The sequence below is a fragment of the Chanodichthys erythropterus genome, chromosome 20 (assembly GCF_024489055.1).
Source record: "Chanodichthys erythropterus isolate Z2021 chromosome 20, ASM2448905v1, whole genome shotgun sequence".
Classification (NCBI taxonomy): Eukaryota; Metazoa; Chordata; class Actinopteri; order Cypriniformes; family Xenocyprididae; genus Chanodichthys; species Chanodichthys erythropterus.
In genome coordinates this window covers 10,322,083-10,466,261 of record NC_090240.1, presented here as the reverse complement: position 1 = coordinate 10,466,261, position 144,179 = coordinate 10,322,083, and the positions used below count along the sequence as shown (strand labels likewise).

Genomic DNA, 144,179 nt, shown 5'->3' with positions numbered 1-144,179 from the left:
AATTCTTGGGATCTTTGTGAAGAACAATGGAAAAGTTACAAATGTTTTTCCTGATATATTAAAGATTTGGTTGGCTGTATGAACTGCTGTGATAAAATTTGGGATTTTTGTGCACAGTGTTTTGAGAAAATTATGCTTTTGATTTGTGATTTGTATGAAATGAAGGAGAATTTACTATCTGTTTAGGACAATTACAAAGTGTACTGATCACTGTGTTAACTGTTTTGAGAGCTGTTACCTGAGTTTGGAAAAATGTACCAAATTGATTGAGAAAAACTGTAATAATTCAGCAAGGCCAGTCTACTGCTATCAAAATTGCAGAGCCCTATTTAGAAGCTTCCGCCCAAAAGACACGAGTTGACTAAACAGACTTTCATTAAATCTACCAACACAGTCCTTCTCGTAAATTATACGAAAAAAAAACAACAACAGATTCATTAATATCAAACGGCAGTCACCCTCGTCACAGAGCGCTCCCTCATTAATATACCCTTTGCCCGACTGACACAGAATACTCAGAATAAAATTGGTAATTCAATATGAACACCAGTTATTCAATATTCAAAGATTCGACAAAGGTTGGACTCGTGGGTTCTTTCTTTGTCTGCAGCCACCAGCAGACAGCTTCAGCTTCAAAGCTACAGCTTCAAAGCTCAAGCAATTCAGAAAACAGTAGACCAGAAATAAACAGAGGATATTACTTACCTCAATAAAGCAGAGAAATTTTGCTCACCTCTCTTTAAACCTTGCAATGCATCTTCCAAAGAACCCAAACTGGGCTGAACAGATCTGGGTCACGGCACCAAAACTGATGCAAAAACCTGGGAAAATGAGAACCAGGCAGTAGATAATGTTGATGAGAAATTATTTATTCATTACAATTAAATTTAGCCTCACACGCAAACTTTAATCGATAATAAAAAAAAATACTTTATAAAACCAAAAGGTAAAATAACCATCATAAAGGAGTAGTCAATAGTTAATAATAAATTTAGAGAATTATATTTAATAGATGAAAATCAAAAAGAATTAAAACATTTGCAGATAAGAGAGAAGCAGAAGCCCAGGAGAGTAAAGGAGAGAAAAAAGCTGAATATTCAATGACCCGGTCAGCTTTATACCATGAGCATATAGGGAAATTTACATCCCGCACAAATTGATGTTTTTGTTCTAAAAGAAAAGGTTAAATGGTTTTACTCATTAGTCATAGACTGGTCCAGTGTCGAAAATAGATATGAGTTGTTTTGACCCCCTTTGGGAAGTTTGCAAATCTTACCCTTTTAAATGTCATCAGGAATAATAACAGACATATTTTGATCAGATTCAAATGAGCAATAATTCTGGAAAACATCCCTTCTGCAGTACTTGGCAGGCATCCAATGTCTAACCACAATCGTGTTACAATCGTCAACACTTTGAAGAACAATTGAACATAACAAGCATACTCTTAAAGATAAAATAAAAATAACCATAAGGGTACAATAACAAGTAAATACTTGAAAATATGCTAAGAATTAATATATATAAAGTATGAATACATAAATATAGGAAATCAAAAGTAAAACTGATAAATCATAAGCCATAAACAATTAACATAAATATTAATAAAAATGCATGAATATGAATATTTGACCATTTTGGATCCACCACATCTCTTTACAGTCTTTGCTACAGGTTTAGCTGATTTCAGTTTCTGCCTGTAGGTTGGTATGAGATGAACTAAACAGTGATCAGAGAGCCCCAAAGCTGCCCGTGGGACAGAGTGATATACATCCTTTATTGCTGTGTAACAATGGTCGAGTATATTACTGTCTCTGGTGGGACAAGTAACATACTGTCTGTATGTTGGGCAGTTCACGTGAGAGAATCGCTTTATTAAAAATAGAGTTTGCTCAAACTAATCTCAAACTTACCTGTGAGGCAACTGAGATGGCTTCATGCAACAGGCCTCAGTTGTTAAAGGCACAGTAAGCGATTTTTGAGAAACGCTGTTGAAAGTGGATTGGGCCGAGCACCAAAACACACTTGTAGCAAATCAGCTGTAAGAAGCATATCCAACTTAAATCACCTTCTGCGCCTTTAAGTCTGTGTGGGTGCTCACATCGGGTCATAAATACACACAATTTTACTGTTAAATTTAGCATTATAACATAACAATGAGACACAATGATTTTTTGCACAATGATAAATTGCATTTTAAGTAATTAACTAATTAATATTCATCAGGTATATCAGCAAGACAGCGACTTGTGAAACACTCATGGAAAGATTAATTTTTTTTTTTTTGGTAATGTATTTGCACCCCCTTTATCATTCGCTCTTTGAAACAGAGGTGAATAAAGATGTGTTTATATTTGGTTGGTAATGTATTTGCCCTTGCAATTGTTTCAATACTAAAAAAAAAAAAGGCTGATGTTTCTCATTGTGTTATACCATGATATAACCACAAGCTCTATAAATTTAAAAAATAGTCCACCACCTCAACAGTGGGAGCTCTGTGACCAAGGGTAGGCAGTTCAAGTGTGGTCATGTCCAGTGGGAATAACTCAGCTAATGCTAATGTGGCCCTCCTGTCTGTAGGGCACTCCAGTCGGTCGTGACCTATCGAATACTGTTTCCGTTTCCAAGCCTCTACTCCATTTCAACTAATACTATCTCAAAAAGCTGTTTATTTATACTACACATTTAAAGAGTCATGAAACTCCCCTGTTTTACCCTGGTCGTTCACACCTCAAAGCTCTGGAAAAATGGGAGTGTAGAGGGGGAGAAGAGGGGAGAGAACAACCAATGAAGCACAGACATAGAACACACTGATTATACAGAATAATGAATATTAATATATGAGCACGGAGAAAATAACAAACCACCAAGCACAAGGGAGAAATGCGAAAGAATATTTAATAGGGCTAATAATGGGCTACTTTGATTACGTTTATAAGCACTGCAGCCTCAAAATCCAAGCTGGACTCATGGGAGAGACGTACCAGTGGGCACGTTTTGGCGAGACACAAAATTACGTACTGGCGAGTACGTCTCGCCGCAGTTTCTGACAAAAACGAACGCTAGAGGTCGGCAAACTGTCGATGAGCGCTTTTGCTCGTTTTCACGCACTGTTTCGACGACGGCCGGGGTCGGATTATGGATTCGTAGACTCGTTTTGCCGTCCCCTCGCGCAATATCACGTAACGGCTTCAAAACGCATCCGACCGGAGTGCCCAATTTGTAAACGAACGTACTTTGGACTCTCCGGCTCTACACGTTTCGCTTTTTTTGACCGTGACCAAGCTTGCTCGGTAGCTCAGCCGATACGGAGTCGGACTTAGGGCGAGGAGTCGACTCCCCCAGCCTGCATGGGTACGAATCCCGCGAAAGGCGACTGACGGCAACAAAAAAAAAAAAGAAAAAAAGAGAGCTCAAAGAGAGATCTAAACGAGCTGAAAAACGGATGCTTCTTACGTCGCGTTTGCTTTTTGTTAACAATATCGGGTAGGTTTACGTAGCGTCGGTGGGAAGTTATTTTAAAACGCAACGGAGCGCAAACGTCAAATCGAGAACCGTGGCGATTCGTCTAAAAAGCAATGTCATAAAAACATACCGCATTCACCCCATTATCTGCTCCGGCAAAAAAAAACAAAAACAAAAAAAAACACAGTTTTGGCGCCGCTCAGTGGACATTTCAGAGCGAAACTGCAGCGATATGTACTCACTGGTACGTATTTCGCGACTCGCGAAAACGTGCCCACGGGTACGTTTTCGTCATGAGACCAGGTTGTCAAAATCAGTCTTTGTCTATTAGAATAATCGTGTTGACGCGTTCAGATAGGCTACACCACTGTATCAGTGTCCAGTTTGCACATATAATTCATTTGAAGAAGACTTGATGAAATATGTGTGCATAACTACACTGTGCTGGTTAATGTTTGGTGGAGGAGAATGTGTAAAATAAAAACTTTAAACACGGATTCTTTATTCTGTATGAGCTATGTGCCACATAGCTAGTGTTGTTAAACACAACGCGAAGCTCTGCGCTGAAACCGATTATATGCGCGCTTCGCGTGTATAGCATAACAGTCGTATTTTTCATGTGTTCGTATTCAAACTTCAGTTCTGACCACATCGCGAGCAAAATACAAACAACACGTGCTGCTGTGCTAAAGGAAACATAGCCTATGACTCGCGTGTTTGAATGCAGCTAGAGCAGGCAGAGGTGAATGAACAGCACTTTTGTGACATTTGAATTCTCTGCTGTAATGCGATCTCACGCGAACATATTTTCCATTTGTGCTGGTAGATTACAGCAAAACAATCCACACAAACCTCTGCTCTGGTCGCGTCGCAGGAAAACACATTGTGTAGTAGTAGCACTGAGGAAACGAACACCAACGATATGTCTCTGAATGACAAGAGACCGAGGTGAGAAAAGTGATACTTCCTCATGCATAACGCAATTATAATCGTATGCATACTACAGAGCAGTGATTGGATTAAATGAGCTTTATGTCATGAATATATGTCGAGAATCACTCGAAACGGTCTACGTCAGCATATTCGACCATGCCCATACTTGGGCCGAAAGTACACGATTACGTCAGATTTTGTGACGTTGCTCCGACTCAGCTTTTCAAACCGGAAGACAGAAATCGCTCTGAAAAATGCAAAAATAAAAATTTTTCACTTATGAATAACATTAATGTGTACCTTTACTGTTTTCCATGATGTGCAGCCTATACATATCTGTTTACATCTCAAAAAAGTGTTTTGGGGTTTCATGACCCTTTAAGCTAAGATTTAAAAAACACGTGGTGAACAGGGTCCAGGCTCAAGGTGCTCTAGACATCAATATTTAAATGTTTCAGAAATGATGAATAACTGTCTGGCCAATTGAGATTTCAGTATGGAGATCAAGTTATCTATTGAGCATAGTAGTTAGCATTGACTGGCACAAAACTGCACCAAGCCTTTAACTCGTGTGCCTGTTTTTAATGTTATATCATACCAGTATGATATACTGGTGCACTATGCAGCTGCAATTAATTATGTGTTCCTTTTTCTGTTTTTCTTTCTTTCAAATAAATGCCACCATATATATTTTGTATATTCTAAATTAATAGTTTTTGTTGTTGTTTGTTGTTGTTTTTGTGTTGCTTAAAACAATGTTTTGGAATCAGTGTATATTAAGTTGAAGAAACAGCTAAGGTTTGCACAAGCAAGTCGCTGTTTTAACCTCTTCTCTTTCTAAATCTTTCCACAGCATCCCTCCTACACTCTTTAAGATGAAAGAGTTTTATAATTGACCATGAAGTACACTTGCATTATAGAAGCTTTGAAATACTGCTGTCTCTGATAATTGCAACTTGAGTAATGAAATCAGGAACACACTTTATATTAGCGGCATGTGCGGATTTGAGTTGCACATTTCCTCGAAACTTCCTCAAGCTATATACATTCCACTCAATTCTCTCAATCCAATAACATTTTAATCACTTTTTATTTTCATATATTTTGGCAACCCCCCTCCTCCTTTCCTCCTCTCTCTCTTTCTCTTTCTCTCTGTAATTCTTCCAATTCAGGCCCAACTTGTGTCCTAATGCCCCCTGTCTTCTCTGCTTTCACAGCATGGGATATATGGCACAGCTTATTATGTGTAATTTGCATAAGACATTGAAGATTTTCATAACCTTGTGGTCCCTGTACTTAGTTGGGAAAGATGTAAAATAAAGAAGAAAAAAAAAATCACATCCATGTTCCCATGGTGAGAGATAAATACTAAGTTAATATAAAATCCATTGACTTGAAGTTCTCCGTAGTGGTCGCCAAGGTCATCGGGGTAGTTTCAAGTCTTCGGCGTTCCGGCTGCATGGTGGGCTCCTACGCTGATGTCATCGCCTCTGCCGATCGCCTCTGCCGATCGCCCCCATGGTGACGTATGGAAATGCACCACCATGGCTCCTCCCATCAGCGACGCCGCCATGGGGCTGTGTACTGGATGGTTTTGCTACTTCCTCTGTTCAAGGCTCCCCTCTGGACTTCACCACCACCACCTGCACCTCCTTGGACTCCTGCACCTCGCCTCCTCCTGGATAGCCGTCCGCCTCCCGAACCACCTCCTACATTATCTGCTCCATCTCTTCTTCTTCTCCTCTCCACGGCGCGAGGACGAATATCACAGCAGATCATCAAAAGTGCACTTTTTTTTTTTTAAACATTTCAGCATATTTTCAATTTAGTACAATGCGCAAAATTTCTCAAAATAAGTATTTCATCTATACAAATGTTTCATTCACAGTACCTGCCTTTCATAATGCTATTACTATCAAACTTTTGATTTACATCTCTTCTCATTCAGTTTAATACATGTATCTATTATTTAATCCAACTGGACTTAATGGTTAATCAATTAAACATTTGGTACACCTATAGAATTCTATAGATATTGATTCTGTATGCATAGTTGCTATAGAACTTGTTTGCATTTTCCAAAATGGATAACTAAATGTAACATTCTTTTTACTTTTTACATATGAAATTTATATTAGACGATGACCACAATAGGTTGAAATTTGAGAGCAGGATAGAGTGACTGTATAACTGACTGTATAACTTCAGACTTGAGAGGTATTACCATGGTATAGAGAGACTGCCTCATTACTGTAACTCACCCTTCATCTGTAAAGATCAACTACAGTATAGATTCAGTCATATGGTACAGTTAGAACTGTATTGCCAGCACACTCTGTTCACACAAAACATCATGACATGTGTTATACTTCACACCTTTTGATAAGGCACTGAATAGATTACAAACATTATGGATTTTATGTCAATTATGTAATTTAGGTAAAGTGTATTTTCTAATGTGTCATCTGTTTCCTGTGTAACTGTAATTATTTCAGCATCAAGGGTGATTTGAAACATGTATCTTGCATTGTTTGCTGTTGGATGAACTGATTGTTTAAAGTACTAAACTGAAAGAAGATCATACTGTTGTGTTTCGGTGATTAAACCAAATGTTTACAATAATCTTGTGTTTGAGACAATGATTATGTGGACTGAAAACATGTGCAACTGACTGAAAGCATTCCATCAGGTTTTGAAAGAATGACTACCTGCATTACAAGTATGATCAGTTTGGATTTTTGTACTAAGAGTTTTGAAAATGTACACCTTAGATGTGAAAATGGTACCAAAGCGAATAAAAAAAAAAAAAAGTCAGAAATGAAGACCCAACGTTACAATCATTAAATATTGTATAAAACCTATACTTTTGCAACAAGAGCCGTTCAAAAGTATTGAAAAAATATACAAGACAAATACTGAAACAATTGATAAGCATTTTTAATTAGCAGATCACTGAAATATTGATTCCAGTCTCAGTTGGAAATATAGTCAGGGTTTGAATTTCTTTCCATTACATGGACATACACAGTAAAATAGGACTCTTTGAATCGGATTTGTTCAGTGTGGATGAAAAACAACACAGAGGAGCAGAGAGAAAATAATATCTGGGTAAGGGAGATGATTAGATGGAGGAAAGGAGAAGTTGGATCTGGACAAGGGAGAAGAAGAGGTGTGCTGAAGAGAGACAAGAGAGAAGGAAGAATGTGTGCTGGACTGTGCATCTCTGATTTTTCACTTACATGGAACCTAAGAAAGCTTTTTTATGCCATGAATAGAAAATGAAAAAGGTAATTGTCTTTTTATCTCACAATTCTGACTTTTTAAACTCAATTCCTATCCATATCGGATATAACCAATTCTGAGGAAAAAAAGTCAGAATTGTGAGATGTAAACTCACAATTGCAAAATAAAAAAATAAAAAAATAAAAAAATAAAAAATAGAATTGTGAGATAAAAAGTCACAATTACCTTTTTATACTTTTTTTATTCTGTGGCAGAAAAAAAAAAGCTTTAACAGTAACCAAAGGCCATGTATGTTGGATTTGTTGTTGATCAATGGCAGCAATTTCATGTTTTCATTTCAGTACAAGCTTCATGTAAAGCTTTTACTACAACGATTCCACCATCACTGTTCCATATATGCAGAATATGTGGTAATGTGAAATGTAGAGTTTGTGTTTATAACAAAATATGGTTTTGGTTAATTGTGTGATGTATGTGTGTTGCTGTGTTAAGAGTTTAGAAAAAGTACTTTAAGTATTGCTAAATGCTTGTTAGCAATTGAAAAAAAAACTAATTCATTAATCAGAGTTTATTGGTAGTCAATAGTAGTTACTAGAATGTTAATATTGTGTTACTCATTTGTTCCTCTGTAGTTATTCATTAATGACAGAACAGTATTCTAATACCAATATATTTTATTAATAAATTAATTTAATTTTGTCTTGTATATGGCTCCATACAAGGCTGTCACGTTGTAACCTAAGTCACTCATTCACCCTGTCTCTCTCCATCTTTCGGTATATTTCTCATTCTGTCTTTTATGCTTAACAGTGGCTTTGATCCCTGGCAGTTACACCGCGTGTCCGTCTCACGTGAGCACCGCCAATCTATCACCGCCTTCCTCTCACATGTAAGTCATACATCTCAGATGACAAAGACAAATCACAAATGAAAGCTATCACAATTGTTTCTCCTAGACAGCAATGAGCAAATGGATACAGTTACTTTATTAATACTTCCGGCTTAATTACAGTTTTTCTCGATTGCTTAAACATATTTCTTGAAACTGTGCCTCATATTCTCAAAACAGTAAACACAAATCCATAATGTCTCACCCAATTCCCTAAACATCCTATTTTCAGGTCAAAATGAAGCTCTACACTCAAAACCATTCACTCTTGCTGAAAAAAAAAACTTTGCCCTCAGACATCACACACAAGCCCTCAAAAACACACACACACACTACAACATAGTCTAACACAGTGGTTCCCAACCACATTCCTGGAGTACCCCCAACACTGCACATTTTCCATGTCTCCTTTGTCTGACACACCCATTTCTGGTCTTGGAGTCTCTGCTAATGAATTGATGACTTGATTCAGGTGTGCTTGATCAAGGAGACATGCAAAATGTGCAGTGTTGGGGGTACTCCAGGAATGTGGTTGGGAACCACTGGTCTAACACACTGGTGAGAAAAATTCAAAACAGTACTACAAAAACCAAAAACCAAAAACAGTAATAAGTTGTGTTGCTTGTGGTTTTCCCCCTCACTGAACTTTTCACATGTTGAACATGTGTATTCATTTGCACATTTTTTATTCTTTAATGTACTGTACAGTACAATACATCAAACAACAACACAAAATATTCTGCCCCAGCATCACATCTTTGGTCTGGGATAGACCAGAGAATCTCGTCAACATCACAGGCTCTACTGGCCCTATCCAGGCAGCGGGGGTAAAATCCTCTTGCATGCCTGATCCACCCCTGGCATGCATCAACTGAAATGTCTAGTCAGGCTTCTTCCATTCCACTGTCTCTGTGTCTTACAAAAATAAATACTGAGAACTGTAACTGTAACATTCTGTATACAAAATGGAAACAGACAGAAACTCTATCTGTATGTAAGGCAATTTGCATGATGCATGTGTTGTAACAGAGAACAGCACTCAAAAGTTACAGTATACTGAGGTACACCTACCTGTTTTCCTCCCTGAAGGTTCTTATGATCGAGGCGACGGTGAAGCAACTTAAGTTTGGATGAACTTATTGCCCAGCCTCCCTCATAGTCATACCATGGACAAGGACATGGTCAACTAAATTTCATCGGAGACTCCTTGTCTCCTTGCACCTCATCCTCTTCCTCCTTCTCCTCCTCCTTCACCTCTTCCTCCACTCCTTACTGCTCTTGCTCATCCTCTTCCTCTTCCTCCTCCTCTCTGGTGTCCTTGACCTTTTCAATCATGTCTCTGTAGATCCATTGTTCCAAAACTGAATGGACTGACTCTGCCTTTTTTATCTCTCTATTGAAGGTTCTGATTGGTGTGATAAATTTGGACTCTTAGTGTTTCCACGTGGATAACTGTGTGCTAATTGAGCTCAAGCTTTGCTGACTTGAGTGAACAATATTGAATGCTAGTGCTTTCTAATTGACAACATGGTGTAGGCAATGGGAAATGAAGGGATTTGTGTCTAGAGTTTTGCAGTGACAGTTCAACAAATCTGATTCATGTGTCAAAACAGGGGAATAGTGTTTATAGTTAAGGGAAATGGGTGTGCTTTTTAATAAATTACATTATGGTTTTGAAATTTTAGTTCAAAAGCCTGGTTATAGTGTTTGAGCAATCGAGAAAAACTGTAATATTGTGCTCAAGATACTAACATTTACTATCACAATCTCATCATTTTTTTCCAAAATCAAATCAGATCTGAGCTGCTATTCATTGCTATCTATTTCATAGCTCTGTATATTAAAAACTGAGAAGAAATTTTAAAGTTGAAACATTAAAGAAACATAAATGTTTTTTCCAAAACTTTACACACAAATCCAAGAATTGCACACATAAAATGCCTCTCATCTCTTGCAAAATGAAATCTTTTCAAAATATCACATCTCAAAAGCAAATGTTTGTCTTGCTTTGCAAACACATTTGCCATACTATTCTATTTTTTTGAATATATCATACACACGCAGTTATTTAAAACCTAAAGCTCTTCTTTCATAAGTAAAGTAATACCAGTGCATTTTGACCAGTGGTAAGGTTAGTGTAGGGGGATAAAATATACAGTTTGACCATTATAAAAACCATTAACTTATGGAATGTCCCCATTAAACATAGAAACCCAATGTGTGTGTGTGTGTGTGTGTGTGTGTGTGTGTGTGTGTGTGTGTGTGTGTGTGTGTGTGTGTGTGTGTGTGTGTGTGTGTGTGTGTGTGTGTGTGTAGGTGTGTGTGTGTGTGTGTGTGTTGGTGGGTGAGATGGTTGGCTGTATCTAGGCTCCATCTCTCCTCCTGGCTGTGTCCAGCCACAATACTTTATCCACGTCACATACTATGTTCTCTCCTGCTTACCCAACCTTGGATGGAGGCAGCGTCAGTGTCTCCACAGGCCTCCTCCATTGCCTGGAGAAGTGTTATGTTGACAGAGGGATGACGATCATGCACTTTCCAGCACCATGTGGAGAAAAAATCCTCAAAAGTGTTTAGAAATTATAAATATGGAAGCAAGTAGACAACAGAAAAATTGTTCAAAACCTATAACTTGACCTTTGTCCTATTTATAGGCCTATTCTAAATCCATGATTGGTTGGTGTTAAGTAAAGCTATAAGTGTTTGCGCATGTGAGGAGTTAGTGTGAGGCACTGTTGAATTAGTGTGGCATTTTGATTGGTTATGTTTGAAAAAGGAAATCAAGATACTTCCTGTTAGATTTTTGTGTTAAATAGACAATTGTGTGTTGTGTTTTGCAAAAAGTGTTTTATGAAATTGAAAAATGAGTCAAAGGCAGAGAATTAGTGTGTGGTTTTGCAGATTTGGTGTGTGGTTCTGCTGTTTGAGTGTCAGGTTTCAGAAATTGTGTGACAAGGATTTTGTGTGTAAGCAGTTGAAAAAAACTCTCCTGAGATATGAAAGAGCAATAATATTTTTTCAAATAAAAACAAAACAAAAAACAAACAAACAAACAAACATGTAATTAAAATATGTAAAATATGAGCCCTTTACTGCTGTTAAGCATAAATACCTATGGGTCAGCACTGCTAATAAATACTGCACTTACAAGGGAGAATTCACACAAACATACTGCTTTAAAGAAATCTTTTTTTTTTTCTTTTTTCAGATTTGGGTCCACAGCAGTGCATAACGAATCATTCAGTTTCATATTTAGTCTGTGCATAAAACGATAAGGATTAGCGAGTTTGCTCGCTGGAGGCTTTCCCATAGCGATCTCATATCTTGCACTCTTTATGTGCCAAATTCTCCATACACCCAGTAAATAATCTTGCCATCTCACCTCAGTCAAACATTTTGGGAAAATGGATTCATAGTGTTTTGAATGTCTTTCACAAAACCAGGCCATTTTTCAATCACTGTTGTATATACACTCACTCAGCATATGAACACTATAATAACACTGAGTAGGGGCTCCCTTTTCCCCCACAAAACAGTGCACACAAATGCACTACTTAAAAAGCCACTGCTAAGAAAAAACATCAAAGACAGAAGTTTTTTCACTAAATATTTAGCTATTTTTGGCTTGAGCTTTTTATGTGTTTGTGTGCGTGTATGTGCGTTTTTGTGATTTATGAGGACACAAATTTGTATAACGATATGGTTATTACACTGGTATTATGACAAGCATGAAATATGAGGACAATTCATGAGTCCTCATATTTAAATTAGCTTTAAAAACATACTAAACAATGTTATATTAGAAATGTAAAAATGCAGAATGTTTTCTGTGATAGGTAGGTTTAGGGGTAGGGGTAGTGTAGGGGGATATAATGTACAGTTTGTACAGTATAAAAACCATTACAACTATGGAATAGGGTGACCAAAACATACAGGCAAATTCTGGCAGTCCTCCAAAACAATAAAACAGTTCATGAGTGATTTTGATCTCGGCGATGGTTGGAGGCTACAACACCCATTTGCCAGAGAGTATACGTTTTATTCTAATGTCCACCAAACCTACTCACGCATTGACTTCTTTCTAACCAGTAATTCAATCATACCAAATATCATAGAAACCAAAATTCATCCCATCAATATTAGTGACCATTCTCCGGTAACTCTCACATTGAACACACCCGCCATACAGAAGCACCCCGGTAGATGGCGTTTTAATACATCACTCTTGAAGGATCCAGAATTTGTCAACTACTTCAAGAGAGAGTGGACATCCTTCCTTGAAATAAATGACTCTCCAAAGTCACCAGCATCACTGCTCTGGGAAACATGGAAAGTAGTATTACGGGGAAAAATTATATCATATTCAGTTCAAAACAAAAAAGAAGGAAAAAGAAAAAGAAGTCCAACTAGAAGAAAAAATAAAAGAATTGGAAATTTTACACGCAAATAACCCATCAGAAACCATCCATAAAGAATTAAGAAAAAATAAATGCTTGCTTAATAAAATAATAAATAAAAGAAACCAGTTTCTTATTCACAGACTTCGTCACAAGACTTTTCACCATAGTAATAAATCCGGAAAATATATAGCCAGTCAAATCAAAAGAAATAAAGAAAAAACAGCTATAACGTCTATTAGAAACTCAGCAGGGAAGCTAACCAATTCACCAATTGAGATAAACAAAATATTTGAAGAATACTACAAAAAATTATACTCATCTGATCTGGACCCAAACCAAGAAGACATAAACCAATTCCTCGATAACATCCTACTACCAAAACTCAACCCGGAACAAATAAACTCTCTCGAATTACCAGTCACTGAAAAAGCACCACTCCGCGCTGAAACACATGCAAAGCAATAAGGCAACAGGACCGGATGGCTTCCCTGCTGAGTTCTACAAACATTTTTGGTCAACCTTATTCCCACTATTCAGTAGAACAATAACAGAAATAAAACAAATTGCTAAATTCCCATCCCACATGAACACAGCGCTTATATAACTCATCCCTAAACCCAAGAAAGACCACACCCTCACATCTAACTACCATCCTATTTCACTTATAAATGTCGACATAAAAATTATCAGCAAAGCATTATCCCATAGAATTGAAAAAAAAAATACCATATATCATCCATCCTGATCAGACCGGCTTTATAAAAGGTAGACACGCATCCAAGAATACTCGCAGATTATACAATTTAATGCATTACTCATCAATACAACAGAATGATACTCTCATTGCCACATTAGATGCAGAAAAAGCTTTCGATAGGGTCAAGTGGAAATTTTTATTCACCACATTACAAAAATTTGGCTTTGGAGAGTCATTTATTAACTGAATCAAGATTTTATACACATCACCATCTGCCACAGTCACAACCAATGGACTAACATCACAAAGCTCCACACTGCACAGGGGGATGAGTCAGGGATGTCCACTCTCTCCATCTCTATTTACCATTTTTATTGAACCCCTAGCAGCAGCTATCCACCAAAACCCATCAATCAAAGGTATTGAAACACCACAACAAACACATAAAATCTTACTTTATGCAGATGATATTCTACTATTTATACAAAAACCGTTAGTATCCACTCAAGAAATAATTAAAACAATCCAGTCCTTTTCAAAGATCTCAGATTATGCAATAAATTGGAACAAATCATCCATCCTCCCTTTACATAAAACCAAATGGGATGTGGCACCCCATCAATCACCTATACCTATATGTCATAATCACATCACTTACTTAGGCATCAAGATTTCCTCCAGACGGTCAGAGTTGGTAACACTCAACTTCACACCACTGCTAAAAAAAATAGAAGACGACTTGCTTCGATGGCTCAACCTTCCAATCTCCATAATTGGCAGGATAGCGGCAATTAAGAGGACAATTTTACCAAAAATCAATTATCTATTCTCAATGATTCCAACCCACCCCACACTCACCTGGTTTAAATCACTAGACTCCATTACTTCTTCTGGAAAAATAAAACGCCAAGGATAAAACTCGCTACACTACAAAAAAAACAAGGCTCAAAGAGGACTAGAAGCACCAAATTTTCATTACTACTCAATGGCTAACCAACTGCAATACATATACAAATGGATCCACCCCACCCAATCCGATATCATATGGCTAGATATAGAACAGTCACTATGCAAAGAATTAAATATAGCCGACATACCATTCCTTTCTAAATCAATCAAACAACACACATGTTTTAATGCTGTAACAATAACTTCCACTCTGACAGCCTGGTGGAAATTTCACCAAATCACAAATTCTATACTAGCTCCATCTAACCTCACCCCACTGTGGAACAATCCTGACTTCATAAGCAATACAAAAATACTGAACTTCCGCACATGGGCTGAAAAAGGTATTACTCACATTAAACATATTTTCAAATCCAACACATTAACAACATTTCCGCAGTTGGCCCAGGAGTTTGGCATCAGGAGCAATGAATTTTTAAAGTACCTACAAATCAAATCTTCTGTTCTGGCAAAAATAAACATCAGAGCCACAAACTTAGAAGTTCCACCCACAATATCAGACTTGGTTAACATTCCAACCCGAAAGAAACTTATCTCTAAAATATACAAAATCATTTCAAATCAACTTCAGACCATATACTTGCCAACAATAAAATGGGAAAATGATCTCTCAATAGCTCCTGATGCCAACTTCTGGACCCAAATCTGCAAAAACATCTATCTTATGTCCAAAAATGCTAATCTTCAATTAATACAATACAAAACACTTCACAGAACACATTACACGGGCAATAGATTAGCTAAAATGGGTTTTACATCAGAAATTTGCACACATTGCAGTCAGAAATCAACAGATACATACATCCATGCAACCTGGTACTGCACTCCCATCAAACAGTTCTGGGAAGAGATCACACAGTCACTATCCACTTTAGTGGGCTCCCACATTCCATTACCGCCCTCTCTCTGCTTGCTAGGGGACCTCACAATAATTACTGATAAATCTATAAACTTTAAAATTCTCCTAATAGCTCTAACCATCGCCAAGAAAACTATCCTCAAGAACTGGAAAACTCGCAACGACATACACATTAACCCTTAAATGCATGACTGTTTCGCCAATCATTCTTACATATTCGGGTTGTTATCGACCCGGATCAATATCTAACACGGAAGGATCTCTACCTGTGGTGATAATATAAAACTCCTCTGATATTAGAGAAACAATTACAGAAGAATAAAATAAATCGTATTTTGTTACCTTTTGGAACTTGAAAGGGCTCAGTTTGAGCAAATGTTTTATGCCATCATCACTGTCCTCGTCAGAGCTCATTTCCCAGTAAATTCAGCAAATAATGGGCTAGTTTTATGTTTGAGGTTATGAAATGAGCCCATTCGCGATCTCAAACGTATTCTCAAAACTATATAATTTTCAAAATCTTTAAAATCAATATTTCTATCGCTAACAGCTTCACCAGATCCATCCAGTAACAGTTACAGTCATATTTGATTGCGTTCAGTACTTGTTTTGCAGTAAATTGCTGAGCCATTTCATGTTGTTATTATTATTTCGTTTTCTGTCTGAATGAGTTGTCACTTCAGCATTGTGTATCAGACATTGCCACCTTGTGGAATAAAGGTGAATTGCATGTATTCCATCATCTAAGATTAAATTATTGTTGTGCATAAAAATATATATATACACTCATACACACCTCGGGTCGTTTGTGACCCTTTCTTGTTATATTCTTTATAATGAATTGATTGAGGAATACCAAGAAGGTTGATGTCTAACTTTAAAAAATGAACGAGGAGGAGGGTAGTGAATGACGTCCCGGGTCACTAAAGACCCGAGGTATGCATTTAAGGGTTAACCACTGGAAAAATCTCCTTACTGACTTCATTACATTTGAATATACATCTCCCTCCTATAATTATTCATCTGAAACCGACCTCTGTCATCCAACACTTTCTGACCTCTTACAACTCTGAATCCCTTCTCTCTCCTCAACTCCAACTCCTCCCACCTTATAATCAAACCACAGATATTACTGCATTGCTGTTATTGTTGTCATCATTGTCATTATTTTCATACTTTCATTAATGTTAATGTTATGATTGCTATTATTGTTTGTTGTTATCATTGTCATTATTGTTTTATTTATTGTTGCTCTTATCACTCTTATCATTGCCATTGTCATCGTCATTGTCATCATCATCATTATTATTATTATTTTTATTATTATTATTATTATTATTGCTATTTTGGAATAACTAACCTGGTTTTGATTGTCAATACCACTATTATTATTGATATTATCTCTGCCTCCGTGTCTCTGTACCATAACAGAAGACCGGACCATACCAACTTCACAGCATGAGCACCAACGACCCGTTCCAAGAGCTCGTGGACGCATTGCGCCGAGCACTCTCACCACAGCCATCATCATCATCATCATCATCATCATCATCATCATTCACCGCTGCTGCTCCCGCACCCTCCTTCACCGCTCCTTCACCTGCATTCACCGCCAGTCCCATGGCCAAACCGGCACCCTACTCTGGATCGGCGGAGGAATGCAGCGGATTCCTTCTTCAATGCGAACTGGTCCTGGAGATGCAGCCGCACCTCTACACAACCGACACCTCAAAGATAGCGTTCATCATTTCGCAACTGCAAGGTAAGGCCCTGCAATGGGCAGATTCTCTATGGACCCAGAAAGGACCTGTCGTCCAGTCATATTCGGCGTTCGTCTCTCACTTCCGCGAGGTCTTCGGGAAACCTCTGAAGGATTCTTCTACTGGTGAGAAACTCTATAATCTAAAGCAAAGGAATCTCTCTGTAAATGATTATGCCTTGCAGTTCCGAACGCTAGCCGCTACCAGCGGATGGAATGAACAAGCCCTCATCACATCTTTCCGTCAAGGACTAGAACCCAACGTGCGGCTGCATCTCGCTGCATACGAGGACTCAATGGGACTTGAATGCTTCATCCAACTCGCCATCCGGGTTCTCGTATGCAGTCGTGTCTCCTCGAGCACCAGGGCCAGTCATCCAACATCAACCTCCTCCGCCGGTCAGAACCCGTCAGCTCCCCAGAACCAGCCACCGAGCCCATGCAAGTTGACCACTCACGTCTCACCTCAAATGAAAGACAAAGAAGATTAACTCTTAACTTATGTTTATATTGTGGATCTCCGGGGCATGTTCTCTCCACATGCCCAACCTGTCCTCCTCGGCCCGTGGTGAGTGCGATTTTCCCTTCCATTCATAAAATAAAACCACTCACAACTATTGTAATCCTTACTGCTGCAAATACCTCTGTTCCAGTGCTGGCGCTCCTCGACTCAGGGTCTGCAGGAAATTTCATCTCAGGCGCCCTCTGTCGACAACTCAAGCTCAAGATCTCCCCGTCTCCGGTTAACTATCAAATCCACTCCATCACGGGCACATCCGTCATTGTGTGGGACCACTTCAACTCTGCGTGGGTGTTCTACATTCAGAGAAAATTCATCTGCTGGTTCTGGAGGAATCCACCGCTGACGTGGTTCTAGGGCGCCCGTGGCTCGAACAACATAGCCCCAACATCTCTTGGCGCACGGGCGAAGTCCTGAAGTGGGGCGACCACTGCTTTCCAGACTGCTTCCCAACGCTTCCTGTTCCAAAGTCTCCACTCTCCGAATCTCTCTCCATGAACGCTACCTCTATTGAAAGTCCCGTCGAGAAACGCTCCGTGGATGTTCCCCCGGACTACGCCCCCTTCAGTGACGTTTTTTGCCCGCAACGCGCCTCCAAGCTTCCTCCACACCGGCCATGGGACTGTGCCATCGATCTGCTACCGGGTGAACCAGTGCCCAGGTGACGCATCTACCCCCTGTCAATACCGGAGGAGAAGGCCATGGAGGAATACATCAAAGAGGCCCTCAACCAAGGTTACATCCGCCCGTCTACTTCCCCTGCTGCTTCAAGCTTCTATTTTGTGGCTAAGAAGGACGGAGGCCTGAGGCCCTGCATTGATTACCGTGCCCTCAACAAAATAACAGTTAAATTCCGCTACCCGCTTCCCTTCGTCCCAGCGGCCCTGGAACATCTCTGTGGTGCTACTGTGTTCACGAAGTTGGACCTCCGCAGCGCGTACAACCTCATCCAGATACGCGAGGGGGACGAGTGGAAGACCGCCTTTGTCACGCCCACCGGACACTACGAGTATCTCGTCATGCCGTATGGCCTGGTCAACGCCCCCTCCGTATTCCAGGACATTATACACGAGGTGCTCCGGGAGTTCCTACACAAGTTCGTTCTGGTATACATCGATGACATCCTCATCTACTCCCGGAGCTTGGCCGAACATCGCCACCACGTTGCGGAGGTCCTCCAACGACTACGACAATTCCACCTCTTCCTCAAAGCGGAAAAGTGCTCCTTTCACCAGCCCTCTGTCCAGTTCCTGGGGTACGTAATAGATCACAGTGGCATCTGGATGGACGAGGGGAAGGTCTCCGCCATTGAGTCCTGGCCCACTCCATCTTCCATCAAAGAACTCCAACGCTTCCTACGTTTCTCCAACTTCTACCGCCGGTTTATCAAGAACTACAGCACCATAGTCAGTCCACTAACCAACCTTCTCCGTAATCAGCCCAAGTCTCTGTCCTGGTCCCAGCAAGCCACCAACGCCTTCGAGACCCTGAAGAGAGCCTTCACCACCGCTCCCCTCCTCGTCCACCCCAATCCAGAGCTCCCATTCGTTGTGGAAGTGGACGCCTCCACCACCGGAGTGGGAGCGGTCCTCTCACAGCAGCAGGGGACACCAAGTAGGCTCCATCCATGCGCATGCGCCGGGAGAGCGAGAGGGTTTGGGACTCAGCTCATCACCAACTGCAGAGAGCCCTGCGCAGACGCAAAATGACAGCCGACCTTCGGCACTCCGAAGCTCCTGTGTACCAACCGGGGCAGAAGGTCTGGCTGTCCACCAGGGACATCAGGATGCGTCTGCCCTGCAAGAAGCTGAGTCCCCGCTTCATTGGCCCGTTCACCATCATCCGGCAGATCAACCCCGTCACCTACCGTCTCCAACTCCCAGCACAGTATAGTAGAATCCACCCTACATTCCATGTGTCACTGCTTAAGCCTCACCACCCTTCTGTTGTTCCCTCCACAGAACCTGACGTGGCAGCCGCCGAGCCCCCCCTTCCACTCATCCTGGAGGACGGCACAGCTTACGTGGTTCATGAAATCCTGGATTCCCAGCGCCGTGGTGGTCAGCTCGAATACCTCGTCGACTGGGAAGGCTATGGTCCCGAGGAACGCTCATGGGTCCCCAAGAATGATATCCTTGATCCTATCCTGTTACAGAACTTCCATGCCAATCACCCAGACAGACCTGCCCCACGCCCGAGAGGAAGACCACCACGACGTCGGGGTCCGCGGCCCTCAGGAGCGGGCCGTGGGAGGGGGGGTACTGTAACAGACACGTCAGGTTCCACCTCACTCCCTTACCCACGCACACAATCACCAGAGTACTGATCACCGCCACCTGCCACTCATCAGCACTACAATCAACACCAGTATAAAGACTCCTCACTCACACACACTCACCGTCCGGTCTCGTTTGCTATACCTCACATGTATGCTTACCTTAAGTACTCCCAACGCCATACCTACCTGCTTCAGACGTCTCCTCCAGCTCCCCTGTCTCCTACTCCTCGTGTCTACCAACCTGCTTGTGTGTGTGAGTGTCTCCGCCAACTCCTTCCACCATCTGCATCTACAAGACATATTCAGGACAGTATTAGTTTCTCTTCACCTCTCAACTTCCTATTATCTGCTCAACATCACCCCGTGCTCTGCTTATTATCAATAAACTTACCTGGATTGATATTATCTCTGCCTCCGTGTCTCTGTACCATAACATTAGGACCATGTGATATTTCAGTTTTTCTTTTTTAATAAATCTGCAAAAATGTCAACAATTCTGTGTTTTTCTGTCAATATGGGGTACTGTGTGTACATTAATTAGGGAAAAAATGAACTTAAATGATTTTAGCAAATGGCTGCAATATAACAAAGAGTGAAAAATACTTTCCGTATCCACTGTAATGTCTATCTAACTTAATAACAACATTTGTATTCTGCCTTTCAGCTGAAAAAATTACTTTGTTCTTTAGTCGCTTCCAGAAAACACCATTACATCATAATGTAACGTAACATGACTTTATTTTACATGTTATTTAAATTAAACATCACTGACCCTAAAGGCAGCAGGCATCATGCAGATAACTATTTTTTGAATTTGGTGAATAGAAACTGGGGACATTTCCTATTTGAGTGGTCAAAATATCACAAAAATCTCATTTGTTATTATACATTTAAAAAAAAAAACAGGGACAATACATTTTTGAATGTTTTTATTTTTAATTGTTGCTTGTTCCTTATAGGCTATTATCACATTAATAATTATGATTTAGTTTTATTATTAGGATTTTTGTTTTGGTTTTAATACACTTTAAGTGTTTTTAAACGATTAATAGTATGTAAAAACACTGTAAAACACTGTAAAAGCAGTTCAAAACAATATGCCTGTTATAGGAAACAGAATTATGACTTTACAAGAGCACATTACATAAAAATAATAATAATAATAATAATAATAATAATAATAATAAAACAACATAAATAGGCCTATAAGAAAAAATATTTCACAGCATTTAACAAATATTTTTTAACATTATTGAATTTAATATTGTAATTTTCACAAGCTGTTTTTAGCTACTGTATATAAATTACACCTGTTTTAACTTTTAACTATTTTTATCTATTATTTTAAAATAGACTCATTTTAAGCACAAAGTATGTGTATTATTTTATTTTTTATTTATACATAGGCTATCTGAGTGTAGACTACCTTCACGTAGACGTGTGTGGAAATTGCTGTGTTGTGACTGAGGAACTTTTGTGTACGTTTAAATTTGTACAAAACAATCTCGCACCCTGTTGAGGCTCTGTTATAAAACATACAAACAGTATGAATAGTTAGTATAGTTAGCGATAACGCCATTTATTTTGATATTTGACTATAATGGCGCTTATTTGCTCTGGTCCTGGGCTGCGTTTCCCAAAAGCATCGTAAGCTTAAGTTGATCGTAGCTCCATTGAAACCAATGGAGCTACGATCAATTTAGGCTTACGATGCTTTTGGGAAACGCTACCCAGATCAAGTAGCTGCACGGCGCCCTCTGTTGGTGAACAAGATCACTACACAATTTCTCATCAGGCTTTTTGCAATGTCGTTTTGAACGAGCTGTAAAACGGGGACATTTCCATTTCCATCCAGTCGGGGGACAGAACACCAAAAACCGGTCTGCAGACTGCAACTCCGCTCCACATTTGGATTGACAGCCGTCACAACCAACTAATGACCGTGTTTACGCCTTTCTTTTCAACCATTGGATAGGATTTAAAAAAACGGCTGTTGTATTTGTGTAAGGCTGGATGTTACATTGGTCGAAGCGCTGTTAAATATAGGTGAAAAACTACGCAGCAAAAAGAATAAAATGCTTTCTTAAAAAGGCAAAAGAACGCATTCACGCTTTTAAAAATATTATAATTAAAAACCATCAGACTGATGAAAATGCGGGACATTTTCTCAATATGCGACGTGCGGAGTCAAAATGCTGTGCGGTACAACGCAAAGCGGGACGGGTGGTCACCCTATCCCTGGCTTATGATACCTTTACACAAACACACACACCCCTATTGTTTTTATATACAGCTAGTAAAAAATACTGTATTTTTATAAAAAAAATAAAAAAAAAATACAAATGATGACATCCCCAAAAGGAGGCCATGTTTCACACCGACACAATTTATATATAAATTGTAACATGATTATAACCGTCTTTTGTGTAATGTTTTATGACACCCTGGTTTGATTTGTCATGAATTGCTTTGATTTGTATTTGCTATTGGATCTACATACAAACCTATGCATTACATGTTTAATCGTCTATATAATCAGTTAAATGCACCGATGAATGATTAATAAAACAATTTAACATACTAAAACTTTATATATTCAAACTTTAAACCTCAGCCTATACTTATTTTAAAGAATTTACTTCTTTTAGCAGTATTGATATGCTACCATAAGTAAAATTAAATAAACTAGCATTTGCTATAATACTTATAATGTCAATTAGAAAATTATATACTGATAATATACAACAATGCCAAGGTCTCTAAAAAGCAGTTTGGTTAAGTGAAATTTACATTCAACATGGTTGAGTGAGCAGTCTGATGGCAGTGACCAGAGGTGGGTAGAGTAGACAAAAATTGTACACCCAAAAATGAAAATTATTCCATGATTTAAGGCTGATTTATACTTCTGTGTCGAGTGTACGCCGTAGCTACGATGTAGACTGTGTGTAGCATGCGTAGCCTATGAAGTAGCCTTACGTGCACCTCTTCAAAAATGTAACAACGCATCAATTCTACGCGGACCGCAAGTGCTGTGATTGGTCTGCTAGAACCCCTCCCTCAGGTTAAAAAACTGCCACGAACCAATAGGAGAAGAGTGAGCGTTTACAACTTCCATAGGAATTAAAAATGCTCTGTTTGAGGGGACACATACAGTCAAAATGCAACAATAGTCGTTACCTAGTTGCCGCTTTTCTGCCACTTCTATTTGTAAGCGTCTGTGACAACGTACATGACAAGTTGCTTCTTCTTTGGCTTTTGCTTTGATACGCAACATGACCATGGAAACTGCCTACTACTCACACACAAGATGGAGACACACAAAATAACTTGGGAACACTGGAGACAGGTAAGTAACAACAGGAGTCCTTGAGGTAAGCATTCAGGAAAAGTCCTTAGTTGCGAATGAGACCGGACGGTGAGTGACTGTGTGAGTGTCTTTTATGCGTGGAGTGATTGCAGAGGTGAATACGTGCAGGTGTGAGTGATTAGTATTCAGGAGAGGGAGTGCGCTGCGATTGGTTGGTGTTGGAGCCTGGCGTATCTGTGACACCAAGGTTTATTCACAAGTTTCTTTCCTCATTAAATCTTTAAGCTAAAAAGGTTAAGCTTATTTGGCTTGCTGTCCGCTGTGGAGGGGCTCGAAGAAGCAGCTTCAACTTGAGCTTGGATATACCCCCCAGGGACTACTAGTGCATGGAAGAGGAGTAGAAGATGGAGAGAACCCATACTATGCAGTTGCCAGAAACACCCACCCATGGCATGCTGCAAGGGAAGGAGTAAAACACACCCGCAACCCTCTCTCTTTTCCTCTCTCTCCTTCTTTATCTTTCCACCTCCTTCACTGTGAAGTACTACTAGCACATAGCACATCCCTTCAACACAGAAAACGTACTCACACAGCCATGTACACACTCTCTTACTCACACACATGCACACATGGACACTCATTCCTGTTACCCAGTGTTCATTCCTGTTACTAAATTTATTTATTTTTATAAAAACTAAAGTTAAACCACTGTTTTTATTAGTTTTGTTTGATCCATCATTTACACAATTGTTAAATAAATTAAATTATTTAAAAATGTATAAACTTGAGGCTTCTGTCTTCTTTTAAATGAAAAAGAAAAAAAATGTTTTGCAATTTTAATTAAAATACACCTTGCCTTAATATAAAGTGATTTTTTTTTGTCACAAATATCAATTATTTGAACAAATAACCAACTATTTCTTTAAAATAAACACTTTCTTTAGGTGAATACAAAGGAATTAACTGACATGCTTTTAAATGGCACATGAGTTTTGGTAACAGGACTGAAAAAACATGCATCCATCTTCTGCTTTGAAACCTCATAAAAAATTAAATAAAGTTCCCTGAGATTGACCAATAAACATTTTGAATAGTTAAATATGTGTAGTATTAGATTCAGTGTTGAAAAAAGATTAAAAAATAAAGTTTAATTTTGAAGAGTTACAACAAGCAAATGTCACCCATTCAGTGGAATGGCCCTTATGCATTACTGAAGAGACTCTTACCAACACTATAGTGAAAACATTGATCAACCTTAGTGAAATTCATTCAAGTACATTACTGATATGAGAAAAGATTTCAGTAGATGATAAGAGCTAATTTGCAAAAAATCTCAGCAAAAACTACTGAGGCACTAAGGAAGGCCTTTGATGGGCCTATGACCTCAGCAGACATGTGGCATCAGCTCGTAGCGTTTAAAGCACCAGGAAGGATAAATATTAATATTAAGTTAAATTATCACCTGGGGTCCTGGCCAACCAGAAGTGTATTCAATAGGATACTGATAACTCTCTAGTAAGAGGATTATACTAGTATGTACACTAGTATGTTCAAAAAAGGTGGCCCAGAGGGCCTAAAAGCCTTTAAGACATACAGTGTTAGGCTAGTGGCCATTAGGGTTCTAGGAGCAAAAATAGAACCAACCTAGATACTAGGTATCTATTTAGCTCAACTACAGTAGAAACCCAGACTCAAGGAGGCTGATGTAGTTAAAACCAAACCTCAGTAAGGTTTCACCACAAAAACTCACCCCTGAGAGGTCAGCCACTCAGAAGAGTACTCAGAAAAAGCACCTTTTTACTCTCAAAGTGAGAGGAGTACATAACTGAACTCCAACATGCTACAGGGGAGGCCCATAGGGCCTACCTTAGTAAACACGTGGCATCAGCAAGTGGCGATCATAACCATACCAATCATCAGGCCATGCATTCAAAGATTTAGTTTCTGAAAGGAAATGCATATTACACTACATACTCCATGAGAGGCCTGCTTAAGGCCTACTCGACAGAGGTGGGGCGTGGCCGATGGTAGTATTGGATTCACAAGCAACCTACCAGCATGTCAGCTAAGAAGGAGGCCTTATGGGGCCTCCAAGTTCAGCAACAAATGGCGTTCAGCCCGTTTGTCCATATAAACACAAACTGTGCCAACATGTAAATTAAAAGGAGGCCTAATTAGGGCCTACCCTAGTAAAAACATGGCATCAGCCAGTCCAAGCCTACAATCTCAGCAACAAGTGGCGTTCAGCTCGTGGCTTCAGCTCATGAAATAAAGGGAATCAAGCTACAGGTGACCAGCTCTAACCCAACAATAGCTTTGGGAAGCTAACTGCAACCTGAGCTAGGCTACACATTCCAACAGGCAATGTACCCTAAATCATATGTGACAAAAGGGAACCAAACAATGCCAACATGGTCTAAGGGAAGCCTATATGGCCTACTACCTCAATTGGACATGTAGCAAAAGCCTGTAGCAATGTAAACTATGTGAGCAAACTATGATCAACTAATAGCACTTGTTAGAAATACAATTGCTAACTAGAAGGAGGCTAATTAACCATAAAAGCCTACAATCAAAGTTATATGCAATATAGCTGTTAACAAGATCACAAAAGGGAGCTAATAGAAACCAGCTTTTCATGTGAACACCCAACATGCATAATTTCATTACACAGCAAACCTCAAAGCCATATAAATATCAAGTACTAAATCACATAAATACCATGCATAAATAAATAAATACCACACATAAATAGATATCCCAAATATCAATCAAGACGACATACCATCAATACCCAGCCGTCATCAGTATACACTACGGGAGATATGGGAATTGATAACCTGCCCTCATACCCCGTACTCATTCACACACGCTCACTTTACAAACACATAGCGCCGGGGGACCATAATAAACATACACATTACCCCAGGCCTCCCCGGCGAACAAAGCAATTCACTGTCATATATAACAACAAATATATAAATAAATATAAAAATGTACTGCTGGCTTTCTTACCCACTACCGGACGTGGGGAACAGCGTTCGAGGAAATCAGTGGCGGCCGCCAAACTTAGCAGGGAAAAAAACTCCCCAACGCTACAAACTATCCCTCCCAATCTATTTGCACGCGTCGTACGATAACCTCCAGCCCACGTCCCGGCACGGCAGCCTTGGCAAGGAACTCAGCAGCACTCACAAGAAAAAAAACCCCAAACAACAAAAAACATTATACCTTTGATCCCTGATTGCTAATGCAACACAGGTGTTTCTTTTACCTGGCACAGCACGAGGAAAACACTATGGATGCTGCTGACGTCACCACACCACTTATTTGGAATGAGCGGCTTACATCCACCCCCCCTACTCTAAATGTGTCCGCACATTCCCACTCAAATACCTCATGTTCTGTAACGGGGAGGCAACAGGCCCTTTGTGGCACGAGTGGCCTCTCGACCGATGGAACATATGGGCTAGAAGAATACTCTTTCTGCATAGTCTGTAATACCGTTCCATCAATGTCCATATTACCGACAGTCTCTCCTCCTTTCCGTGCAGACGCTGGCAGCCCTGTAAGACAGCCCCCCACCCAAGGATACATACACCAATTACTGTTCATAGGATTGACATTAGAATCAGGAGGCAAGACCTGTACTTCTGTCTCCTCTAAGGGCAAGGCAATCTCAAACTTACATGGGCTTAACATATTGCGATGCAACACTCTCTCGTCGCCATCACCACCTTCCCTCTTGACCACATAAACAGGTATATCGAGATTTGGTTGTGACGTAACTACATATGTATTCCGTTCCCATTTATCATCCAATTTACCCTGTCCCCTAGCCCTCTTATTTAGTACCATCACTCTCTGCCCCACGAACAAAGGTTCCCCCTTAACTCAGTCAAACCCTTTCTTTTGATGAAACTGGGCTTTCTGGACCTGCTTTCTGGCTTGATTATAGGTCGCTAACCTTTTATGGTGGTGATGCACCCAGCTGCCAGTTGTCCCCGAAAATTCATCTCCCCGACCCAGCATCACATCCATGGGCAATTTTGCATGGCGGCCAAACATTAGAAAATAAGGTGTATACCCTGTAGAGGGGTGGGGTGTATTATTGTAGGCCTGTACCAACTCTGCCACATACTGGACCCAGTTCTCCTTTTGATCATCCCTTAATGTACCCAACATACTCAATAATGTCCGATTAAAACGTTCACATTGTCCATTTCCGGCTGGGTGATAGGAAGTCGTATGAGACTTACTAATGTTGTGCAATGAGCATAGTTCTTTAATGACTTTTGATTCAAAATTGGGGCCCTGGTCCGAGTGCAGCTGATCAAACCCCCCAAACGGCTGTATAAAGTGCTCCCACAACACCTTTGCAGTGGTCACTGCTGTTTGGTCCAAAGTTGGCACTGCAACTGCATAACGAGTCAAGTGGTCCATCATTACTAAAATATTACACATTCCAGTGCGTGCAGTCTCCAGTGACAAAAAGTCCACAGAAACAATTTGTAATGGGTATTCTGACTGTATAGATACAAGAGGGGCACTCACTTTATTAGCTGGAGTCTTATGGAGGTTGCATCAAACACACTGAAGACACCATTTCTCAACTCCTTGTGCCAGCCCTGGCCAGAAGAAACGTCGACGGGCCAAGCCCAGGGTCTTCTCCACTCCCAGATGTCCTGCATGGTCATGCACCCATTCCAGGACTTGCCTCTGCAGACACTGAGGGACAACTACTTGTTTCCATTTATCACATGTCTTTGGGTCACATACCTCTCTGCACAGCAGTCCCCGATCCACAGAGAGGCGGGCCCACTGTCGCAACAGTACTTGAGTAGGTCGATCTTCAGCTGCTCGCTCTTTTGGAACTGGCCCTCTCCCTCTATCCATGTAGACCCACAGTCGTGACACCACTGAATCATTCCGCTGTGCCCTCACCCAGTCGGACAACAGGCTGGGGCCAACTCTATCTTCTTGATTCCCTTGTGCCCCTGCCTCAATCTTCTGGCCCTCTTCCAAGACTTTAGCCGCTGGAACAAAGGCATGAACACAGGCACGGACCACCTCCGCTGCTAAATATCCACCCTCAATGCATGGGGCTATCCCATCCTCTGCAGTCCTAACAGAAGTCTCGTGCACAGGCCACCTGGAAAGGGCATCAGCATTTCCATTTGTCCGACCCGGTCTATAACGCACCTCAAACTGGAATCCTGCAAGCTGGGCAGCCCATCGTTGCTCCACTGCACCCAGATTCGCTGTATTCAGATGAGCCAATGGATTGTTATCTGTAAAGACAGTAAAGGCAGACACAGCAAGATATTCCCCAAACTTTTCTACTATGGCCCATTTTAACACCAACAGTTCTAGTTTGAATGAGCTGTAGTTTTTATCATTTCTCTCTGTTGGACGAAGGCTTCTGCTTGCATAGGAGATCAATCTCTCCCTCCCCTCTTGTACCTGTGCCAGCACTGCCCCCAAGCCTGTCTGACTGGCATCAGTGTACAACACACATGGCAATTGAAAATCAGCATAAGCCAGTATGGGTGCTTGTAGGAGACTCTCTTTTAACTTCTTAAATGCCGCTTCTTGTGCCGCTCCCCATACCCAGCCACCTTTTTTACCTGCGACAGGTTGGGTGCGCCGTTTTGATGTACCCCACATCATAGAGTTCAGAGGTGCAGCAATCTGGGCAAAGTTTTTAATGAAGCGTCAGTAATAACCTGCTAGGCCCAAAAAAGCCAGCAGCTGGGTGACATTCTGAGGGGTTGCCCAGGCCTCCACTGCTCGCAACTTCTCTGGGTCTGGTGACACCCCTCCTTCTGCAGTCACGTAGATAATGAACTTCGTTCTGGAAGAGAGAGCACTTAGAAGGTTTAACTTTTAAACCAAAGTTTTCCAGCCGACTGAAGACAAAGTCCAGATGGGCAATGTGGGCCTCAAAAGAAGGAGAGAAAACAATTATATCATCCAAACAGAGCAACAATGTTTCAAAATTTTGTTCACCAAGGCAACTTTCAACCAGTCTTTGAAATGTTCCTGGAGCATTACATAGCCCCATCGGCATCCGATTAAATTCATATAACCCCATAGGGGTAAAAAAGGCAGTCTTTTCCTTGTCAGCTGGATGCACCCCCACCTGCCAGTACCCATGTGCTAGATCTAATGTTGAGAAAACTCTAGATTTCTTCAATGAAGCCAGTGATTCTTCTATTCTGGGAAGAGGGTAAGAGTCTTTATGGGTAACACCATTCAACCGCCTGTAGTCCACTTAGAAACGAAGGGTGCCGTCCTTTTTCCTGACGAGCACAACAGGCGCTGCCCAAGGGCTATAGCTCTCCCTAATGATACCATTTTCAAGCATGTTACTCAAAAGTCCCCTCACTTCTTGATACAATTTTGGTGGGATCCTATTATACCGTTCTCTAAGTGGGGCTGTCTCACCCGTTGGTATCACATGTAACACCCTATCAGTGTACCCATAATCCTCATCATGTTCTGAGAAAACCTTCTGGTGCTTGGATAACAATTTAGCAATAATCTCTTGTTGTTCAGTACTAAATTGCAGTGGATCTAATGGGACAATCCCTAGCCCAAACCCTTGTTCTTGTTACACCTCCTGCACTCTAGTCTGCCTCACCCCTACCTCCACTGTCTTATCATCCAATGATCTTAGCTCTACATCTCCTTGCCCGCTTGTACACAACTCAGCATCAAAGATCTGTCCTATTCGACAGCGTTGAAGAACCGTCACTGGAACTGGGGAAAGATTTAAAAGTCTAACCATGACTCTCCCATTTGAAACTGTACTTAATGATCTGGCTACAAATAATTGGCCTGGCAATACATCTTGACAAGGTTCTACCAAACCCACATAATCCTTTCTATCTGGTCATACCCGTGCACATGCCTCTATCACTACCTCTGACTGTGCTGGTATTGTCTTTCGTCTTCCCTGCGGCCAATAAATCGAACTTATCTGTCCTGACTCATCAGCAAACTTTAACAGATCTTCACACACCGAGAACATCTGATGCCACACCTTAACCTGCACTTCCCCTTCTAATCCAACACAACTATCCCCAGTCTGTGTCATCAGGAAATCTCTACACTCCTTGATCACATTCATGCCAATCAGTCCTGGACATGATGACCCATTTGAATCTTTAACAATCAACACGCCCCTTTTTGGTAGAACTTTCCCACGAATATTCAAATCCACCTCAATGTACCCAATATACGGAATGACCAACCCATTAGCAGCTACCAAGTTAAACTTTTGGATTGGTGGGTACATTGTTGGTCCCCTAGTCTCAAAATGTTTCTTAAAATAGCTTTCAATCAATGTGGTCACTTGCGAACCTGTATCAATTAAACAAGGTGTTTTAACCCCCTGTATTACCACTTCCACAACTGGACATTGTCCTACTAAATTATCATTATTTTCTGATTGGCCACTACCCAATGTACCCACTGTTTGGGCCTGCACAGTGGGTTCTACAAGTTTAAAGGCCCCTGTGCTCCGTCTACAACCCCACAACGTCTTTCAATATACCCCACTTGTTTACAACGTCGACAGATAGGTCTGCCCTGATGGTCAAACTGATCTGAACTTCTTCGACCCCTCCTTAACTCATACCTAGGTCTGACATTATCATTATTTGGCAGTAAATTCTGTACTCCTTCACAAACTTCATTAATCATTCCAGCAACCATTTCCTTTATTTCTTTTTCATTTCCTTATTCTTGTTTAACTTCTACAAAGGAAATATCAGGAGCTGTTCTAACCATACCACAAAGTTCCCTACGCAGTCCTGCATCACAGAGTCCTAAAATAAATTGATCACGCAATACATTACCCATAATGGTGCCATCACCCCTGTTCTCCAACCGATTACTCAGTTCTTGAAGTGCCAAAGCAAACTGCCTAACATTCTCATCTGTCCTTTGTTTACGAGTAAAAAATTGGGCACGAAGGGTTGCCAGGGGAACTATATCTCCGTAGATACTTTTAAAAAATGAAAGTATCTGCTCAGCTGTTGTACGTTGTGCTATTGGCAGAGCTAACACTTCCCTTTTTGCTTCCCCATCCAAATTACTTATCAATGCAGAGACCTTTTGCACCTCAGAAAAAGGGTATATATTAAACATTGATGTCTGCATGTTATACCAATCTTGAAAATTATTTCCCTGTGCCATTTGATCACCATTAAATTTTTGGCACCAGGGTGTTCCCATCATAAAAGGAAACATAACCATATTTGCATTTGTTGCCTGATTCTGAGCCATGTCCGGTAACCCATCTACTCTCTGCTGCTGCTCACTGGATGTAGACGGTAACTGCACTGATTGTTGTTTAGTTGACATTTTCCTGGTTATTATTGCCCAAAGTCCAGACTGCCAAAACTACGCCAAGTTGTAACCTCCTGCAACGTATAGGGATAATCCGCAGGTTCTCTACTGGATCTAAATTATATATGGGCTCAATAACCAATTAAACTCAAGGACCACAATATTAATCAAATACAAATATAACAATTTTATTTTTGTACAATCATAATATTAAAACACAAGGTAACAGCAGGTCAAGGCAATCATAACAGGGACCATTCAACTGGCTATGTATTTGTATGAATGATATTCAGTAAACTTAACTCATGGAAGAATACAGCATCAATGATCAAGGCAACCTATACAGCACAGGGTTTCAATGGTTGTTGTGAAATATATTAAATTCATGTGAACACCCAACATGCATAATTTCATTACACAGCAAACCTCAAAGCCATATAAATATCAAGTACTAAATCACATAAATACCACACATAAATAAATAAATACCACACATAAATACACACATAAATAGATAACCCAAATATCAATCAAGACGACATACCATCAATACCCAGCCGTCGTCAGTATACACTACGGGAGATACGGGAATTGATAACCTGCCCTCATACCCCGTACTCATTCATACTTGGAGAGCAATGTATGCCACTGAGGTAGATTTTGATTGTTCCTGGCTGAATTAAATTGGTATGATGGAGGTAAGAGGTGGAGGATATTGAAAGGAGGGAAAACTCCTGGAAAGTGCTGTGGGAGTTTTTTGAAGGAACTCCAAGGTGTCCAGTAGGTTTGGAGTATTCTGGGAGAAACGGCTTGCAGTATGGTATTTGTGGATGTGGTATGAAGATGTCTTGAGGGAATGAACCAGACGAATGCAAGTTCTGAATCAGGAGGAATTGAAGTTGGATTGGAGTCTGCTTCCAGAGCCAATGTTCTAAATTTGAAAAAGAAGATAAAACATCTGTGATTTAATTTTGGTGACCTGGGATATGTTCATCTATGATGATGAACTGGTAACAGGCGGAAATTCTAAGGGGCAATTAACATTTTGGAGCCCCATAGATTGGCTGTTACTACTATGGGATACAGGTTTATGAGAATGATTGCTGATGATGTTGTGGTGGTGGAGAATTAATCTAATTTGGTTACTCCAATTGGGCTTATGCGGAATAAGGTGGAGAATCAAAAGGGGCTGATCATGAATCTAATTATTTTTGATGAGGCCTTCCACTATATCGGGTCCAGCTGTTGCAGATTATAAGTTATTGCAGATCAAGCTGGAGTCAGGTATACTTTCCAGACTGCGGCTGAAATGTTCTGTCAGGCCTGAAAGAAAGAACTGGTTGGAAATTGTCTGGATGGTGTCCATTTCACTAACTAACTGGGAAATAATGATTGAAGAGAGAGGCTGCTCACTTAGCTGCAAAGCTTGAGGTAGATATAAAAATGACTGCTCCAAAGGAAGAAGATCAAATGTCTGCATGGAATTAGGGAACGGTTATGGGTTGAGAATGTTGGTTGTTCCATGGTGACTGCATTGGGAGGAGCTGGAAGAGGGACTGCTGTTGCGAGAGATGAAGTGAGAGAAAGGGGTTGGTGGGCAAAAAGAGTGTTGAGATCATTTGCGGAGCCAACCTCATGCTAGGATCTGTGCCAAGAAGAAATTGAGGAACAGAAGGGAGGAGAAGAATGAGGTAAGTTGTAAAGGGATAGAGGGTGAGGAACCACTAGCGGAGCCAGCCTCACGCTAGGATCTGCTTTCTGGGTAAGTTAGTTTGGGGGTGAGCGAGAAGTAACCATCTGTGAGGGCATCCTGGCGCATGGGTTTATAATGAAGAAGATTGAAAAAGAACTGAAAAAGCAGAAGGAGTTTCATATGTAACATCATATGTGATGTATTAAGTTACATGATTGTACATTCTGCCATAAAGACAGTATAAAACCATATTATAATTAGAGCATGATTTACTTGCATCAAACAACTCTGTTAGTATTATTATTGTTATATTTAATTTATTGCAACACATTAGTATGGAAATTATATTATCAGAAAACTACACGTTTAACATTGCCAGGCTTTTATTTTCTTAATGGAATGACTTAAGATTAAGATTTTCTTAATTTTTCTGGTGGAAAAATGGCGGACAAGGAAGTGCATGCGGCGGCGGCAGCCTGTGGATTAGCGTGCTGTAAATGTTTATGTTCAGGACATCAGGTCGGAAGAGAAACTTCTGAGTCTTGCTTTTATGATGTTGAAGTGTTTGTTGACATGCTGGAACTGTTGTTAGAACTAAAGAAGATCGTAGAGTTTAGCTTTTGATGATCTGCGGGAGAAATTAATTCCAGAGCTGAAGAGGACTTGACAAAGGCTGTTGGCGGACCATTTGAAATGGGTAGAATCAGTGTATTAGCGGTGGTAGAATGAAGAGATGAAGTCTGTGAAGAAGACTGATGAGGCGCAGTTAAACGGGCGATCTTGAGGTTGGAGGAGAGAGTGGTTATCTGGAGCGTGGTCTGTATGAGCATCCGTGTTTGGATCTGTTAGATCCGATCTTACGCGAGATGTGCTTGTTGGTGTCTCGGGGAAAGTTCGTCGTCTAAAGGGGGATGGTGGAATTTCCATGGTGTTGGACATTGTTCAGTGTGATGCTGAAACAGCTGAGACTGAAGAGAGTTAAGCAGCTGCTTATATACTCTGGCTGTTGATTGGAAGATTAGATGGGCTCGCTCCTCCCTAAATTACGTTTAGGAACTTCACTTTATTCACAATAGACTATAGACAACATATAAAATGTTGAAAGTGAGACATTCTGAAATGTCATGCCAAATATTGGCTCATTTTGGATTTCATGAGAGCTACACATTCCAAAAATGTTGGGACAGGTAGCAATAAGAGGCCGTAAAAGTTAATTGTACATATAAGGAACAGCTGGATGACCAATTTGCAACTTATTAGGTCAATTGGCAACATGATTGGGTATAAAAAGAGCCTCTCAGAGTGGCAGTGTCTCTCAGAAATCAAGATGGGCAGAGGATCAACAATTCCCCCAATGCTGCAGTGAAAAATAGTGGAGCAATATCAGAAAGGAGTTTCTCAGAGAAAAAATTGCAAAGAGTTTGAAGTTATCATCATCTACAGTGTATAATATCATCCAAAGATTCAGAGAATCTGGAACAATCTCTGTGCGTAAGGGTCAAGGCCGGAAAACCATACTGGATGCCCGTGATCTTTGGGCCCTTAGATGGCACTGCATCACATACAGGAATGCTACTGTAATGGAAATCACAACATGGGCTCAGGAATACTTCCAGAAAACATTGTTGGTGAACACAATCCACCATGCCATTCACCGTTGCCGGCTAAAACTCTATAGGTCAAAAAAGAAGCCATATCTAAACATGATCCAGAAGCGCAGGCATTTTCTCTGGGCCAAGGCTCATTTAAAATGGACTGTGGCAAAGTGGAAAACTGTTCTGTGGTCAGACGAATCAAAATTTGAAGTTCTTTTTTGGAAAACTGGGACGCCATGTCATCCGGACTAAAGAGGACAAGGACAACCCAAGTTGTTATCAGTGCTCATTTCAGAAGCCTGCATCTCTGATAGTATGGGGTTGCATGAGTGTGTGTGGCATGGGCAGCTTACACATCTGGAAAGGCACCATCAATGCTGAAAGGTATATCCAAGTTCTAGAACAACATATGCTCCCATCCAGACGTCGTCTCTTTCAGGGAAGACCTTGCATTTTCCAACATGACAATGCCAGAACACATACTGCATCAATTACAACTTCATGGCTGCATAGAAGAAGGATCCGGGTACTGAAATGGCCAGCCTGCAGTACAGATCCTTTACCCATAGAAAACATTTGGTGCATCATAAAGAGGAAGATGCGACAAAGAAGACCTAAGACAGTTGAACAATTAGAAGCCTGTATTAGACAAGAATGGGACAACATTCCTATTCCTAAACTTGAGCAACTTGTCTCCTCAGTCCCCAGACGTTTGCAGACTGTTATAAAAAGAAGAGGGGATGCCACACAGTGGTAAACATGGCCTTGTCCCAACTTTTTTGAGATGTGTTGATGCCATGAAAATTAAAATCAACTTATTTTTCCCTTAAAATTATACATTTTCAATGTATCAATGTATACATTATACATTTGATATGTCATCTATGTTGTATTCTGGAGAAAATATTGAAATTTGAAACATCCACATCATTGCATTCTGTTTTTAGACACAATTTGTACAGTGTCCCAACTTTTTTGGAATCGGGTTTGTATATAATAATAGATTGTATAAAGAAATGTAATACTCTTAAACTTTATACTCATCACCCATTCTTTTAATACCACTAATAGACTGTGACGATCTGAGTACTGAAGATAGTGGCTCTGTAGCCAAAATAAATAGTAAAGGGCTAAGGGGACAACCTTGCCGTGTGCCTCTGGAAAGAGAGAAATATTGTGAGCATATCTTATTTGTGATTATGACTGCCTTTGGTTGATGATAAAGTAGGTGAATCCAGTAAGTGAATTTTGAGCCGAATCCAAATTTGTCTAATACAACAAATAGATAGCTCCATTCAACTCTATCAAATGCTTTCTTTTCGTCAAGAGAAATAATCACTTCAGGACTACTCTCTTACGCAGCAGAATGCACAACATTAAGAAGTTTTCGAATATTGATGAAAGAGTGACGCCCCTTAATGAAGCCCGTAAACACTGACCAAGACTACTAGAAGAGTAGAAGAAGAAAAAAATAAACTCGTAGTCTTGCTGTATGAAGCAACTGGAATCATACATCCTTCTGGTACAGCAACTGTTTGACGTTTTTAAAAGCGGTGCGCTTTCTGGCGAGATCGGCAGATATGTCAGGATAGATCCTCAAAGTAGAGTCCTTGTATTTTGTCTCATGTTGTCTAGCCCATCTAAGCACTTTTTCCTTCTCTTGCAATTTGTAAAAACACAACCAGCGGGCGAGGAAGTCAGCCTTCCTGTGGTTTTGGACCCAAAGATCAGTGTGCTCGTTCCAATTCAGGAGGCTTTTCAAAAACATCCGGACCCATGACTTCCATTATCATCTTGGACATGAACTTGATTGTAGACTGGTCTTTCTCGCTGTTCTCCGGAACATTTAAGATCCTGAGATTTGATCTCCATGACCGGTTTTCCAAGGCATCAACACGATCCAGGAATGTCACGTTTTGTTCTTTCAGAGTTTTGATAGTTATGTCGGTCACAGCCAGTGCAGTGAAGTTATCACCCGCAAGTGTCTCTGTAGCACACAAGAGGGACTGCAAGCTTGCCAAAGTCTCCGTTAAAGCATTCACCGAAGCGGCACCATTGACTCTTGGATCAGAGCTGAGATGTCCTCTTTTATCGAAGCTTGTTGCTTTGTTAGCTCCTTTACAAGCTGGCTCATGGAGATGAGGACTACACTGGTCTTTGATGTTGGCGGGGCATTTGCTGCAGTTTTTTTCTTATTCATCTTGTTGTATCAGTGCAACTGCACCACTTTAAATCTTATGAAAAGGATTGTTAGCGTAAATGGCACTAATAAAGTGTATTTTATTAGTAACTGTCAGGAGCTCTGCCAACACACGTCTGCACCTCACATTGCCAAACCAGAAGTCCTCACATTGCCAAACCGGAATTTCACTAAGGTTGATCAATGTTTTTCATTTCACTAGTGTTTAGAGGCTTTTCAGTTATGCATATAAATGAATTTCACTATGGTTGATTAATGTTTTTTGTTTCACTAGTGTTTGTAGGAGTGTAAGGTAGCACACATGGTTCAAATGAAAACACCATAGACATGTTTGATAAGATCTTTATTTTGTTTGTTTTACTTAGAAGCAGTAACATGGAAGGTGCACATCCCATGGTGACTGCTGGTAACCTGGAACATTAAATATGGTGATGAAATCAAGAAATGTGTAAATATACAGTTGTGGCCAGAATTATTAGACCCCTTCATAAATATGATCAAAGATGACTCTAAAAATAAATCTGCATTGTTTATCCTTTTGATCTTTAATTCATAAAATTAGCAAAAATCTAACCTTTCATTGAAGGAAAAGAATTGAAAGTGGGGGAAAATAACATTAAGAAATAAATGTTTTTCTCCAAAACACGTTGCCCACAATTATTAGCACCTCTAGAATGTTTTATGAGTAAAATATCTCTGAAGTATATTTGCATTCATATTTACATTTTTTTTTTAGCTCACCGGGGTGATCAAGAACATGAAATTGTCCAGCCAGGACTTCCTGTTACACAGGAGTATAAACATGAGGAAACACAAAGGCCAAATTCCCTTAATTATTCATCACAATGAGAAAAAACAAAGAATATAGTTCTGATGTGCAGAAAAAGATTGTTGAGCTTCACAAAATAGAAAGTGGCAGTAAGAAAATACCTAAAACATTGAAAATCCCCATTTCCACTATCAGGGCAATAATTAAGAAGTTCCAATCAACTAAACATATTACAAATCTGCCTGGAAGAGGACGTGTCTAAATCATCCTAATGCACGGTGAGGAGGAAAGTTTGAGTGGCCAAAGACTCTCTAAGGATCACAGCTGGAGAATTGCAGAGATTAGTTGAGTCTTGAATCTCAGAAAGCCTAAAATAAATTATCAAACAGCACCTACATCACCACAAGTTGTTCAGGAGGGTTTCAAGAAAAATCCTCTGCTCTCATCCAGAAACAATCTCCAGCATATTCTGTTGTCAGACATGACTGGAACTTCAAACGGGACCGGCTTCTACGGTCAGATGAAACTAAAATAAGAGCTTTTTGGCAGCAAATCCACCAGATGGGTTTGGTGCACACATGGATAAAAAGTGCCCCATGCCCACGGTTAAATATACTGCTGGATCTTTAATGTTGTGGGCCTATTTTTGTGCTGGAGGTCCTGGACATCTTGTTCAGATACATGGTATCATGGATTCTATCAAATACCAACAGATAAAAAATCAAAACCTGACGCTTCTGCTAGAAATCTTATAATGGGCTGTGGTTAGATCATCCGTTGGGACAATGATCCAAAACAAACATCAAAACCAGCACAAAATGAAGCTTCTGCCATGACCATCCCAGTCCCCTGACCTGAACCCTAAAGAAAATGAGTGAAGTGAACTGAAGAGAAGAAGCACCAACATGGAGCTGGGAATCTGAAGGATCTGGAGAGATTCTGTATGAAGGAATGGTCTCTGATCTCTTCTCAGGTGTTATCTCTTCTCAGGTGTTCTCCAAACTCATCAGGCATCATAGAAGAAGACTCGGAGCTGTTATCTTGGCAAAAGGAGGTTGCAAAAAGTATTGAATAAAAGGGTGCTAATAATTGTGGGCAACGTGTTTTGGAGAAAAAACATTTATTTCATAATGTTATTTCCCCCCCCACTTTCAATTCTTTTCCTTCAATGAAAGGTTACATTTTTGCTAATTTTATAAATTAAAGATCAAAAGGATAAACAATGCAGATTTATTTTTAAAATCATCTTTGATCATATTTATGAAGGGGTCTAATAATTTTGGCCACAACTGTAAATTTGTGTGTTTCGTTTCTGTGTCTTACTGGTTCCTGGAAAGCCCAAAAAGGAGTGGCCCGCAAACAGGAAACCAGTTTTATGGCATCCTGAAGGGGATGAGTTACCCAATTAAGGATGTGTGGATCAAAATGTCTTTTACATGTATACTTTGATGAATTATTATGGAGAGAAGCCTTTGGTTAAAGGAAAACTTCATCTTGGGTGTGACTTGTGAGGTTGAAAGTCTATGTGAAGTGTGAAGTACTTTAACAAATGGAGTGTTATGATTGGTCCGCTTGAATACTAAGGGAGGGGGCCAAGATTATAAAAGAGCAGTGGAAATGTTTGAACAAAAACGACAGGTGTTTGTTGGAACAGTAGCCAACCATTTAAACTTTTTTTTTTTTTTTTTTTTTGTTTGTTATGTGTTGAGTTGTACTTTAAATAGGTTTTTTTTCTTTTTTTTTTTTCCCTGTGTTAAACTTGCCCATTCATTGGATATGTTGCCTTGGCTTCTGCTATGTCTACTTGAAACTTGTGAATCCCGAAAATAAAAATAACTTTCCATGGACTTTTTCTGGTGTTTTGCCACTTCTTTTGCTGTCAGTTAGCCACTGCATTGACCATCTTACCACAAGGAGGCTTTTCAAAAATGATGGCCTATACGGCCTCTCATACTCATGCTGACCAAAGTGCTGATTCAAGTGATGTGAGGCATATAGTTTCTTTTTATTGTGTTATGTGATTATTTTGTATGAAATACTGAAGTTTATAATAAGGGTTTTGGCCCAAGTGGTGCTATGTTCTAAAATCGGGTTTCAATTCTGGCATATATGTATATATATATATATTTTTTTTTGTGTGTGTGTATGTGTTTAATTTATGAATTATAAAATGGTTAGACCATTTTTTTTTATTAAAGCAATATGCTTTAATAAAAAGCATATTATGCTTTAGAAGTTCTAAGTTCACTGTAAACCCTGGCTTCACGGGGCTTTATGTTTTAGTATTTTAAGCAGTTCCAAGCACTTGAATGATGATTCAGGTGTGACGTGATGATTCAAGTGTGAAGTGTGATGATTCAAATGTGACACTCCGAATTCTACTGTAATATTAAAAAGGGCATGCCAATGTGAAACAAGTCTGTTGTGAATGATTATTAAAGTTATCATTTTATCAAGTATTAAAAAGGTACTATTCAAGTATAGTGTACAAAACTATGTACAAATGTGCTTATAGACAAGTTAAGCAGGGCTTCACAAGAAAAGAGCATGTTCCGATGTAAAACTCTAATTTGACCTTGTCTGTTTTTAGGCTGCTTTTATGGCCTGGACACTCAGGCTTCTCTCAGTATGACCAGAGCTTCCCTGACTCGTAACTGCCTTTATAGATTTATGTCAACCAAAGTGAGCTGTTGTTCTACATTGTTGAGTGGTGCTTAATGTGGCATTTTCTTTCTCTGAAAGACACACACATACAACCATATACTCATAAACAAAGGCATTTAAATGAGCTATGATAATATAGACACTTAAAACAATACAATAATACCCCCTTGTGGTCAGATATTATATTGTCACCATTTAATTAAAATAATAATAATCATAATAATAATTATTAAAACAAAATTCATGTCTGTTGTGAATCTAAACTTGGAAGCAAGTGGATGAAGGGACTGGACAGCGTTAAACAACTACACACAAGTTATTATAATCTATAATTTATTCACATTTGTTTTTACACCACTTTCCCACTGCAGCTTTGTGCATAGAGTTTATGTTTATTATGCACAGGTACATTCCTTCATTAGAATTAATTATAAACTCAAGTTAGCTACAAAATACAGTGTCAAGAAACATTATAAAAGACCCTTTTACTCCCATTTATAAAGACAACACAACAAATAAATATTTAATAAAAAAGAAAAATAGGTTACATTTGTTAAGTTATTTCCAATCACAGAAACATTCATTGATGTAATTTCCCTGTATGTGAAACAACACCAAAAAAGGTATCGCAACAATCACATTATATTATGGTGTTTCAAATTATATATTAAAAAATAATAATGTAAAGGTGTCCAATATTGCATTTTTTTTTTTTTTTTTTGCTTTTCCCCTCAAATTTTGTTTAGCCTTCCATATTTATTCTTTCAGTGTTTTCGCGTTTAGTGCCTCTACACAAAACAATCCCAGGCTTTCTTTACCACATACTCCTGTCCTTTTCCTCATTTAGCCATGAATCGCTCCAGTCATGGAGTTCTCTGTGAAACCAAAGGAGTTCTTCACAGTGCAGTACAGTCCAATTGTCACATGGTGTGAGAACGGCTCATTTGAGTTCTGACTCAGCCGCATCTCTGTTTGCCCCTTATGATTGTCTCAGAGCAGTTCTGCCTCATCGTCCTCATCCTCAGAGCCAGATGGACCCTGACGGACCTCCTCGTACCATTTATTAGTGAGCGTCTTCATCTGGATCCGCCCATGCAGAAGATCCTTAGAGAGGAAGGAAATAACAATACATTACAACCAGTTCTTCAAGTCAACTCCTCACATTATTTAAATGAGCCTTATAACTGGAATAATCTGTTAGGAAGGTTATGACCAGTCTAACCTCTTGTGTGAGTCTACGGGTGAAGAAAGGGTTCAAATACTTGGCATCAAGCCACAGGAAACCCTTCAAATCCTGTCTCTGATAAATCTGAGCTTCATACTCTTCCTCTGTCAGCTCAGACAAATGCTCAGATTCGATGGCGTTACCCTGAGAAAGAGAGAGAGAGAAAGATGCATTTTTTTTCTCTGTTCCAAATGTCATTGATAAAAATGTTTGCAAATAGCTTACTCCATTTTCCTTTGTATTATTTCTATAACTCTGAGCACCAATAAGATTGGTCTGCAAGTTTAACATTTTGATTGAACCATTCATATGGCCAATTAGCCTTTGCATTTATGCAGTATTCTGAAACCAATCATGTGAAGGGAGTCCAGAAAATCCCACAAAATGTTCCTGCACACATAATTCACATAGTTGTACATGATATAAATTTCAATTCCAATTTGACTATGAATTGACTAGGAATTAGACTTAAAATAATTAAAAGTATCATTATGGTATTGGAGAGTACCAGTTTATAACTATAAACTACATCAGTACTCAGTGCATTCATTAACCAGATTAATGATTGATTAATCAACGAATTGCACCCACTTGTACTGCCAAAACTTACTAAAACAATTTGAATTTGACTATTAATCAATTTACTTGTCCCTAATAATCAAAATTATGAACGGCAGCAGTGCTAAACTGCTCACTGCATTATATATCATATCACATCATATATGCATTACAAAATAAACTATAAATGTATGAATCAAACTCACTAAGCCTGCTGACAGTTTCTTTTCCACACATCATTTTATTATATCCATGTATTGTCAAATCATATAAAACAGTGAAATCGCTCAGGAACTCTGTCCTTGTCTGCACTCGAGACGGTGACGTGAGCTCTACTGACAGTCTTGACCCCAATTGGTTGTTGCTCGTGAAATGTGCTGCTCATTTGCATAAAGTGATACTTTATAATAAGTAATAAAGTACTTACAAATAATCATATACATATAATAATCATGCACAATAAGTCATTAATATGCACAAATAAACAGCCAATATGCAAGCTAATAAGCAACAAGTTAAAAGTGAGAATCGTTTCCCATACTACAGTGTTACCGTAAGTTTTATTTCTATCCTAGTTTTTATTTGGTTCTGGGTTTATGCCCAATTTACAAATTATTGGAATACATTAACATACTCATGTTTAACTATGAAATCTGAGGTTTTCTAAACGTTTGTGAATCGTTTTGAAAAGGTTCATTTTTCACACAAATTACTCAATGTAGATTTATGAAAATTTCTTGAATAAAGACCATTGTCTTTAAATGGAGAATTGCAATTTGTTTTCAAAAGAAAATGATAAAGATAACATTTCTCTCACCATTTTCTGAGTTTTACTCAGGTTGATATCTTTTTTGTTCTTGCGTCGTGACTGGCTCTCCTCAATGTCCATGATGCGGATGAGGGGCATGGTTCCACCCCCCATCAGCAGGATGGTGAAGAGTACAATGACTATGGTGGTGGTGCCGATCAGCTGACGCTTCTCTATGGGCTCCAGACCCAGATGAAGACTGAGGGCGTATGGGATCGCACCCCGCAGACCTGACCACATGAGCATGGAAGACACGAACTTAGACGGAATGCAGTTTTATTAATTCATTATCATTACTATTATTAACAAACTACATGTTAAAATGTTATTTTAAATGGGAAAGAATGAATAGTTACTAGATATAGGATCTAAAATATCTCTGTTTTATACCTTAAAATAACATTTATTTTAAGATGTTGAATAAAATGATGTTCAATGTAAAAAAACAAACAAAAAAAAGTCAATGTAATTAACAACTACTGTAAAGAAAAAAAAAGTGCATGTTTGAAAATTTTAAATGCTAAGATTGAAAAAGAATGAGGTAAACTCACTTCTAACCTTCAAACCAAATGGAAATTAAAATGTACCATTTACTGAATCTTCTTACCGCTGAACCACATGATGAACATCATTTTGGGGGTGATTTTATGATCTCTGAAGAAGTTAAGCAAGAAGGATAGCGGGAAGATATTCACAGCCCGACCAACAAGAACCAGAACCTGTGACAGAAAAACACTTCAACTGAATTCTGATGACATAAAACTAATAAACATTATAATAATACACATTTTCTTTGTTTATTTGAACTCAGTTCAGATAAGACTCTACAAAACTAGTGACGTATCACGCGTTCAGCAAGCATTCATGCTTTATCAGATTTTGAAGAACAAAAAGAGCAGTAATGATCTGGGGCAAGACAAACAGGGATAACAAGCACTTTGACGACACATACTATACACCAGATGACAAAAGACAGCTCGAACTTATGAGGGAAACTGAAGATAGACAGGCCCAGGAACGCAAACACACATGTTTCTGTGGAATCAAAAAACAGAAGAGAAGAGTAAAGTTCATGTTAACTGAAGAACTCCTCTATGAAGCAGTAGGTTTGTGAAAGTCGCCTCAGGCACTGACCGCACATGAAGGCCACGGTTCGAAGAGTCTGCTGCATGAGAATCTGGGTGACTGGCGACAGGTTATGATGAGTGTAATGAGACATGACAATTCCAGAGAACAGAATGGCCATGATCCCTACAAACAGAAAGACAACAATTCTGATTGATTTTGATACTGAAATCACAACACATTGGCATGTTTAAACTAATCAGGATTTGTTTTTAAGCTCACCGGAGAGCTTGATGCCCTCAGCAAGACCATACGGCAGGTATGCAAATATAATCATCATCCCAAACTCCAGAGACGGAGTCTTTCTCAGGTCGAAGTGTTTCAGAGCCTACAAACTCTCATTCAGAAATATAATCTCACAGGACTTCAGTAGAGTTCTTAAAATAAACAACTATGTATAAACAATATGAAAGTAAAAATGTAGATATTGGCCCAAATACATGTAATATTTTAATAATTATTTTCCTATTTAGGATATTATTCACTATATGTTTAGCACTCCAACCATCTGCGTACAGACTGACTAAATACAAACCTACTAATAGTATAATATTTTTTTATAATATAATATAATATAATATAATATAATATAATATAATATAATATAATATAATATAATATAATATAATATAATATAATATAATATAATATAATATAATATAATATATAAATAAAAGGGTTTTTTCCCCCCTTCTGGTCTATGTTTCCCTTCCTCTGCTGAATTAAAAAATTACTCCGAAAAATTAACATGACTGTCCAATCAGCTGTTATACTGCGCTTGCGGCGCGCACTCAAGAATTGCATGCGCGATTTTATAGCTTAAATAAACCGCAAAAGAAACTACGAGCATGCACCGTCATTGTTCTGTTGTAAATGAAGTCATGAAATTACCAAACATGCGATTAAAGCTGCCTCAAAACTGTGCATGTATGTATTTGTTGGCCTTAAAACATCTTAAATTGCACATAGCATTTGTACACCAGGAAAATCACAATTTTCTTGGGGGAGCATGCCCGCCAACCCCCCTACATTTTCTGATCTCTGTAATTCTGAAACCCTGCTTACAGCCCTGGTTCTATTCTATCTAACGAAATATGAGGTAAACATGTATTTCTCCAAATGTGTGCACTTTTGGACTAAACATTTTTATGTGTATGCACTGTGATCAAAAATAAATGGGCGCAAACGCGATTGAATGTAGAGGTTTGTGTCTCGTTATTCTATTCAAAATATCAATAACTACCGGTTGATTTTACATTATTTTGCATTCCTATCGGAACATAACAATTACTGTTTATTAATACAATTTATTAAAAATAATACATGTTATATAACTAATTAATAAAACCACTACTTGTTAATCCAAAAATAAAGCGCCCCTATTATGCTTTTCGAATATTCCCCTTCATGTAGTATTTATAGTTGTTTGCGAGTGTAAAAGGTCTGCAAAGTTTCAAAGATCAAAGTGCATTAGAAATAAAGTTATTGTCTAAAAGAAAGAATCGATTCTGAACTGCCGGAGTCATCATCAATTCCATCTCACTTTCTGTTACATACCTACGTAACAATGAAACAAATTTGCAAAGAGAGGCCAATCTACTTTGAGTGTAACTACAACGAGCCAATGCACATTGGCATGCAATCATATGCATCAGCTGCTCGCCTCGCAGCAGGTGCGTTGCATCTTCAGCTTTTCGCTTCAGAGCCGAACCTACTAACACAGTGGTGTCTACGAGCGAGTGTTTAAACAAACGACGAGTCAGCTCTTCTGGATCAGATTGCTCTTCATTTGTTGCAGGAGGACAGCACAGCAGTGGAGTCGATCTCTCTTCTTTCTTTTTCTTTTCTTTGTTTTGCCTTCTTTTGAACAACAACAAAAAAGCTGCTCCAAGCTGTAAAAGCACTTAAAGAGTGCTCAAAAGCTGTTCTGACAGCTGGTAAAAGGCAGCGTCTGCAAGAAGAGAGTGCGCACAGTTCCAACCACTCCCTTCAGGGATCAGGTAGTGAGCCTGCAAGCACTGTCTCCAAGCAGAGGATGGCCCACTGCATAGTGGATGCCATCGGCCTGGCTTACCAAGCGTGCCCTGCCCGCTCAGGTTGCATGCTCACTCCACGAGAGGTGTCGCATCCTCCTGGGCGCTGGCTCGTGGCACCTCGCTGACAGACATTTGTAGAGCTGCGGGCTGGGTGATACCTAACACGTTCACTAGATTCTATAGCCTTTGTGTCGAGCCGGTCTCCTCCTGTGTTCTCACCTCAGGTCAGAGGCAAGGAGAGTCGGCTTGCTGCACTACATGCGCTTCTTTTCTCCAGAGAGTCCCTACAAGGCAGACCCTGTTGAGTCCTCCGATCTCCCTTCGGCAGCCGACGTGGCGGAGCGTCTGGCACCAGGCCTATACTCCGTTGCATCCTTGAGAACCGGGTTTAGGCTGGGTTCCATATGTGTGACCCTACGGGGATCCCATATGGCTGGTTTCACAGTTGCTCCTAAACGAAGCCCATGTCTTTCCCTCTCTCTGTGTTAGCCCTGTCCCATCGTCCTTAGGCAAGGGGGTTCAGGTGGCTTACTACAGAGCACTGGAAGGGGGCAGCTCCTGTGGCGCTTTGGTAGGGATTCCTATTCGTCGGTCTGTCCAACGTACGTCGAATGTGACCGACTGAATGGGAACGTCTCGGTTACAAAGGTAACCCTCATTCCCTGAAGGAGGGAACGGAGACGTATGTCCCGTTGCCACAGTCACTGTCCCGCTGATGCTGCCACCTGTTCGGTTCGGCTCCTCAGCGAAAACTTGAAGATGTAACGCATCTACTGTTCATTATATACCCGCACTGCGAGGCGAGCAACTGATGCATATGATTGCATGCCAATGTGCATTGGCTCGTTGTAGTTACACTCGAAGTAGATTGGCCTCTCTAGCGAGATTCCTATTCATTGGTCTGTCTGATGTATGTCTCCGTTCCCTCCTTCAGGGAACAAGGGTTACCTTTGTAACAGAGACGTTATTGTTTATATCACTATGCAAGCTGTGAGGAAGCCTCTGGAGCTGAAATTCAGTTATGGTATTGAACGAACTAACCAATCCTAACGCCGAATCCGCCATTTTGTCAGACAAAGCAGTCAGGGGAGTTAGCAGATTAACGTTGGTGGACTTGAACTTGAAAAATTTTGTGTTCTGACGTCTTTCCGTGATTGAAACAACATTCCTTATTATTTATTAAATGCTATAAATTCACGAGCCGCTTGAACTGAGGTGCTACAGCGATTTGTCACAAGTCATGTGAAAAAGCCACAAAACGGTATATTTCTTTAAAAATGCCAAAATTTGAAATTTGAGACTTTGTTTTATATCAAAAGTAACCTGCTCTTGTTTGTCGACGAGTTGTCAGTGTCCTTTTTGCTACGCAATGTATGATCTGCATAAGAACATGATGTGTGGCGAGAGATCGGCATGGCTTGTCGGATGTAGCAACAGTATCTAAAGGGGGCGGGTCTCTGCGAACGGTCATTTGGAGCAGAGAAGACCAATCACAACAGACTGACAGACCGGGCCATCTGACCAATCAGAGCAGAGTAGACTCTCAGAAAGGAGGGGTTTAGAGCAACTGATGAATCTTCAAACAAACTGTTTTCAAACTCAGAGAAATGAGGGAATGTGCAATGTATATTATTAGAAAATTAAAGTGTTTTTTGAGCTTTGATGCATGTAAACCTGTTGTAGGAGACTCCAAAACAAAATTAGTAAACTTTAAAATAGTAAAATTGGGCCACTTTAAAACACAGGATCATAAGGATACAATAGCTGAGATGAGACCAGTGAGTGTGCCCAAGGCAGCCGATCCAAAGAACATCTTCAGGAAGTAGCCGAGTGCCTGCATGAAGGTTTCCCAGCCCGTCGAGACATCTGAATCAGCAAACCCCTCTGCTGTACTGAAATACCAACAACACCACATACATGAACCACTGCTCACACCTGCTAACACAATAAAGAGTGAAAATCAAACCAGAATATGAGTGCATTGTGTTTAAAGTTTAAAATCAAGGCCTGAATCATGCGCATCCAATACAATATTTAATATTTGCATGGTACCAGAAGAGTAACACTTACAATTAGATTTTGTAAATAATTTAAAAAGATGTTGAGTCAAATTATTAACTAAATTGCTTATCTAATATGATTATTTATGTTTATCATGCCCACTGATCTCCTAGCCTTTAACAAATACTTTCAATTTGGTCAGCAGGGAGCAGTAGAGTCACATTCAGATCCCTTGTTTATTGTACAGTAGTATCCAAAGTGATGGAAAATAGGAAAATTGACATCTTCACCCTTTATTCAAATATTATTACAAATGTGTTAAAGAAATTGTAAGCACATTGCGTAGTTGTGCTTGGAGTCAATTGTTTTATTTGTGATAACACAATAAAACATGCCGACATCATTTTGGGGCAGGCTTTCATACACATACAAAGAAATTATAGACACATGCAAACTCAAGAAAGAACCAATGAAACCAACAAAATATTAATAACTGATTATGTTGTAGTCAAATGTTTTTTGTTGTTGTTTTCTGCTTAGTAAAATAAAACCTGCAATTGTAGTTTGCCCATTTTTTTACCCAATGATTTTGTCAGATAAATATCTTAACCAGGTTTAGTGTTTTTTTTTTTTCTTCCCTCACATTTAAAATATTGAAAAATATATATAAAATATTTTGTTCTTTGATGGTTTAATCAAACTTGTAGGGACAATAAAAACAAATATCCCCAACGGACATCACTTTTGGCCACAACTGTACATACCTGGACATGACTTACATCAAAGATTAACAGCTTCCACCAAGAACAATACATACTACAAAAAAACTGAACACTAAAGTGAATCAGTGACTGAGCCATAGATTAGCTGTTAACACTTAACACAAACTGTTGTATGTAGGCTACCTGAGCATCCAATATCAAATGGACTTAAAAGTGATGTGTTTTAACTGATGAAAATATTTTAACACCGAAATATATGGTGGGTAGCAGGGGTTTATAACGGAATAATTCACTTATCCATATTTTCTTTGGGGTTTGATAACTAACGTGACATTATGATCTAGCCTAATGAAGCAGATCAAGACATTAGCAATGTCCCTCTACTTTAAAGGGTTAGTTCACCCAAAAATGAAAATTCTTTCATCATTTACTCTCCCTCATGCTGTTTCAAACCCATAAGTCTTTCATTCATCTTTGGAACACAAATGAAGATATTTTTAATGAAATCTGAGAGATTTCTGTCCCTCCATTGACAGTCCACACAACTACCATTTTACGCTTCAAAAAGTTTATAAAGAGATTGTATAACTAATCCATATGAATTTACTGGTTTAATCAATATTTTCTGAAGAGACTTGATTGCTTTATATGAACAGATTGAATTTAGGCTTTTACTCACATATAAACATTGATAAGAGAACATAAACTCAACCATACGTGCACTGACATGTGAAAACAAACATGGCATGGGTTTGCATGGGTGGAATCTTGAGGAAGCTCAAACGTACTGCGTAACATAAGAATGAACCTCATTGGTTCTTGCGGAAGCTCAAACGTGCTGCGTAACACGAGAATGAACCTGCTGCACAAACTGCTTAGAAGATTTGTAAGTTGGTCATCTATTTTTTTTTTTTTCTTCAATACTGGTCTTTTTTTCTTTTCTTTTTTTTTTTTGTCAGTTACACAAAAAGTTAGATTGATCTAATTTGCCTTAAAGGTGCCCTAGAACTTCTTTTTAAAAGATGTAATATAAGTCTAAGGTGTCCCCTGAATGTGTCTGTGAAGTTTCAGCTCAAAATACCCCATAGATTTTTTTTTATAATTTTTTTTAACTGCCTATAGGTTGCGGCCCCTTTAATTCTCGTGCTCCCCCGCCCACGGAGCTCGTGCTTGCCTTGAATAGCATAAACAAAGTTCACACAGCTAATATAACCCTCAAATGGATCTTTACAAGATGTTCGTCATGCATGCTGCATGCATACATCGGATCATGTGAGTATTGTATTTATTTGGATGTTTACATTTGATTCTGAATGAGTTTGATAGTATGCTCCATGGCTAAAGCTAACATTACACACTCTTGGAGAGATTTATAAAGAATGAAGATGTGTTTATGAATTATACAGACTGCAAGTGTTTAAAAATGAAAATAGCGACGGCTCTTGTCTCCGTGAATACAGTAATAAACAATGGTAACTTTAACCACATTTAACAGTACATTAGCAACATGCTAACGAAACATTTAGAAAGACAATTCACAAATATCACTAAAAATATCATGATATCATGGATCATGTCAGTTATTATTGCTCCATCTGCCATTTTTCGCTATTGTTCTTGCTTGCTTACCTAGTCTGATGACTCTGCTGTGCACATCCAGACGTTCTGCTAATGGTTTGAACATGAGCTGGCATATGCGTACACCCCGGGGGCGTACACCCCGACTGTTACGTAACAGTCGCTGTTATGTTGAGATTCGTTCTTCTGAGGTCTTTTAAACAAATGAGATTTAAATAAAAAGGAGGAAACAATGGAGTTTGAAACTCAGTGTATGACTTTTCCATGTACTGAACTCTTGTTATTCAACTATGCCAAGGTAAATTCAATATTTAATTCTAGGGCACCTTTAACTAATTGCTAGTTGGACAGACTAGTTCCAACACATAGTCTTAACTTAAAGGAGTATTAATAGACTGTCTGCTTAATATTTTGATGCTTTTGATGCTCCCCAACAGACATTATACTGATTATACGTAACTTTGCAACTACATGTAGTTGCAAAGTTACTCATAGTTAGCAAAATGTCTAAAGTTGACCACTGTAATAAAGATTAACCCACAACTGTTAGTTATTTACTGTATATGCAAACTTGGTTGAATTTAGAAGAATGTAATTATTGTGCTCAGAGAACCATTTTAGCAACAAAGGAACATTAGCTGTACTAGCTGATGATAAAGATCAACAACTATCTTATCGGACAGAACAGCTTGGCCCAGAGGTGTAAAACTACACCCAGAGAGGAATTACCGCTTTCTAAGAAACACACAAACAGCTGATAACAGCAGCTCCACAGACTCGTCAATTATGAATGAGATCATTTTACCACCCAACACTGCAGAGACAGTCGTACACACACAAAATGAGAACCCTTGAGAAGAGATAGAGGCAAGACGAGATGAGTTGAGAAGAGACTAGATGAGGAGAGATGAGAGACATGATGGGACAAGAGAAAGAGACAAGAAGAAATAAGAAGAGACAACAAATGATTTGAGATGAGAACAAATAAGAGATGAGATAAAAGATGAGATGACACAAGATGAGAGAGACAAGAGAAGAGAAGCAACTAGAGAACAGAAGAAACGTCAAGGAGAGACTACAAGAGAAGAGATGAGAAGACAAGAATAGAAGAGATAAGGAGAATAAACAAAAAGATATGAAAATAGAAAAGACAAGAAGAAAAAAGGAAAAGGTGATTTGAAAAAGAGAAAAGAGACACACTGAGACCAGATGAGAAAATAAGAGATGAGACAACAAATGAGAATGAGACTGACGTTTGAGCAATGTCAATGAGCAATTGCAGATACGTGAGCTTAGTAAGTGCTGCAGTACACCACGTCTCACCCTTCCTGTTCAACATGTTTGTAACAAATGTCATCTAGATGTATGAAGTTCTGTCACATTCATACTGTGCGAATCTACAAAAACACGGGTAATATTACGACAAAATGTCCCATCGACTGTAAAACATGTAAAAACATTACAAAGATGTCACATGAACTCCTCATACATTACATCTCACTATAAGGTCAGCGGTTAATGATGAGGTTTTGACTTTTAATCTCTGATATTCTGTTAGAATCAGCAGTTTCTAAATGCACAAGCTGGATACAATTGTGTTGATAAAAGAAAACCAGCATGACTGCATATAATTGCCTAGTGGACTGATATTATAATCATAAATCATGTATGTGTAACTATACGTGCACAAAAATGAAATGGTTATTTCAAACATTGCATAATGTGATACTGTATGAGAGTAAACATACGTATGAGCCGGTTATAAAGATAGAAGCGCTCAAGTTATAAATGGATCTGATCTAGTCATGCTCAGCAAATTCAGGATTGGCCCAAATCCACAGTCATAATCTCCATCATTTAAGAGCTGGAAGGAAAGGTGGTGACATATGTGTCACATGTTCAATTACTGCACATTATTAGGCTCCATATTTCCTGGAACTCACTGAATGTGCTTGGCTTGTCCAAGCATGCAAGCACAAAGACAAAAGTTTTGATCACTAAAGGGTGTTCAGTTACATGTAATAGTCAATTCTATAATTTCTTACAATGTGTCATGTAAGTGGATCTAACGGCTAATTTAGCATCTGGGCTTTTAAATAATTGATGAGACAAGACCTCCACGATAGAGAAGTGTTAAATGACTAAGCAGAAAGGCCAGTTAAAACACTTCTAATGTAGGTTAAGGCTAAGTACTGTAGGTTAAGTACTGTGCAAAAATCTTAGGCACGTCAGTATTTTCAGCCCCCAAAAAAGGTTTTAAGCCAGTTATTTATATCTTTTGCTGTAGTGCGTCAATAGGAAATATCCGTTCACATTTCCAAACATTCATTTTGCCATTAATTGTAATAATCCAGTGAGATTTTTGAATACACAAGGAGTCTGACAACAGCTGGTGATCCACACAGGGATCTGATCTCACCATCATCAAATCCGTCTGTGATTACACGAAGAAACAGATGAACCTGAGACAAACTAAATCCAGGAGAACTGTGGCCGTGTCTCAAAGATGCTTGAAGAAACCTGCCTCCAAAGATACAGTACTGTGAAGAGTTTTAGGCACTTGTGTAAAAATGCTGTAAAGTGAAGATGTTTTTAAAAAAATACTGTTATAAATAGATTTGATTTATCAATTAACTTGTATTAACTAAATCAAAACAATATTTTGTGTGACCACCTTTTGCATTTAAAACAGCTCTTATCCAGGTACACTTGGGCATCATTTTTCAGGTAGCTTTGGAGGCAGGTTTCTTAAAATCTCTTGGAGACACGGCCACAGTTCTTCTGGATTTGGTTTGTCTCAGTTTCATATGTTTCTTCATGTAATCACAGACGGATTTGATGATGGTGAGCTCTGATTTCCATGTGGAGCACCGGCTGTTATCAGTCTTATTGTGTATTCAAAAATCTCATTGGATTATTACAATTAATGGCAAAATGAATGTTTGGAAAAGTGAACGGATATATCCTATTGACACACTACAGCAAAATATATAAATAACTGGCTTAAAACCTTTCTTGGGGGGGGTAAAATACTGACGTGCCTAAGACTTTTGCACAGCACTGTATATATGTGTGTGTGTGTGTGTAATCTCCTTGACTTTAAGAATTTGATTAATTTCCATGATTTTTCCAGGCAGGAATCTAATTTCCCCAACTGTGAGAATGCTGCAGATTAAATCTACATACAGTACAAAACAGCAATATCCTGTTTTTCATGATGTGTCACCTTTAATTAAGAGTATCTCCTGATCTAAGAAGATAGTGAGTTCCTGCTGATGCAGCTGGGAAAGCTGAAGAGGACTAAAGAAACACCCATGAATTTATATCCACTACATGGCCAAGAGAATATCCTTCTAATGAATGGGTTTGGCTGTTCCAGTAATTCTAGTGAAGACTAACTTAATGCTACTCCACACAATGCCATTCTTATCAAGTGTGCTTTTCTTGAACAAACTGAATGTGGCAATCCTGAATAAACCTATAAATATACAGGGCGTCTAAAGTCCATTAGTCCTAGTTGATTATAAAACTCTGTAAATATACAGTCGTGCTCAAAATGATTCATACACTTGGCAAATATGACCAAAGAAGGCTGTGAAAATAAATCTGCATTGCTAAATACTTTTGATCTTTTATTTAAAAAATCTACACACATCAAACCTTTCATTGGAGAATAATAATTTTAAAAGGGGGGGATGGAATCTCATTATGAGAGAAATGTTTTTCTCTAATACACACTGCTCACAATTAATCATACCCTTTTATGCAATACTTTTTGCAACCTCCTTTTCCCAAGATAACAGCTCTGAGTCTTCACCTATAATGCCTGATGAGTTTGGAGAACACCTGACAAGAAGTCAGAGACCATTCCATCATACAGAATCTCTCCAGATCCTTCAAATTCCCAGATCCATGTTGTGTGAACTGAAGAGAAGAAGCACCAACATGGATCTGGGAATCTGAAGGATCTGGAGAGATTCTGTATGATGGAATGGTCTCTGACTTCTTGTCAGGTGTTCTCCAAACTCATCAGGCATTATAGGTGAAGACTCAGAGCTGTTTTCTTGGGAAAAGAAGGTTGCAAAAAGTATTGAATAAAAGGGTATGATTAATTGTGAGCAGTGTGTATTAGAGAAAAACAATTCTCTCATAATGAGATTTTCCTCCCATTTAAAATTAGTATTCTCCAATATAAGGTTGGATTTTTGTAGATTTTTTAAATAAAAGCTCAAAAGTATTAATGATGCAGATTTATTTTCACAGCCTTCTGGTTATATTTACCAATGGTATGCATAATTTTGAGCACGACTGTATACTGTGCAAAAGTCTAAAGTCAATTATCACATATAAAGCACACCTTTATATGGCCATAAATCATGAAACAAGGAAGCAGAGAATGAGCAGAAGGCAGAAAAAGACAGAATGAGGATGTCTGGAAGCCACAAAGCCAACGGCAGCTTGGCCACAGACAAGAAAAAATGCATGACACACTTTCATGGAAGCCTGCTAAGAAACAATGTGTGACCAGTTTATGCATGAGGTTATCTGCCCACAACTACTTATACTTCAGTGGAAACATGCAGAATGGGGGCAAGATTGCGCATAGGTTTCAGGACCAGTTGGTGTAAAATTGTCTAAAATGCCAGAAAGAGAGTTTTGATGTTTCAGCGAGGCGTACTTTGTTAATACGATGGAGACAGCGTCATTTAGGATGCTCTCTCCGAAGACCAGCATATTGAGTACAGGATCCACGTTCAGAGCGTTAAAGATGGCGATAGTAGCGACTGGATCCACAGCGGAGATCAGAGAACCAAACGCAAAACTAGAGAGAAAAAAAAGAAAAAACATGAACATACAAGTCAAAGCCTCTCAACACATTTTGCACAATAGTATCAGATGTTGCCAAGTCATTTTCTCACCTGTCTGTCATTGTCATCTTGTAAATAACATCAGCCTATTCAAGAAACACATCCAAACATAACAGTCATAATGATGAAGAAATAATGTCAAAGGAGCTGTTAAGGTGTGCCAACTAGTCTAACTAGATAAACCACTTACTGAACTCATGATCACTTATAGGTCTGTTTACATGAAAAGTCATGAGAAAAGCTATTGATGCCTATTAAAACAGAAAGAAAATACCTGGCCCAGGAAATAGATCCCCCCTCCCACGATGAAGGCTGAAATCGCTGTTCCAAAGACGGCGAATAATGTGATTGAGCCTATGTTTTGGAAAAAATTACCCTGTGGAATAAAAACTTGTCTGTTTATATCTGTTTATAGATCTATAACAGTCTCTGACTACAGACTCAAAAGTTGACGGCTTGAGGACAACCAGTACTAACATATTCATTGAAAAAGGTTTGCTACTCTATAAAACTTTTAATATACAGTACTGTGCAAAAGTCTTAGGCACATCAGTATTTTCACCCCCCCAAAAAAAGGTTTTAAGACGGTTATTTATATATTTTGCTGTAGTGTGTCAAAAGGAAATATCCGTTCATATTTCCAAACATTCATTTTGCCATTAATTGTAAGAATCCAGTGAGATTTTTGAAAACACAAGGAGTCTGACAACAGCCGGTGCTCCACACAGTGATCTGATCTCACCATCATCGAATCCGTCTGTGATTACATGAAGAAACAGATGAAACTGAGACAAAATAAAACTCTACTCTGAGAACTGTTTCCGTGTCTCTAAGATGCTTGAAGAAACCTGCCTGCAAAGATACAGTACTGTGAAGAGTTTTAGGGACTTGAGTAAAAATGCTGTAAAGTGAGGATGTTTTTAAAAAATACTGTTATAAATAGATTTTATTTATCAATTAACTTATATTAACCGTGACGTATAAAGGGAGCGCCTGAGGAAGCAGTCAACACCTTCTCGTCTTTGAGGGACTGTTCCGCAGGCATCCCGAAGCATGGCAAGAAAGCGCAGAGTCTCGTTCCCTGTTCTCAGGGAACCATGGTTACATACGTAACCTGAGACATTCCCTTTCGAAAGGGAACTCCACTCTGCGCTGACTGCGCTATGGGGAACGATATACCCACGCCGCCATGCTAGAATGTCTGGACAAACGTCCGGCAGTTTAAGGGAAAAACCGGGAGCAACTCTCCAAGGCTGTCAGTGACAGCATTCCTTACGGCCAACTGCCCAAGCTGAGCCTAAAAGAGGCCTTTCGTAAAAGGCCTGCCAAGGCTGCTCAAGGCATCTGGGACCAACAACCCATAGGAAGTGGTCACTAAAAGGGAATGTGGCCAGGAAACCAGAAGGAATCCCAGCCAGTCACTAGAGGGATAAATTCACCCCTGACTCCACCAAGGAGGCCGTACTAATTTAGCGAAAGCCAAACATAGTCTGGGCCAACCTTGTCTGACATACAGAATCTCTAATGTGCGAACTCCAAAAGAGGAGAGCAGGTAAGAGCGACTGCGAAAGGGCAGTGAGCAACTCCAGGCCACATGCAGAGATGGGCATCCTGGAGAGCGGAACTCTATAAACTATAAACCCTCGTACTGAGGGGAGTAACACCACTCATCCTAGGATCTACTCAGCTTCTTATAAAAGCACTGATGAGGCTGTGCGCTAGAAAACCCTGGTACAGGGGAGCACAAACCAGCCTGGGGCCAGTCTGAACGGGAGACTTCAGAGAAGTCTACAACCAATGACCAGCTTAGGGAGCTAAGCACAATTACACAGTCAGCCCAAAGGGAAAGGGAAAGGGTTCCAAAAGGGAACCTAACAGACAGACCATACTGTAGGCACATAACCATGGAGGCCGGCCAGAAGGGGCCTACAACATAGCTAAGAGTTCTTACAATGAACTAGCATCACAACATGAACCCAACACACAAGGTGGTATTCAGGATGGCCCATAAGGCCAAAGAACTGAAAACATAGCATGCTGAGTGCATGACCAACCAAGTAATTAGGTAGCTGTGAGTGCCCACAAAACAGCCCATCCAACACAATCCAATGAGCAGTGTACTCTGTAAAAGCAGCCTTTTTCTCTTTAAGCAAGAGGAGTACAACGTACGGCATCACGTGCTAAAGAAGGCCCCATGGGCCTATAACCTCAGCAGACACGTGGCATCAGCTCGTGGCAGTGTTATCAAGGTTCAGGCTAGACAGACCGACTACAAAGGGAGGTCATTAGCCAGCCCGAGCCCCGGCCAGCCAGCGACATAAGACCCTTTACTGTAAAGTAAAAAAATAAATGAAAGGGAAAAAGCCAGCATGCTACAAAGGAGGCCCTTAAAGCCTACCCGCCGCACGGGGCGTCAGTTAGCGGCCACTAAAGTTCTAGGAGCAAAATAGAACAGTAACAGACAGGGTAGCTATTTAGCTCGACTAGAGCTAAAGGAAACCAAGCTCAAGGCAGCAAATGCATAAAACCAGACCAAAAGTTGGTTTTAGTACAAGAGTTCACCTCGAGAGGCAAGCCTCTTCAGTGATGTACTCAGTAAAAGCACCTTTTACTCTCTAAGTGAGAGGAGTACAAAGCCAAACTCCAGCGTGACACAAAGGAGGCCTGCGAAGGCCTACAACCTGTATATACACGGCGTCAGCTAGTGGTATCATGACCAATCCATGGTGATGAGTCACATAGAAACCCACACAAAGCTGTGCTAACATGCAGACAGAAAGGAGGCCCTGATGGGGGCCTACAACCTCTATGAGCACATGGCATCAACCAGTGGTAGCTTCATGACTAAGGCCAGCCCGCAGGCCAAGTACTTGAGAAACCCTCAGGTATGAGAAGTACACACTACGCTGCAGAAGTCAATGAAAGGCCTGACCTAGGACCTATTCGTACAGAGGTGGGGGTGGCCGAAGGCGGCAAGAGTAAAAAATCATGACTTAACTATAGAATGAGTCTAGACATGACCAGCCCAGCCGGGCCAACACAGAGGGTACAAAAGGAGGCCTGGCCAGGTCTACTACTTTTACCACCATGAGGCGCCAGCCAGCGGACATAACAGGGACCAAGCTCAAAGGGGACCAGCTCTAGAACCTACAAGATAACTGTGGGGAACTAGCTACACAACCTGAGCTTAAGCCTACACATTCCAACAGGCAATGTACCTCAGTACACGTAGAAATGCTACCACGGTCTAAGGAAGGCCTACCAGGCCTATCACCCCAGACAACGTGAGCAAAGCCTGAGGCAGTGCTAAAAATACATGAGCAAACTCATGATTGTAACCAACAGCACCCAAAACAAGCAGTGATAAGAGAGAGGCTACAATAAAGAGCCAACAATCTGCTGTGGACATGATCGACTGGGAGCTAACAGAGAACATACTATTCTAACCAGAATAAGACCCTCTACACTCAACCTGAGTGTGCAATCCAACAGGTGATGCACTCAGTGAAACACACACCCTAACCAGGGAGTACAACAAAACACCACGTTCATAGATAAGAGGCTAATCATAGCCTGCTATCACAGAAACAGGCATTAACCTGTGGCAGCACATGAGTAAGCTCACATATGCATGTAGGGCTAAAGCTTAGAACCCAAAGCAAACATGAATGCTTTGTAATACATGCCATCCAACCAGGATAAATGTTTCACAGAACAGAACTGGAATCTGTAATGAACCTTAGAGAACGAAACCTAAATTATTAGAATCGTATCTCAAACTTGAATATAATTCAAGAGGCTCATTGTAAAAACATTATAAGCATGAAAAGGTTCTAAAGTAGAGCCTAGCAAAACTGCATAACTTATCTCATCAAAGATAAGGGCCTACTACCTGAGAAAAACAGCACCAGGAAGGCTAATAACAGCCTAAACCTAGCTATTAAAATAGCTATAGCACCTACACTGCAGAAATGACACAAAAAAAAAAAAAAAAAAAAAAAAAAAAGGGCATACGGCCAACAACTCCTTCAGGAGGAGGCCAGAACTAGGAACAATACAACCACAAAAAGAGTGGTGATAATAGGGGTGATGTATACAAACACCTAGACCTAGCCCTATCCTAGCCGCTAGCTACAGTCTAAAAAGACCAAGCCACGCTTGGGCTCTGTCTTAAATCCTCGAGCGAGGAAAGACAAGCACCAAAGCAACAGCACCAGGCAGCCGAACGGCCGACCCAACGCACATAACTGAAACAAAGAGTGCCAACCTAGCCAGCCTAGCGTTTCAGTTATCAAGCCCAAATTAACCCCTTCTAGGAAAAACAAGGTCTACATTCACAAGGTCACAAAAAAAGACAAATGGATCTCGCTTACCTCCTGTGGCTCGTAGGACGAAGATTCCTTCCCCTTCTGTCAGAGTAGAGAAGGAAAAATCCAAAGTCCTATAAGCCTAAAAGTACTATCATTATCAAGCCAGACGGTGGGCCGTCAGAAAAATATTCATTGTGGGCCTTAACCGTTGGCCTGACTGCAAAAGCCCGAGCATGCAGAAAGTTCTGGAGGAAGAAAGCGAGCAAGGGCGAGATGTTTCAGCCCCCGCGAGAAGAGATCAATCATCTGCGCTGCTGGCGCCTATGCTCGATCACTTCCCTCAGGTCCTGCTTCTTCCTCCTTGCATCCCGCCGCTTCTGCGCCTTGTTTCGGGGAGGAGGAGGCGCACGAGCGGCGACACTGGCTCTCTGGGCCTGTCTCTGAGCCTCGACCAGAGACGGCCCAGGACCTTCCGGCTGTCTGGGCCCAGATCCGGATCTGAGCGGGATACAGGATCTGAATGCAGCAGAGAGCGCCCTCGCCTCCTTGAACTTCTCAACCACCGCCTCAACGGATGTGCCAAAAAGCTCAGACAGCGAGACTGGGGCATCGAGGAGAAAACGCTTTTCTTTCTCCCCGATGTCCACACAGCTGAGCCACAGATGTCGCTCTGTGGCCACCACAGCCGCCATAGATCGGCCAATCGAGGCAGCAGTCTGCTTGGTGGCCCTCAGAGCAAGATATGTGGTTCGGCACAGCTCGGTAACCGCCTCAGCGTACAGACCCTGACCCTGGTCAAGATCCTTGATCAGATCAGCCTGGTACGCTTGCAACACAGCCATTGTGTGCAACGCAGCACCAGCCTGACCTGCAGCGGTGTAAGCCCTGCCACTCAGATGTGACGGCACCTTCAGCGCCTTGGATGGCAGGGCCGGAGCTTTCAACATCGTTGCACTCCCTGTAGCGAGATAGTTTGCAAACGTCTCATCTATAGGTGGCATCGACGTGTACCCATGCCGGCCCAGTCCCTTAACATCAGCAAAACTAGCTCGCTGATGATGATGAACTCGGGCCGAGTATGGGTTCTTCCATGCCTTCTCGATCTCAAGATGCAGATCGGGAAGGAATGGAAGGCTCCCTGGAGTTATAGGGAAAAGAAAAAGAAAAAAAAAAGGACGTCATCGTCATCTAGGAGCGTGTCCTCGTCTGCCGCCTCGGCATGAGAGAGATTCACACCCATCTCAAATTCCTTGGCGAGCTCCACCTGAGAGCCCCATGATCTCAGCCGCCGCTCTGCCTCAGCATGAGCAGGGCCAGAACCACCGGGCAATGGTGCTGATGCCTCTTCCCTCAAGAAGAGTGCCAAACGAGAACGGAGCGTCTTCATGGGCAAACGCTCACAGTTAACACAGACAGCGCCCTCAAGCACTGTCTGTGCATGCTCTTTGCCCAGACACATAACGCACAAGTTGTGTGTATCCTCTGGTGTGAGAAACCTAGGACAAGGATCAGCACACTTCCTGAAACGTTTTTCAGACATGATCAGAGTATTTTTACCGGAGTAGTGAGACAGGCACGAACAAAACCGTCCCGAAAAGACGAGAAGATGTTGACTGCATCCTCAGGCGCTCCCTTTATACGTCACGGTTTGCGCCATTCGACGTCATAGGCTGTCACCGGCCAATAGGATTGGAGTGTTGTGATTCCTGGCATTTCGAACACCTGTCGAGTGACGGTTCCCCATAGCGCAGTCAGCACAGAGTGGAGTTCCCTTTCGAAAGGGAAACTGATGTGCCTAAGACTTTTGCATATATATACACACACACACGGATCAGGCATAATATTATGACCACATTATATTGTGTTGGTCCGCATTTTGCTGCCAAAACAGCCCTGACCCATCCGAGGCACGGACTCCACTAGACCCCTGAAGGTGTGCTGTGGTATCTGGCACCAAGATGTTAGCAGCAGGCCATCCACGTGATGTAAAAGAAAACGTGATTCATCAGACAAGGTCACCTTCTTCCATTACTCTGTGGTCCAGTTCTGATGCTCACATGCCCACTGTTGGCAATTTCGGTGGTGGACAGGGTTCAGCATGGGCACCCTGACTGGTCTGTGGCTATGCAGCCCCATATGCAACAAACAACGATGCACTGTGTATTCTGAGCCTTTCTATCAGAATCAGCATTAACTTCGAGAAATTTGAGCTACAGTAGCTCGTCTGTTGGATCGGACCACACCATTGCTCTCCATGTGCATCAATGAGCCTTGGCCGCCCATGACCCTGTCGCTGGTTCACCACTGTTCTTTCCTTGGACCACTTTCGATAGAGACTGACCACTGCAGACCGGGAACACCCCACAAAGAGCTGCAGTTTTGGAGATGCTCTGACCCAGTCGTCTAGCCAATCCTTATGTTTGCCTATTTTTCCTGTTTCTAGAACATCAACTTGAGGATAAAATGTTCACTTGCTGCCTAATATATCCCACCCACTAACAGGAGGCGTGATGAAGAGATAATCAGTCTCATTCACTTCACCTGTGAGTGGTCATAATGTTATGCCTGATTGGTGTATATATACATATATGTTATTAAAGCAATAAGCCGTGTACATCACATGGCTTTGTGTTTTATACAAAATTCTGTTTTTGAGTTCTGGGTCTCACCATTACAATATATCAATTGTAGGCCGAGTCTCCCCACGCATGGTTAAAGGCTATTACTGTATATCAGTTTCACAAACCTAAAACTCTAACACTAAACATGCTTTGTTTTAACCAAATTGCAGTTTAGTAAGTGAGATTCAGTAACTGCTCTGAGCAATTCAGTTCACTCAGTGAAGGGTTTGCCAGACTGATTCACACTAGTAACAACTGAGTTTGGAACCTTTTGACCGATCCAATTCAGGTGCCAACTGCAGAGTGCTGACATTTTTAATTTTTTTAATTTTTTGAAAATGAATAATACTACAGTAATATGTTACCTTGTGTAATGAGTATCCAGACTCAAAAATGATTGGCGGTAAAAGTAATAAGAAGAACATATTGGGACGAAACATCTCCTCTTCCTGTGAAGGAAACAAAGAAAGAAAAATGACCATGTGTCAGACACTTTTTGTTTTATTTTGGATACTGCTCATATAGGCTTGAATACAGTCATTATTAATAGTAGGTTATTCTTACAAGCATTTCAGTGAAATATATTATTTTTGCAATATTTTAACCTGTGAGTGTGTGTGTGTGTGTAGGTGTGTTTGTGTTTGTGTGTGTGTTTGTGTGTGTGTGTGTTTGTTGGTGGGGGGTGGTGGGGGTGGGAACCACAGAACTGTCAACCCTGTTTAGTTGTACTATTAATATAGTCATTTTCAGTGATATTAACATTAACAGTATAAATAATTTTCCTGGCAATCACGTTTATTGTAGTTTAGGCCTCTTTTTTAATTTTATATTACTTTTTGATTATAGTTAAATTTTTTAGATGAAACATTTTTTTATTAACATCAATTATTATTGTGAATAAGAATTCACTTTCCAGGTCTCCCAACACCCAACACACACCCACCCACCCACACACACCCACACACACACACACCCACACACACACACACACACCCACACACACCCACCCACACACACACACCCACACACACACCCACACACACACACACCCACACACACACCCACACACACCCACACACACCCACACACACACACACACACACACACACACACAGTGAATGAGTGTGTGCAATGTGTTAGTGAGCATATGAATATATTTGTGTGTGCGTGTACATTTTACTGGAGTACAAAGCAGAACTGTGTTGATTCTGTGACAGTGATAATGATGGCATGTTTGCAGAAATGTACAAAGATACACTTTATGTATGTAACCACCAGCGCATTGCATTTCATCACTTGTTCTCTCATTCTTGAAGTTCCTGTGCAGGGAGGCCTTGCTCCACTACATTCTCTTTCAGTTCCATAATGATCCATCACTTCTGGCAATCATTGAGGGATTCAGTAACTGATCTGAGCAATTCAGTTCACTCAGTGAAGGGTTTGCCAGAATGATTCACACAAGAAACTACTGAGTTTGGTTCTTTTTGACCGATTCAATTCAGGTACCGACTGCAGAGTGCTGACATTTTTTTTTTTTTTTTTGAAAATGAATAATACTACACTAATTTGGAAAATGAATAATACTACACTAATATTTTACCTTATGTATTGAGTATCCAGACATAAGTTCCTGTTGAGGGAGGCCTTGCTCCAATCATTGAGGGACAAAAGCTATATGTTGGTTCATGAACGTTTTAAGAAATGCATGGGAAAATATAATTTTCAAATGTAAATCCAATATGTAAATCCAACAACTGAATTTACTTTAAAAATTTGGTTTATAATGGTAAAATAACTCTTCTTTTGCCAGGGACAAAGCTTCAAACCAGGGACAATGGATCATAGGTTTCCCCAATGGATTCATTTATGAATTTACAATTATAAATAATGATAATATAGCACAATTATAAATTATAATTAGGGGTTCAAGCACGAAGTGCTGAAACCCTATTGTAATTGTTAGGATTTTTATTATTATTATTATTAGGGGCCAAGCACCGAAGGTGCGGAGGCACCTATTGTTATTGTTGGCGTTCCGTACGCTTATTATTATTCTTCTTCTTCTTCCGCTCTTGAAGTCTATGGCAGACCATAGAACCGTTTGCGGGAAAGTTGTGAAATTTGGCACACAGTTAGAGGACAGAATGACCTTTGTCCATAGCAAATTTGGAGTCTCTAACTCAATCCCTCTAGCGCCACCAGCTGTCCAAAGTAGCACTTATGTTTATGCTAATAACTTTTGAACCATAAGGGCTAGAGACAAAATTCTTTTTTCCTCTGATTCATTGGTTCAAGCTGATTCGACTGCACCATATGACGTCATTTTCCGTCATGAAAATTTTTCCGCCATTTTGAATTTTCTGAAAAACCTACTTTTTCGAACTCCTCCTAGGCCGTTACTCCGATTTTCACAAAAATTGAACCAGATCATCTTCAGACCATGCTGACAAAAAGTTATGGAATTCAAGTTGATTACTCAAACAGTTTTCGTAAAACAAGCGAACGAATTGTACGTAGTGCTTGTAAAAATAGACATAAGGCTGTATCTCCGCAACACTTTATCGTATTCAGACCAAACTTGGTACCTGTCATCACAAGCATGACCTGAGGCAACATGCAACGTTTCAGCGCAGCGCCTCCTAGTGGTGCGGAGATATGAAAAATTTATGTTTTTGCTTATAACTTCTGATGGGTTTGGCCAAAAATCATGAATTTGGTCTTGTTCGATTTGGGGCATCATGCCGAATCTAATAATATCCAATTTTCCCATTTCGGACATTTTGGCTGTCGGCCATTTTGAATTTTGTGCTAAAATGCTGTATTTTATGAACGCAGTAGCGTATCATTATGAAACTTGGTATGGGTCATCAGCACAATGTCCTGAAGGAGCCTAAGAAGTTTTGGAACAGCGCCACCTTGTGGTCAAAAGTTATAACAAAATGTACAAAAATGCTAATAACTTTTGACTATTTTAACTCATTGTAATGAAACTGGTCTCAGTTGATTCGTTGGGTCATGCCAAGAACATAGATATCAAATTTGCCATAGTTGGCTGAACTTCCTGTCCGCCATATTGTTTTTCTTTAAAAACCTACTTTTTCGAACTCCTCCTAGACCGTTGCTCCGATTTTGACCAAAATCTAACCGTATCATCTTCAGACCATGCCGACAAAAAGTTATGGATTTCAAGTTGATAAGTCAAACCGTTTTCGTATACCGGAGCAAAGAATTTGAGAGATGATGCAAAAATTACTCTTGAAGCTGTATCTCTACAATGCTTTGACATATTCAGACCAAACTTGGTACGTGTCATCACAAGCATGACCTGAGGCATCATACAGTGTTTCGGCGCAGCGCCACCTACTGGAGTGGAGATATGAAAAATGGCTATTTTTGCTTATAACTTCTGATGGGTTTGACCAAAATTCATTAATTTGGTATGGGTCATCAGGACAATGCCCTGAAGCAGCCTGAGAAGTTTCGGACCAGCGCCATCTCGTGCTCAAAAGTTATAACAAACTTGACAAAATGCTAATAACTTTTTTTTCTAATTGCTCACTGCTGCTGTTGGTCTGATGCTCACGGCTATGTTGGCTGGCTTCTTGTGCCGTTTTTGTGCTTGGCCCCGTAATTGCTGCTTGCAGCTATATTTATTATTATTATTATTATTATTATTATTATTATTATTCTGCCGTAAAACTGATCGTGCAGCCTAAACCGTAAGGCCTAGAGACTTGAAATTTGGCCAGATTGTAGTGCTCAATTTGGGGAGAACCTATCAAAGTCTTGACCCAATCGGCCAAACGGGGGCGCTACAGCGCAAAAAACAAAATTTTCAGACATTTTTGGCCATAGCTCGTAAACCGCTTGACGTAGACTCAAAAACTGTACATCGTTGCAATCCTTGGGTTAGTACGAACAAAATTGTTTTGTGCCTTTTTTAACTCTACGACGCACCGTTTTTCCGTAAAATTGACCCGAAGCCCAAACGTACTTTCGCGAACTAGTCCTAGGATTTTCAACCGATCGGAACCAATCCACTGCAGAAATATTCTCTGGACACTGAATATCAATAATTATCAAAAAAAAGTTGAAATTTCGAATTTTGCACGAAACAGTACGCCAAAAACATCTATGCTAACGTTAGCCAAATGCTATTTTTAGTGATAACTCTTGAACGGAATGGAATATCTTCACTAAACTTGGTACATATATGTATAAGCTCAGACTTTGGTTAAATAAAAAAAATTGCGCACCTCTGCCACTAGGTGGCGCTATAATGCGAAAAAAACATAAAAACAGCTATAACTATGCAACCGTTAGTCCGATTGACTTAAAATTTGGCATGCAGTGTCTTGGTCCAAGGGGGCATGATTGCCTTTAAGGACATTGGTGTATCTCAAAAAACATGGCCGCCATCGGCCAATGAAATTTGAGCACCTATTAGACAAGGTTAACGGAGGCCGATCGGAACGAAACTCGGTGTGCATGATCGAATCGTGGTCATGGACGTCTGTACCAATTTTGAAAGAAATCGGCCACTAGTTGGCGCTAACGAGTTTTACGACTCTGTAATCACATGGTGTTTCATAAATCCACACAATATGCATATCATTTGATAGATCTCCTCATGCTGAACAACTTTGCCTCAAGAACCATTGCTGTCAATCAAATTGTTCATTAATTATTCATGAATATTTTAAAAACCTACTTTTGCGAACTAGTCCTAGGTTTTTCGCACAATCGGAACGAAACCAGTGCAGGACAATTCTATGGACTCTCCAGATCCATAATTATCAAAAAAAAAGTTGAACTTTACCCTTTGGGTCGCTATAACGGGGTCATTTAGAAAGTGGGCGTGGCTAAATATACCCAAAAGCCTATAAAACCTAAACGTAAACTCAGAACTTCACGAAAATTGGGGAACGCATGCAAAGTATAACTATACAGAAGCACACCAATTTTTATGGAGATCGGACCATAGGTGGCGCTATAACTGTTAGAAAACTTTAAAAAACTTGTGTTTTTAATGCTTTTGGATTAAATTGTATATAACTCTGGATGTGATCGACTTATTTTGACAAGAGATATATCTTTAGACTCCTTAATCCTTGCCGAGTTCAACGATATCAGACTTGCCAGGTTTCGGAAAATGGTTTGTGTCACCTTGTGATTTAGCGCTTAAAAAACGTTTGCGAATATTTTCGAAACCGTTTGTCCGATCGTCACGAAACCACCGTAGAAAACACGGAACCTAAGTTGGTTTACTATACGTTAAAGCCCAAATGTCAAAATTTTGATAGGAAGTGGCAAAAAAATCCAATCAAAGTCTTTCATGGGTCAATTTTTATGCGCTCATATATATGTGTCTATAACGTCAAAACGAAATGAGATATTTTCACCAAATTTGGCACACATATGTATGGATACACTCCGAGGACATCCCCCAAAAATGGTGGAGATCGGGCAATAGGTGGCGCTATAACTGTCAAAAAACCTTTAAAACTATATATTTCTATAATGTATTGCCTGACACTGTCATTTTGTGCCACCAGATGGCAGCAGAAGGCCACTAATATAATTCAAGGTTTCAAGAATTCAATGTTTTGTCATTTAAAATCCCTTTAAACCAGGGGTGCCCAATCCTGTTCCTGGATATCTACCTACCTGCACATTTTAGCTCCAACCCTGATAAAACACACCTGAATCAGTTAATTAAGATCTTCAGGAGCACTTCATAATTACAGACAGGTGTGTTGAGCTGGGCTAGAGCTGAATTGTAGGAAGGTAGATCTCCAGGAACAGGATTGGGCACCCCTACTTTAAACTATATAAATCCTTATAATAACATTACAAATCACATTTTTTTCAAGGTTTACCACTTCATTTGTTCATGTGACTTATGTCTTTGCAGTAAGACAACATTACAATTACATTGTGACCTGAAAATTATATTTTTTTGTTTATGTGTGTGTGTGTATGTGTGTAAAGCATGCTTCGTATGTATAAGGTATTACTGTTTAAACCTTTTCTTTCTGTGTTTGTTTTAGCATATATGATTTCAGTGGTACATGCTTGCTAAATAAGACAAATCCTGCCTTAAACTGCCTTAAATGCTTGAACCCCGATAAAATGCTGCATGCAGCTTTAATTATAAATAATATAGCTTAGCTGAAAATAGCTTTCAAATTTTAAAAGTCAAGTTATGTCTTGTAAATCAAGACCTGTTTAGATATCTACAAGTTTGTCAGTATTATTTGAAAGAAATAAAGGACAATGCTGCGATTAATCAGATTGTGCAAGTTATTATACAGGCATATACTGTAAGAAAGACACTGTATCCAAATTATATAAAGGGTTAAGTACTTTGAGGAATCCTTCAATAGAATATATACGATTAAAATGGGAAAAAGAGGACGGCATTTCCTTATTACCTGATCAGTGGAATAAAATATGTATTATCCTACATGCCTCAACAAGCTCAAGAATATGGCGTTAGTTTTGTTGGAAAAATCGGACTCACTTTTTTATCACACAAAGAATTAAGGAATTACAAACGAAAACCTCTCACCCATGCTGGAGGAACTTTAGGGTAGAAAAAGCTCATCATACACATATTTTGGTTATGTCCAAATGTGAATAGTTTTTGGGAGGTTGCATGGTCTACTAATAATAGCATTTTCACTCTACCAAAATCATTTTATGTTTTATATTTGGGAGATATTCCAAATGAGGTTGGAAAAGATGAGAAATATGTATTTAAGATTTTACTGGCAACAAGTAAAAGCCCGGAAATGGTACAAAGAAGACCCACCCACAAGAGAGGACTGGTTCCAAATAGTAACAGAGGTTAGAGAAATGGAAAGAATCACATACAGACATGGACAAAATTGTTGGTACCCTTGATAAATATGATCAAAGATGACTGTAAAAATAAATCTGCATTGTTTATCCTTTTGATCTTTAATTCATAAAGTTAGGTATAAACATGAGGAAGAACAAAGGCCAAATTCCCTTAATCATTCATCACAGTAAGTAAAACCAAAGAATATAGTTCTGATATGCAGCAAAAGATTGTTGAGCTTCACAAAATAGAAAGTGGCTGTAAGAAAATAGATAAAGCATTGAAAATCCCCATTTCCACTGTCAGGGCAATGATTAAGAAGTTCAAATCAACTAAAGATGTTACAAATCTGCCTGAAAGAGGACATGTGTCTAAACTGTCCTAATGTGTGGTGAGGAGGAAAGTTTGAGTGGCCAAAGACTCTCCAAGGATCACAGCTGGAGAATTATAGAGATTAGCTGAGCCGTGAGTCTCAGAAAGCCAAAAAAAAAAAAAAAAAAAAAAAAAAAGATCAAACAGCACCTACATCGCCACAAGTTGCCTGGGAGGGTTTCAAGAAAAATCCTCTGCTCTCATCCAGAAACAATCTCCAGCATATTCAGTCAGACAAGACTGAAACTTAAAACGGGACTGGCTTCTATGGTCAGATGAAACAAAAAAAAAGAGCTTTTTGGCAGCAAACCCACCAGATGGGTTTGGTGCACACAAGTACCCCATGTCCATGGTTAAATATACTGCTGGATCTTTAATGTTATGGGCCTATTTTTCTGCTAGAAGTCCTGGACATCTTGTTCAGATACAAGGTATCATGGATTCTATCAAATACCAACAGATAAAAAAAAAATCAAAACCTGGCCGCTTCTGATAGAAATCCAATAATGGGCCAGGGTTGGATCTTCCATCATGATAATGATCCAAAACCAACACAAACATGTGTCACTGAGCAACAAGCTTCTGCCATGGCCATCCCAGTCCCCAGACCTGATCCCTAAAAAAAAAAAGGAGTGGACTGAAGAGAAGAAGCAACCAACATGGAACTGGGAATTTGAAGGATCTGTAGAGATTCTCCATGAAGGAATGGTCTCTGATCTCTTGTCAGGTGTTCTCCAAACTCATCAGGCATAAAGACTCTGTTATCTTGGCAAAAGAAGGTTGCAAAAAGTATTGAATAAAAAGGCGCCAATAATTGTTGCCAACGTGTTTTGGAGAAAAACATTTCATAATGTGATTTCCCTCTCACTTTCAATTCTTTTCCTTCAGTGAAAAGTTAGATTTTTGCTAATTTCATAAATTAAAGATCAAAAGGATAAACAATGCAGATTTATTTTTATAGCCATCTTTGATCATATTTATCAAGGGTACCAACAATTTTGTCCATGTCTGTATATACTTCAGCTGCAAATGCAAATATTTAAGAACAAATGGAGGAAATGGTTAACAAGTTCCTCTGTGGTTTAGATGATTGCTTTTGTAAGGGTATGTAAATGTTTACTGATATAATGTACTGGTGAAATTACTAAAGGTTTATATGTAATATATGACAACAACAAAGGTTTATTTGTAATATATGGCAACCTTTATTGTACTTTTTTTCCTGTTATGTAAGCTGTTATTCTGTTCTCAACAACAACAACAAAAAGGTATCAGAAAAATTCATGGGAACCGTCTTGACAACGGCAGAGAAATATCAAAGGAATTTGGAATTGTGTAGATGTTAAAACACATCAAACCTTGGCTCTGCATGAGAGTGAAAGTTGTTGGTTGATGTTGGAAAGCCTTGTGAGATGCAACAATCTGTGATAATGCAGAATTTCTTCTGCTGGCATCTCACAATCTTTGTTGTAATTATGGCAACATTTTTAGGCATGATAGGCAAGCTTCTGATGCCAAAGCTGTTACAATCAGAAGCCAGCAAAATTGTGTTGCCTTATAAGATAGCTCAAATCAGAAGCACTAATCTAAACGGATAAACCCAGAAACACTGTCTATGCAAGTATTTAAATGCAAACACTTTCAGCTACACAAGCTTGATCAGATAAAAATGTGTCAGAATGTTTTTCGTAACACTAAGGAAGTACACATTGCATTCTCAGAGTTTTTGCAAGGGCTGCTAAGGATGGGCATTAGTGTAAACCAGGGTTTTTTTAACCGTTCCTTGAGCCCAAGGCAATCCCAGGATGGGTTGCAACAAGCTCTGTGGAAATTATCATTTGAAAATGTTGCTCTGAAATCTAATTGTAGAACAATACTGGCAAAAGACAGTTCCAACCAAATGAAAAAAAAAAAAAAAAAAAATATATATATATTATATATATATATATATATCAACCAACATTTGTGTGTCATGTTTATTTTATTTTTTTGTGCTTAATAGATTTGCAAGTTTTTAGTTTAACATCTGGCTTTTAAACCAACAAAAATATAAACAAAACACCAGGGAAAGGTTATTTACATCAAGACCTAAACTAACAAGCAAAGTAATTGCGTAATTCTATTCACGCCTCGGGTAAAACAAAAACAGCTTTCGATGTCTGTGCATTTACATGCTTTAATGGAAAAAGCAACCTAGCCAATAATACAGATTTCAAGTTTTAAAGGTAGTTAGTTCAACCAAAAATGAAAATTCTGTCTCCCTGAAAATGTATTCTCCCTCATGCCATTCCAAACCCATAAAACTTTCATTCATCTTCAAAACACAAATGAAATTAGAAGTGATAAATTATAAATGATATTATAAGTTATATTTTTAATAAAACCTAAGAGATTTCTGTCCATCCATTGAATCCATTCCACCTAAATGTTGACGCTTCAAAAAGTTCATGAAAAAAATCGTTAGTAACCCATTGCCATAGAAAAGAAAAATCAAAAGTGAGATCTCTTTAACATCTCAAATGTTTCTCCAAGACATAAATGAGGTGGTCTCACATGTCTCCTCTAAAGTTTAAAAGAGATCTCAATAACATCACACACTGTGCTCAGATTTTTCTCCTTACCTAGAGACTCTGGATTGCTCATATTCGTCTCCTCTAAAGATTCAGAAGAGATCTCAACAACATCACACACTATGCTCATATTTTTCTCCTTAGACAGAGACTCTGGATCAGTCATTTGTCTCCTCTAAAGATTCAGAAGAGATATCAACAACATCACACATTATGCTCATATTTATCTCCTTAGATAGAGACTTTGGTGGTCTCACATTTGTCTCCCCTAAAGATTCAGAAGAGATCTCAACAACATCACACACTATGCTCATATTTTTCTCCTTAGATAGAGACTTTGGTGGTCTCACATTTGTCTCCTCTAAAGATTCAGAAGAGATCTCAACAACATCACACACTGTGCTCAGATGTTTCTCTTCAAGACTCTGGATCGCTCACATTTGTTCCCTTAAAAGTTTAGAAGAGATCTCAATAATATGTGCTCAGATTTTTCTCCTTAGCTAGTGACTCTGGTTCTCTCACTCGTCTCCTCTAAAGTTTAAAAGAGATCTCTATAACATCACATACTTTGCTCAGACTTTTCTCCTAAAGATTCAGAAGCTCCCACATTTGTCTCCTCTAAAATTTAGAAGAGATCTCAACAACATCACACATTGTCCTCAGACTTTTCTCCTCAGCAAGAGTGGATCTCTTACACTTTTCTCCTCAGCTAGAGACTGAATCTCTCACACTTGTCTTTTCTAAATTTTCAAAAGAGATCTCAATAACATCACACACTGTGCTCATACTTTTCTCCTTAGCTAAAAACTTTGGCGTTCTCACATTTGCCTCCTCTAAATTTTAAAAGTGATCTCAACAACTTTGCAATGTGTATACCAAGCCAAATGTCTCAAAGTGAACTCAAACATTTTTATCATATACTATGTATTAAAGGTGCCCTAGAATTAAAAATTGAATTTATCTTGGCATAGTTAAATAACAAGAGTTCAATACATGGAAATGACATACAGTGAGCCTCAAACTCCATTGTTTCCTCCTTCTTATATAAATCTCATTTGTTTAAAAGACCTGCGAAGAACAGGCAAATCTCAACATAACACCAACTTAGGGCTGGGCGATATATCGAATGCTTTTGTCACGCGCATTTCGTCAGTAAAGCCGGTTCTCTGATTGCCGCTAAATCGTCATCACCTGCTTTCAAATGGAGCGGCATTTAATAGACAGAGCCGTAGTTCACTGACAAGTCACGCAATATCGCGTTCAATATCGATGGCGATTCATATCGATATTGAACGTGATATTGCGTGGTTTGTCAGTGAACTAAAGCTCTGTCTATTAAATGCCGCTCCATTTGAAAGCACGTGATGGCGATTTAGCGTTAACGTTGTTACGTAAACAGTCGGGATCATTAATATTTGCATATGCCAGCCCATGATCAATGCATTAGACAAGGGCAGCCAGTATTAATGTCTGGATGTGTACAGCTGAATCATCAGACTAGGTAAGCAAGCAAGAAACAATAGCGAAAAATGGCAGATGGAGCAATAATAACTGACATGATCCATGATAACATGATATTTTTAGTGATATTTGTAAACTGTGTTTTTAAATGTTTCGTTAGCATGTTGCTAATGTACTGTTAAATGTGGTTAAAGTTACCATCGTTTCTTACTGTATTCATGGAGACAAGAGCCGTCGTTATTTTCATTATTAAACACTTGCAGTCTGTATAGTTCATAAACACAACTTCATTCTTTATAAATCTCTCCAACAGTGTAGCATTAGCTGTTAGCCATGGAACATAGCCTCAAACTCATTCAGAATCAAATGTAAACATCCAAATAAATACAATACTCACATAATCAGATGTATGCATGCAGCATGCATGACAAACACTTTGTAAAGATCCATTGTGAGGGTTATATTAGCTGTGCGAACTTTGTTTATGCTGTTAAAGTCAAGCGCGAGCTCCGTGGGCGGGGGAGCATGAGATTTAAAGGGGCTGCAGCATGAATCGGCTCATATATAATGATGCCCCAAAATAGTCAGTTAAAAAAATTTATTAAAAAAAATCTATGGGGTATTTTGAGCTGAAACTTCACAGACACATTCAGGGGACACCTTAGACTTATATCACATCTTGTATATTAAAAAAAAAAAAAAAAAAAAAAAAAAAAAACGTTCAATGGCACCTTTAATAATCAAATTAGTCAAGGATTAGGTCATAAGCCATTTAATGTGTTCCTGTAGCAATTTTCCTGATAACGTCATCTGGTACATTACTATTTCGAACAACAAATGATTTTCCCTATGCACATAAACTGTACTACTTTCTTATTGTATCTACAATTAAGAGTAAGGTTAACCTTATTTATGCATATTTTCACTCTTAATATAGGCTGAAATTATGTTTTGTTTTGTTTTTTTACTTTATTGGTGCACATTTTGTAAAGTTGTTGAGATCTCATCTAAACTTTAAGAGGTGACAAATGTGAGACGTCCAGTGTCTTTAGCCAAGGAGAAAAATCTGAGCAGTCGAAGACAAGTGTTAGACCATTGGAGTCTTTAGTTTAACAGAAAAATCTTAGAACACTGTGTGATGTTGCTGAGATCTTTTCTGAAACTTCAGAGAAGACAAATGTGAGTGATCCAAAGTCTCTAGCTGAGGAGAAAAGTCTGAGCACAGTGTGTGATGTTGTTGAGATCTCTTCTAAAACTTTAAAGGAGACCTTTCTGAGAGTGTTGGGATTTTGTCTCAGGAGACAAGTGTGAGATGCAGGAGACTCAAGCAAAAGTCCCCATTTGATTTTAATTTAAACCTCATTTATGTCTAGCAGAAACATTTAAGATGTTAAAGTTTTTTGTTTTGTTTTTTTCTCCCCTTTGGGAGGCTTCTATCTCATTAATGCACACCATTTAAATCAAGCACAATATATGCATTCTCATATTTGAAGTTTTTTTGCACAATTACTTAGAGAAAAACATGGCCTATATTTACATGCTTGCAAAATGGGTTGTACAAGACAAACTTTACAATGTTAAATGAAGAAGAAAAAAAAAGGTTATGCAAAAACCATGAGGCACTGGTACACTATTAAACTTGTTAAAAAGAGTATCCCTTCATATTCATATTCTGAAATGTATAATGCTATTTTTAAATAATAGATTCAATATTTACAATATTGGTAAAAAATATTATTAAAATAAAATTGAATACATCTGGGGCTGGTTGCAAAAACTTAAAGAGTTAGTCTTAAAAGTTAGTCATCTTTTTTCTCTTTTTTTTTCAATCCTGGTAATAACTTTTTAAAGTCAGTTGCATGAAAAGGTATATCTGTTTAATTTGAATCAGGAAAGTAAGACTGACTGCCCTTTGGTTAACTGCTACTTAGTCAAACTAGTTCTTAAGTTAATATGCAACTATGCTAAGTTTATGCTGCTGGCACCAAAAGACAAAGCTGATACCTAAATGAGACATATAAGAGAATAATCAGCTTTTAGTATCCTGAGATTAGAGAAAGCTCTGTCAGAACCATAGCCTTATGGACAGCACATCAACACCGAGACACAGCAGCTCCTCAGACAGTACGAGTTTGAATCCCAACTAAAGGTACTTTCCTGTTCCTGTTCTCTTCTCACCTCTCCAATTGTTTCCTGTTTCTCATCCAACTGTCCTGTCCACTAAAGGTAGGGGGGGGGGGGGGGAAGCAACTTCTGAAAATATTTTTACAATGAAGAGATTTCTTGTTTCTCAATTTGGACTCCTCTCTCTCAGAACTTTGTCATGTCTCAGTTGTGTCTACTTTTATTTCTCTTCAGGCATTTTAGGAGAAAAATATGAGACAGTGTTGATCCTGAAATGAGAGATATGTGACAATCACAATATGTGAGAAGTCTCATGAGCTTAGAAAGAGCAACCTCTGAGCAATAAAATATTCCTATAATGAAGTCTTGAAATAGACTGCAGAAAGACAATAAAGATATGTTCTACGTTTCTTAAACCACTTTCTCAGTTTTGACTCTTTTTCTCTCAGATATTTGTCATGTCTCATTTCAGTCTACTCTTATTTCTCCTAAGGAATTTTAGGAGAAACATCTGAAACTCTATTGATACTAAAATGAAGGATATATGAGAATCACAACTAAGTCTGCTGAGGTTAAGAAAAGCAACCACTGAGCAATAAATTTGTCCTATAGATATGAATTTCATAAGAATCCATAAGAAGTTCAAAATCCATATGAAGTCCAATTTTAAGACTTCTGAAGAGACAGAATCGCTTTATATGATGAACAGAACAGGTTTAATTCATAACTCTGAACAATGCACATATGGCGTTGTATGGATTATTTTTATAATGAACTTTTTGAAACATCAACATTTTGGTGAAATGAACTTTCAATGGATGGACAGAAATCTCTCAAGTTTCATTAAAAATATATTTATTTGTATTTTGAAGATAAACAAAAGCCTTCTGGGTTTTGGAACGACATGAGGGAGAGTAAATTACAGAACTTTTATTTTTGGGTGAACTATGCCTTTAACTCTTTCTCTGCCATTTACAGTGTTTTATGTCATTAATGACAACACTTCCCCACCATTGACGGAATTTTCCGGCAATCCATGTTTTCACTGTTATGCGGAAGGGGGCGATATTACACATATTCTGAAAGAGGATGGAATCTCCGGATCCAAAAACAAGCAAAGCAGCAGCAGAAACAAGCGATAGAAGCATTGCTTAAGCTAATGCGATCATCAAACATCACGCAGCATATAAATCAAAACTGCCTAATGTAACCAAACGAAATGTCAACCCAGGATGAGGTACAGGACTGTGCAACCTTTGGGAGTGTTGATGGATGTGATCTACTCGATCTGTGTTTTGATCATTGCTCTGAATCCAATCCAGATGTAAAACATGACTTAAGTAGGGGAAAAAGATGTACTCAACAATCTTTGTTCCGTCATTGGATACAGTTTCGATTCAGTCTTACTTGAGACAAATATTTATTACATATTTGCAGCAAATATTCACTCTTGGTGAGAATAAGTTTTTGGTGGAATCATAGTAGTGATATTAAAAGAACATAAAAAAAGCACTTCAAATTAGCCACTTAGGTTCCATTTCCATTAGGATGTTGCCTTAGGAAGATTCTGCCTATGTAGACAGCAGACAATGATGCAGCCAACTAGGTCTTGCTGAAGGCTGATTTCAGGCGATCCCTGTGGCACCAAACATGTACCTCACAAGGCAGAAAATGCATACATTTCAGCACTTTTTTAATTAGAAATGGGGCTCAGGAACATTGTGGCAAGACACAAAGTGCATTGGGTGCAAAGCCTTTAGTTATGAACTTGGAGCATATGGGCAGACGGTTAAAGGTGCTTTGTGTCCATCTGTAGCAGTGACAAGAGAACAGCAGGTCATAGCTTCAGGAGGACAAGTTGCTGGCAAGAACCAGCATGCTATTTTGAGGCTAGCTTCAATCAATCAATCGATCCAATTCATTACAAAATTTTCTTTTGGCTCATCTCATCTTTAAACTAATAGTCAGCTCACTGATTCTTGAGAAAGGAGACAATACATGTCACACAACTTTTCCTGTCTTTGTTTTGTAGTATACCAACAGTTCTACTTTGAAACGAGTCAGAGATGATCATTAGTATGTTCTTAACACAAATATACCATTTCATTTGATTTTCTCTTTATTAAAATGTCATTACATTATCACTCACTACCCATAAAACCAGCTGTCCTCAACTGAATACTTCATATTAGTGTTGCCAAATATACTGTGTGAACTTTGTAAATGCGCTGTAATATAGTCGACAGCTCGTGTGGCAGGAAGCAAGCGTCTTAAAGGGGCGGTGCCGAGTGTAAATCAGTGCATTGTTAATGGTGCCCCAAAATAGGCAGTTAAAAAAAAATAATTAAAAAAAAATCTATGGGCTATTTTGAGCTGAAACTTCACAGACACATTCAGTAGACACCTTAGACTTATATTACATCTTGTGAAAGAACGTTCTTGGGCACCTTTAATAAAACACATTGCAAGTGTGCATCAAAATATTATCCATAAACTCTCTCTCTTTCCCTTGTATTATCATCAACATGCACAGCGAAGTACACAGAAACACTCATTACAACTAACAGTAAACAAATATATAAAGACTTTATGCCTATTCGGGTGTTGCTTAATAAACTGGTTCAACTCCAATGAACTGTAATAAAGTGCTCTCACCTTCATTACTGCCATATCCAGTATCGCTCTGGAGACTGTAATTACAGCTTAAGCTGGATCACGAACAGTTTGTACTTATATATCCTTGAGTAGCACATTTTTAGCACAACCTCTGTTTTGTATTGTCCCTTTGTATTGATATTCGTTCACAAAGCAGTCCGGTGTGAAATGATTCACACAGACATAAACGAATTTTGGTAGAATTGAGGGAGCATTTTCTTGAAAAAAAAAAAAAAAAAAATGAATACACCTCGTATTCAACAGCTCAGATTTCAGGAGTAAATGGAGAGAGTGGATTAATCCATCCAGCTACAGAACACCTAAAACACTAGGGAGACATTCTCATCAGTGCAGCAATGGCGGACTGTGTACAACTTGCTGTGAACTCACTCAGGGTGGTTCTATGTTAAAACAGCAATGTCTGTCAACATTTGTGGGTGGGGCCTGTGGCTAATGTGACGTCACACTGCCAGGGATCTGGAAACGGCTTGTTCTGAGGAGTGGTTGGATTTTTATCATTATAGGGTGGTTGTGTACACATATTGCCAACACACATTTATGACCAAACTTTTGAATTTTGCATAATAGGTCCCCTTCAACACAGTTCAAATGTTTTTGCAATGGTACTGTGTAGTGTGTAGTGTGAACTATGAAATTTTGGTATTGGTACAGACTACTGAAATATTGGTATTGTGAAAACACTTCTTCATATATAAATGTAATATTTATATAAATAAACATTAACATTAATATCTTGAAATAATAATAATATGAAATATTACTACGATGCAAAAACTATAACTATAAATTCAATTTCACAGCTGTGAACATTAAAAATAATGTGTCGTGTCTATGTCACTAAAACAAGTCAACACAATTGCACAAACAGCAAAGAAATTGTTTGGGATTTTTAAATAATTTCCCTCATTTTAGATACACTACCGTATACACTAAAAGTTTAGGGTCGCTACAATTTTTAAATGTTTTGGAACTAGTCTCTTCTGCTCACCATGGTTGCATTTATTTTGAAAAAAACAAAAAACAAAGTTGAAACAGTAATATTGTGAAATATTACATTTTAAATTACTATTTTCTATTGCCTGTGATCATGCAAAGCCAACACAGCTCAAGAAGCATTTCTGATTATTATCAATTTTGAAAATGATAAGTTAGTATGATAAAACCCACCCAGAGAAGGGAGTAAAGCACAACTCTATAAAGCACAACTGTGTGAAGGTGCCCTAAGAAAAGTGCCTGACTGTGGTCAGATGAACCAAAAAAAAACTGCCTAAATATACAAAGGTCCTGAAGATTGGTCTTGCAAAATTACATATTTTCTAAATCTACTAGATGGTTACATGAATGACTAGTCAATTTTGGAAATATGTTTTGTACATTATGTGCTTTCTAGATACACAATTATGCCTAATCAGTGGTCTACAGAAGCAGAAAAGAGTTGAAGCATAGTTTAGAATGAATGATGTGGAGACACGCTCCAGTTGAGCTGTTCATCGAGAGGGTCTCTGGTTACCAAAACACAGCGAGAACTGTGGGGCCCTCTTGACCTTTAGACTTCCTGAAACAAAAGGAAGCTCTGTACTCACAGAGCCTGGCATCACCTCACATCCCAGACAAAAATGTTAATTAAAGCCAGAGATGAAAAGGTGGAGAGAGGAAGAGAAAAGAGAGGCAGGCATGAGAAGCAAATGGGAACTAGAGAGAGAGAGACAAAGACTTTGTGAAGCCTGAGAGAATGAAACAGGAGACAGAAAGAGAGTGAAAATATAAGAAGAGGAAGGAAAAGACAGAAGAGCAGGAGAGTGGAGAGACGTATGGTGCATGGAATGATTTCCTCTGCTCTCAAAACCTTTACAATGTGCTGGATACTTTAGCTAGCATTATAAATAAAAATATTAAAATTAGAAATAAAAATAAATATATATTTTATAACATGTCAAGACATTTTTATATTTGAGTTATGCTTTACCAAGATAAAATGCACATCACTGCACTTCAGCTGACATTACAAGGCAAATATTTATTTTCTATTGATGTGTTCCTACACATTTTCAATTTCAAAATCCCATACTTTTCCAGACTCAAATTACCAAACCTCTCTGTAGATTTCTCAGACCCTATTTAACAAACGGTTCATTATACAGGATTATATCTGGTATATAGTACAATCATCTGGAAATATTTCCTCAAGAATTTTCCCATTGGTTTTCTCAAAGTGATAACGTGCTTACATGATGAGAAGAAACCTAAAACGCTTTATAACTTGGGCTAAAACGAATAGTCGACATTATCGACAACATGGACAATAAAAAATTGTGGACAAATATTTTTGTTGTGAAATAGTCGTTTGAACTCATACGACTTATTTTGAGGGCCCGCAATAACGCAGTTTGACCAGTGGGGCACTGTAACGCAACTGTAATGTAATAATAGATCAAACATACCGATTAATCAGTGAAATAATCGTTGCTTAGTCAATGAACCGTTCTAATAATCATTAGATTAATCGCATCAAAATAATCGTTTTTTGCAGCCCTATTTATAACCAGCACATAGACTTGCTTGTTTGATAGATTTATTTTTAGAAATTCTTAATTCTATATTTCAGAAAACTGAAAGGGGAAATATTTTCCTTTTTCCATACTTTTCTAGACCTGGAAAATACTACAATCAAATTCCATACTTTTCCAGACTTTTCCAAACTGCGTAGGAACCCATACTGTATATATTTCAATAAAAATAACATGTTCATATTCAGATTACAGAGACAGTCCACATGCAGCAACCTGAGGTTAGTTGTCTAGATCAAGGCAAGGACACAAAGGTAATAGCTCATTGGCCACTCCTTAGTGTATGTAGACCTGTAATGTCTCTTTTTTCACCACTCCCAACAAACTTAGTTATTTGCTGTTTCATATTTGAGTGCATAAGTTTGCTATTTAAAGGGAAATGTTTGATCCTAGTCTTTTGTACTTTAATGTGTGTGTTTGTATGATTACCTGTGATCAACAATCACAGACATATTCAGTATGGTCACATCGCATTTGTACTGTAAGTTTAAGTGCATCATGACATATCTTGGACATAGTCAATGCACCACCTACTCGTTTAGAACACAATCATTACACCAAAACTATGGTTTCAATAGTTTGTTTCAGCTGCAGCTCTAAAAGACAATTATTTTTTTTTTAAATATATTGTAAAATGTAATTTGTTTCTGTGATCAAAAATTTTCATCATCAGTCTTTAGAGTCACATGATCTTTCAGAAAGCATTCTAATATACTAATTTGCTACTCAAGAAACATTTCTGATTATCAATGATGAAAACAGGTATTGTGATTAAAGGAATAGCCAAAAATTTTCTGATTAATAACTCGCCATCCAATATGTACATGACTTTAGGCTTTGGAGGAAAACATTCCAGGATTTTTCTCCATCTAATGCAGGTGAATATTGACCATTTTCGATGCTCCAAAATGCATATTTAGGCAGCTTCAAAGGGCTCCACACGACCCCAGCCAAAGTCATTTTCAGAAAAAAAGAAAAAGAAAATACATACTTTTTAACCACAAATGCTCGCCTTAGTCTGCTGTGCGAAAAATACACTTTAATATTTTTGATGAATCAAAAATCTAAATAACATTATTTATGATCTTGATAAATGCTCCCATCAAAATCCCTGAAAAAGAAATCCAAATATATGGTGTACATTTAGGAGTTCAACTTCTGTCAAACTTTTTGAAGAAGTAATTTGTTTTTTTCCAGACATTTTTGATGAATCAAAAATCTAAATAGCATTATTTATTTGAAACAGAATTTTCTGTATCAAAGTAAAAGCCTTTACTGTTCATTTTAATCAATTTATTGCATCCTAAAGTATCAATTTATAGCAAAAAATAAAAAAACATGACTGTCCTCAAGTTTTGAATAGTATTAGTGTACATGAGCAACACTTTACAACAACAATTCTGACATCCACATGCAAAAATCTCAGTCAGATAAGTACTGTATAAAATCAAGTAATGAAAGAGTGTCCGCTTAACTAAATTCCCAGTTGGTCAAAGGACCTGGCTGACAACGTGTTATTGAATTACCAAAGACTGTTGTTAATACCAGTTACAAACAAGGCAAAATAAAATCAAATGGTTCATCTGTGGTTTATAGTGATGGTGAGAGCTTCATACCTTCCAGTTGGCCAACTGCTGAGACTCAATGATCTTGATAAATGCTCCCATCAGAATCCCTGAAAAAGAAATCCAAATATATGGTGTACATTTAGGAGTTCAACTTCTGTCAAACTTTTTGAAGAAGTAATTACCTGCAATATGAGTATTTAACAAAAGAATAGGTTGAACCAAATAACAATATTTTGTAGTTTGCAACTAAGGCACAGTTTACCCAAAAATGTATACTCAAAAATTATCTTATTATTATCATTTTTATTTTTTACTATCTTGTCATTCCTAAACAAATTTTTCTTCTGTGGAACATAAAAAAAGATATTTTTTCTTTCCATACAATGGATCTTAGTCAGGGTGTCACATTTAATTTTTGTCAGAAATGAAAACAATGTTGTGACTGACAGAAATTCAATGTGTACAATGGACTATACTGTAGTTTAAAAACATGTCAAATGTTCAGCTGTCAAATCACCGTTCCACAAATTTCAGCAAACGGTTCTATGGCAGTCAAAACTGTTAGGTTACCAAAAAAATCTTCTTTTGGAATAACATGAGGGTAATGAGGAGAGAATTTAGATTTTTGGGTGAACTTTTTGGGTGAACTATCCCTTTAAATGTTTACTCTGCGACTGTCTTTAAAGGGGACCTATTATGCAAAATTCACTTTTGCATGGTGTTTGGACATAAATGTGTGTTGGCAGTGTGTGTACACAACCACCCTATAATGATAAAAATCCAACCACTCCTTTTTCCCCATAAATTATAAGCAGTGTCTCAGAACAAGCCATTTCCAGATCCCTGGCAATGTGATGTCACAAAAGCCACAGGCCCCACCCACGAATGTTGACAGACACTGCCATTTTAACATAGAACCACCCTGAGCGAGTTCACAGCGAGTTGTACACAGTCCGCCATTGCGGCACTGACGAGAATATCTCCCTAGTGTTTTAGGTGTTCTGTAGCTGGATGGATTAATCCACATAGCTCTCTCCATTTACTCCTGAAATCTGAGCCACTGAATACAAGGTGGATTGATTTTGTTTTCCAAGAAAATTCTCACTCAATTCTACCGAAAAAAAAATTATGTCTGTGCGAATCATTTCACACCGAACTGCTCTGTGAACAAATATCAATACAAAGGGACAATACAAAATAGAGGTTGTGCTAAAAATGTGCTACTCAAGGATATATAAGTATGAATTGTTTGTGATCCAGCTTAAGCTGTAATTACAGTCTCCAGAGTGATACTGGATACAGCAGTAATGAAGGTGAGAGTACTTTATTACAGTTCATCTGAGCTGATTTACAGAAATAAAGTGTACCAGTTTATTAAGCACCACCCGAAAAGGCATAAGGTCTTTATATGTTTGTTTACTGTTAGTTGTAAAGAGTGTTTCTGAGTACTTTGCTGTGTATGTTGATGATAATGCAAAGGAAAGAGAGTTTATGGATAATATTTTAATGCACACTTGCACTGTTTTATTAAGCTCTTACAATGATTTTCTAGAGTAAAAAACTGACACTGCTTATTTTGTGTGAAGTACAATAAACATCATAAAACTCATCTGTAAAGTTTTGTCCATCATTCGGACGGGGTCCGGTACAACAGGCTTGTATAAAAACAAGAAGACAATATAAGTTATAACCATAATTAAACTAAGCTATACCTATTCTATCTCCATACAGCATATATTCACAGTTTCTGTCATTATAGTGCGTTCTGACTGAATCCTGACACCGGAGAATCAGCTCCGTGAAGCTCTGCCCTCTTAGGTCGAGCACAGCAGCTCATTTGCATTTAAAGGGTCCACACTGAAATGGTGCGCTTTTGGTCAACCACAAAAAGTGGCCATTTTAACATGCTATAAAAAATTATCTGTTGGGTATTTTGAGCTAAAACTTCATATACACACTCTGGGGACAACAGAGACTTATTTTACATCTTGTAAAATAGGGCATAATAGGTCCCCTTTAATAGCTTTGCACGCTAAGAGGAACTGATCAATCCCTACGTAATCTTAGAGGAACTGTTCATTCAGGCTCACATTGTGGAACAGGACAGCCGTTTCATACCTTTAATGCACACCTACTCTTGACCTGATGACAGCTTACTCTCTCGGTAATAATTAATACCTTTACTGTTGCACGTTTACCTTTGATCAATAGCGTCCCCACCCTTTTTGTCCTCGCTGTATCTTATTCAAGTCTATTCATTATTGATAAGCAAATAGATTGTTCTTAAAACAGAGTGATCTGATTTCTAAGAGAGATTGCTTGGCGACATGCAACAGGAACATGTTCTGTTTTGTGTTTTATCAATTGCTTTAGCCAACATTGAATATAAAGAGCAAACATATAAAGAGGAACTGTGAGGTAAAAGTGCAGAGAATGAGATCATAAAGACACTTACCCAACGAGACCACAGCCACACTCTCAGGCAAAAAGTGCAGCTTGAATTTAATCAGCAGATGCACCAAAATAATACAAATACCTGAGGAGAAAAGAAAAAAAATTAAATAAAACTGAAATAACCATTCCAAACAAAAAAGTTACTACAATTATAGTTACTGCAATTACACAGTGATATATTGTGGTATTGGCACCACAGTCATCAAGTCAAGAAAAAAAAAATGTTTTTAAAACATTAAACTAATTTATCATTGTTTTACTATAACAAGTAATTAAGGCACTAATATAAAAAATCTTACAATTTCAAATCAGCATAATGATTTCTGAAGGATCATGTGACACTGCTTTGATCACAGGAATAAATTATATTTTACAATATATTTGCATAGAAAGCATTGATTACAATTAAATTGCAATAATATTTTAGAATATTGCAGTTTTTTACTGTATTTTGGATCAAATAAATGCAGCCTTGGTAAGAAGAAGAAACTTCTTTCAAAAACATTAAAAAAATGTACTGCCCCCAAACCTTTGAATGGTAGTCTAACTATGTATGTTTAATAAAGGTTAAAGATATAAAGTTTTTTTTTTTTAAGTTATTAATTATTATTTACATTTTTGTATGTACTTATTCCTTCATCATCTTTCTTTTTGTCTGTTCTTTTGTCTTTTTTTTTTTTTGGCAAATAGATGTTTTGTGTTTAATTTTAAATATGCAATAAATGATACACACAACAAGTATGAATATGCAATATCATATCTCTACATTGTCTAAAAGGTAAAATGTCTAGTCAGATATAAAGAGACAGAAGAAGATGAATTTTGAGTGTGCTGTGTCACTTTTTACCATAGTAATGTGTTGTGCAGGTTTATAATTACACTTCAACCTAGATTAAACCTCCAGTGTCACATTATGAAGATATTATGAACAAATTCAAGGTTTGAAGACCAACATGAGACCTCGTCTTACACAGAGCTGAACAGTATGTAAGACTACACTCATGATGAGTTATCCGGTACATAAACACAAATACAGCACACTGAACAGTGAACACAAACATTAACACTTGACATCACAGGGAGACACATCACTGCAGAGGGCCAATCCCAAAACATCAACATGTAACTTGAAACCTGTGAGCTTTTAAATGACACAAAAAAAACATATGAGGAGTTTCACTGTGACATCATTGATTCAGTGGTGTCAGATACACAAAACCAGTTGTAACCCTTAGCAACAGAGGAGGAAATACTGTCTGATGACTCACCAACCATCCCATTTCCTATATAAGGAAAGCTTTAGACCAAGCAAAGGGAAAAAGCTGAATTTTCAGCATCATTACTCCAGTTTTCAGTCACATTTCCTTCAGAAATCATCATAATATGCTGATTTGCTGCTCAATAAACATTTCTGATTATTATCAATGTGGAAAACAGTTGTGCTGCTTCAGATTTTGTGGCTGAGAACTGTGATATATTTTTTCAGGATTTTTTTTTTTTTTTTTTTTTTTTTTCAAAAGAACAGCATTTATTTTATAAACTTTAGAACAGTAGCATTTATATTTGATAAAATTTAAATACACTGTTAAGAAATTAAAGGGGTGATGAACTGAGAAATTAAGTTTTCCTTGAGCTTTTGACATAAGAGGTCATCATACTTTAAGAATATCCTGTAAGTTTTAGAGCTGAAAACTTCCTTCATAGTCCAATAAAATATTTAATTGACATCAGACCCAGCAAACGACAGGATTTACAAAGTGGGGATCTATGACATCAAAGGGCAGCAAGCACCGTCTCTGCAGAAGAAGATCAACGCCTACTTCATCACTGCCTGTTTAGCCCCGCCCACCGAATCGTGCATAAGTAACATATGTGGTGCTAAACCAGTTCAAGCTACCAAGCAATAAACATAGCGTTGAGGATTACAAAATATTGTGCAGTGCCTGGACTCGACAGTAACGCAACATGTAAGTAACTTTGTCAATTCGAATGCCTGATCTGATATGTAATGATTCATGTACAGTCAGATGTTCTTTGTCTGTGTCAGTAAATCAAACCAGTGACTAAACGCTCAATTTAACCTTGTTTATTTTAGTAGGATCAAAATAATCTGTTATTTAATGGTGATTAAATTATATAAAGAAAGAGTATAGAGAGAGTAAAAGAGAGAGTAATACTTGTCTATTTCATATGCAAAGATGTCAGCCAATCACAGCAGTAGGTGTTTACACTGAATTCTCACAGCAGACATGCCCCTTAAAACAGAGCGTTCAACCAGAGGACTAAAATCAGGGTAGAAAAAATGCCTTTTATTTATAAATTATGACAATTTTGGATGTAAAATCATACTAACATTATAAGTGCACCCCAGGAAACATTATAAAACAATAAACCAATGCAGTTCATGACCCCTTTAAGTAAACTGTTAAGATTTTTTTTTTTTTTTGACATATTCCCATCAGAAAAAAATAAAAAATAAAAAATGTTGACTCAACGACAAATGGGTGGCCTGGGGCCAGTTGCATAAACATAGCCATTATATTAAGACAGTTTTCAGATCTAGTATGACCCACTAGCAGTTAGTCAAGGAGCAGTCAATCTTACTTTTTAGTATCAAATTAGGATATGTTTTATGTAACTGAATTAAAAAAGTTATGAACAGTCTCAAAGAAAAAAAAAAAAACGATGACTAACTTGTAAGACTATTTTTAGTTGTTTATGCAACCGGCCCCTGGTCTGATAACTGCACAAGTAAGAAGCACTATACTTAACTCATAAAATCTAAAACCTACTACTTCACCATATAATGACACCCTTATCTCGAGGTTACTGTAGTCAGCCGGATCTGGTCTGTATCCAGAGCAGATGGTGGACCTACACCTAAAGACGACCACAACGCAACCCTGAATGTTAGCGTAGACCATGTGAACTAGACGAGCCCTAGAGATGGATCCCATGCAAAGATCCTTAAGCAAAGACCACAAGAACCAAACAAGCCCTCTGCTCAGACCCTAGGGCCAGCTTAAATTCCTCCTCCCTCCATATGCTGGTGTGATGTACCCTGATCTTCAAGCAGAAGGAACTGGATGAAATACTGATACTGACTGAATAATATCAATCCCCAATCTTACCTGCCATGCAACCAGGAATTAAACCACACCATGTTGGCTCGTTTGGCCAGAGGAGAGTTGGCCTCCCGACTGAGCCTGGATTCTCCCAAGATTTTTTCTCCATGCTGTCACCTGATGGTGTTTGGGTTCCTTGCCACTGTCACCTCTGGTTTGCTTAGTTGGGGACCGCACTGATACTATTGGATGAGAACTGAACTGATGATGCTGAATGAGAACTGAACTGATCATCAGTGCTGCTTTATAGATTAATTAACCATATACTACAGAGCTGCTGAATGCTCGAATCTGATTGGTTGACGACACGTTCTGAGGTGTGGGATTATTTTCAGGGAAATGCACGGCTAAAGTAGTTCTAGGCAGGTCTCGACCACATTGCAGTTCCTTATCACTGCCAAATGATTTCAGTTATTTTAATAGGTCCTACAGCCTACAACTGCAAAAAAAACAAGGACACTGACCAAGCAAATACATATAGTAAATAACAGGATGAAAACGACAAATTATTGTCATGGTTTTTTCCACAAAATATGTTTTATTGTGTCCCTCTCTCCGGCTCTCTCTCTCTCTCTTTCAAACGTACACACGTACTGTATAGTAAGGACACGCACTCGCACAGAAACATTTTTTTTCAGCGCTTTTCTGATGAATGAATCAGTAAAATAGTTTAGCAACTTAAAAGCTACATGATATTTCTCACCAGCAAGGTAATAACTGTCTGGTTCTTGAGGTAGATAAACTTATAGTTTCGCTATTAGTAGAGACACTGCTGCTGTGAGAGACGCACAGACTCAGGTAGGCTAATTCACATATGCTTATTCTCTTGAGTGTCTTGAGGTGTGGTAACCATAGTATAAGCGGAATAACTGACTCTGGGCTGTTGAATTCTTAGAAAACAATGCACACCCAAGGTGTAACGCATTACATTAAGAATTCAAAGGCTCATCATCAAATATTCCTTATTTGATGATCTTTACACAGTTATTGAACAGAACTGAATCAACAATGAACTGATTTCAACTGAACAATGACATTATTGTCTTTTTAAAGCTGCTTTACAGCAGAATTGAATTCCGTTTTTATTACTGAATCATTATTTTCCCGTTATCACTGTAAAGCTGCTTTGAAACAATCTTTATTGTATAAAGCGCTATATAAATAAAGGTGCCTTGACATTGAGCATTGTGTGCTTTCAGTTTTGATGCAACAGTTTGGGTAGTACCCTTTTCTATCCCAGCATGACAATACCCTTGTATAGACACACTTTACTGAGTCTGGTGGACTTGACTGCCCTGCCTGAAGCCCAGACCTCAAACCCACCACACACTTTTGGAATAAACTGGAATGCCAACTGCAAGCCAGACCCCATCGGCCAACATAAATGCCTGAAACACTGATGATCCTGTGTCTGAACGGAAGCAAATCTCCAGCGCTGGGTAGTAACTGAATACATGTACAGAAATGCAGTACATGTAATTAGATTATATTAAGTTTTTAAATTCTTTTTAAATAATCAGATTACAGTTAATTTTTATGGATTACATACATATTCATACAACAGTAGTAAATTATTAATCATTTATTATTTTATATATTTTTTATATTTATTAATTTATAAGATTTTGACTGCATTTCACCCATTCAAGTGCACACACACAGCAGTGAGTATTAAGCGATAAACGAGTTAAATCAAAAGTAATCAAAAAATTGTCAGAAAACATTATCTGAAATTATCAAATCTGCAAATCTCTGCATTCATGTTCCAGCTAGCCAAAAATGTTGTGTTATATGTATCATCTTCCACACTGTGTTTACCACTTAGGAAAACCTCAAAAAGTTGACCATCTCGAATTGGAGGAATGAGTGTCTCTCTTAAGCTTTTAACTGTCTCTCACACACTGTCCATCAATGATGAACAATAAGGAAATGCAGCTACGCCCTGGAGAACTGATATGCTTTGGATACTGTTCTGATACAGTTAAGTTATTAAAAGAAAATAAATATGCATTTATTCTCACATTGAGATCATTTCTGCTTTTAAAACAACTGGTGCTACCCACCAATGACCAGCAGGCTGAAGAAAATGGTCATCCCGCTGGACTGCTCCTCTTCCTGGGCTTTGACCCCCGTCTGCACTGGCAGGATGGGCTCATTTTTAGGTTGCTCAGGGGTTGTGGGCTTGGGCACAGGTGTGGTGCTTTGAACAGTGTCATTGCTGGAGCTTTCTGTGTAATTTAACCTATCAGAGGAATATATTTTTTATTATTTTACATAGTATATTATTAAAAATGTTACTTTATAATCACTTTTCAGATTTAATGTACATATTATTAATAAACTTTAAAATATGAAGATATATCTATCTAATTTACACCATGAAAATATGTTATTCAAAGATAGCTCTATAGATAGATAGATAGATAGATAGATATTTTCTAAATGCTCATACAAAACTATCTAACTAACCACATATAACTAATTAACTAGATCATTAAGTAACAGACAGACAGAAAAATTATCTTATTCGTACACCATGACAGTAGGTAGATGTATACTGTGGCAGTATCGTGATATAGTGATCGTATCAGGTTGTAATACTATGGTACTTTGACATATACACCATAATACTGGTTACTATATTCATGTTCAACAACAGAGTACTATGTCATATTTTGTTCTTACATAGTAATGATTAACATATGTTACTGGATATTTGCCACGATACGCTACATCACAGGTGTCAATCAACCAATCTTTCTGCTGTTAAACAGCGAGCAAACCGATTATATGTGATACAATAATACCTGATCAGCTGTTCTGCGTGTCCATGAGTAGTTTTCTGATCCAGTAAATCACTGTCAGCTTTATTATTCGCAGGTTCTTCACTGTTTGTCTGATCATCTGCCGCAGCAAACTGCCCGAGATCAGCCGTCAATATTATTAATAACACACTGATTACAGCAGCTCGATTACTGACACTCATCGTGCTTATAAACATAAATAATCATTAGAAGTAAGGAAAAATCGCAAAATTAAACTCATGTCGCCACAATCCATGTTTCGCAGAGTAAATATATCGTCATCATTATATACCCGGAAGTTCTGGGAAATGTAGTTTTAATTTGTAGTTTTACCCTCCGTATATTTTCAAGCATTAATAATGGCATAAAACGTATATATCGTGTGTTTTATATTCACATAGTCTATATATTATACTATCCACAAAATGTATAAGTTATCGTTGTATAGAAAAAACAATTGTATTTTTAAAAAAAACTGAGCTACTGGCCTCATTTTTTACAGTCTATGGGCCTCACACACTGCAGCAATGGGTGCTGGGAGTTATAGTTCATAAGGGGGCGTGTCTACAATGCGCATTTCTGCGATGCATCCGCTTGGTATGAAAGGTTTCATGCCATTAGTGTTTATATTTACGATCAACCTGATTGTGATTTACTGTGTGTGTGTGTGTGTGTGTGTGTGTGTGTGTGTGTGTGTGTGTGTGTGTGTGTGTGTGTGTGTGTGTGTGTGTGTGTGTGTGTGTGTGTGTGTGTGTGTGTGTGTGTGTGTGTCCTAACTATAAACTGGATTTCACACTTCAGTTTGCAGTAGTCACTGATATTAATAGGCTACATTGTTCTGTTTTATTCTATTCCATTTAATTGTATGTTCTTTTTAAGCTCTGTTCTATTCTATTTGCGGTGTCGATGTTCATCAGGACAGTTGGATCGCTCTTGTGAATGTTGGTTTTTTTTTTTTTTTTTTTTTTTGGCTAGACTCATACTATAAATAATATCCAAATGCACTAATAGGTCCATTATATCGCACGGCATTAAATTAGCCCTCGGCGATCAATACGCGCATTTATACTGTACCTGCCTGTCGGTTTTACAGCCTTTGATGAAAGTGGACCATGAGTGCAGCGTTTCCGTTACGTAATCATGTAAAGTCATGCATAGTAATTTTCACACACTCCCTCCTTTGCCGACGGTCCCTTTTATTGCCCCGATATGTGCGTAACGCAAGTCCAATGCGCTTCCATTCATTAGCAGCGCGCAGGAGGGTGTGTGTGTGTGTGTGTGAGTGAGTGAGTGTGTATGTGCGCGCGCTGTCCCTGACCAATACATACAGATACACGGGATGGAGATGATGAGACTCTGCTAGGACGAGTGAACCTTCTAGATTGGATAAATTTCGGGATCAGACCTGAATCAGCGTGTTTGCGCTAGGACTCTCCATCTGGGTCTATTAACGGGACATATCTGCCTATATAGCCTACATATAGAAGAATATCTGCGTCTCTCTATATAATGCCGACACATATAAGATTTCGGAGAAGGTCATTTCTCGGGCTTTTATTTCTCTTCTCACTCTCCACTTCTGCACTGTACTTCATCTATTCAGCTCCTGGAATAGGTAAGGTGACATTTAGTTTTATAAGATTGAATAACATCTATTCTGAATACATATGGGGATGTGGGTGACATCTGGTGTATGATTATTTAGGCTGGTCTGTGTTTTTATATAGTCAGATTTATCAACTGATAGGCTAATGATCATACGATAGAAACGATTTTTCAATTAGGGATTGAATAGCATAATTTTTTTCGCTTTTAATTTATTGTGAAGAATTGGCTTTTATGTAGGCTAATATAGGCTATTAGTGATCGGTTATTTGTGTTTGGTTATTTTCACATTCTGTCAAGACTTCCCATCAAATCGTGCCGTTTACTGTGGTAACTGGTAAGCATGAAGATCTCCATTTATAGAAAACATACATAGCAAAAAATAAGACCCGTCTGGTTGAATTGCGCTTTTATCTCTTTTTTTTTTTTTTTTTTTTTTTTGGACCGTTGAACTTTGTTTATAGATTGTGCTCGAGTAAAATTATGAATTGTGCTAATGTTGTATAGCCTATTCGTCCTTTCCGGGTACGTTCGCATGGACTGGCACACCACACAGTTTTTGGTAAGTCCCGCCCCCAAGACGCGCCTTCCCGGTAGCGGAATTACAGTCCTATGACTACATGCTTCGATAATGAATATTTAATTAGGACATGCTTACGTTGCTTTATTAACTTCTACTGGAGGAAGAACTGAATACATACATTTTAATAGCCTACTACAAGCCGTAGCAGAATTTGTGAGTGTCGATTCGCAATTAATTCTAAATAATGCAGTATCAAACATTCACAATAGGCTACAATAACAAACATTATTACGTCATTTAATGCTTAAAATACTATTTAATATAGCTATACATTAGCATAAATGATAAAACTGTATTTTAAATATTTTATGCAAATTAAAACTGTATATAAAGCCATATGACTTAATCTATTCATGTAAAGAGGTGTATATATTAGGTTAAAATGAATTAATTAATTAATGAAAAGGCCTAAAAATGAGTCAGAGTATAAAACAATTCTTAGTACTGAACATTGAGACAAAATTGGAGGCATTGCAAAGCTGTGTTTTGTGTCACAACAGATCATGTGAATATAGAACATCTTCAGACAGCAGCCCGGTGTGCTCAAGTGTGTTATTACTATTTTTGTTTATTTGTTTTGAACCAAGAATTTCCCAACATTGCTTTGTCATTTCTTCTCTCTAGCCCTGTTCTGAATTTTTCAGCTTATTATGTAAATTTGCTTAATTATTAATGAAGTCACTTTAGAAACAAATTTTAGCTTCCTTTCTGCCATGGGAATTTCCTCTCATAGTAGAAGAACAAGGACAAGTAATTCTAGTATTTTAATAATGAATGAAAAGTGCAGAAACTGCATTTGACTTGGACTACACCTCTGAGAGTATGAAACAGGAATGCCCTCTTCTGGAAGGGAAAAACAGGAAATGTCAAGCCCCTAGTGTGTTTCTGGTGATTGTGGGGATTTTTTTTTTTTTTTTTTTTTATAGCTTTGGCACTAGATGATATAAAAAGATAGCTCTTCTTTGGAAACCAGTGATTTTGGGTTATCTTCACCCAGAAAATAATTTTTCAACAAAATTCTTTTAAAAGTATTAGTGCTCAAGTGTTCTTGTAGTTTTTCATTAGTTTTTGTGTTCTTGTAGATCAGATATATTTACTGTGATGGAAAGCTATATTCTTAGAGGCATGCTGTAGTTTTTCAAAACTGAAAATTATTTACTCTCCTTCAAGTCTTTCCAAACCTATAAGACTTCCTTTAGTCTTCATAACACAAATTAATATATTTTTAATATTCTGTCATCATAATCTCATCAACATACATACATAGAGCACTCAAATATGGTCAACGGAAGCAAAACCGTAATTCTGTGATATGCGAAATCAAAGCTCATTGATTCTTGCTGAAACTTAAACATGATTGTGTGATGTTAGAAAACACCTGACTGGTTCTCATGCATCAAAAAAGAATGCTTGAGCTTCCGTTTACCATATTTTATTTGCTGTAAATATGTGTGCGGATCAGTTTTTATATGCGGATAAAAGCCTAAATTAAATCTGTTCATCATATAAAATGATCAGGTTAAACCATTGATTCATATGGATTACTTTTATGAAGCCATTATGAACTTTTTGAAGCTTGGTCGCATGGACTTTCAGTGGATGGACAAAAATTATGAGGGAATATTAAAAATGTCTTTATTTGTGTTCCGAAGATGGATGACAGTCTTATGGGTTTGCTATGACATGAGTGAGTAAATGATGACAGAATTTTCATTTTTGAGTGAACTAAACCTTTAATTGCTTTACTTGGTAATACAAATCTGAGTGCGCTATAGACTTTAGTAAGATTCCTCGTCAACAGAAATACAAATATCTGCTAAGTTGCAGGTGTTTTTTGCATCAACATACTTCTAAGCCTTTTCAAACCTACAAAAAATTAACAAAGAGTTACACTTTATTTCTAATAACTATATGTAACTTTGCAACTGTCTACTAATTACAGTATTAGTAAACTGTTTGGTTAGGGCAAATATTAAGCAGACAGTCTACTAATACTCTAATGAGAGTTAGTTGACATGTATTTGCAAAGTTACATATACTTAGTAGAATGTCTAAAGTGGACTACAAATAATAAAGTATTAACAAACAAACTTTCCAAATTTTGAGATTACCATGTCACTGTCACGGGTATGCAGGGAAGAGGAGAGGTGAGCCTCTTTTAGCAAGCAGTTTTTATTCCATGAACACAGAAACACAAAGATAATCCAAACAAGAAGCCACTGGCAATAATCCAAACATGAAGACATAGACAATAATCCAACCGAGGAAACAAGAAACATAACAGCTTTACACCTGAAGAGTAAAGACAACGACTGACAAACAAGGACTGAGGGGCTGTTTACACTATTTTCTACTAAAAACTGAACACTTTTTATGCGTTTTGGCCAGTCATTTACATGATAGCGGTGTTTTGGGGGCCTGAAAATTATATCTCGTTATAATACACATGCGTAATACGTGTTTAGTGTATAGGCATACACATTTGGCACAAGTGCTATGTAAAAAGACTGTGTATGTGCGCAGACTTAGTGACATTGTCAACTACTGACCTGGCATGCATAATTTTTAATTTTCACAGATCCATATGAACAAGGATCGATTTGACAGTGTTGTCATCTATACAAAGAAAAAAACTTTTCATGTTTTTTTTTGCATCGTTGTCGTGTAAACTTAACCTGAAACAAGGGTATAAATACACTGGCTAAGGAGGCTAACCAGGAACAGGTGAATGTGATTAGTCATCATGAAAACTAACAAGACACTGGCTGCGTCCAAAATAGCATAGCTACTCTCTTGCATAGGTACATATTTTGAACAAATAATACTTCATGACTGCTAAAAAAGTATGTTCTCATTTGAATATGTGCAGTATGAATGTAATCTGGAGGTACTACATTCTCCATGTTGTCAATGTGATTGTTGTCATTGAACTGCCAGTGTCAGTTGCGTTTCTTCACTGCCATTCACAAATCTTTTCCCGTGGCCTCGTGATATAGTAAAGTGTCCATCGTATGCACACTTCACCAGAAGTAGTACTGCATCTGGGTACTTTTTGCCTACTCTTATATGAGTACTGTGAAGTCGGACATACTTTTTTGTCTCATACTGAAGAATGTAATTTCGGATGCAGCTGAAGACAAACAGGAACAAACCACAGGAAGAGAGTACAGGGACAGCAAGACAAAGGAATATTAAAATAAAATTCCTGAAACATAAATAACAGGAGAATCATGTCAGTCACCTTGGCTTATTAACAAAGAGGTTGGTTACCCTCTTAGGTCAGTTCTTAGGTCATTTCTAATTCGCTGACAGTCTCAAAGGATAACTGTTTTCAAATACTATACCTTTATTTCACTGCATGCAGACTGATGTCCTTGGCCATGTAAAATTAAAGACAAATTTTCTTCTGAATTTTGACATATATGCGAGTGTTGCAGGGGAGGGATTTAAGTGGACTAAATGATTGGAGAAGTCCTGCATACAGTATACATCACCAGAGAGAATTCTGTTGTTTTCATCGGAAGATACAATTATGACATTTTGTTAAAACATTATGAGGTAATTATAAGATATTGTTCACAATAAGATCTATAAAATGCATTTAAGAAAAAGATAGGATAGGGTGAATTTTCATTTCATGTTGATATCATTACATTTTGAAAAGGACAATGCCCAGAATTCAGTGCATCAGGAATTAGATGCAATTGACCTCAATTTGCTTAAATGCACACAATAAAGTTCTGTGTATCTCTCTATATTTGTCTCAAAGAGAAATGCAGTGGATCTGTGGAGATACATGTCTTGTGTCCCCATGGAAACAACCCCCTGAGGGGTATTTAATGCTTGTCAAGGGAGTTAAGTTCATAGGTCACCGTAACCTTCAGTACACCACTTACTGCTCATTTCACAGATGTGTCTGATTGCTGCAGTTTATTGAATTAAACCATAGAAAATCCTAGAGCACAGATTCTATTTATAGACGTGGACCCCATGGAAACCCAGGTGCCTCCGTTCGTCCTCTGAGGAAGCCAGTGACTGCCCAACGGAAGAAAAAAGAGGAAGAGAAATCGTCTTTCTGCAGGACTGCCTTTATTCCAATGCTGAATGTCCAGTCAAGCTGCAGAAAGGGTCAGATCTGGGGACTGGAGAAACAATGGAATACATCTGACATAATCCTGATGTTCATGAAATCATTGTTGAAATTGTTGAGCAGTGTCTATAATCCATGACTACAGGATTAGATCCAATGACTCCCATGAGATGATGCTCCTATATGAGATTAAGCTGACATGTTTCTGAATCAACATTATTGTTGGTCCTGGAAAAACATTCCCAATAACCAGATCAGATTTTAGGGTTAGGTTAAGTCTCTGGACTGGGTTGTATTTTATCCATAACTTAATTTTCTTTCTTATTGTACTTACAAAAACTAATTGTGTGGAGAAGTTGTTAATTTAAGTTAATTGAACAAACTTATTGTTTAACTAAACAATTTTAACTACTTGAGTGCAGTTTCATTCATCATTATATGCAATGTATACTGCACAATAAGTAGAGACTGCTGTCAGTACTGGCATTAGTATAGTTATTACTCACTGAGTGAAGCAACTCAACTTACACAATAACTATAGCTGCTCGTACAAATACATATACACACAGCTGCTCACAGCCTAACCACAATAGCCAATCTTCAGCATAACATTCAAAAGCATTACAGAAACTCTTTGAATTGTCCAACATAACTGAACATTAAACACTAACATGTCTTTCCCTTTACTCAAAAACACATACAATAACACCTAATGCAGTTCAAAAGCATGCTGGTAACTACAGATCCACTGCCTGGTTAGTTATGACAACAAAAATGATTCATGTAGTCCCAATGCAAATTGATTATCTTCAGTTTTAAATATATTAGTGGATTGAACAAAATGAAATTAAGTTTTGATAAAATGTTGCTTTAGCTCATTTTAATTAATTAAACTGCAAAGTAAATTACAGTAATAACATTACAGTTACCATCCATAAAATAGCTCGTTACAACATTATTTTTGTTGCCTCAACCCATACTGATTTGAAATCCAACAATTCAATCATTTAATCATTCATTGTTGTAATCCCCATGACTCGCTTTTGAACGTGACTCCACCATTGCAGAAAGCTAGCTTGGAATATAGAAAAAAAAAAAAAAAAGCTTACATTCATTGGCTGGAAATATTGCCAATACTTTGATTTTGTTGTGAGAAAAGATGACAAGAACACAATACTTTACTCTGGCAAATCCTTTTGATCCCAGTACACATTAACCCACCTATTATCAAAAATCATTTTAGTAAACAAAACATTTTCTTACGACCTTACATTAATTCTTTTGACAACATACATCGTTAAATATAATCGTATCTGAGTAACAGGTGAATTATAGCTACAATTAGCATCAAGCTACACATGGCAATTTATGAAACTGATGCTATGCTTTTACTCAAAACTCACTGTAAACCACAGTTGAGTGTTTGTAATAACTTCCATTTGCAATACATTGTGGATTTTGGTCACATGATAAAGCAGAATGTAGCATTTTAGAATAAGGTAATCGCTACACCTGCTTAGCATTTCTTATGTAAAGATCCTTTATTCTTATAAAAATAGATGAATAGCCCACATCAAAATAACATACAAATCATATGTTGCCATAATTGTGTGTTTATTAGCTGCGTAGAATTTTTTCTCTGAGTTTATATGTACGGAACAAAACACTGAAGTTTAGAGGAAGTTTGTCATCGGATGAGAAGGGCGGGTTATGAACACGTGACCTTTTTCACATTCCCGGGTTTCTCAGAAGTGGAAGTCATCATAGTTGAGTAAACTTCTATAGTGGTGAATGAGTGATTACATTAAATATTTGTGTTCTCATTTGCTCAAATAGCAAAAGAAAAACTCCACTATAGTGTTTTCACAACTTTCAAAAAGAGGAAAAAATAGAAAGAGACTGATAACGGCATTCAGAAGAGAGAGATGTCCATTTTCCATGTCCATGTCATCACTCCTAAAGCTGTTGTATTAGAAACTACTTTTTTTTTTGTAGTTTGATGCAAAGGTATTATAATATAAAGTATAGTGTTATAAATGTACTTTACGAATTTACGATACTGATTACCGTTAAAAACGCGTCATCACAGTCTGTTTAAAGGGTCCATATGAGTGACATAAGAGCAGCGAATGATCACTGAGACAGCACTATAAGCCAATAATATGCTTACCAGATCGCATAATTCAGTGTAAAATTAATAGTCTAATTAATATTCTGTCTAAAGAAATACAAACTAAACATGTATACCATAATATTCACAAAGTCGCACATAAAATTTTGAGGAGAAATAGGCAATTACCAATTTTGTAGGGTGTAACAGAAAGTAATATAAAGAGCAGTGTAACAGACTATTGTTGGCAGGGAGTAATAAAGTAATAATATTACTCTTGAAAGGAGTAACGAGTAATAAATTACACTTTTTGACTAACGAGCCCAACACTGATGGTGATCTTCTGTCAGTTTGAAGGTGATTCATCAAACCACATTTGTGTGTTTCACTGCACAGGAACCAGGTTATGCTGCCCTTGCCCAAGTTATGGTCTTTCTGAATGGCAATCTACCATAATTTCTGTGAAGCCTTTTGTTCAGATTGTTGGTATCTTGTGGTTACTTGACATTTTATGCACTATATACCTAGCTAAGAGAACTAAAACCAGCCTGCTGAATGGAAAGCCACCGCAATCAGATAAACAGGTCGCAATTCAAAGGTGGGCTTGAAAATACATCTGTGGCTCCATGATCATTATCATCATGTAGTTCCTGCTTATTTTCTTTCTCAGAAGGTTTTATGAGTGGCTGCTATAGGTGAATGTTAAGGTGTTGCTGGGCTGTATTTGTGGTTGCTTTCTGAGTACTGACACAAGTTAAAAGACCAGATCCCTAAGACTCAATGATATTCTGGTCTATACTCTAAAAGTGGGAACCTGCAATTGTTACCTTGATTTAATAAAAATGAGTTTGTTGGTAAAAAATTGCATCTGAATTTATGCATGCATGTGAGAGCCATTAGTGCTTTTCCAATCATGCAAGTGTGACTTTTGCTATTTTGCTCTTCTAGCTTTGTAACCACACATGCATAGTGCATTTATGTGCAGGATGTTCAACACCGCAATCCCCACCAAAAACCTACTTAGATGAACACTCATGGAGACACATGCAAATGCTGCAAAGCTAGAAATCACTCTTCAGCCTGGAGCTGTGCAGAAATAACATATGTTGAAATATGCATGCATGTCTTCCATGTAGTGAAGACATTTATTAGAGGACCTAATACAGGATCAGCCCATCTGCGGTTCCAACCTCTCACCATCTAGTTTTATATTCGTAAAAAGTAATTTATCTTTTCTGGTCTGACATGGTGTGGAAAGTAGTTGCTTAGAGACAGGGCATTCCAGCTGGTCTCTGGTTAGTGTCATATTTGCATGGCCATTTGTTTACAGAAGATTAGGTCTGATGGAAATGCACCAGTGAGGATAGACAGAGGAAATGTTCACCTACTGTTTGGTACACATGTTAGACAGAGGAAAAATAAATTGGATATGGATATAGCAGTTTATTTAAAAATTAGTAATTTGTATTACACTCTAATTATCTTGAGAAATTTGAACTGCAGATCGTTTTTTCCAAATGTTTTCTGTCATTTGTTCAACAGAAACACGACAGATCAATCTAGTACAGGCTGAACCCTTATAATATCAGTCTGATATAGGGTGTTATTAACCCTTTGTTGTCCTTGCATTGCAAGCCCATCCACTGGAGCTGCTGTTCAAGGTCCAAGGACAGCCATGTGACACCAAATGCTGTATTAAGAATGGAATTTGGTTAAATATCAATGGGGGAGGAAGCCGCCACCTTCCTGTAATCCTCTTTCATTAGCCACGTGAAAAATGAATGAGCTAATCTATTTACTCGTTCAGTGATATGATAATCAGCAGTCTTATCATCTGTGCATGACCAAGAGAAAAGCTGCAGTACATACTCTCAGACTGTCTGTAAGTGACAAGACTGAAGTATTTGGTATGCATTGTAAAAACAAAAATAATAATAATAATTATGTATATATATATCAGTAACACTTTATTTTAGGGTCTTTTAACTAGTTGCTTATTAGCGTGCATATTACTAGAACATTGGCTGTTTATTAGTACTTATATTCTACATTCTTAATCCTAGCCAATACCTAAACTTAACCTTACTAACTATAAATTAAGAGTTTATTGAGGGAAAAGTTGTAGTTAATAGTGAATATGCATTCTCTATACTAGAGTGTTACCAACATATCTTGTGAAAAGTTGTCTTGTACTAAATTGAAGAATATTTATGTACCAGCCTGTTTTGCTGTTGTTGTACCCCAACCAATGTATTTAGCACATATGGTACAATTGATGTTCAGATTATGACTTGAAGTTTAATCAAATATGGCAATTACAGCAACATAATACTAATATGGGGTTGGTTATACAACATAAAGTGTAACATAAACAATAATATGCACATAACTAATTACAAATAAGGAGATGTTGATGAAAGCCTCAGCTTCATTAACTTTGCTTTATGGGAAAAAAAAAAAAGTGCAGTGAAAGTGACTGAGGCTGTCAGTCCAACACACTCATAACTATTTTACATTCTAACAAATTAGTAGCAAATTTGTAAAATTTCATTCATATGTTTTCATACAATCTGCTTTTAAACTGCACTGAGGGTTAGGTTTAGGGGTAGACCTAAATGCTCAGGGTTTTTTTTTTTTTTTTTATATATATAAAAATCGTTTTCTCATGAGATTGGCCTAGTCAGTCATGAAGGATTGGAACAACATGAGGGTGAGTAAATAATGATAATTTTATTTTTGGCGACCCGATCTCACAGGAAAACGTCTCGGTTACGTATGTAACCCTCGTTCCCTGAAGGAGGGAACGGAGACGTACGTCAGTAGTGACCGACGAATTGGGATATCGCTTAGAGAGCCCTATCATCTTCGTGTAAACTAAAACAAGCCAATGGAATTGGCGTGCGATATTTGCATAATGCGCACCGCCCCCGTCATGTGTATATAAATAGGAAGCAGATGCAATCGCACTCTGTTTTTCGCTGAGGAGACAACTGGTGTCCGCGCTACAGCGAGGGTACAGAAACTGTGGCGACGGGACGTACGTCTCCGTTCCCTCCTTCAGGGAACGAGGGTTACATACGTAACCGAGACGTTCCCTTTCAGTCGGTCACGTTCGACGTACGTCAGTAGTGACCGACGAATTGGGATCCCAACTAAAGCGCCACAGTTACGAAACCCCTTCCAGTGCCCAGCGCAAGCTCAGGCTGGCGGTGAAGGGGGCGAGCTTACACCGAGAGAGTCTACTGCTGTCTAACCACTACCCACTAAGTAAACTAGACACACTGGGGAAGCGAACCCGTAAGGGACGCTGCGGAGACCACTACCTACCCAATGGGGGAGGAGTTTACGTGGGAATACACACATGGACTGGCCCGGGGGGCAGTACGCATATGGAGTCCCTGGGATGGCTCCACCTGGTAGGGGGAGACTCATCTGACAGGTGACAGCAGAGCTGGCTCTGCTAAGGGAAAGACACGGACTCGGCCCGTAGGGAGTTTTAAACCGTGGAAAATACACATATGGGACCGCTCACGTAGAGGGGTCACGACATATGGGCCCCAGCCAACAGACAGCGTCAGCGACGGATGTAGGCCTGGCATCAGACACTCCGCAATGTCCGAGCCGAAGGGGGAGGCGGAGGAACTCGACAGGGTTCGCCAAGCGGGGAACACGACTGGAGTGAAAGTATGCACGTATCCACCCAGTGGCGGGAATGGCATTGCAAGCCGACACTTAGAGTGGGTACAACACGTCTACCGACTAGTGGATGCGAGTACACGTGAGGATACCGGCTCTACACGTAGGCTATAAAACCTAGCGAACGTGTTTGGTGTCGCCCAGCCCGCAGCTCTACAGATATCTGTCAGCGAGGCGCCATGAGCCAGCGCCCAGGAAGAGGCCACCCCTCTGGTGGAGTGGGCTCTCAACCCGAGCGGGCAAGGCACGCCCTGGGATTCGTACGCCAAGGCGATGGCATCCACTATCCAGTGGGCCATCCTCTGCTTGGTGACAGCCTTTCCCTTCTGCTGGCCTCCGTAACAGATGAAGAGCTGATCTGAGGTCCTGAAGCTTCGCGTTCTGTCCACGTAAACGCGCAGAGCGCGGACGGGACAGAGCAAAGCTAGGGCTGGGTCTGCCTCCTCCGAGGGCAGCGCTTGCAGGTTCACTACCTGATCTCTGAAGGGAGTGGTAGGAACCTTGGGCACGTATCCAGGCCGGGGTCTCAGGATGACGTGAGAATCACCGGGCCCGAATTCTAGGCACGTTTCGTCGACCGAAAATGCATGCAGATCCCCTACCCTCTTCAGGGAAGCCAATGCAACCAGAAGAACCGTCTTAAGAGACATTAGTTTCAGGTCGACTGATTGCAAAGGTTCAAAGGGATGACCCCGGAGAGCTGTGAGAACCAGGGTCAGATCCCAAGAGGGTACGGAGGAAGGGCGAGGAGGATTCAGTCTCCTGGCCCCCCTCAGGAATCTGACGATCAGATCGTGTTTCCCCAGGGACTTACCCTCAACTGCATGGTGATGTGCGGCAATAGCGGCAACATACACCTTGAGAGTGGAGGGAGACAGCCTTCGCTCCAACCCATCTTGCAGAAAGGAAAGCACGGATCCGACCGAACATGATCGGGGGTCCTCTCGGCGAGAGGCGCACCATTCGACGAACAGGTTCCACTTCAACGCATAGAGATTCCTAGTGGAAGGAGCTCTAGCGGAAGTGATGGTGTCTACGACCGCTTGCGGGAGATCACTCAGAACCTCCGCATCCCGTCCAGGGACCACACGTGGAGGTTCCACAGATCGGGACGCGGGTGCCACAGGGTGCCCCGTCTCTGAGTCAGGGGGTCCTTCCTCAGAGGAATCGGCCAGGGAGGTGCTGTCGCGAGGAGAATGAGGTCTGAGAACCAGGTCCGAGTGGGCCAGTACGGAGCCACTAACAGAACCTGCTCCCCGTCCTCCCTGACCTTGCACAGGAGTTGTGCGAGAAGGCTCACTGGGGGAAACGCATATTTGCGCAGACCCGGGGGCCAGCTGTGTGCCAGGGCATCCGTGCCGAGCGTGCCGCCGGTCAGGGAATAAAACCACTGGCAGAGGGCAGTTTCCGGGGAGGTAAACAGGACTACCTGGGCCTCGCCGAAATACTGCCAAATCAGCTGGACCGCCTGGGGGTGGAGCCGCCACTCGCCCGCAAGTAGATGCTGCCGTGACAGCTCGTCGGCTGCACGGTTGAGCACACCTGAGACACGAGTGGCCCGAAGGGACCTCAGATCCTTCTGACTCCACAACAAGAGATGGCGGGCGAGTTGCGACATGCGACGGAAGCGTAGACCACCTTGACGGTTGGTGTACGCAACGGCCGCAGTGCTGTGTGAGCGGACTAGAACGTGCTTGCCTGACAACAGCTTCTTGAAGCGGGCCAGCGCAAGACGAACCGCTAGCAACTCGAGGCAATTGGTATGCCAATGCAGCTGAGGCCCCGTCCAAAGACCTGTCACTGCATGCCCGTTGTACGTGGCCCCCCATCCCGTGGCAGAGACATCTGTGGAGACCACAGCGTGCCTGGACACTCGTTCGAGGGGTACTCCGGCCCACAGGAACGAAGGGTCCAACCACCCGACAAGGGTGCGACGGCAGCTCGGTGTCACGGGGACACGGAGCGTGCCGCACTGCCACGCCCATCTCGGGACCCGGCCGCGGAGCCAGTGTTGAAGCGGTCTCATATGAAGCAATCCGAGCGGCGTTACCGCGGCTGCAGATGCCATATGCCCCAGGAGCCTCTGAAAATCTTTCAGTGGAGCCGCTGTCCTGCACTTGAACGAGCTCAGGCAGTTCAACACCGACTGGACGCGCACCTCGGTGAGTCTAGCTCGAGACCGAGACAAGAGATCCTCTACCCGGGGGCGAGTTTGCTCTTGTCCCAGTTGACCTGAAGACCCAACCGGCTGGGAGCTACAACCATGTCGGGTAGGACTTTGTACTGACATGCCCGACCCTCGAACGCAGACCGACCTAGGAAGGGTCTGTGTCGAAGCAGAATCGAGACATGAAAGTACGCGTCCTTCAGGTCTATTGCTGCAAACCAATCCTGGGGACGGTCCAGGATTGCCCGTAGCCCACCGCCCTTTTTTGGTACAATGAAGTAGGGGCTGTAGAACCCCGACTTCATATCGGCTGGAGGGACCGGCTTGATTGTATCCTTCGCCAGGAGGACAGCAATCTCCACCCGGAGAACAGGTGCACTGTCCAACGACACCGGAGTGAAGTGGACAGCCCTGAAGACCGGGGGACGCCGGGCGAACTGAATCGCATAGCCGAGTCTGATAGTACGAATGAGCCAACTGGACAGGCTGGGGAGCGTGATCCACGCTTCCAGACACTGAGCCAGCGGGACCAAAGGCACCACAGACGCACCGGGGGTGGGGCAGCAAGGCAGAGAGGGACCCGACTCGGACGGCTTGGGGGCGGCCCGGAGTGGGGTCGGACTCTGCGAGGCAGCAGTGTGCATGGGAGACGGCGCATGGGACGCGGTCTGCACCATCACACTGCCACCTGCTGGCGAATGGGGAGGGAGCTGTCAGCGGCGAGGTGGAGCCTGGCACCCTGGCAGACACCCCTTGTTGTGACCTGGAGTTTGAGGAAACTGCTCTTTTTGTGGCAAAGTGGGTACCGCTGGACTCCGGAGAGCCAGCGGCGGTAGATGGACAGCCGCCACAAAATCCCCCCCGGCCCTCCTCCGGGGGTGGGAGAGCAGATGGAATACTCTCCCAAAGGGCAGGAACCTTCCGCTCCAGGTCGCCCGTCTCAGGGCCAAGTTTTCCCCGACCGCTTGCCACCTGGCTGGCAGAGACGGGCTGGGCACCACGTCTGCGACCGGCACCCTGCTGTTTGGCTGGTGTAGGCTGCTGCTTTGCCAACTTAGCAGGGGCGGAGGAAGACGCAGGCGGGCACCCTCGGCGACGAGCGGGCTGAGGCTGAGCCACGGGCGGCTGGGTGGAGGCAGCAGCGGACCGCCGTGGCATGACATGTCTGATAGCCTCAGCCTGCTTCTGTGCAGCGGAGAACTGTTGGGCACAGCTCTCCACCGCGTCGCCGAATAGGCCGACCGGGGACACGGGGGAATCCAGGAACCGATGTTTGTCGGTCTCCCTCATGTCTGCCAAGGTCAGCCAGAGGTGGCATTGCTGGGCTACCAGAGTAGACATCGCCTGGCCAACAGAACGCGCTGTCACCTTCGTTGCCCGGAGGGCAAGGTCAGTGGCAGCGCGCAGCTCCCCAAGCAGCTGTTGGTCAGGACCTACCTGGGGCATCTGCGACAGCGCTTTTGCCTGATAGACCTGCAAAAGGGCCATCGCGTGCAGGGCAGAGGCAGCCTGCCCACAGGCACTGTAAGCTTTCTCAGTCAGACCGGCTGAGAATTCACAGGCCTGGGACGGGAGACGCGGCTCACCGCGCCAGCCAGCGGCCGTTGGACACAACTACGTCGCAACAGGCCGCTCGACTGGCGGGATCCTCGCGTACCCCCTGGCTAGCCCGCCGTCCAGGGAGGTGAAAGCGGACGAGGGACCAGGCCCTGTATGAGCCCCATGCGGAGCTTGCCAAGACCTGGTCACCTCATCGTGTACTTCCGGGAAGAAAGGCATTGGGGCGGGACGCTGGATTTGACCAGCGCGACCCCCCCCCAAGTACCAATCGTCCAACCGAGATGGGCCGGGACAGGGTGGAGGGTTCCACTCAAGCCCGACGCACAAGGTGGCCCGGGAGAGCACAGCCGTGAGCTCGGGATCCGACTCGGGCAACGCTACCGTCCCGGGCGGCAGCGCGTCCGAATCCCCCCCCGAGGACTCAGGCTCACCTTCCGATGCAGCGATCGACATCCGATCCGCCGCCGGCACACCAAAGGTAACGGCTGGACAGTCCGTAGAGGGCCCAGCGGAAACCAACGGTGGCACGATGGGTTGCGGTGCTGATGAGGCGGCAGGGGCCCGAGGAGCGTTTCCGCTCGGCGGGGAAGCCCTGACCGTAATTCTCAGGTCACCCTTCCTATACAGCGCCGTACCGTCATTCCAGTTCCCGGGGCCGGAAAAAACGGTCGTACGCGGCATAGGAGAGGGGACCCCCGCTTCCTGAGACTTCAGGAAGGAGAGTCTCGACCTCAGCATCGCGATAGTCATGTTCCCGCAATGGGAACATGAACCATCCACAAAAGCTGCTTCAGCGTGCAGAATGCCCAAACACGAGATGCAACGATTGTGCCCATCAGCAGGGACCAGGGAACGACCGCACCCATTAACGCACAGACGAAATGACATACTGTCAGGGTTCGTCTGTAAAGCTCTTTTAGAAGGGGAAGTCAACTCACTCGTGCTGAAGCACCCAGGGAGCGACGCGATGTGTCAGGTACACCACTCCCTGACACACCGAGGAACCGGCCCAAATCGCTACACTCTTTGTGTTGCTGTGAAAACAGCAGTTTTCGAGCTTATAGCTCAGCTCCTCGGAGACTCGCGACCTCGCTGAACGTGCCCTTTCACCAGCACTGAAAGCTCGCTGTAAATCCTCTTCTGAGGCAATGTTTTAGAATAAAACAAACGAAGAAAGGAATCTTCTGAACAGGACACCAGTGAATGGCTCCGAAGCGAAAGACAGAGTGCGATTGCATCTGCTTCCTATTTATATACACATGACGGGGGCGGTGCGCATTATGCAAATATCGCACGCCAATTCCATTGGCTTGTTTTAGTTTACACGAAGATGATAGGGCTCTCTAAGCGATATCCCAATTCGTCGGTCACTACTGACGTACGTCGAACGTGACCGACTGAAAGGGAACGTAACTATTTTATGTGGTGACGATTTTGTGTTAGAACCATTTTGTTAGAACCAAAAATGTTGTAATATTTTTCTTTATAGCAAAAGTGATTTTGCTTATTAATAATTTTTGCATTCATCATGTGATTTTAGTTAGTTTTACGCGTGGTACATATGTGTCAAGAATTTGAATAAGAAGAATAAGGAAGAAGGAAGGGGTTTGCGCTAGACAGTCTTTTGAAAGGAAAAAGTTCAATTTTTGTTTTTCAAATGTTTTTGAAGCTTAAGTGTAAATAGCTTTTGAGTTTGATTCTTTTGTTCAAAGAAAATGTAAACTGTACACTACACTCTCAGAAAAAAAAGGTACAAAAGCTGTCACTGTGGCGGGACCCTTTCAAAAGGTACACCTTTGTACCTGAGTGCATAGTAATACCTAAATGGTACATATTAGAACCTTTTTATAGGATACATTTTTTTCTGAGAGGGTATGGTTTTATGCATCAAATACTTTGTGCAAGACCCCTGTGGAAATGGTGGAGAGCAGAAAATGGCTCGGATTGCCATTACAGTATGAATTCATATGAAAATAATTTTATATAATTATCAATTTTTATAATGTTATAGAATATATCATTTTTAGAAAAAAGGTAAGAATGAAGGTTCACCTCCATCCCCACCCCTAAACAAAATCATCACTGAGGCATAAGCAGATCATACAAAAACTTATAAGTGAGATCATACAAATTCATAAGAATTAGCTACCAACTGGCAAAAAAGAATCGCAATGAGAATGTGTGGTAAAACTATTCTAAGTCACACTAGTCCTAGACAATCTGCAGGCCAATGTGGAGTTGTGTGCATCCCACATTCATTCTAATTACTTTTAAATAAACTTTTTTTCATTGTATGTGTATTAAAATTACACACACAAAACTCTACAGTGTACAATCTGAAATGTCACAAAGGCGTTTGTGGCTTATACAGAAGACAGGCAAGGTGTAGTTTATGACGTCATCTCTCTTGCTCTCATGCGCTTGTGTGGGTGTTTACAGGCCGAGACATGCAACATTACTCTCATTTGACTGCTGCTGTGGCACTCAGAAATTAAGAACCTCTAGTCGCACAGCGTGTGTGTGTGCATCTGAACCAAAATTTTATTGTTCCAACAGTTCCCGAATCTGTTGTTTTCTTATAGTCAAATCCTCAAATATTTCTAAAAATAAACAAGAGCAGTATTAAAGGGCAATGGTCTGATGCCTTACTTTTACCAATTAGCAAACTAAAATGTCTTACTCAGCCTAAATAAAATTACAAATACAACATGCAGTATATCTATAAACTGCTAGAGGTACCATATCAGGAAATTGACAAGGAAAGAGTATGTGAGCCAAACTTTTTTACATTTTTATTATGTGGATCTTTTTTTTTTTTTTTTTAATTCACCTAACTTCCCCTCCCTCTTGCTCTTGCTTCTCTGATGACGAGGGCAGGGCAACCTGTCACTTTATTTTACGTTTTTTTCTGGTAAAAGGTTTTTATTTTATTTTATTTTATTTTTTTATTTTTTTAATTTATTTTTTTAATTTTATAACAGGCCAGAAGTATCATATGTCACAGATTACTAAAAATATTTGCTCTTCCTCATAACTATCACATTTTGCTTGTACGGAACCCAATGAAATGTAATACAGTGACTGTTAAGATTTCTAAGTGTTAATATGTAAATGCGAGCTGTCATATGTTAATGAGCTCATGGATGTGACATCACAGGGTTTGACATTATGCTTTGTCGTGTGCTTGTCTCATCAGTGTTCAATCAGCTTTGACATATTTAAATCTGTATATTTTGAGATATTTACCCCATGGGCATTTTTTAAATCTTATTAAATTTAGGCTTCATCTTTAATTTGATCAGTAAATTAAAATAGAAAAATAAGACTGTTACCAATCAAATTAAATCATTTACAATGAAAAATTATAACTGCATTAAATTAGATTGTTTTAGATATATTTTGAATATACAAATAAGAAATGTTGGAAAGAATGATACTTTCAAACATGTAACTAAACCGCCAGTAGGTGGCAGCAAGTGACTGCCTTAATGAGTGAGTCACTTAGTCATTCATTCAAACGATTAATTCAAACGGCTGAATCATTCAGTAATGAAAACACAGAGTGTTTCTGTGAGATGCGCTATGGTTCTGCTGTGATCTTTGTTTAGAACTATTTTTTTTTCTGCTGAAACAGAACAAAAACAGTCAATATTGCATCTAATTACTTTTTTAATCGTGATGGTATTCAGGAAAACAGTACTCTTTAACTGTATCATATGTTAGAAATATAAAAACTGCACATTTAGAACTTTACTGCAGTAGTCTATGTTAACTGAGTTTCTTTGTGTGTGCTGAGCTCATTTGTTTCATTTCTTCTCAAGAGGCTGCGTGAGCCTCAACAGCACAACCTTACCATCAGAACATTATACATGCATTATTATCCACTACTATCACTCGCCACTTACACTAAATGAAATAAAATCAGAATCATTCTCTTGTATTTTTTTTTTTTTTTTTTTTGTAACTGACTTTTTAATCAGGCAACTGTCCGGGCGGGCAAGTAAAATATTCCTTCACTTGCCCCTTCAAAAAATCCACTTGTCCCTGACAAGCGGATAAGTTAATGTTGAGTCCTGCATCATTATCTTTAATATTAGCATCTTTGGTAGTTTAGTTCAATAATGATATGGATAGACCGGGGGACATTTTGCATTGTGAATGTCAGGTCCGAAACATAATCTGTACAAATAAGTACGTCATACTATAATAAGTAATAAGTATAATAAGTAATAAGTATGTCAACTATATGATTCTACAACAGCCATTCTTCTTTTACAGTCAGTTTTCTAATAAGTTTGCTGTCATAGTGACAGTCTGAAGTGAATCTTGCTGAGCAAGTTAAAGTTATATAGTTAAACTGTCAGCATGTTTATAGCTAGTCACCTGAATATTAACATATCCTGGCACATGACGGTAACTCTACTCTGGTTACTCTGGTTTGTTGCCAACAGGTTTTTAGACAAAAACTTTATAAAAAATAATAAAAAAATAAAAAATAGAAATGCAGGAACACAGGAAGACGAGATGCAGATGAGGAACTTTTTATTTATTTATTTATTTATTTATTTATTTTATTTATTTTTGACAGGCCTAATGAGATTATAGAGTAGGCCTACAGACATAAGTTTACTTTGTTTCATGTTAAATTGTCACATAAAAATGCAACATCACGGATATGATGAAATTACAGGTTTCACAGTTGTCTCATGAGATTCCTGTCCTGAAAGAATTCCTATCCTCTTGTTGTGATCTACATCTTGTGTCCTTTAACACGAAACAACAGAACATACTGCAGACAAGTACACAGACAGCTGAGCTGACTGTCTTACACATGTGCTTCCATCTGTCTGTCTCTCTTTTCTGCATGCTGCAAAGAAAATGGACCAACCAGTGAAATATTTTTGTTTGATCAACTGTTTCAAATACTTGTAAAATACTTATGAACACAGTTTTTCAGAGTCATTCACTAATGTATCTTTATATTTTATGTATTTTCTATTAAAGAGTCTCAGATTTGCAAAAATCTAATAATTTCATTCTGAGTTTAATGTTAGCAATGTAAGCATCTTGCAAAGCTAATGACACATTAATCAAATTAAAGTACTCTTTAAAGCATACTTAAAGCACAAAAATGATCCATTTCAGCCTAAAGAAAATCAAACTGAAAATCTTATGGAAATATGTATACAGAACTGGTTTCTTTTATATTCGATAACAGAATCTTTGTCATAGAAATAAGCAGTGTACACATGAAAGGATCTAGGTTCAATTAAATGTAATAAAAATATCACTGATAGATTTATATACAATTCTCTCAGCAAATATTAAATACTAAACTTCTTAAAAAGTATAGATAAAAAAAGTTTATAACAATCAACAATAAATAGCACACCTGAGACTGAAAAGTCTAAATAGAGTCTGAAATTTCAGTACAATACTGGCTTGCAGGCACAGTAATTATTACTGAATAAACCATTTTTAATAGTTGCTCATGTAGTTTTGAGAAAGAATAGAGGAGGGAAAGATTTTGTCCTCCTAGCATGCGTCAGTAAACCACTTCCTGTATGCACACGCAAACACACACACACACACATATTTTTATTTATTTTTTTTGCTATAAATTATGGACATGGCATCTGAGGACTAATTCTCATTTTTCTCACTTATTTTTCATTATTTCCAGATTCAATCATAAGATTGTCCCTACATACTAGAGCACGTACTAGAGCATGCGCACTCTTCAAAAACGGTGCCTAAAATCTCTTGACAAACTAAAATATGTAAATGATTCTGTATATATTCAAAATAAAAGATTTATTAAGTTCACGTCATAAAATCAAGAAACTATGCTTCTAAACACAGCTCAAGCGCTGTCGTTCCAGCCACACAAGTTTGTGATGCATTTTGCCAATGTTCGTTTGAACTATGGTGTCGGGAAACGCCAAATCATTGAACTATGTTAGTAACTATCATCGCAAGTTTATGAGAAGTTAATGAGAACTTGCGATGATAGTTGGCTAACAATGCTTTTGGAAAACGCACCCCTGGTTGGATTAAGAGCAGACAGATTGCTTTAAAAGGAAGTAAGATGTGTGTCTTAGCAATGGCTCCCGCCAAAGAAAGACGTGCAACCATCATCGCTTTGCATCAAAATGTCCTCACCTTCAAGGAAATTGCTGCAAAGAATATTGCTCCTGAGTTTACCGTTTACAGGATCATCAAGAACTTCAAGGACAGAGGTTGTTTTTGCCAATAAAGCATTTAAAATGTATGAAATTCTAATATATAGATACGTGAAAAAATAATCTACAAATACTGAAGCAATGGCTGTGCAGCTGTACAGCTAGATATAACTCTACCCTAGATATACCTCTACCCTAAAACAAACAGAAATATCTAGAATGTACAAAACCACGTTAAGCAAGCAAGTGTGTGTGTGTGTTAGTTTGTAATATTAACAATTATCCTATTTAAAGAACAATGGGTGTGAAAGGGAACTCCCTACATGAACACAATGATGTGTGTGTGTGTGTGTGTGTGTGTGTGTGTGTGTGTGCGCGCACACGCGCATTTTGTGATTTATGAGAAAACAAATTTGTATAAAGACATAGGTATTGCACTGGTATTATGACGTAAACATGAAATATGAGGACATTTCATGGTAACACTTTAGAATACTGATCCTTCATTAATGAATAACTACACAGGAACAAACGAGTAATGCAGTATTAACTCTCTAGTAACTACTATTAACTAACAATAAACTCTGATTAATGAATTAGTAAGTAACAGTGCTCAGTAGTAGGTAGTAGTTCACTATTAACTAATCAGTAACTACTGTTTTTTCATTCCTCCCAGAGAACTACCAAGGACTACTATATACAAGTTCATAATTAACATGAATGATGCATAATGTATAATTAATTCTAAAGTGAAGGCCTTGGTAACCCACTAGTAATAATAAGTAAACTACAACTAGTAATAGTAAGTAAAAAACATGATAACTATCTAGTAACTACTGAAGTCTCTGTAAACTTTTGATGTTTTTGTATGTTTTTGTACAGTAATTCCTTATGATATATTTGGTAATATCTGGTATATCTGGTAATTACTACTGGGTTACCATGATCTTCACTTTAGAATACTGATCCAAATAAACAGTAGTTCCTTTATAAGGATGTAGTAACACTTAAGTAATTACTAGTGGGTTACTATGATCTTCACTTTAGAATACTGATCCAAATAAGAAGTAGTTACTTTAGAGTTATATAGTAACTCTTGAGTTATTACTATCCAATACTTTACAAAAACATCAAAAGTTTACAATGACTTCAGTAGTTACTAGAGAGTTAACATGCTTTTCACTTTAGAATACTGATCCAAATAATTAGTAATTCCTTCTTAAGTATTTGGTAATACTTCCGTCATTACTAGTGGGTTACCAAGGCCTTTACCCTAGAATTAATTATACAGTATTCATTATTCACATTAATTACGAACATGTATATAGTAGTTCTTAGTAGTTCTCTGGGAGGTATGAAAAAAAAAAAAACAAAAAAAAAAAAAACAGTAATTACTGATTAGTTAATAGTGAACTACCACCTTTAACTGAGCACTATTACTTACTAATTCATTCTTCAGAGTTACTTGTTAGTTACAGTTTTTTACAGACGCTAGGACACATTTCTCAATACTTAGGTCACTTTTGCAAAACTCTTCACACAGTGAGCACAACAGAAGTCTATGTGGGCTAAACTGAGGATCAGTTATCATTGCTTTGGCACAAAATGCATTCAGTGACTACATCTCTCAAATCTCATGAATTCTTTTCTCACTCAGACACAACAACTGCCAAAACTCTTTGTATGTACAGACCAATTTGCACATGCTTACATACTGTTTTCAAAACTGTTAAACTTGTGTTCAAAACAATAACATAATACAAAACTCAATAAGACAGCAATTTGCTACATTCCTACAGTAATATTTTAATGAAATATATTTTAAATCTTAAAATCAAATGCTATAAAAACAATTGAATTGTATCTGTATCAGTGGATGGTGTGTATACAAATTCTTGTATTTTGGAATTATAAAAAAAATATAAAAATAAATAAACAACATAAAATATTGACAAATTCTGCATCATGTCTGATTCATTCCAGTAACATATATTGCAGTGAATTATAAACAGAGATGTGTCCTTGTTTTACACAAGAAAACATTGTATAATGCTACATGTTGTTAGTGTTTTTCAGGTCATTGTTTTGTGGATGACAAAGTGTGTTTGTCGGCTGTCAACCTTTGCTAGTGCTCTGGAAGAATGAGTTGATTTGAGACCTGAATTAAGTGTTTTGGTAGTTGTAGTGCATTTTGAATGTGAAATTAACTGCTTTGCCAAGATGAAAGTTGGTTAGGAGAACTGTGTGAAGAGTTTTGCAAAAGTAACCTAAGTATTGAGAAATGTGTCCTAGCGTCTGTAAAAAACTGTAATAGTACTTACTAGAGTGTTAATAATGCATTACTAATTTGTTCCTGTGTAGTTATTCAAAGGATCAGTATTCTAAAGTGTTACCCATTTCATGAGTTCTCATATTTAAAATAGCTTTAAAAACATACTAAACAATGTTTTATTAAAAATGTAAAAATGCAGAATGTTTTCTGTGATGGGTAGGTTTAGGAGTAGGGATAGTGTAGGAGGATAGAATGTACAATTTGTACAGTATAAAAACCATTAAGCCTATGGAATGTCCTCACTTTGATAGCAAAACAAACCTGTGTGTGTGTGTGTGTGTGTGTGAGTGAAATGCACGGGTGGGCTATACACTGATGCCTTATGAGTAACGCATGACTGGCCTTCATGTGATATGGTGCACAGTTCAGATCAGGTCATTGCCAGTGTGTGCCTCTGTGCTTTGTTCAATATATACAATAAAAATAATACTTTTATTTAGCAAGGACACATTAAATTGATGAAAAATGACAGTAACATAAGTTTATAATGTAGCAATAATCGGAAATGTTTCTTGAGCAGCAAATTAGTATATTAAAAGGATCTGAAGGATCTTGTGACACTGAAAACTGGAGTAATGATGCTGAAAATTCAGCTTTGCCATTAGTTTACTGCATTTTTAAATCATATAAATGATATCTTGGTAAGACTTCTTTCAAAAACATAAACCCCAAACCTGCAGCAGCAGCAGTCGCACATGATCATGTGATCACAGATTACTGAAGTCACGGGGCACTTTATGACCAAGGTTGAAATGCTGGCAAACTGCTGACAGGGCATCAGATGGTTTATGCCAGGATAAATCAATAAAGTAATAAAATGTGTTTGCTGGTATTAGTCAGATAAGTCCTCATAATGGCGTACATGAATATAATTACATCGCATTACACAGATGTTTGGCAAAGAAGATTGAGGTCATCAGGATTCAGGATAGGCTACACAAGATAAGATATAAATGAATCAGAATCATAAAGGTTTATGGAGATGTTTATTGTTGCTTTTGTGCTTTAAACTACCAGTGGTGTAGTCGGGGCCATACACACACACATACGCTGTATAATTACTTTTTGCCCAGGGCTGTTTGCGTATTACGACTTCTAAGGATCAGTATTTGCGTATACCGACTTGTTTTTGTTTTTTTTTTGCTTCAAAAGTCCATAATCTATTGTCATGTTAGCTTCCCCTTTAACTGTGTGTCCAATGCTGTTGTGTAAACTTGCTATTCTTTGTTGTAATTGGTGCATTAGCACTTACATCATTCTACCTTTTCCCGCCCATCATCGACTAAAAAAGCAGGCTCGACGGTGCGTGTTCGCACTGCAGTGAGAGAACTCTGATCAAAGCCGTATATTTGAGAGGTGCATTTAGCGCAGAACTCTCACTGCAGAGGACACGCCGTAAGAAATATGGTGGTGAGCGAATAAGACTATTAATCAATTATATACATCATGCATTCGGAGCTTTTAATCGCTTAGTTCCCGTACGAACTGAAAAGACCAATTATTAGCGCAACTGAAGCCTGAATCTGAATCTTATAAGGCTCCAAAAGTGTGATAAGATTTCCACCAAAGATTATAGAATAACACAAGACGTGTCACTCGTATTGTTTTGAATGGGAGAAAGTGTAACGCGCAATATGGCGGAATAAGTCCCGCCTTCTAAAGCCAAGAGCCAATCGCCGACTGGTAAAGTCATCGCGTCACTTCAGCGGCCGGTAGAATCACCGGTCAGACGCGCACCTCCGAAGAGACGCGCATTTAGGTCTGCGCATGCGTATTAGCTTGATCCAGCCTGAAAAAAAAAATACAGTTTTTTGTCATGATTCGAGCGTTTAGAAACTAAATTTATGATTCGGTTGTTGTTAGATTTCATTGGTGATTTCAAATATGAAATTTAATCGTAAGGTGACGAACAGTTTTGGAGAATCTGATGTTTCCCCATTCAAAGAGATAGGAGCTGCATGATGCCCAGGATGCCCGAGAGGCGTTTCAAAGATGGCCGCCGAGTGAAAGGGACTTTGTTTCCAAGAGCCATTCCTATCGTGACACTGATTATAAAATGCTATCCATTTGAATACTTTTGAGAGTTAAACACTTTGAAACGCTATATAGAGAAAGTCGAACAAGATCTAGACTGATTAACAAAACGAATAACGTCACAGTTTAATATTTTTCTCACCATTAAAATTATGAAAGTAAGCAACAGTTTCAGGCAGACAGGCATGCAGCTTAGGTTTGTTTCGTTTAAAAAAAAAATGATGGAAAGAAGCGAGAGGTTTTACAACCTTTACAAGCAAGTGCTGAGGGAAATTATATGAATTAAAGTATGAATGAATTATATGCAAAAAAGAGTGTTGTATTGATATGTAGGACCAAGGAGGATCAGAAGCTGCATTTTCCAATGTTTTACCTGTCAGGGCAATCCCTCTGTGTATCTTACTGTACAAAATATCTTTGGCATATCATCACTGACAGGTTGGAAGATGATGCAGATATGTATAGGCAGAGACTAATGTTGTATGTTCAAGCAAACATGTTAGTCCAGAAATTCCATCATTGCTCTGATGATGTGAAAGTGAAATTGTTTTGTGCATACTGCACCCCTATGTATGCAGCCCCATTGTGGGTTAACTACAAAAAGGAGACCATGCGCAAACTTCAGGTAGCATATAATGACTGCCTGAGGATACTGCTAAAGCCCAGGAGTAGCATTGCAAGTAAGCTCTTTTGTGACTCAAGGCTAAGCACTTTACAGGCTCTCTTGAGGAACCTAATGTTTAAGTTCATGTCCCGACTTGATGAGTCTCAAAATTGTATTACAGTTTTTTTTCGATTGCTAAACGACTGTGAGCACAACTGAAGCTACATGTGCAAAACTCTAACTACAGTCTGCACTACCAACAGTCACCTGAGCTAAACAGTTAACACATGACTCAAAACAGGCTCAGTGCTGCCAAACACTGTGCACAACCCTCACTGAGATAACACACACTGTCACTCAGAACACACTGAGAGTAAAAACACTAGCATCAAACACCAACACAGAAAATACAAACTTTTCATCTTTACAGTTTGAACAATTTCAGTGACTTCATACAAAGTAATATTTTCTTCAAAGAAAAGTGACATTCTTTCACATGATTTATTTAAATTTTTAGAACATAATTCTTTAAGGTAAATGAAAATTAGCAGTTTGCTTCAAAAGTCTGTAGTAATTTACGGAATTACAGTAATGAGTTACATATATATATATATATGTGTGTGTGTTCACTAACAAGTCTAAAACAAGACACCTGCTTAGCCTTTCAGCTGAAATTGCAATGTTTGAAAGGCACAAGGCTGAAATCTATTCTGTTTTGAATGTGTGGTTCACAGTTTTGACAGCAGTATGTACGCATTTGAACAGACGTGACGTGACGTTGCTCATGGAGATCAGCTGGGACATAGACTGGTGTTGTTGTAATGGTGGCCGCCATTTTGTGAATGTTCTTTGATGCGGCGTCCATTACGTGATCAAGCATGGTGTCACGTTCTTCTGCGACACCCACAGTAAAGGGAGATCCGCTCAGTAGTAAAGCCTGTTCAACATACTGTTCCAACGTCCCGTTTGGATCATGTATCGGCATGACAGCACTGAGCGGGTCAGATAGTCCACCGCGAAAAAATATCATAAGACACTCCTCGGTAAAGCAGGTCAAATGCGCCAGTTCAATAAAGTCGGTTACATAATCCTCAATGCATCTATCTCCCTGACGGAGACTGATCAACTGGGCGGATGGATTCATGGTGGTAATGACAGGAACACTCACGAAAGCTGCTGGATCTGTGTTGGCTAGGTCTTCTGTAACGAAGGCGGGACTCAGGTAGGGATCCAAATGCCAAGCTTTATTTACAGTGAGCGTTGTCATACAGGCTGGGTCAAACGGGAGCAAACGGGAACAACAAGGAACAGGCAGAATCATAGTCAGGGTGCAGGCGATGGTCAGGACAGGCAGCAACGGGTCAACAAACAGGAAACAGGCAGGAACGGTGACACAGGACAGGACAGGCAGACAGGATATAACGCTTGGTAATGCAACACAGGGAAAATAAGACCTAGCAGTGAGGTGGTGTGTGTATGAGTCTTTTATGGTCCGTGTAATGAGCTGCAGCTGGGCGTGGTGATTAGTGATTAGTGTGAAGTGTGTGCAGGTGAGTGGCAGAGAGGATGATGGGAGATGTAGTCCGGGATGTGACAGGAACAGACGTGATCGTGACAAACTGCTGCTGTGCAGACTGTAGTTAGAGTTTTGCACATGTGACTACAGTTGTGCCCACTGTCGTTTAGCAATCGAAAAAAAAAAAAAACTGTATAATGATGCTCACAAGCCCTAGGTGCAGCTCGGTTAGATATCAATCATATTTGTGGAAACATTGGTATGGGTGCCTGTTAAGACTCTCATGAATCAAAATGTGTTTTTATGTGTTTATGTATATATTCCTTCTGTTATGTTGTTGGTCTTGTTGTTGGGTCTAGAGCCTGTAATACAGTTTTTTTTCGATTGCTAAACGACAGTGGGCACAACTGGAGTCACATGTGCAAAACTCTAACTACAGTCTGCACAGCAGCAGTTCATGTGGACCAAACTCTAGTTTGTTTTTCATTGCTTGAACACAGTTTTCAAAACTCTACACACTTATCCCATGACTTTAACCACAACCTGCACAACCCTGTGGATTTACAGAACTTTGTTCAAATGCTAACACACTGCTGTCAAAACTGTGAACCACACATTCAAAACAGAATAGATTTCAGCCTTGTGCCTTTCAAACACTGCTGATTGCAATTTTGCAGGATTAGCCCCTCAATTATTTGTTCGAATTACAGTATGTACTTTTAGTTTCTACCTCTTTTTTGTCATTACTGTAATTCCGTAAATTACTACAGACTATTGAAGCAAACTGCTAATTTTCATTTACCTTAAAGAATTGTTATGTTCTAAAAATTTAAATAAATCATGTGAAAGAATGTCACTCTTTTCTTTGAAGAAAATATTACTTTGTATGAAGTCACTGAAATTGCTCAAACTGTAAAGATGAAAAGTTTGTATTTTCTGTGTTGGTGTTTGATGCTAGTGTTTTTCCTCTCAGTGTGTTCTGAGTGACAGTGTGTGTTATCTCAGTGAGGGTTGTGCATAGTGTTTGGCAGCACTGAGCCTGTTTTGAGCCATGTGTTAACTGTTTAGCTCAGCATGTAGCTCCAGTTGTGCTCACTGTCGTTTAGCAATCAAAAAAAACTGTAAAGTTTATATATATGAATGTATAGTACACCACTTCTTTTTTTTAGGACTACACCACTGCAAACTACTATCAATGAAAAGCTCACTGATGCTCTTATAGGTCATGATATGTTATGCTAAATGCTTTGTCTGCTGCTGTGCTTTGAGAAGCCACTATAGCAAATGTAATGATCATCTTATCATATCATTGAAAAGAAAAGTCACAAATGAGATCCTTTAAAATATCTTTTTTATCGAGGCTCCTGCTTATCTTATGGCATTGTTCAAGAGATATATTTATTTATTTATAAAAGATTTATAAACCTCCATTAGTGGATGGAAATATTCTAAGGGAAGGATGCCTTCGTGAATTTGCACAATAAAAAAAGGTCTTAATGAAAATTTGTGTGTTTTGTACTATTATTAGTACTATTAAGAAGTTGGGGATTAATTAGAGATATTGTCTGAAAATGTTTGTGATTCAGTTGGATTCTCTCAGTCACTGAATCGTTTGCAGCAGGGACGTGCACAGGAATTTTGAGGGGCAGTTGCTCTGACCTAAAAAAAAGGGCACTCCCCTACCAACGCCAACGAGATACCAACCTTTCGCGAACTTGCTTCCAACACTCGTTCTCATGGAGGCGCGGTGTGCATGGAAGGGAGGGGCTGTGCGCGCGCGAGTATGTGAGAGAGACGCATGAGTGAGGGACGCAGGGAAATGAAATGTAGATGAACGTTTGCTCTATGAAAGACATTGACAAAGACGAAAAATAAGGACATTTAATCTATAATTTTATTTTATTTTAGTTAGTTTTGCCAAACACACATTACAGTTTTGGTTATCGTTTTTTTTTTTTTTTTGTAATGCCTCGTTTTTATTTTTATTTCAGTTAATGACGGTGTTTTTTCCCACCTAGTTTTCGTTTTTTCGTCCGTTTTCGTTAACCATTATAACCTTACTCACCTTTCCGACAACGTTAAGTCGTCTCACCCGACAACCGCGACAATCTCCTTCTAGTGCCGCTCATGCTCAGCTCAGGTGCCGGTCGCGTGCAGCGCTGCAGCCAATGAAACAGAGTTTGCCCTTCCCCTACTGACTTTCACTTTCGGACGGGAGCCCAAATATGGAATTGAATGAGGCTTTGCCATTTTTTTTTTATTTATTTTTTTATTTTTTTATCTAGGCCTACGTGAAATTCTGCATTTTTTTTTCCACCTCGGAAGGGCAACGTGAGTCGAAAAGGGCATATGGGCAGTTGCCCGGGCAACCTGAGCAACCCCCCTGTGCACGTCCCTGGTTTGCAGTGATTTCTCATACTGAAATAGCAACGGCATAATTTAAAAGACTGAAAACAAAAAGTGTGCTAGATGAGGTGAATATTTACTTACAGTCCTTTGATGGAAGCATGCATCCGATGCATGTATGTTGTAAAAATCTAATTTTCACAAAGCTGTAAATGAAACAAAGATTACTGGAATATGTTTTACATTAGTCTTTCTACTTCAAAATAGTAATTATTTGTGAAATTGACTAGCAATTTCTGAGTGAATATTGATCTGTATATTGATACCTGTTTTTTTCAGAGTATTATGTACTTGATGTACTTGGTAAGATCTTTAATGGTTAAGGAAAATTCAGAATTACGTAATAATGTTGTTTCCCGTGTACCTGCATTAGTCAGACATGTACTGTACATTAATAAGCAATCAGAACATATACATTCCTAAGATTCCCATCTCTCTCTCTCTCTCTCTCTCTCTCTCTCTCTCTCTCTCTCTCTCTCTCTGTGTGTGTGTGTGTGTGTGTGTATGTTGTGAAGTGAATGTTTTAGATGTGCTCATCATGGACAAAGCTGTTGTGTATGTAAAATAAAAGTTAATTTTAAACAGAGATGAGCTCTGTTAACCACACTGTAAAAATCGTTTTTTGATTTTAATAAACTAAACTTAATTTACTGTGTTTATCTAAGTGATTTGTCCAATGTATTTCAAATTGACAAAATTAAGTTATCTCAGCTTTTGTAAACTAAGTAAAATAAAATAAAAAAACATGCAAAAAAAGAAACAAAATATAATAAGTTGAGATTTTTTTTTTACAGTGCAGCAACAACATATCTGAGGAACACTCCTATCTGCACATAAAGAGCCATTGTTTTCTGCTTTATCAGCACGGCCTTGTGACTGCACAGGACAGATACACACTCTTGTGAAGGACAAAGTTAATGATGGCACACTACATTTTATCTTGCTGATACAAAAATCAAACATTAATGCCACATAATAATGTTATTTTTGTATTTTAATGTGTGTGAAATCAATTGATCTCACAACAACACATGGCCTGTGGGTTTCTCAACCAACCAACACCACTATACAGATTTGGGTTACACTTTATTTTGTTACACTGTAATTATACATTTAAGTACTGAGTAATAATAACTTATTAATGTATTAAATAACTACATGTACTTACTATAGGGTTAGAATTAGGGTTTGGTTTGTTTTAGGGTTAGTTGCATGTAATTATGCATAATTTATAGTTATTACTATAGGAACTACAATGACACCAAAATAAAGTGTTACTCAGATTTTTTAAAGTTGTTGCACTTTGCAGCAAGTATAACAGGAAATATATGTGTATGATATGTGTACATTATTTGATATATTTACAGGATTGTAATTTTTTTTCGGTTCCACTTTATATTAGGTGGCTTTAACTACTAACATTTAACATTTAAATGAATAAAGAGTTCATAAAGAGTGGTTTAGTCCAAATTTTCTGAAGAGACATGATTGCTTTATCGCTAAACAGATTTAATTTAGTTATTTATTCACACACACACACACACACACACACTTTTATATGTGGTTTACTCTCCATAGACGTAATGGTTTTTATACTGTACAAAATGTATATTCTAGCCCCCTACACTAACCCTACCCCTAAACCTATGCATTTCTGCATTTTTTGAATTTCAAAAAAAAAAAAAAAAGAAAACACTGTTTGATATGTTTTTTAAACCATTTGGTTACGAGGACAATTGTCACTTGCTGTAACAGCCCCTGGTCACTTTTCACGTTCATTAAATAGAAAAGAGCAGCATGAACATTCTTCCTAACATCTCCCTTTTTGTTCTACGAATGAAAGAAATAGAATGACATTTCATTTTAGGTTAAATATTCCTTTAAGTTGGAAATATTCTTCTCTCTTGCTGTTCTTTTTGCAGATGAAAGCATGCTTATGGCCCTCAGCTGCAGACTGACGGCCATAATAATTATGTGTTGTGTCAATATGTACAGTATGTAGTTTTTCTAGTGATAATAGCCTCCTCTCTCTCTCTCTCTCTCTCTCTCTGTCTCAACAGTTAATGAATACCTGTTCATGGCTCAGGCCCGCGGAATCCAGATCCGTGAAAATGTGAGGAATATGGGAGCTCAAGTTCTTGAGCAGATGGTCCGCACTGCATATAACATCAACGGCACAGGTACAAAACACTCCTGATATATTCTCATCATTGTTATAAAGAACAGAGCACACAGTCAACTGCAATGTCATATCCGCAGGAAATAAATGCATTGTGATATCCTTCTGAAACAAAAAAAAACAAACAAAAAAAGTTTTGTAATCCCATGCTCTGTAGAAAGAGATGTTAGCCAATCATGATATTTTTCATTCATAAAACAATGCAGGTTTTAAGCCTGTGTACCTCTTTAACATAATACTTTGCAAGATTGATTTGATGCATGTTCAAAAAGATGTATTATAAAAGATGTTTATAAAGTGGTTTTGAATGTAGGATTGGCTTTAGGACAGTATTTCTTGACTCCAGACCTACCACAATGTTTTAGATATCTCACTAATTAAAACACCTGATTCAACTCATCAGCTTTTTAGCGTGTTGAATAGGGAGACATCTAAAACATTTTTGGAGATGGAGTTGAGAAACACTGCTTTAGGATACACCAGGGTTTATGGAATATATGGTCTCAGGAGGAAAAAAAAAAAGAATGGACAGAAAAGATCTGGGTCTCTGGAAGATAGTGGTGATGTTTGTAATGTATTGATGTATGAATGTTTGATTCTCTCATTTTCTAGACTACCCATATGAGTTTAACTTCAATGAGACAGATGTTCCCACCACTCCTTACCTCCCGGATGGCTTCACATACAAGCCCGATCAGGTCTGCCCGGAGAAACTGCCTTCCATGAGTAAGTGCAGAGACTTCTCTTCTCTGTTCCAAACAGACATCAGAACCATCATAACTGGTTCAAATCTGACCCTGAAAGGGGTTACTTTGCAATAAAGAACTGACATCCAATATAACATATACCACATAAAAATGCACTTAAAGTTTTCACTTGGTTTTGGTACAGAGCTTGTACATGTTCTTGGTGTCATCAGCTTATGTGCTTATAAGACCACATTTGAACAGAGATTGGGACAAAAATATATATGATCAACAGCAGTTATCATAACAATATGAGTATTCTCACTTCCTGTATGTCAGAGGGCAGACTGAAGGTGAACATGAGTGAGATCGCTCTGTTGGATGTTGAGAAACTTCTCGAGCAGGCAGATCCAAGTCTGTCTCTCGGAGGCCACTGGAAACCTCACGACTGTCTCCCACGCTGGAAGGTTAGTCTGTTACTTCCTGCTGGTGTAGTGAAACTTAAAAAAAAAAAAAAAATTGTGTTGTCTACTTTTTTTCCTTCTTCAGAAGTTGGTCTGAGGTATAGAACTCTACCAGTGAACTAAAGTGTTTTGCATTAAAAGCTATGTTGCAGGATGTTTGAAGTTCTTTTCATAGTTATTTTGTAAAACGCCTGTTACTGACTTCTCTTTGTCTGGTTATAACCACATTGGGACTGTAAACCCCCTTAACTGTCACCGTCCTGCTAGCAGGACGTTTGCCATTATGCTGTATACTTAAAACAATAATTTCTTAGGCTAAACCTAAAATAATAATTGGCTATATATCATTTGAAAGCTTACAAATTGTAGTTTTCATATTTGTAGTTTTCTGATTTTCAAGACAAATGACAGAGGAACATTAATTTATTTTTTCACAACAACAATATTTTTAGACTCATAAGGCATGTTCAGACATATATTTTGAAATAGCAATTAAAATGAAAAATCTTGTTCTTTTTGCATGAATTGTATGTGTTTGTTAAAGATGAGTTCAAACCAAATACTGCCAATGAAACAATTAGTTGAAATGGACAAAATAACTATTTCATGGAAATGAATCATCAGTATTTTTTGTATTTCTGAGATTTACATCAGATACGACATTGGTAGAGACTTTAGAAACACCAAATAAACATCAAATACATCTTAATTAAATATTCAGTATATAGTGGAACACATGGGAAATTCATATGGTTTTTCTGTAAGGGTGACAATTATTTTTTCCTCATTTTTGCTGTCATTTTCCTAATTCACATGTTTTAGGTGGCCATCTTGGTTCCTTTCCGAAATCGCCATGAGCACCTTCCGATACTTTTCCGACATCTGATCCCAGCACTGCAGAGGCAGAGATTGCAATTCGGCTTCTACATCATTGAACAGGTGAGTGTAACGGAGGCCAGCTAAAAGAGCCGTGTGAAATGCCAGATTGAATCCCGCTTGCGATTGTGGTGCGATTAGAACCAGGGGGGTTACAGTGAGAAAAATAAGGTTGTCATATAACCCTGTGTGGCTCAAGAATTCAAATTATTTTGAGCATGTGTACATATTTGTATACTGCAAAACAGTATGCTTTTCTAAACATACCCATAAGGTTTGGACTGTCACACAATTTGTAAGAATGGTTTAACAAACGATTGACACAAATTCATTCTGCTCATATGTATTACTGCAAATTGCCATTGTCAATGTAGTCGCTTCATTGTAAAATAGTCATTTTTAAAGTAGTGCTAAGAGTAAAGGACCGGAATTTTAAAAAAATGTGTGTGTCTACAGGCAGGAAATGAACCGTTCAATCGTGCCATGCTGTTTAATGTCGGTTTCAAAGAGGCCATGAAGGACTTGAACTGGGACTGCTTAATATTCCACGATGTTGACCACATTCTGGAAAATGACCGCAACTACTATGGTTGTGGTGAAATGCCAAGACATTTTGCAGTCAAACTCAACAAGTACTCTTACATGTAAGTTTTCATAATACACTGTTTTCCTAACGTGCGATTTTGAAATGTTCAGTTTGTGTATGATTTATGTGTGATGTTTGGTTCTGAATGCATCTCTTTGAATATATAGGCTTCCATATGAGGAGTTCTTTGGTGGGGTGAGTGGGATGACCGTGGAACAGTTCCAGAAGATAAATGGCTTTCCCAATGCTTTCTGGGGATGGGGAGGAGAAGACGACGACCTTTGGAACAGGTACAAGGTTGAAACTCTTCAGAGCAATTATCAAGATTTTGTAACACAATGATCTCATGTTTTGTTTCGAAAGAAACCCTCCCAGTTTACTGTAAAAGCTGATAGTAATGCTTCCTGAACTGGTCTGTCTAGATTCCTCTAAAAACATAAAAGGAATAACTGACAATGGGCATTACAGGTGCTCTCATTCATTTTTTCCTCAATTAAGATGGTTTACAAAAGATGAATAATACTTTTGAATGTTACATGCATGAAGCGAAAATTCAGTAGCCTACTTCTTGGGATTAAATTGGCCCACTTAAAGTATGGCTTTTAACCAAAGTATACTTTAAGTGTAACAATAGTAGATAAGTTTTTCTCTTCTATTGTAACTATTGTGTGAACTATACTACAAGTGAACTTATAGTTAATAAATGAACAGCAGACCTACATCTGTTACGAAACATGTTTAGAAGATTCAAATGCTTGCTTCAAGTGATCCACATAACAGGATGTGGATCCTTGTAATCCACATAACAGGCAAAGTGTCAAAACCACAGGGCTAATAATCCAAATATCAAACAGAGTCCAAGACAAAAACAAACAATGAAATCCAGGAAAACAGTCAGAAGAGCAGCACTATAACACACAAACCCACCGCAAACACTCAGAAACGCAGTGGTAACCCAACAAGTCTTTGCAAACAGAAAATGAAAACACAGAGCTTATATAGGCAAACATTAACAAGTTAATGGCACACAGCTGAACACAATCAACCCATAATGAGTACAGGCAATTGGATATGGGAAATGAAGTTCATGATGGGAAAGTAAAGGAGTCATGAGGAGTGCCCTCTGGTGGATATCATGGGCACTCCATCTGATGGATATCATGGGCACTCCAGCTGGTGAATGTAACTATCCTTCTAGATCACTTTTTAGTTTATGTGTACAATACTTTTCAGAAGAAGTATACTTTTCTTTTCTTTTTTTATGAGATTATCATATACATTTACTTTACTCACACCATAGAAAAATAATCAATAAAATCAGCAAAAATATTTATCTGTTTCTGTTTTTTAATAGCACTTTGTACAAAAAAAAAAAAATAATAATAATAATAATAATAATAAATACATAAAAATAAATCATGCACTATTTCTTATAAGCTCATCTCAAATGTGTGACTTGTTACTATAAACATGTAAGTTTGAGTACAATCTCAAAGAATCCATAATGTGTGACAAATAGGCTAATATATTATAAGTGTAAACACAACTGCAAGCCAAGTATACTTAGAATACTAAATTATAATTTTCTTAAGTGTACCTTGATCAAAAGATTAAGTGCAGTATGGGCTAAATATGTTTCTGTGTACTTATCAGTATAAACCAAGTAAATTTATATAAATATAAATAAGAATATTTTATATAAAAAGTAGACTTAATATGAGTATGCTCTTTCTCATTAGTTTTAAAGACGTATACTAATTGCCCAGCTGAATAAACTTCTTTTATGTAAGGATAGCCAAATACTACTTACTTTGGACAAGATTAATTTATTCTATGTACAAATGTGTTTCATGACAGGGGTTACTCAAGACAAATCTATTATAACCAAAATCTATTGCTTTTGAGTGATGTTGCATCTATACAGTATAGTTAATATCGTAAATAATTCATAGTAAATATTGCAAATAGACCTTCACTTTGATAGTTTTTGCAGTGACCTGAGACACTAATATGTGCATTTCTTTTCAGGGTTCAGTTTGCTGGCTACAAAGTGAGTCGACCTCATGGAGAACTTGGTCGTTACATGTCTATACCACACCACCACCGAGGGGAAGTCCAGTTTCTGGGCAGGTAAGTTAAGAATAGGCCTCTTCTAAATATCTGAGGTCTCCATTTCTTATGCCGTGTCCTAAATGACATCCTGAACGCATGTAGTGATGCACACTTTGGTGATGTCATATGGATTGCTGGGTACTAGAATGTCCTGGTTCTCATTATTGCATTGAATTACATTTCACAAAAAAGGCCCAATCTTTTGTAAAATTAGGCCTCATTCATGAGCAGAACAAATTTCTGTGTAAGTCATTCCTAAATCCATTCTTATGTAAATTAATGAATTATTGAATCTGGTTTTTGACAGGTTGCTGAAGACTTATGCACATGATATCCTGTTGCTTTTCAGATACAAGTTGCTCCGTAGATCCAAGGAAAGGCAGAGTCTGGACGGCCTGAATAACTTGAATTACTCCCCTCTAGTGTCCCGGAAGAGTCTTTATACAAATGTGTCAGTGACACTCAGTCGAGACCTGGCCCCCATTGCTGATTACTGACATCATACGAGGGACGGGCAGGAGAGACACATGCCACATGCTACACCAGTTTATTTTTTTAATTTAATTTTTCAGGGGGGATCCTCTTTTCTTTTCTTTTTTTAAATTATTTAATTTTTTACATTTTTTCTTTTCTACCTAATTTTTGTACCTAATTTCATCACATTTTACCTTTTATTTTTCCTTTGTCACTCATCTACTGTCTGTCTATCATGTGAACTGATCTGTTCTTGAATCCAAAACCCCAACTGCTGGACCAATCAGATCCGATGTGGTGTGTTTTCTAATCAGACTTCGCCAGGGAGATGAAGTCACACGTTTACAGCATGAATGAGAAAAGCTATTGAACAAGTCAATGACAGTTATGCTAAACAACTTCAGAATAGCCATTGCAGGGTTTGGGGAATATGTCCTTTTCTCTGCCAGAAACAAACACAGCTGGTTCTGTGTATTAGAATATCAACCAATAAATGCAGATTTAAAAAAAATAAAAAATATTACATATATAATAAATAAGCATGCACTGAACTAAAAGTAGATGCTACTAACATCACGCGTTTGTGTGAGTAGTCACTCATGAAACGTGGAAATGAACGCCCTCACATAGTCATTTTAGCCATATGATATAAACATGCTCATTTACCGGCAAACATATTTCGAACGCATACAACAAAGATTTTTCTTGACATTATGACACAGAATGACCCGATGAAGTGGCTTGACAGGCACAGTTTCCTTTCCTGTGTTGATGTGTATTCCACTAAAACAAGGGCAAACAGAAGTTGTGGCATATCAAAGGGCTTGAACCTTTTTATAATTAGCCAGTAGCTTATCTCACAGGTGTGAATCACAGATGCAAGCTTGTTTCCGCCACTGAATAAAAAAAAAAAAAGTTTTTTTTTAATTATGGCTTTTTTTCCTCAGAATTGTGTGATATAAGCTTAGAATTGCAAGTCATAAAGTCAGAATTGTGAGGAAAAAGTCTGTCTTTTTTCCCTTAGAATTGGGATTGCAATTGCAAGTTTATATCACAATTCTGAGGAAAAAAAATCAGAGTTGTGTGAGATAAAAAGTCGTAATTATCTTTTAAATTGTTTTATACAGTAGCGGAAACAAGCTTCCATACAGATGGTATTAGAGAGAGGGACATTTGAATAAACAAAAAACTGGTCATGCCCGCCCATAAGATTTGTCATCAATATTGTTTGCCGGTTTTCCCTGGAACGTAATAGTCGTTTAAGTAAATTATTTTTCTCAACTCTTAGGAGAACACCAGCATATCAGAGCTAATAGACATGGACTAAAAGCCACAAAATGGGGTCTCTAACAAACCCAAGAGCCGTATACAAACCATCGCAATGCCAGCAAAATGCTTCTTCATCTGAATGATCACATATTTATGCTCTGTACACTGTAGTATGTGTCACAGGAGCTAGATAAGGACCAGCTGACACAATACATTCAAAATTTGTCAAGATGTATTTATGTGGGTCTGCTGGCAATTCAAAATGAGTATGAGGTCTCTGCGGAACAAAAGTGGGCGTTTCTGTATTTGTGGTTGTTTTCAAACTAGTGGGTGTTTATATATCATGCAATTAAAATGATCCCCTTCACCCGACCCCACCACTAAACTCTACCCACACTGGGCAAATCAGGTAACACTCTCAAAAACGCCCCTCAGTTTATGGCCTCGCCCACTGATCATTTCTGTCCTGCAGAGACCTGTACTTGTTCAAAATAGTTGGATTGTCTGACAAAAAACATTTTGTGATTTGTGCTTCCAGAGGGGTTTTTCCATTAGTTCCTGCATACATTGTGTAGATATTAGAATGTTTCCCATGCACTGCACTTCACAAACAAATTGACATGCTTTGCATTTTGAGCAATATGCTGTTGCCTCTCTGTGTGTAGTCACCTCACATTGAAACAAGGGGTGTGTGTTGTCTGGGATAAAACTCTGTTCCGCTATTAAGTTTTACAAGAGCCAACAATTGACATTGTTTAATTCAGAGTGTTATTGCCGGTTAATCTCTTGAGCTAAATTTGGACAAACATTTGGCAGATCGAGCACCTTTATTAGGCCAAACACACACACACTCTTTGGGCCTCCTTCATGAAACACAAGAATGATTTTTGGTCAAGTTGTCATATTTATCGACAGTCTGCTTTCAAGAAATTTGCATGCAAATCATTGAAAAATATGATGTAGTAGTTTACGTTCATAAAAGCAGACTCAATTTCTGCATTATCATTCATAAAAACATTCTTTCACAATTTGTCGCATTGAACTTAATGCGAATGACTTTCCGAACAATTTACACAGAAATTAATTGTGCTTGTGTTTCAGACGTTTCTGAAACATGATGTCCACATCAATCATTTATGAATCGTAAATGAGGCTTTCATTGCATCATTATAGCATACTATTGATAGGCATTTAGCCTATGTCGTTTAGAAATCTTAGAGGCTTCGTAATGCGTATTTGTGAGTGTGTGTTTGTGTGTAGCCTATTCATCAAGTCATGGAGGCTGGTCCTCAATATTTATAAAATTCTTTTATGAACACATTTTTAGTTAATTGTTTTACTGTAATTGTGATTGTTTTGAGGGAAACAGATCAATTAAGATAACTGTGATGTAAAAACAAGCACTGAAATATGTTTCTTAACAATGTGAGGCTGATCTTGGGAAGAGAGTCTTTTGCTGTTAAACTGAATGGACGGCTGTTTCGTATGATGACACGAGAGAAGGAGACAGTTAGAGAGACCATTCTTGAGCGCCCAGTGAACTTATCCCGCCCAGATAACCAATGGTGCTGATCTCATGGACATTAGTATTGTGCTGCCGTGGTACTTATGTCTTGTAACATATAATTTGATGGGATTGAAACTAATCACACTCTTGCCTCATTAACCATGTCAGCAGTGTAATCTATACATGTAGCAGGTAAATCCTGTTTAGTGGGACATGCGCTCCAAGCAGTTATCTCTAATGTTTGATTCTCTCTGTGTTTGAGTTTTGTGCCAATGTTTGGGGTATTTTTTTTTTGCTCGCATAAAAGGTAACAAATGTCCAAACCTAGTGGAATCTGACAAGCATAAGTAAAAAAACAAGGTACTAACAAAATGTCCTGTTGCTTGTAAAATTTGGTTTAAAAAGAAAAAAAACTACACAGAAGGGGAAAAAGTCATTGTATTTACATGGAGGAGTAGGCTAAATTTTATTGCTTGTTGCTGTACTGCACATCTAAATATAAAAGAAAAGTTACAATGTTCTGTATTGATTTTTTTGCAGGTGTTTTACCTGAATTTTGAATTACATATTGCATTGTGTTGTGTTTTAAGATTAAAGGAAAATTTGGGTAATGTACTGTCCACTACCTACAAGTAGCCTACCTCTGCTTTTCTACATTTTTTGGACAAAGTTAGCCTATAAGTTCAAAATCCTAATGAATGTATAGCTAATGGAATAACTAATGGAATTGGAATCAAATGCCGCATTCACGCCATGTCATAATTACCGTCATTTTGAGACAGCACTATCAACACTTAAATGAATCTGCAGCAGTCAGGTGGTCAGAGCTCTCAGAAAATTTCCAGCGTACAAGTTGTAATTACAAGATCTACGAGGACGTGAATGCTTTTTACTAGTTGAAATCTCGTAATTACGGGCATTAGCCTACAACATGGCGTGAACGCACCTAAACTTAAGGTCAAATAGGAATTGGGTGGCATTCCAAATATGGATTTGAAAATTTCCAAATATATGTCAGTTCATTCAATGAAAATGTTTTGTTTTATTTTATAGAATCAAAAGTTTCTTGCACCTGCTGGGTTGATTTAACTTAAGTATAAAATAAATTGCAATGCTGGTCTCAAATCAGAGATAAGGCACAGAAAATCCTACTCCTCCAGCCCTGTGTTCATTACAGGCCCAATCATTGGCATACTCAAGTCCATTATAGATTCCATTCAGGTCCAGTTGAAATGACAGGGAGGGCACTAACCCATCCCTTGAACAACTGGCTGCCTTATCTGTTAATTTATTCAATATAATCATGTTTTTATTTTTTTATAAGCAAATATATTTAAATATGTTAATGTGTTTATTCACTTGTGCATATTGTGTAGTCTTTTTTGGAGCAAAAGATGTCATATAAAGGAACTTCAAAGATTGACTTACTATTAATGAAGAATTTGGAGTCAGACAATGATTTGGTGCCATTTTATTTACCTCTCTGTGAATGCCATGAGCTTTACAAGCTGTATTTTCTATTCACTCAAATATTTGTTTCTTTTTTTTTTTAATCATAGTCCTCCAGGCCTTAAATACTGTTTCAGGATTATTTGTGATGATGAAGATGTTCCTCTTTATCATTATCTTGTGATCAAACATTATCATATTTATGTCTTACTGAAAGGTCTTATGTCGGCCAAACATCTGCAACATTCTCAAAATGAAAAAAATTCAACATTATTTGTAATATCAAGACAGCTGAAATGTTCTGAAAAAATAAGATGCTGTCATCCATAATAAGGAGATCCAGTCTCCTTGAAGTGAAGCCATCTGCGACTCCTACAACACATCTTGGCCTTAGTGATTGTGTATGAACATAAAGAGACACTTTGTATGATGTGAGATCTTTTTTTCTATTATCATTGTTGAAATGAATGAAGTACACCAATAAAAGTAAGTTTAAGCAATATCTTTTGTTTCTTGTCCTTGGTATGTGAGTGATTCAGTTAGCTGGATTAAGTCAAAATGTTTTCCATTGTATTATACCTAGTGATTAATTATACACTAAGAGACACCTGCACTCAAGTAATGACCGGAGGAGTCACTTTCTAACCTTATAAAGCCCGCTTTATCATACTTGAATTGCAAATTTGTAAGGCCTGTTTATATCTACATGATCAAAACTTTGCTGGAAATCCAGTGTGGCCCAGATCCGGCCCACATCTGTTCCACATGACATGTAATCCACATGTACCAGATGTGGGCTGGATCTGGGCCGACACTATATTGCTGTCAGGGAACCCCATTGTACACAATCCACAACATGTCTTGATTTTTATATGTAAAAATAAGTTTTATATTGTTAATATTTGCAGATGAAAATTTACTGGACTTAAGCAACTTTACACAACACCATTTTCAAATAAAAACTGAAAACTTTTCATGCATCATGGGTGTTCATTTACATGACAACAGCGTTTTGAGGGCCTGAAAATGCAAACTTTTGAAAGTGGTTTTCAATGTGCAAGTTTTTGAAAACAATACCATTATTGTCTCCATGTAAACTACAAAAACTCGAACTCGAGAAACGCTGACCATTCGTATGCGTATTACAAAGTGAATTTCATCTTTTTTAGCCATATAAATATCAACTACTGTTTTTGCTCAGTTTTGGTCTCTGAATAAAACTGTGGTGTTTTTCTCCTCGAGTATGAGATCCATATTCTCATATTCATAGTCATATATGAGCCATAAAAGCTTGATGTATCAAATATGATTCTCAAAATAATAAAAATTAAAAAAAAACTTATATGCAATCTTTCTAAATATTTTGTCTAAAGTTTTAATAAACTGTTCAATTTATATATATATATATTATATATCCAGCACAGTTCATCATATAACATTAACATATCACAAAGACAACCAGAAAATGTCCCAGACCTTTTGTCTTCATTTTGAACAATGCATTTGCCACTTTATGTTTTGAATCCTGAAAATTGTGGTATATTTCTTTCATAAATGTGCTATTTAGAAGAAGAAAAAAAAAAAATTAAGCTGCAAGCAGCATTTATCGGGGTTCAAACATTTAAGGCCTTTAAGCACATATCCGTAAAAAGATATTACATTTTATTTAGCAAGCGGAACCACTTAAATCATAGAAAGAGCAGACAATTTTCACCATTGAAAATATAGGTTTTTAAGCTTTTTAGCAGTTATAATGGCACCTTTGGTCCAATCTCCATGCATACACACACACACACACACACACACACACACGTTTGTTTTTGTGAATTGTGAGGACTTTCCATAGGCCGCAATGCATTTTATACTGTACAAACCATACTTTCTATCCCCCTACAATACCCCTAACCCTAAACCTAACCATCACAGGAAACTGTGCACACCTTTATTTTCTCACAGAAACATCATTTAGTATTTTTATTAATTCATTTACATTGTGGGGACCGGTGGCTGGTCCCCACAATGTAATATAAACAAAAGCACACACACACACACACACACACACACACACACACACACACACACCACATGTTTGTTTTTGTGAATTGTGGGGACTTTCCATAGACTTCAATGCATTTTACACTGAACAAACTGTACATTCTATCCCCCTACCCTGCCCCTACCCCTAAACCTAACCCTCACAGGAAACTGTGCAAACTTTTACTTTTTCACAAAAACTCATTCTATATGATTTATAAACCCATTTACATTGTGGGGACCGCTGGCTGGTCCCCACGATGTAGGTGAACTCAGGTTTATATTACATCATGGGGACATTTGGTCCCCACAATGTAATATAAACAAAAGCACACACACACACACACACACACACACACACACACACACACACACACACACACACACACACACACACACACACACACACACACACACACACACACACACACACACCTACACACACACATATTTTGTTGTATGCAGTATTTGAAATATATGTAACAATGTTTACTACAAATATCCTCTGTATAACACCATTTCAGGTTTCATATTACTCATAATTTGGCACAACTGTCAAAAGTAATACTTGAATGGAAATGAAATGATGAGTTTTGACAAAAAAGTGATACTACTTATAGTACCCTCATTTCCTTTCGAATTGTGTTTATTTCAGGTTTCCCCTTTAAAACATACATTTCAGGTCTCATTGCAATCATAATGTTATATTATTGGAAAAAACGATACTGAGAATGAACAACTGAAGTTGTAAACCTTGACAAAATGTGATTTATAATGTTATTATAATGATTTTAGAAAGTTTAAATGAGATTTTAAATGAAAAAAACCCTATTTCAGTGAGAATGAGCCAATTAATGGTCCTCTACTGCCATCTGCTGGTTACGTGAAAGTTTAATTTTTTATATATATATTTATTGATCTAGAGAGTCCAGAGAATTGTACTGCACTGGTTTGGTTTCGACTGGGCAAAAAACCTAGGTCTAGTTTGCCAATTTTTTTTTTTTTTTCTTTTTTTTTTTTTTTTTTTTTTACATAATCGCAAATATTTAATGAACGATTTGATTGACAGCAGTGGTTTTTAAGGCAAAGTTGTTCAGAATGAGGAGATCTATCAAATTATATACATATTGTATGTGTGAAACATCACATGATTACAGAGCCGTAAATCTCGTTAGCGCCAACTAGTGGCCGATTTCTTTCAAAATTCTTACAGACCTCTAGGCCCATGAGTTGAACATTTCCTTCTGATTGGCCTCCGTTAACCTTGTCTAATAGGTGCTCAAAATTAGTCATAGACTAATAGTCATAGACAGTCATAGACTATCATGCCCCCTTGGACCAAGACACTGCATGCCAAACTTAATTTACAAGGTACCTCTTTTTTTTTATGTATTTGTATGTATTTTTTTTTTTTTTTTTTTTGCGTGTTAGATCATATGGAGTGCCTTGGGACTCTCATTTACCTATTCACCCTTTGCACAAACTAATCCATGCTTCTGAGAAATCTCCCTCTTCTGTTTCAGTTATTTATCTGTCTCTTCTTGAGCATTCATACAAAGTCAAACCCTTATATATTACAACTGTTTGGGCCAAGGATCTTAATGAGGATGTGCAAGTTCTATTTTCGGAAAAGGTATGGGGGATGTTTACACTGGAAATTGCTACATAGGGTTTACTTGACTCCTATGAAAGGTTTCTACATGAATCTATCCTCCTCTCCTAAGTGTAATCTCTCTTTTCAAGGATCTTGGGGCACATACTTGCACTTCTTTTGGGATTGCCCCTCTCTCACCTTTTTGGACCCATCTCTCACAGGACTTATCATATCTGTTGGGCACTGATATATGTTTGACCCCACGCCTTTTTTTTTTTTTTGAATGATTTTGGGAACCTTGCATTATCCACTCAACAAAGATGTTTACTGTTAGCCACTCTCACAGTGGCAAAAAAAAAAAGTTAGACAACCATTGGAATGCTCCTCACACAATGGAAAGATGAACATGGACAGTGTCTTTGTTGGACATTATTTCAATGGAACTCTCAACTTGTATGCATGGATCTAATGTTAAGACTGTGAATTTATGGCACGCTGCTTTTGATATTGTCTCATCTTTCTTAACATCTTTGTAAACCTGTTTTTTTTTTTTTTTGATTTATTTATTTATTTAGTCTTCCTTCTGTGTTTGTATTATATTTTTGTTTTGTATTATATAAGTCTACCAGAGGTGGGATGCTGGGGTGGGTTCTAGATTTGTATAATTGTATTCTTGAATTTCTTTACTTAAAAAAAAAAAGAAAAGAAAGGGGATGGACAACTCTGGTCCTGGAGGGCCAGTGTCCAGCAGAGTTTAGCTCCAACCCTAATCAAACACACCTGAACCAGCTAATTAAGGTCTCTAGGATTAGTAGAAAGTTATAGGCAAGTGAGTTTTTATCAGGGATGGAGATAAACTCTGCAGGACACTGGCCCTCCAGGACCGGAGTTGTCCATCCCTGCTCTAGGCCTTACGGTTTGGTCTGCATGCACCATCAGTTTTATGGCTGAAGAAAAATAATAAAAATCCTTACAATTACAATAGGGTTTCAGCACAATGTGCTTGAACCCCTAAAAACAGTACAAGTATGATAATGTCATGATCCCAGCCTGTGTTTCCCAGGTCTTGTGTGAACTTTTATGTTATTCCCTGTTCTGTGCCATATTTTGTAGTCCTTTGTAGTTTTTCTTGTTGATTACTTCCTGATTGTTCCCATGTGTGTCTTGTTTGCCACTCACCCCTTATGTATGAATACCCCAGTGTTTCTCATGTTCGTTGTCTGGTGTTGTTTTTAGTGGATGTATTGAGTGAGTTGTTTTCAGTTCTGTTTTGACCTGGTTTGCATTTACTCTGGTTTTTGCCTGTTTCCTGTTGCTTGGATTTTGTGCTATTTGGTTAATAAACTGCTATACTGCATTTGGATCCTCCTCTTCCTTGTTTCTGAAACACTCTGGCCCTGTGCATCTTGTGACAAAACAATGGCACTAACATGTTTCAAGATGTGTCAGTACAAGTTACATTTAGTTTAAAACAGCTCAAACTTACATTTTAGTCTAGGACTAGCTTAAGCCTTGTCTGTGAAACTCGGGGTCTGCGTCACAGATAATAGCCTATGCTATTAGAAACACAGTCTGTTAGTTTTTGTGTTAAGGTTAAGCGGTTGTGGGAGTCACAGTTCACTTTGATTTATTTTTATGTAGCATTTCAGAACATCAAAGGTATGAAAAGTTATTCTTATATAATATAAATTATGCATTCATTAAAAATGGGTTTGTTTATTTTAAATAGTTTGCCATGAAGTACATGCAATGCATTAATGGACATTGTGGACCATGGCGAGCAAATTTGGGACAAAAGGAGACATAAAACGAGGATCAATATCGGCTCAGCTTTGTGACTTGACAGAGATGCCGCTCTTGAACGTTATTAGACAGGTAAGCAAATGTAGGTTACATAAGACTAATCAATTTTATATAGCTCAACACGATGAAATGTTAGAATATTATCAGTATGATATTCTAATGTTGATCTAGCTTACAAACTATACATAGAATGACATTAACACACTCAAATGCAGTTTAGTTTGATAGTGTACCATTAGACCATGTGAAACGTCATATAAACTTTCCTGTATAAGTAGTATTTCAGCACTTGCAGGAAATTTGGTAGAATGAAATGTCCTCATTCCTTTGTATCCCCTGAGACTCATGTGTGGCACTGATATCTGTCTCTCATTAGCAGTCGCGCCCGCGATTCTCGGCCACGCCCTGCTTCATACCACAGTCATGTTAAAAAACATGACTGCATTCACTCATCCATAAACATAATTAGATCCATCGGCATGATGACAAGTTCCATGATTCCATGCTCATTCACTGTATCTTCAATCTACGCCTTTGTTATTGTTTTGAAGAGTTTAGCAAGCCCTACAGGCGAAAAAATACAAATTGTGCCTTTAAGAAAGTACTGTAAATAGTCCATTTTGATTGCATGCTAACATTTTAACTTGAAAGTGCACTGAATGTTCCATTCACAGCGTCATTATCATCCAGCCCCATCTGCCACTTAATCAAACACTACACTGAAATAGAATTGGACTCTTTTGAGTCCTCCACTAAAAATAACACTCCCTGTTTTAACAGCATTTAGCATTCATCTGCTTCTTTTCAACAGACATCTGCAGAGACTCAAAGAGCTGCAGAAATACAAAGATCCTGATTATGTCAAGCAGGAAGCAGTTTTCACAAAGCATGAATGAGTTTTAATGACAGCTCCGAATGGACCGCCTCAGTTTGGCACAGATAAGGAATTGAAACAGCCGTTTTAGACCTTGATAGGATATGGATGTTTGTTCATGTACTGTATCATATACTGTATATTTATAATTACTATTTTAAAAAATATTTTTGGTAACTCTTTATTTCGATGGTCCATTTGAGACATTCTACTAACTATAAGTAACTTTGCAACTATGTGAGCAAAATCTAGGACCAGACTGCCTCGATGCCTTACAATGCCTTACATTGGCTCAATGAGTCAGGGCTGTTTTGGCAGCCAAAGGGGGACCAATACAATATTAGGAATGTGGTCATAATGTTATGCCTGATCGGTGTGGGTGTGTATGTGTGTGTGTGTGTGTATGTGTGTACACATACATACATACAGGTGCTGGTCATATAATTAGAATATCATCAAAAAGATTTATTTCACTAATTCCATTCAAAAACTGAAACTTGTATATTATATTCATTCATTACACACAGACTCATATATTTCAAATGTTTATTTCTTTTAATATTGATGATTATAACTGACAACTAAGGAAAATCCCAAATTCAGTAAAATTAGAATATTACTTAAGATCTTAAATCTTGGCCAACTGAAAAGTATGAGCATGTGCAGCACTCAATATTTAGTTGGGGCTCCTTTTGCCTGAGTTACTGCAGCAATCAGTCTGTGGCACTGCTCAGGTGTTATAAGAGCCCAGGCTGCTCTGATAGTGGCCTTCAGCTCTTCTGCATTGTTGGGTCTGGAATATCGTATCTTCCACTTCACAATATCCCATAGATTTTCTATGGGGTTAAGGTCAGGCAAGTTTGCTGGCCAATTAAGAACAGGGATACCATGGTCCTTAAACCAGGTACTGGCAGCTTTGGCATTGTGTGCAGGTGCCAAGTCATGTTGGAAAATGAAATCTGTATCTCCATAAAGTTGGTCAGCAGCAGGAAGCATGAAGTGCTCTAAAACTTCCTGGTATATGGTTGTGTTGACCTTGGACCTCAGAAAACACAGTGGACCAACACCAGCAGATGACATGGCACCCCAAACCATCACTGACTGTGGAAACTTTACACTGGACCTCAAGAAATGTGGATTGTGTGCCTCTCCTCTCTTCCTCTCCTTCCTCTTCCTCCGGACCCTGATTTCCAAAGGAAATGCAAAATTTACTTTCATCAGAGAACACAACTTTGGACCACTCTGCAGCAGTCCAGTCCTTTTTGTCTTTAGCCCAGGCGAGACACTTCTGACGCTGTCTGTTGTTCAAGAGTGGCTTGACACAAGGAATGCGACAGCTGAAACCCATGTCTTGCATACGTCTGTGCATAGTGGTTCTTGACCACCCGCAGGAAGGCAACACCCCCCGCCCAGTCCGCCAAGCCTCCTTCGAAGAGGAAGAAGAAGGCTAAGAAGCAGCCCTGAGACGGGAGACCCGGGGGTTTTGGAAGCTGCTCGGGAGATGGTGACCGCACCGTCCTGTGTTGTTTTTTCTTTCTGTTCCGCTTTATCAATAAAAGAGCAACTTCCGAAACCTCTGGGTCATATAAGAAGGTCTGCGCTGGGGGTGAGCAAGCCTTCGCTGCCTCTCTCTCAGCCATTCCTTCCTTCACCACGGGCAGGGTCCTGGCGCCCCGGGAACGCACTGCCTTCCCACGCCACCCTGCCCACACGGAGCCATGTGAGTGCACCCCACTCACAGCCTCGACTTCGGGATGCACTGCCTCCCGAGTTGGGCCACAGTGCTCCATGCTGCCCCCCCGTGGGTACTTCTGTTGTCCGGATGGTTCCACTTGTACAGAGCTTGGGGGCGTGGCTACGCCTTCCCAACCCGTCCCGTTGGCTCATTCGGACAATCAGACTCGGCTACGCGATTCAGTTCGCCAGGCGTCCCCCCAGGTTCAGCGGCGTTCTGTTCACCTCGGTGACAGGTCCCAACGCCTCTGTCCTGCGGGCGGAGATTGTGGTTCTTTTGGCGAAGGAACGCAATAGAGCCTGTTCCTCAAGCCGAGATGGAGTCTGGGTTTTACAGCCCTTACTTCATAGTACCCAAGAAAGGCGGGGGGTTAAGACCAATCCTGGATCTACGTGTCTTGAATCACAAGCTCCCGTTCAAGATGCTCACGGTGAAACGCATTCTCACGTGCGTTCACGCCCAGGATTGGTTTGCAGCCATCGACCTGAAGGACGTGTACTTTCATGTCTCGATCCTTCCTCGACACAGACTGTACCTACGGTTTGTTTTTCGAGGGGCGGGCATATCAGTACAAGGTCCTACCCTTCGGGCTGTCCCTGTCTCCTCGCGTCTTTACCAAAGTCGCAGAGGGGGCCCTTGCCCCGCTCAGGGAAGTGGCCGTTCGCATCCTCAACTACCTCGACGACTGGCTCATTCTTGCCCAGTCCCGAGAGCAGTTGTGCGAACACAGGGACCTGGTGCTCAGTCACCTCAGCCAGTTGGGGCTTCGGGTCAACTGGGAGAAGAGCAAGCTCTGCCCGTGCAGAGCATCTCTTTTCTCCGTGTGGAGCTGAACTCGGTCAACATGACAGCACGTCTCACCAACGAGCGTGCACAGTCGGTGCTGAACTGCCTGAATTCGTTCTTGCGGAAAACAGCGGTCCCACTGAAACAATTTCAGAGGCTCCTGGGGCATGTGGCATCCGCAGCCGCTCGGATTGCTTCATATGAGACCGCTTCAGCACTGGCTTCACGACGAGTCCCGAGGTGGGCATGGCACCGTGGCTCACTCCGTGTGGTCATCACACCGAGTTGTCGCCGCACATTCAGCCCGTGGTCGGACCTTGCTTTTCTACGGGCCGGGGTGCCCCTAGTACAAGTGTCCAGGCATGTTGTTGTCACAACAGATGCCTCCACCACCGGCTGGGGTGCCATATGCAGTGGCCAGTCGGCATCGGGCTCCTGGACAGGACCCCATTGCCATTGGCATATCAACTGCCTCGAGTTGCTGGCAGTACTCCTTGCGCTGCGCTGGTTTCGACCGCTGCTGCAGGGCAAGCATGTACTGGTCCGGCGGACAACACATCGATGGTAGCGTACATCAATCACCAGGGTGGTCTACGCTCCCGTCGCATGTCGCAACTCGCCCGCCATCTCTTCCTGTGGAGTCAGCACCGACTCAGGTCGCTGCGCGCCTCCTACATCCCGGGCGAGCTCAATCGTGCGGCCGACGCGCTCTCACGACAGCTCACGTTCACGGGGGAATGGAGACTCCACCCCAAGGCGGTCCAGCTGATATGGGGCCGGTTTGGGGAAGCACAGGTGGACCTGTTCGCTTCTCGGGAATCCGCCCACTGCCAGTTATTTTATTCGCTGACCGAGGGGACCCTCGGCACGGATGCACTGGCACACACAGCTGGCCCCGGGGCCTACGCAAATATAAAGACACTGTGCAAGGTCAGGGAGGACGAGGAGCAGTTCTTGCTAGTTGCGCCATACTGGCCCAACCAGACCTGGTTCCCGGAACTCATGCTCCTCGCGACAGCCCATCCCTGGTGCATCCCCCTGAGGAAGGACCTCCTTTCTCAGGGGCAGGGCACCATATGGCTACGGCGTCCCGACCTGTGGAACCTCCACGTGTGGTTCCTGGACGAGACCCGGCAGACTTGAGTGGCCTACCGTCCGCGGTAGTCGACACCATCACTTCGGCCAGAGCCCCCTCTACGAGGCGCGCCTATGCCATGAATTGGAGTCTGTTCGCTGAGTGGTGTTCCTCCTGCCGGGAGGACCCCCGGAAATGCCCAGTCGGTGTTGTGCTTTCCTTCCTTCAAGAGGGTTTGGAACGGAGGCTGTCCCCTTCCACCCTGAAGGTTTATGTGGCCGCCATCGCAGCGCATCACGATGTGCTTGATGGCAAGTCACTAGGAAAGCACGACCTGATCATCAGGTTTCTCAGAGGTGCCAGGAGGTTAAATCCTCCTAGGCCTCGCCTCATTCCCTCCTGGGACCTCTCTGTTGCCCTTTCGGGCCTCCGGAGAGCTCCCTTCAAGCCCCTTGAGTCAGCTGAGCTGAAACATCTGTCTCTCAAGACAGTGCTCCTGAGGGTTTGGGACCTGCAGGCATTTTCGGTCAGTGATTTGTGCCTGGAATTTGGGCCGGACTACTCTCACGTGATCTTGAGACCCCGGCCTGGATATGTGCCCAAGGTTCCCACCACTCCCTTCAGGGACCAGGTGGTGAACCTGCTAGCACTGTCCACCGGAGGAGGCAGACCCAGCCCTTGCATTGCTGTGTCCCGTTCGTGCTCTGTGCGTGTACGTGGACCGCACGCAGAGCTTCAGAAGCTCTGAGCAGCTCTTTGTCTGTTTTGGAGGTCAGCAG

The 144,179-nt window shown here is 39.2% G+C and overlaps 2 protein-coding genes across 3 annotated transcripts; one reads left to right on the top strand and one right to left on the bottom strand.

The window, feature by feature from the left end:
- Window positions 1-40,911: 40,911 nt before the first annotated feature.
- On the bottom strand, window positions 40,912-91,333 carry slc9a8 (solute carrier family 9 member 8). 2 transcript variants are annotated; one of them, XM_067370975.1, is made up of 16 exons: window positions 91,016-91,332; window positions 90,272-90,450; window positions 85,085-85,165; window positions 82,678-82,736; window positions 62,813-62,896; window positions 55,791-55,892; window positions 55,568-55,602; window positions 55,327-55,470; window positions 48,107-48,239; window positions 44,534-44,639; window positions 44,321-44,437; window positions 44,139-44,221; window positions 43,794-43,905; window positions 43,196-43,416; window positions 41,818-41,964; window positions 40,912-41,699 (listed from the first exon to the last, which is right to left on the bottom strand). In XM_067370975.1, exons 1-16 carry the CDS (start codon window positions 91,207-91,209, stop codon window positions 41,586-41,588), a joined length of 1,911 nt encoding a protein of 636 aa, XP_067227076.1. In that variant the 5' UTR covers window positions 91,210-91,332; the 3' UTR covers window positions 40,912-41,585. The 2 variants fall into 2 exon arrangements, with proteins under 2 accessions (XP_067227076.1, XP_067227077.1); XM_067370976.1 differs by lacking the exon at window positions 55,791-55,892 and having other exon boundaries at window positions 91,016-91,333.
- A 906-nt stretch (window positions 91,334-92,239) lies between these two features.
- b4galt5 (UDP-Gal:betaGlcNAc beta 1,4- galactosyltransferase, polypeptide 5) lies at window positions 92,240-134,003 on the top strand. Its single transcript, XM_067370451.1, has 9 exons — window positions 92,240-92,627; window positions 123,958-124,077; window positions 124,689-124,802; window positions 125,102-125,229; window positions 126,049-126,165; window positions 126,559-126,746; window positions 126,856-126,978; window positions 128,717-128,818; window positions 129,150-134,003. Exons 1-9 carry the CDS (start codon window positions 92,522-92,524, stop codon window positions 129,295-129,297), a joined length of 1,146 nt encoding a protein of 381 aa, XP_067226552.1. The 5' UTR covers window positions 92,240-92,521; the 3' UTR covers window positions 129,298-134,003.
- Window positions 134,004-144,179: the final 10,176 nt, after the last annotated feature.

What these genes read in the sequence shown, in the direction of transcription:
- b4galt5 (XM_067370451.1), top strand. Translation starts at nt 92,522, where the DNA reads ATGCCGACACATATAAGATTTCGGAGAAGGTCATTTCTCGGGCTTTTA. An exon ending in GCTTCTACATCATTGAACAG is followed by an intron (nt 126,166 to 126,558) that starts GTGAGTGTAACG and finishes GTGTGTCTACAG; the next exon opens with GCAGGAAATGAACCGTTCAA. An exon ending in CTCAACAAGTACTCTTACAT is followed by an intron (nt 126,747 to 126,855) that starts GTAAGTTTTCAT and finishes TTGAATATATAG; the next exon opens with GCTTCCATATGAGGAGTTCT.
- slc9a8 (XM_067370975.1), bottom strand. Translation starts at nt 91,209, where the DNA reads ATGTTTATAAGCACGATGAGTGTCAGTAATCGAGCTGCTGTAATCAGT. An exon ending in GGATCTATTTCCTGGGCCAG is followed by an intron (nt 55,603 to 55,790) that starts GTATTTTCTTTC and finishes TTTCTTGAATAG; the next exon opens with GCTGATGTTATTTACAAGAT. An exon ending in AACCGTGGCCTTCATGTGCG is followed by an intron (nt 44,222 to 44,320) that starts GTCAGTGCCTGA and finishes TTGATTCCACAG; the next exon opens with AAACATGTGTGTTTGCGTTC.